Raw genomic sequence first — 141,761 nt, forward strand, 5'->3', positions numbered from 1 at the left:
CTATCTCAAAAAATACCAAAAAAAAAAAAAAAAAAAGTTCGTGAACCTAAAGTGATGTCAGTGGTTGTTAACTGACTGTCAGTGGTTCTCACTGCTGTTGTCAAGGACCAAGATTTGGTTCCCAGCACCCACACAGTGTCTCACAGCCATCAGAACGCCGGTTCTAGGCCGTCTTCTGGCCTCAGAGGGTACCTCACACGCTTAGTACCCACATGCATATAAAATGAAAACAATCCATCTCTTTAAAACTTAACTAATGATTCATCAGCATCAGTCTGGCTGTGGAGAGGAGAGATGAGCACCTTTCCTGCCACAGGGGTCTTAGTCACTTCTGTTTCCGGAAGCTGACTCTCTGCCTCTTCATTTCAACAGGAATTCCGCTGTTTTCTAGTTACTCTAAAACGTTCCTGGTGCTGAGAGTTTTGCACGTGAATATTGACAGACACAGTTCCCTCTCTTCGTGCACCATAAGATGAGTCCCAAACAGCTTTGTCAAGAGCTGGAAACCAGAAACCTAGGGGAGGTAGAGGGTGAACATTGAATTTCCTTTTTCTTCCTTTCTCAAAGGAAAGATTCTATACTTACTACAGTTCTATGCCTGTCCAGCATCTAGAATAATCTACCCCTTCCCCTCACCTAGGGGATCTCTGTCGTGTATTGATCTAAATGTCACTAATGTAGCCCTACTCAAGACCCATGCACCCTCGCAGGGTCTGGGACTACTTTTTTACAATCGTTGCCACATGCCTAATTATAGAAACCTACATACACGCTGTTGCTTGCAGATCGAATTGCGACACGCAAGCCCACACAATCGTGTGTGACATCTTAGCCACAAGAGTCTCGGGAATGTGACTGCACTGGAATGGAAAGACTACTAAAGAAGTGATCGGTTTAGATGGGCATTGTGGTGGGCCCTCGTCCGAGGTGACTGGTGGCCTTCTAACAAGAGATGAGGAACTGTGTGGTTCTGTACCTAGTACAGAATCTATAAGTGGGACTCAGACACACCCATGAACATGTGGAAACACGTGTGCTTGTAGGCGCACACAGGCTGACTAGCTGGCAAGGGCCTGACATTTTCATGGACTCTGGGAAATAGCAACATTATTACCGGAACCAGAAGGCAGAAAGCCCAGCCGTGTTTATGCAACGGTTGCTAAGCAAGCTCTAATAGTAGCCATAGTTAAACCAGTCAGTTGTCTTAATAAACAGATTTTTATCTAATCTTTTCTTGTCAATATCCTATCATAGTGCTACTGATGAAAAAATCCCACTGTTTGCACATTTTTTATTTTAGGTTGTCATTTGCAGCCAGTCTGATCTGTTTGCCTGTCTTCCCCCTTTTCAAATCCATGGGTGTGCCGGGCATGATGCTGCACGCCTTTAATCCCAGCACTAGGAAGACAGAGGCAGGTGGATCTCTATGAGTCCCATGCCATCCTGGTCAACAGAGCAAGTTCCAGGCTAGCCAGGCCTGTATACATCATGACAAAACTATCTCAAAAACAAACAAACAAATAAACAATCCAACCATGGGTATACTTAAATTTAACAATCTACAAGGAGGTGGCAAAAGAGTCAAGGGACCGGGCAGTGGCGGCTCATGCCTTTAATCCCAGCACTTGGGAGGCAGAGGCAGGCGGATCTCTGTGAGTTTGAGGCTAGCTTGGTCTACAAGAGCTAGTTCCAGGACATCTAGGGCTGTTACTCAGAGAAACCCTGATCTGAAATAAATAAATAAATAAATAAATAAATAAATAAATAAATAAATAAAAAAAAGGGGGAGGGAGTCTCAAAGGTCAAGTGGGATAGAGGTGCAACCATCTATGAGATATAGGGCCTTTGATCTGATGGCCCAGCTGCTCAGAACTTCACCTCTCTCTGCTGCAAAAGCGAGGACAAGGCCGGAGCAGCGGCTCAGCAAGTGAAGGTGCTTACAGCCAAGCCTGGTAGCCTGAGTTCGAGCACACACAGGAGAAAGAGAGATCTGACTTCCAAAGAGTTTGCTCTGAACCTTGACATGTGTAAATTTTCAGAGAGAGAGAGAGAGAGAGAGAGAGAGAGAGAGAGAGAGAGAATAAGTACATATAATAATAAAAATCAGGACAATAGTGAAAGCCAGTTCTTAAACTTGAATACAATCCCTTATGCAATAGGGATTGTATAAGACAATGTGTGTAAAATAAATAGCATATAAAAGGCCACGTGAAAATGAGTTCCATCAGGCTCTTCCCCCAGGATCCACAGTTCAAGCACTCAGAGAGTGCCGGTAAAGACTACAAGTTTAAGAACGTTATCCAGTACTGAAACCCACTTCCCTGCCTAGGCTGTGAAACCATATATGAAGAGGGAACTTGGCCTTCCTATCTTTTCCTGGCCACCACCCCCTTCTCTCAGTGCTGAACACAATCTGGCCCCATCCTTGATCCTCTAGCTCACCATGATTGTCCCACCTCAGAGCCTTCTCAGCTGCCTTGTTCTCTGCCCAGGCTCTAGAATAATCTACCCCTTCCCCTCACCTAGGGGATCTCTGTCATGTATTGATCTAAAGGTCACTAATGTAGCCCTACTTATGATCATGTGCCCTCACGGGGTCTGAACCATATTGAAATGAAAAGGTCCCTTGCCCTCTTGATGAGCATCTTTCTCCATTATTGGTGGCCCATTCCCAACATGCTGCTTCCTTTGAGGTCATTGTCACATATCAATTCACGTCTTTCACAAGAAGCAACCCTTAATTCACCAACCACTCAACCGCCTCCATATCGGGCATCTACTGGTGCATGGCTTCATGTTTGACCCAGGTGAGAACCAGAACAGAGGAAAGAGGCCAAAGGCACAGATCTTGAATACCCATTTTTTGTGGTTCTTCCAGACCTCGGGCATTTTGGCCACAGATCCCTCGTGGGCTGAGATGCCCTGTGAATCATGTGTGCTGGGACTCAGGTACCCTGTGGTTTGGAGGAAGGTACTGCTAGGTTATGGTTATTTCCAGATACCTGAGGTAGGGAGAACCTGTGAAGGGTATTTCCCATGGGCCAGCCCTTTGTTCCCCTTCTCCACGGGCCTATAAATGGTTAATAAGCGGGCAGGAGAAGTCTTCTGCCTTCTGCAAAGTTTGGTTCCTGGAGGCAGATTTTTTTTAAACCCAGCAAGTGTCAGATAATTGGAAGGGTGGAGCGGGGCGGCAAAGCTCGGCACACCTTTGTCAGGACTTGTTTGGAAGCAAAGCGCTGAAGGAAACAAGAGGGAGAGAAGAAGCGAACATTTTTGAACGATCACTCAGCTTTAACACACCTTGGCCGGGCCTGGATAAAAAAAAAAGTGGCACCGCAAACTTCTAGAAGAAAGGTATCCGAAGAAGAAAAGAGAGGGTGTCTGCTTCAAGCCGTTTCCAGTCCCTCCAGACTCGAAGCCAGGTGAGTCTTTTCCCTTTCTCTGAGACTTTGGTTTGAGGCTTGCTTTCAACTGTAAAATGCTTATCAGAAAAAAAAGAGGGAATTTCTGTCTGGAGCTCTGGGTGAAGCCAGAATTGGCCACATATTCATGTATGCATGCTGCTTAGGGTTGGTCTTCTAAAGCAATACCGAGGAAGACCCACCTAAGGCAAGAAGGCCAGCGGAGAGCCATGGGGCTCTCCCGGCGGTGATGACTTTTCTCCATTATCTTCAGAACTGAAAAATGATTGTAGCAAACTGCTCTTGCCAGGTGGCAGTCCCCTTCCCTCCGTCTCCCTCTTCCTACCAGCCTCTGCCAACTGCTCCAAGCCTCTTCTGGCTGCCCCAGGCCTCTGTTGCTGCAAGGTTTCCCTTAATCTCTGGGGCCTAAGCAGACGTTGCTGCTCATCCCTAACTTGCGGAAAAGTGAAATCTTTGAATGGTGTAATTGGTCCAGGGATTTCCAAGAGTCAAACTGGAGTGTGAAAGAGAATGAGAGAACGAGAGTGGAGAGAAAAAGAGAGAGGAAGAGAGAACACTGTTTCTATGTATATACTCTCCCTGGCCAATTTGGCCTCTCTTTCCTCTCCTCTCAAAAAAAAATCGCTTTGGCTTTGGACTTTCCAGCTTAAGTCTAACTGGAGCAGAGGTGTAGTAGCTAACACACTGTCCCTTCACGTTTGAAAGCCGGGCAAGCCTCGGCCATCTCACTCCTGTCAGAAGTGCTTACTCCGCAGTCTAGAGTTTAGAACTGTTATGTCCTCGAAAGATGAGGAGGTTTTAAGGCTGTGTATTGGAACCCTGGTACTGTTTCGTTCCCTTTTCTGTGTCCTCCTTGGAGCTGAGACAGGGACCCGAGTAAAAACTATCACATGTCCGTCTACTGATGGATGCCCTCTGATAATAACGGGGTCTGCCTTGCTCTCAGGCCCTGAAAATCTCACAGAACATGCACGGGTCAGAGACAGTGAGAAGCTCTGCTTTAAATCTGCACAGAATCCCTTTGTTTTGGGAAACAGATCAGGCCTAACAAGTTACCAAACAGATTGTAACCAATGGAAAGAAGCCTGTCTGCGACGCATGGTTTGTTCACCATCATTGGTGGTGGCAGTCACAGCTGAGTTGGCATAATTGCAAACTGCTGTCTTAGCTGTGGTCATGAAGATCTAAGGTGACCAAATGTACTAGGTTGTTGTTTTAAGATTTACTTATTTATTATGCATACGTGTTGCTGGTACGTATGCCTATATGCCAGAAGAGGGCACCAGACCTCATTACAGATGGTTGTGAGCCTCCATGTGGTTGCTAGGAATTGAACTCAGGACCTCTGGAAGAGCGGTCAGTGCTCTTAACCTTTGAGCCATCTCGCAGGCTTAAATTACTAGGTAGCAAACTCACGACATGACCTATGACATGACCCCACGACACGAGCACCAGGCCTCTGGTTTTCCTTACCTTCAACCTGCTTGGCTCCTGTGTGGAGTCAGATAAAAGGCCAAGGCATGGTTTTCTCATTCTGCAGCAATTTCCATAATACTTTATTTTAAAATGTAAAATCTACAGAGATTGGAGTAACAAAAATGCTGAAAAATTACTGTGGTTCTTTAGCAGAATATAGGAGCATTTATTCCTCAAATTAAACGCTAAGAAAGAAAGAAATGATGAGGATAATTTATTTATCTCCTCTGTATCAAGCACGGGTGTTCTGTTTGTCATTGGAGGATCATGGCCGTGGTTTGTTGTCACACTGACAGGAGCTGGTCCTTGCTTGTGTGTGCCTTAGACCACATCCCTGTCTGAATGGTTTTAAGCGGATGTGACACCATCCAAAGGAAGTGGAAAGGGAAAAAAAAAATACTCATCAAAGTAGGAAACTGTTTTCAAATTTTGTCTTCATGTACCAGAAAGTCACGTGGGATTGTTTGGACTTTTTTTTTTTTTTAAGCATTAGCTATGAAATAAGTATAAGGCAGCTCCTGAGAAGAGTGGGTGGGCACGTTCTCACAGGGAAGCTGAAAGGTTGACCTCAGAGAAGGGGTGAGAATGGTGATTACTAGAGGCTGAGAAACACGGGGGAGCGGGGAAAGAGACAGAGGCCCGATAACAGTTACCAGTCAGGCGGGAGGGATGAGCGCCAGGGTCCCACTGCACGAGGGGCTGCCTGGAGCTGGCAGCGATTTCTTATGGATTTTATAAACAATAGAAGGAAGGGATGTAGGCAGCAGTTCTCGAAACCCAGATAGTGGTGTAAGGAGCTGGAAATGGCATTCACCTTGACTGCATCAGCGCATGTGTGCATGCGTTTAATCACAACACACACTGACTGTTTGACTTGAAAATCAATGAGAGGCATTCCTTGAATCTCAGCACTCAGGAGGCCAAAACAGGTGGATCTCTATGAGTTCAAAGCCAGCCTGGGCTGCACGGCAAATTCCAGGCCAGCCAAGGCTATATAACGAGATCTTGCCTCAAAATAAATAAGCAAAAATGAACAAATATTAGGAGGAACTGCAGAAGGAAATCGGTACAACTTCGGAGTTAAGAACTTGAGCTACGAACTCGGCCTTCATGCTAGTGAAGCAGCCCATTCATCCAGGAAGTTAAGAATTACGTTAGATGACAAAGCTCCCATTAAGTGGTACTTTGGGAACTCCAGAGCCCAGCCAAGGACTGACAGGGACGGCAGGCTAGGGCACGAACCTGACCAAACTTCCTTTTCCCTGATGTTACACTTTAAAAAACAACTACCAGCTTGGAATGATTGAAACAGAAGTTCTGTGAGGAAAACCTCTCTCCCGTGGGACAATGCTAGCCCAGGTCTGTGCCTACCACAGTGAACTTCCTCAGAGGAACTCAGAGGAAGTGCTAAGAAATGGCTCAAAATCACAAAAGTCAGGAAACCACACAAAGATCTGCCTTCATAGCAGGGTGTCTACCTCTTTGTGCCTCTGGAAGCCGGGGAACCTGTGGCTTTCTGCTATAGAAACAGAAAGTTCTTCCTTAGAAGAAGCCACAGGGCCTGGGAAAGCCTGTGACTGTGTGGATACAGAAACCCCAGCAGAACTGAGGCTTTTGGCGCTCTGGAGACTGAACCCTTCCAGAGCTGCCTTCAGTCAGTTCCATCAGCACCCTTCTGGAAGTATCAAAATGATACCTCGGGGAGTAAAAGATTCTGACATTTTACTAAGCAGTGATCTCAGGGTAATATTTCCTATTGATCAAGTACCATTCTAGACAGCCAGTCACTGCCCCAGCCAGCATCCGGCTCTACTGAAATGTTTAATCTCCTCAAATCTCCACCCCCCGGCTCTTGGTAATGGTCAATTCGAAGAAAGATAATGATGATGGCAGTGATAATAACACAAGAGAGAATGCCAGCGGTCCTGAGATAATTAATTCTTAAGCTAAGGATTTCAAAGAGGGTGTCCAGCTCCACACAGACTGGCATGCACAGTCCTATAGGGCACAGCCAGCCTTCCAAGCGCGGTCACCAGCCAGGTTAGATTTCCTTATTAAGCTGTTTCTGGAGCTATTCCTCTTAGTCCCAGAAAAGACATTTGATGGCATCTCAGATGCAGCTACCCTTTTTCCATGACGCTACATTCCTTCTCTAGAGCTAGGATTAAGAAACACCAGTGAACAAGGAGCTAGCATATCCAGTCAGGCCCTGAAGCTAACTCTCGCCAGTCTTGGCACAGTCCAACAAACTGCTGAGCTGGTCTTACTTCCTCAGTGTCTCACCAAGGAAGTCGCCTCAGGCTGCATTACAACTTGCATGGATGAGTCCTAGACATGTTTACATTTGTTCGTTCCTTCCTCCATCACAAACAAAACCAAAAATCTCCTAAGAAAAATATAATCCAGATTAAAGTGTTTTTATTTCCCTTCTGATTTTAAAAGAAATTAAAATAACGTTATGGTTCCCAATCAACACACACACATACCACAAACAAACAAACCAAAACCATGGTGTGAGGCTGGGAAGACAGTTCATCAGTTAAGAGCACTGGCTGCTCTTCCAGAGGACCCAGGTTTGTTTCCCAGCACCCACACGGCAACTCACAGGCATCTGTAACTCCAGTTCCAAGGGATCTGATGTCCTCTTCTGACCTCCACGGGCACCGGGCATGCATATATGCACAGACAGACATGCAGATAAAATACCCATCCACAAAGTTAAAAATAAACAAGCAAACACATCGCAGATGTAGTCGGCCGTCCATGTGCCAAAGCAGCAGAGCAGCAGCGTGAAGCCCAAAGGCAGATGAAGCGGTGCAGGAGAAGACTCTGTAGGGGGCGCCTGGGCAGAAATGGCTTCGCGTCTACAATCTAGACGGCACTGCACCAAAAGATAGCACTGAGAAGGGAAGGTTAGCAGAAGAGAGGCCCAGGGGAAAGCCTGGCTCTGAGTCCTCCCACAGCAGGCCCGAGTCTACCACCATGTCTGTTAGCCCTGCCTGTGTCTCCTGTGCCCAGGAACACAGCAGGCAAGAGCTTTTCCCTTCCAAAGCAGAGTCAGGGTAAGGCTGTTGGTCTGCCTGCCTTCTTCTGCTTGTGTCTGCATGGAAGTCTCTGGACTAGCCTGTTAGGAACACCACACTTCAAACTTTGCAAACTATAAGGATCTGTGAATGTATAGAATGTGTTTTTATCCACCAAGCACTGTTCTCACATGCAAACTCTAACACGGCATGCAGGTCATACGTTCAGAGCTCCTCCCTGAGCACAGAACGCTGCTCTCGGTGTTTTCGTGTCTCCTCTGTGTACGAATGCTCGATTGTGAGTGTGTACAGATGTGTGTGGATGTGTGGAGGCCTAATGCTGCTGATGGGTGTCTTCCTCCATCACTCTCCTGTGTATTTATCACAACAGGGTCCCTTGCTGAACCCAGGGCTTGCCAATTGTAGCTACTCTAATAAGCCAGCTTGTCCTGGGGATCCCCAGTCCTCTGCATCTCAAGTGCTGGGATTACAAACAGCCACCATACCTGCCTGGCTTTTATAAGTGCTCCGGGGAATCTACCCTCTGGTCCTTACTCACTAGTATTTAATCCGTGGACCCACCTTGCAGCCCTAGAACACAGAACACTACAAGGCTCATTAAAATGCCACAGCCAATACAACTTCAGCACACATCCTGCGGTCCCCCATCACCCTACCATATAGTTAGACTAAGGTCAGGGTGACCAGGCTGCTGAAGCCGAGGGCAGGCTGTCCTACTAGATTCTAAAAGGGATAGACTGTACTGGGGAACTGCTGGGTTTTGTCTGTTACAATCAATGACCAGATGGGGACTGGTGCCTGTACAAGGTATGCACAAGAGTTAGGCTTTGAGTGCTAGGGACAGGTTTTTGGCTATTAGCTTGAACGTGTGTCTTCGGGGCTAGGCTTGCTAAACGCAGTGACTTCTGTTCCTGCAGGTGGCTATGGGATGGATGTGACCAAGAAAAACAAGCGCGAAGGCACTGAAGTCACTGAAAGACGTAAGACTCTTTGGATTTCTCTTACTCAGAACTGTTTTGGGAACAGCTGCAATCATCTGCTCTAAGTCCACTGCCACCCCGGTATCTCCAAAGGTCTCGGCAGGCAGACTCCACTCCTTCGCCTGCCCGGGAGCCATCTTCTCGATTTTTGCTTTCATGTGCTTATAACCAAAGGAGTTCTGCATCCTTTTCCGGGATGAAAATCTCCATTTCTGAGCCAGGCTCAGGGCCCTATCCCCAGTCCAACAGAAAACAAAAGAGAAATAAAGAAAGGAAAGGAGGAAGGGGAGGGAGAAGGGAGGAGGGAAACAAGGGTTTTCTTTTCCCCATAGTTTCCATGAGCAGAATTTCTACAACTGCCCGGTACTCTGTGGTTTGATGACTACCTGATTCTCTGTGGTCTGTTTAACTCCTTTATTTAACTCTTCTCTACCAAGGGGTATAGGACAACAGAAATCAAAAAGTAGAATGTCTTATTTATTTTGGGGACTAGGTTGAAATAACGCTGGTGTCACGCTCGAAATCCACACTAAAACTTGAAATCACATACATTTCCTCTGTGGAACTGTCCAAATGATAAATTCGGGGGCGTTTAGACTGTCTCTCCAGCAACTCTAATTTAGGAAACTTTTTCATTTATTGTGTGACTTCCATTTATTTCCAACAACAACGAAAAATTCTGGCTCCACAGACTTAGAACTTTAGGCTAGAAATAATTTATTTTTATGCATCAGAAAATCCCTAAGGTTGGTGCAGTGAGAGGTTGCTGGGAGCTCAAGGGCCATTATTCAAATGGAGCTGTCACCTTTCTGTGACAAGCCCTTCCCTTTAATGTCCTGAGTGCGGTCTCCACAGCATTCATAACCCTGTGCTCCTGGGAGGGTGAGAGAACCAATTAGAAACCTGCCACGTGACAGACAGGGATGGATGGGCAGCAAGGCTGGAATCCCAGCAGCAGCTGACTCCATGTGGCACACGGTGGTCTGGACCATCTCCATGCACCCTGCTCCTCCACCCCTCTTTCCAACAAACATGCATGCATGCATGCACTCTGCACAACCGCATCTGTACACATGTGCACGGCACACAGAAAACGCTCCTTTAAAGAGCAGTGAGGGCCAGTCAGGTAGCTTGGCCTGTAAAGGTGCCGGCCTGCTGACAGTTTAAGTGTGAAATCCAGACCCCACATGGTAGAGGGAAAGAGCCAACTCCTGCAAGCTGTTCTCTGATTTCCATACACATGCCGTGGCACACGCATGCCCCCCACACGTTCCATGGCACACGCATGCCCACACACACATGCCCCACACACATGCCATGGCACACACATGCCCCCCACATGCCATGGCACATGCATGCCCTCACACACATGCCATAGTACACGCATGCCCCCCCACACAGTGGCTCCAGCCAGATGAGGCCGAAAGTGAGGGACGTCGTGTGTTGATGGCCACAGTCAGACAAAAAGTTGACCCTGTTATGGCTTTGGGAATCCACCCAAGCCTCATGCTACTTCAGGGGACTGACTCCTGAGGAAAGAGTCCTACTTCTGAATAGTGTTTTCCCAGACACGGGAAGCTGTTAGTGTCTCCGTAAGCTTGCCACTGGAGAAACTTGTGGTTGTGTGGTATAAGGGGATGTTCCTCGAAGTCTGCCTCTGGGATTCACTGATGGCTCATTTTACTGACCTCCCAAAGTGGCTTACTCAGGCTTCCATCCTCTCTCTGCCCTCCACACTCACACACATCCTGGAGGGTTCCAGAATGAATCACGGTATCCCAGAGACACCTCCAACTTCATCAGGGCAAACGGAGTGAGATCAGCCAGGGTGCTGGCCCCAGCTGGCCCAGGCATCTCTGGGAAGGGACAGAGCAGGGATAGTGTATGTGACTGTAAGAAAAGAGAGGCTGGCCCTCTTCCAGACTCAGACTTGGGCCTGGACTGGAGCAGTCAGTGAGAGGCCTCGGTGCCAAGACAACCCACTCTAACAATTTTGGGGGGGGGGGACTTCTTTTGGTGCTGTCTTAGTTAGGGTTTCTGTGCTGTGAAGAGACACCATGACCACAGTAACTCTTACAGAGGAAACATTTAATTGGATGACTCACAGTTCAGAGGTTTAGTCCATTGTCACCATGGTGAGGAGCCTAGCAGCACACAGGCAGACATGGTGCTGGAGATGGAGTTGTACGTTCTACATCTGGATCTGCAGACAGCAGGGAAAGAATGCCACACTGGGCATGACTTGAGCATCTGAGACTTTAAAGCCCACCCCCAGTGACACAATTCCTCCAACAATGCCACACCTACTCCAACAAGGCCTAAAAGTCCTACTCCCTATGGGCCTATGGGAGGCCATTTTTATTCAAACCACCATAGGCACCAAAGAGAAAATTTATAGTCTAGGACATTGACCCTCATTGTTACTGCTCATATTTTCATGTATAATAGGTCAGATTTCTTTTCATAAAACACAGCTATGTAAAAAGCTTTGTTGAGCCTAACAATGGGCTTAATGTATGACAGACACCAGGCCCTGCCAAAACCCAGTAATGTCAGTAAAAGCTACAGCGTCTCCTCTTTTCCTTTTCTTTTCCAGTTATCACGGAAACAGTAACTACAAGACTCACATCTTTACCACCAAGTAAGTAGCTTTGTCCCCGTAGGTCCCATGTGAAGGCTCCATGCTGTGATCTTGAACACGACAGTATTCCCACTGAGAAAATCCAAACTTTCTGGAATATATTCTTGTGTCGGGGGGGGGGGGGGGGGGGAGATGGAGACAGGATTTCTCTGTGTGGCCCTAGCTATCCTGGAACTAATTCTGTCTATTGACCAGGCTGGCCTTGAACTCACAGAGATGCACATGCCTCTGCCCCCCTAGTGCTAGAGGCCTGCACCACCACCACCACCTGGCTTGGGAGACAGCCTTTTGCTAGCAGTTAGGCTGATGTTGGATTATACACCACTACCAGTCCAAGTCATGTGATTTGCTGCGGAAGTGTGCAGCAACTGTGTGTTTCCTTGTAATTTGAGGATATTCCCATCACTCCCTGCAATAAACCCCCTTGTGTCTTGGCAGTTACGCCCCACTCCCCTCTGCTCCCCCTGGCCCCTAGGAACTCCATCTGCCGGGAACCGTGTCTGCGTCTGTCTTTATGGATTTGCTAGTATAGTCAGTAAAATATGGGGAATCCTATGCTCCCTGAGCATTTGACTTCAGTCCACTTTTGTTCGGGAGCTCTTAAGTGGATTCTAACAACAGAGATCCCAACACTACCCCTGAGCCCACGTGGGCTGTGGGGTGGGGAGAACCCACCCATCCGTGGCCACAGCAGGGTGACAGAAGCTAGTCAAGTGGAACCCAGAGCCACCCCTCATCCTCCCAGCACCTCTCGTGGCTGCTGAGTCTGGGTCCCAACTTCCATCTGAGATGGGGGCGGGGCTTCGCGTCACTCAGCGGCCTGGTCTGTCTGGTCTGTTTTTCCTGTGGGATAACTTTCCATGCTCTCGTTCACATCAAGCAGGATATTCTTTCTGTACTGAAAATGAGGAGTGGGGAAAGGGCCGCTTGGAATTTGGAGTGTGGTAGGCGAGGCATCCCAACCAGCGGGAGTCTGACGAGAAAGGGGGCGGCGGGGAAGGCTCCACAGAGCAGAGGATGAGGAGACCCTCTGGACAGGCTCCACCTTGAGACTGTCGCCTGCTTTGATAGAAGGGAGCACCAGCAATGGATACGCTAAGACAGGCTCTCTCGGTGGAGGAAGTCGGCTAGAGAAACAAAGTCTGACTCATGGCAGCAGCGGCTACATCAACTCAAGTAAGTGGCATCTGGCCTGAGGGTCAGGGTGATAAGCAGAGATGAGAAACAGTGGAAATCCACCACCGTCTGCGGTCATTGCATGAGGGGGACCATTGCCCTCTCTGTCGTTCATTCCACATGCCCCAAGAGTCACCCAAATGACGAGGGAGGGATTGGCTCTCAAATCACCAGCTTTGGACACCTACAGCAAATAGATTCGATTTTCACTAAGTTTCCAGGGCAGGTGACAGTCATCAGTTTGGAAGCCTGCGAGGGAGGTTGTCGCTCTCCCATTGAGTCCCTCTACCTCAGCTACATCATATAGCAAAGGCTGTGTGTGTTTGAGGTTTACAGTCGGGCTAACAAGGAGTGAAAGGTGAAGTCTGATTTGCTCTGCTGAGAAACTCGAATGCAGTTCTCAACCTGTGGGTCACGACCCCTTTAGAGACTGAATGACCCTTCCACAGGGGTCACATATCAGATATCCTGCCTATCAGATATCTATGTGATAATTCATGACAGTAGCAAATTATAGTTATGAAGTGGCAATGAGAATAATTTTATGTTGGGGTCATCACAACATCAAGAACTGTATTAAAGGGTCTCGGCATTAGAAAGGCTGAGAACCATGGCCCTAATGACACGCAGCTCTGAGCTGCAGTATCCTGCTCGGTAAGCACCCACTGTGACCCTCTCGCTCCCTGTGAGGCCATCTTCCACGTGAAAACAAAACACAGCAAAAGTATGACAAAGCAAACAAACCAACCACATAGCCAACTCTGGAAGCCATTAAGAGGCGGCAGGGGAAATAACAAGGGAAACAACACTCAGGAGAGCCTGCCCTCGCCCCTCTGAGCAGGAGCCAGTGGTCCAGCATCAAGTCCTCAAGAAAACTATAGGCATCTTTACAACTCCCACGCACTCTATGTCTGAGGTCAAACTTACCTCTCAGTGTCTGCCCGAAAAGGCAGGAACGGCAACCCTGCCTTCCTTCTCCTGTGTCCCCTGGAGTCCCCCTGCCCCTCTCTCAGGGTCCTCGCTTAGTAGCCTGGAGGTTATTTGGCTGATAGAACCGCGTTTGGATGTTGAGGAAGCATCTCTGGTGAGGTGGTGCCCCTAGCACTTACACGGCTTCCCCACGGCAGGCGGGAGCATCCGGGGCAACGCTTCCACCTCCAGCTACAGGAGAGCTCACTCGCCGGCCTCCACCCTGCCCAACTCTCCAGGCTCCACCTTTGAGAGGAAAACTCACATGACCCGCCATGGAACTTACGAAGGTATCTGCAGAAGGGAGCGGCTCTCTTCCTGGTGTAATGCCGCTCATCCTCAGCATGTTGGCTTCTTGGCTTCTCTTGTGTCCACACTCCACCCATCTTCCTCCTCACTGCATGGCTGCTCTTACTGATCGCATTATTGGAATAGCCTTGCATTCATTTATCTCTCTCATTCTTTTTTTTTTTATTCACTTAATCGCTTTCCCAACTAGCTCGTTACTGTGTTTTATGCTGCGCGAAATGCCTTACGGATCTTGTCTTCAGGGGCCCTATAGTCTATAGACGACCTAAGGTGACAGGAAGAAGCGGTAATACTGAGTAGAAGGAGGTTCCTACTTTCCACTGAGGAAATCAAGGATGACTCCATGAAGGTGGTCTTGGCCTTGGCATCGTGACTATACTCATAGATGGAAGGACAAGACAGGGACGGTCCAGGGCTAAAGAGGGATTGGGAGGCCCAGATTCTGTACTAGGCTTAGATTTTAGTCTCCACATAAGAACACACAGAGGTTTTTAAGGCAAACAGGTGATCATATTTGAGGCTCAGAAAGCCATGGACAGGTGACAGGTTTTTTTTTTTTTTTCGAGACAGGGTTTCTCTGTGGCTTTGGAGCCCGTCCTGGAACTAGCTTTGTAGACCAGGCTGGTCTCAAACTCACAGAGATCCGCCTGCCTCTGCCTCCCTAGTGCTGGGATTAAAGGCGTGCGCCACCATCGCCCGGCGACAGGTGACAGCTTAAAAGGAAATCTTCAATGGTTGAGAAGGGAGAAATCTGGGCTAGACTAGGCTTCTAGCAGTGAAAGGGGGCTGGGAGGTGCGAGATAAAAGAGACAGAATTGACAGGCTTTGCCACCAATGTGAAAGTAAGAACCTAGAAACAGCTGTGCCCCTGGGGTTCCAAATGCAGACTGGGAGCAAAGGGATGCCAACAGTTGGGACAGAAAAGCAGGAGGAAGGCCCTGCTTGGGTGAATTCCGCTACAAGAACGACCCATTGCCTCCCGAAACACCTCCAGCTATGGGACATAGTAGCCGGCACCCCTGTCCTGTAGGAAGCCTTGTGGAGGTAAGCAGCCTTTTGCACTAAGTGTCCCATCTGCTCTCCAGGTAGCTCCAGCGGCAACTCCTCCCCTGAGTACCCACGGAAGGAACTCGGTAAGTCGTCTCCTTATTTGCTGGTGAAATGCCCTACCAGGGCGCTGGGGAAATGCCTGAATGATGGATGCTGGCCAGGGGATACCAGGAGCCAAATGGGTTCTTCTCAGAGTTTGGCTCCCATTGACTTGCTTCCCATTCACCCTGATGCATCCTTGCCAGTTTATTAACTTATGTCGTCAGCATTTGCTCATGACGCTGCTAAGATGGTAAACTGTGTACACGGTTCATGCCAGGACACATGGGCCCCCAAGGCCAAGCAACAGCTGTAGGGACTCTTCTTTCCATGGTCTTCACAGAGACCTGCCACCAAGGAGGAGCACCATCAGTCACAGTGTTCACATGCTGGACGTCTCTCCAGCTCCCTCCCAAGGGCCACGCAGAACACCTGTGCCACACTGAGCTGTGTGTTCTCTTGACCTTAAGTCTTTGGTCTGTATTCTTAGAATCTCAATGTACAAATGAACTGAGGTTAGGACCAGTGGTTACATAATGATTATAATTTTCTATATTTGCTTATGTTAGGAAAGCCAAGGCAGGCTTTAATAAACTTAAAGATTTAGCAGTCTTTTAGTCCGTTTGACAGTGTTTCCACTTGTCCGAATGCATCACACACACACACACACACACACACACACACACACCCCTCCGGCACAATGCTCTAAGCATCAGCTAGCCCAACACTTGCTCAACTAAATTGCATAAAGGAGTTGCAAGAACATTATTTGCCCTTCGGCCTCTGGGCATCATTTATTTAGCATCTTCTATACAGTTAAATATATATATGTATATATATATATATATATATCTGGATTTAGACACTGTGAAAATATCACCGAGTTCAAAAATATTAAGCATATCAAGTCTGTGCCTGAGGTAACTTTTCTCTTTTCCTCAGCATCTTCTGCAACCAGAGGACGAAGCCAAACGCGAGGTGAGTACCATCACTGAATCCAGTTCAATTCCCTCTGAGCAAATAGTACTTGTCAACCTGTAGCCAAGAAGCAGAGCACATGAGTGTAAATAAGAAGACCCTCGTCTTGAGGAGCCTGGAGCACTGCAGAGTCTCAGACAACTCCGTGAGCATAGGAGTGGGCATCTGAGAACGACCCACAAAGCTCCATGGGCAGGAACCAAACAGTGGCAATCTGAGGGATACGGATGCCACATTTGTCCTCACAGCTGGTCTCCTAGATGTGCTCTGATTTCCTTCGTCAATCAAGACAAGCAAAAGCCCTTCTTTGACAAATTATTGCAAGGGACAGTTCTTTAAAGTCGTCATCTAGAAAGACAGAGGAGAGAAAGACTCTAGGAAAGCCCCCCTAGCAGAGGCCTGCACAACCGTGGGAGCCTTGTGTCAGGCTGCACTGAAGGCAGGGTCCTCCGCAGGCTCAGCGTGTTCTTCGTGACCAGGCTAGGCTCCCACTGTGTGTCACTGGGGGCTGTACCAGCCACCTGCAGCTTTAGGACGAGAGTTAAAAGTCGCCCACTCCCTAGCTGAAGCTAGCTCTACGCTGCCATCTTACCGACTTCCTGTTAGATGACAAAGTGAACGTCAGAGGTTTTCGAGTTCTCATGTCCCCATCTTGGGGGCCCTCGGAGGCAGAAAGATACTGGCAACAGTGAGGTGGGTGGTGACAAGCAGGGCTTCCTTGCTCAGCCTGGGGTGTGTGAAGTCTCAGGTATCTAGGAGTCAGCTGGCAAGTGCTATGGCAGAGAGGACATCCCTTCTGTAGCCACACAAAGTAGCCCAATGAGTCACACTCTTTTCAGAACTTGGGGTGCAGGACAGTGATGCAGACACCTTCATCCATAGCCTCTCCTTCTCTTTTCTCCCCTTGTACAGAGAGCGAAATTCGGGTTCGACTGCAGAGTGCTTCACCATCCACCAGATGTAAGTGGTCACTGTCCTTCTTCAATGACAGCACCCAGGAAAGTCTCAGAGTAAATCAGAAGCAGAGGAACCGCAGAGCCGAGGAGTTAGGGGATAACGTGCACTCCCCCGAATCCCTTTCGACACTGGCAGGCATACCAGGTCGCCCATATTCAGGGGAAAGCCAATTGTCAAGCTAGTTTCTTAAAAGAGCCTAGCCCTCTAACTGCCCTATCCCAGATGACAGTGTCTTCCAGGTCACAGTCACCCCAATGAGTCTGGCGAGGAAATACCTCCAAGGACTCTGATTTGTGTGTGTGAAGCCCTGTACTTATGAGGCTGTCCCAGCGGCAAACTGGCAGGTTCATAGGAGCTACAAATAGTCAAAATTCAAAAACTGCAAAGCTAATGGGAAATGTCTCCACTTACGGGACAGATACCAACTTCTCTGATATCAGAATGCCATCGGCATTCCTTCCCTGAACTTTGGACTTAGGAAAGGGTCCAGGGCCTGATGGGAAAGTCTGGGGTTCTTTGCAGGGACAGAGCTGGATGAAGTCAAACGTTTGCTTAAGGGGAGCCGATCTGCAAGTGCAAGTCCCACCAGGAACACCTCCAACACTCTCCCCATCCCCAAGAAAGGCACCGTAGAGACCAAAACGGTGACCGCGAGCTCCCACTCAGGTAAGTGCCACAGCCCAGGCTGTCACCAGGAGTTGGGAACAGTGTGAAAGATGTGCCTCTTCAGCTTTACCAGAGTCGGGAAAGCACAGAGTGTCTGCTCTTCCACACTGTGAATGTCTGAGCGGGACACTCTAATCCGCCTGCTTGGCTGTCTTCTGAGGATGTGGTACCCAGCTAAATCCCCCAGCAGGAGTGTCCATCTCTCTCATGGTGAGGTACATGTGTGTTTCTCTTTCCAGTATCAGGAACCTACGACGCGACAGTACTGGACACCAACCTCCCCTCCCACATGTGGTCATCCACCTTGCCCGCAGGGTCCTCCATGGGGACCTATCACAACAACATGACAGCCCAGAGCTCCTCCCTCCTCAACACCAACGCCTACTCAACAGGATCGGGTAAGGTGTGGGCTGCACCTCCCTTCTCCCTCCCAGAATGGGGACCAATGGGGACCGCTGCAGCTCTACTCTGTCATTGAAGAGCTCCCTCGGTGGGCACTGTAGTATGGAGTGGTGGCTGCTTCCCGCCACCGGCTAGCTTAGCCCCAGAATAATTACACAGAAACTGTATTCTTTTAAACACTGCCTGGCCCATTAGTTCCAGCCTTTTACTGGCTAATTCTCACATCTTGCTTTAACCCATTTCTAATAATCTGTGTAACACCACAAGGTGGCTTACCAGGAAAGATCTTAACCTGCGTCTGTCTGGAGTGGGAGAATCATGGCGACTCACTGACTCGGCTTCTTTCTCCCAGCATTCTGTTCTGTCTACTCTGCCTACCTAATTTTCTGTCCTATTAAAGGGCCAAGGCAGTTTCTTTATTTAACCAATGAAATTAACACAAATCAGAAGACTCTCCCCCATCAGGGTGCCATCCCCAGGGCCTCTTGGGAAGGTTGTTTTTGTTTTTTTATGCCCAGATGTCCAAAGCATTTCCCACTGGAACATTGTTCATTTCAATTTAACCCAGAAGGTATTTTTTTAATAGAATGAACATATAAGACTTAGTATCAGAAGAAATATAATGTAAAAGAACGCTAAAAATACATAAGGACACCACATATCAATGAGTGTGATTTTATTGGGGGACCCTTGGACCAATCAAGTAATTTTTAGAGATCCCACTCTATAAGATGGGGCCACTAAGAAGAGAACCTTTAACTGGACCCACTTGTCTACTCTGGGTCTAGCTATCCCAGATAATAATGTAACAGAACGCTGGAACCAGCTCCCAGCATTTGTTCTGGTGTATGCACAGCATGTGAGTTCCGCCTTGCCTGAGTCTTGCTGTCAACTGTCTTCTCTTTCCCCGCTGTAGTCTTTGGAGTACCGAATAACATGGCATCGTGCTCCCCCACGCTGCTCCCCGGACTCAGCAGCTGCTCCTCAGGTCAGTGCCGCCTCCTCGACACCTCTTCCTCTTATACTATTTTGGAAATTATTTATTTTTCTATTGAGTGAGCGAGCATTCTATCTGCATGGATGTTTGTTCATCATGAATGTGAAGTGCCTGCAGGGGGCAGAAGAGGGCATGGGATCACCTGGAACCAAAGTTTCCTCATAGGCTCTGGGAGCCACACCAGTAATAAGGCAATCAAGATCAGTCCCCCACAGACATGTCAGCAAGCCAGCTCAAGGTAGACAATCCTTCCCAGATGATCCTAGGCTATGTCAAGTTGATAGTTAAGTCAACAATCAAGCCTAGGAGTCAAAATTGGGGCAAGGATTTAGCAGGTGCATGCCTTTAACCCCAGAACTCCAGAGGCAGAGATGGGTAGCTCTCTGGGTTCAAGACTATACTGATCTGTGTGGTGAGTTCCAGGGTTGCATAGAGTTGTGCTGTCTCAAAAGGGGATCTTCAAATAAACCACTTCAAACAGAGCTCAGTGGTTATTTTATGTTTTGCCACCCAGGCCACTGTGCCTGCGCAGACCTCGGGGTTAGAGCAGGGGAAGGGACGTGGTGATGCTCGGCTCCTGCCTTCAGCCTGCCAACCCCTTAGTGAAGAGCGAGGTCAGAGAGGACTTCCTGAAGGAAGTGGGTCGAGGAAGTAGGAAACTAACAGGAAATTAAGCCCTCCACCCCCACTGCTGGAGAGAGTTGATTTCCTGTGTCCAATTGATCACAGGGCTCCCGAGCCGTGGAAGCCATCTTCGCATGCTGGCCCAGCTCATTGGTGCTTTCTCTCCTGCAGCATATGGCTTGAAGAAGATACGCTGCCTCAAAGGGAGGGGAGACCAGGGAGTTTATGTGTTAGAGTCAGAGGAAGGAGTTCAAAAGAAAGGGAGAAACGTGCTGTGTTCGTGCTTCTGGGCTCAGTGTGTCTGCATCCGGTCCCCGCACAGCGAACCTACTAGCCTAGAGGGCGACAGGGACAGGATTTTCAGGGGCTGCGGTAGTGCTTGTCAGCCCTATGTGACGTACTGCTATTTAGTCACATGGCCCTTACTCTGAAACAACCATAGATAAAGTTTATTCTGGTGGAAGATGACCATGTTTCTAAGAGCATGCCCCTGGTAAAAGCAGTTTTCCGGGAAATGACCGGCAGCTTCAGGATGCTTGCGGCATCCCGAGGGCATCCTCCCACTCACGACTCTCGCTCGTTCTCGGTTTCTCTCGCAGTGTTTGGCATGCAGAACAATCTGGCCCCCAGCTCTTCTGTCCTAGCCCACGGCACAACCACCACTTCCACAGGTTGGTAGCCCATGTGTGGGGCTCAGGAACTGGGAATGGGCACCCCTTAGACGCTACAACTCACGACACACCTTTTCACAGAGAATTAAAAGGACCAAAAGAACTTTCCCACCAGTAAACCAGCCCCCCCCCCCCCCCCCCCCGCAGCCTAAGATGTCAACCCTCATCCCTTACTGTCTTTGCTGTGAGTTAAGTATACAGGGGAGCCTGTAAAGTCAGCACGTCCACCCTGAGACATCTCACTCCCGTGTGTCTCTCAGCCCAGCTGGTCAGGTGGTCTCTCCAGCTCATTAGTCAATCTTTTGCAGCCACTGCCACTTCAGATAAAGCTCCGTGGTTGTTTTTATGTTGTTCCACCCAGGCCATTGCGCCTGTACAGACCTGGGGGCTAGAGCAGGGGAAGGAATCGCGGTGATGCTCGACTCCTGCGTTTAACCTGCCTACTCCTTAGCTGGAGTAGAACGCCCAACCCACGGGAAGTTATAACAGTCCTGTAAAACAGCAGGGATTAAGTGAAGAGTGAGGCCAAAGAGGACTTCCTGAAGGAAGTGGGCTTAGGAACTAGGAAAAGACACAGCAAATTAAGCCACCCCACCACACCCCGCTGGAGAGAATTGATTTCACGTGTTTTCTCTCAGCTGATCAGACCGCTCCCACGCCACCGTACCACATTAGCCCAACTCATTGGCGCTTTCTCTCTTGTAGCATATGGTGTGAAGAAAAACGTACCGCAGCCCCCCACTGTCACCAGCACCGGTGTGTCCACCTCTGCCAGTGAGTGCTATTACCAACATCTAGGGCCCCAGTTGCACATGGGAGAGGTGCCATTACGACACACGGTGTCCTGGGAAAGATCTTAACCCGTGCATGGGTGTTCTGAGACCCACAAACGCAGCTCCTCTCGAAGGTCTCAGGATGTTTCTGCAGGGATGAGCTGGCTTGATCTTCCTCCCTGGAGCAGGAAGTTCCACCCCGCTTACACCTGCCTGCTGTTATATTCCAGCCACCATACTTATCCAGAAACTCTTGGCTTTCTGTTACCTGGGATCTCTGAGAAGCTGGGGGCCCCTCTGAAGCTGCTTCCTATATAGACTATGGATGTGGGTTCACCCCATGCAATGAGCTATTTCCTCCAGGGCTTAGGTCCTGCTGTGTCTCCTTCTGATCAGCAATTCATTCATTTAAAATAAAACGTTACCAAGCACCCACTTAGTATCAGACAGGCAGTTTGGTTTTCCAGGTGAACAAGAGAGGACAGAGTCGTGTAGTGTCGTGGTGAGAGCAAGGTAGTGCCAATGGAGCAGCGAGTGACAATCGCAAAGACAAAGTGCACCAGACAATGACAGAAAATGACATGATTCCTAAGCAAGCAAGCGATGTGGTGGACCTGGGGCCCATGTATGAGAGGGCAGAGCTTTAGGGGGACGGTCAGAAAAAGCCTCCCCAGGATGGTAAAGCCAGTCTATTATGGTAGTTAAGGAAGGGCCTGGCTGATGAAAGAGACCTTGGCAAGGTCAATGAAGACCCCATGTCTTCAGATAGAGAGGTGGCCCCATAGACCAGTCCCCAATATGTCCATCATTGTCCCAACCTCGTGATGGCCAGACCTAGCCGGTCCCCAAGGTACTTCACAGCACTGCTGTCTAAAAGAGGAGCCCCCCAACACACTGGGGAACCCTCTTTCCTTCCTCCGGCTTCCTCTCCTTTCCTTGGCATCCTTCCCTTCCCCCTCACCCATGGCTTTCCTCTACAGCCCACACCACCAGTGTCCAGAGTGATGACCTCCTGCATAAAGACTGCAAGTTCCTGATTCTGGAGAAAGACAACGTACCTGCCAAGAAGGAGATGGAGCTCTTGATCATGACCAAGGACAGCGGGAAGGTCTTCACTGCCTCCCCTGCCAGCATCTCTTCAAGTAAGTCAGAGCTTGGGTGCCGTGGGCTTCAGAAGGGCAGACTGTACAGGAGGCCCAGGGCTCTTACAAGGAAGGCAGTTGGAGCCAAGTTAGTCATAAGCCACCGGGATTCCATTTTGATGAAAAATACCTGCCTGGACCTGCCTTGAATGCAGATAAGCTAGGAAAACATGGGAGTCTGTGCACAGTGGGAGTCTAGCCACAGCCCCAGAGAAGGAGATTAGCCCAGCAACACCGGACTAGCTTCCTATCAGGCTAACCTGGGTCTTCCCAGGATGGAGGGGATACGAGCAGGCAGGGAGAGTGAAGAGACAGGCAAGAGGTAGGGGTGGGGAGGGGATGGGGGGTTAGACCAGGTTATCACTGGTTCTGCGCACAGCTTCTTTTTCAGAGGACACCCTGAAAAAAGAAAAGCAGGCTGCATATGTGGCTGACACCTGCCTAAAGGCAGATATAAATGGTAAGAGAAATTCAACCCTGTCCACCTAGCGAAATAAAGCCACACCTCATTTCTCCGTCTTCTGGGACCACAATGCTCACAGTCCACTGGCAGCCCCAAGAATGTGTTAGGAACATAGGATCCAGCCCTCCTCGGACTAGCTGCGTAGGAGGTCGCAGCTTTTATGTGGAAGTGTGTGTTTGTGTGTGTGTGTGTGTGTTCGTGTGTGTATGGGTGTACATGTGTGTGTGGGTGCATGTGGGGGTACACCATGTGGGGGACACTGTGTGGGTTCATGTGTGGAGGGTGCATTGTGGGGGTGCCGTGTGTGGGGATTCACATGTGTGTGGGTGCACATGTGTGGTTGCAAGTGTGTGGGAGTACATGTATGTGTGCTTGTGTGCTTTTCCAGTCCTCAAGTCCAACTCCCAACTTGTGTCTGTACTTTTAGGAGACCTAAATGCTGCGTCCACAAAGAGCAAGGTCACCTCAGTAGGTGAGTAAGATTGGGGGACCCTGCTGTGAAAGATCCGCGTGGTTGGCCATAGTTAGCGGGACAGAGGTGGCCCTTGCCTGGAGCCTGTACACACATGAGCTACCCAGATCTGGCCTCCTACAGGCTCAAAAGGGAGAAAGATGGAAAATGGGAGTGACAGGCTGGGGTCACAAAGATGATGCTCCAGGGCCCCCCAGCTCCTAATGGCCAGCCGCCATGCTCCCTGAGGCCCAGAGTCTCCCACCAGGGCAGGTACAACACAACAGGCCCAGGATGATCATCCCGTGATTGCTCCAGCCCTCTGCCCCTTCCCTCTTCTCCTCCCTCACCTTGTGAAAGAAGTGCATGAAGTTCCCACCTCCAAGACAACTGCCAGCTCTTACATTTAAAATATAATTTTAGGTTTTGGTAATAAGTGGGAACCACCAAAGGTGAGCTGTGTCAAATGAGGCTTAGTGACCTGAGATGGGGGTTTAGGCCTAATCAGAGGTAGGCATCGTACGTGCATGCATGTGACATCCCCAACAATGAAAATGTTTTAAAGCCCGCGCTGGGGTCTGCATCCTCCACTCCTTAAGAATCTCATTTTAACTGTTTTACGAATCAGTTTGACCTCATTTTATAAAAACTCTTGTTAAGAGTCACACAGCCAAATCCCGGGGTTTTCAGACTTCCTTTTCAGTCGTATCTCTATGCTTCTGAAAAGCCTCACAAAACTCAAACCCTCCGGAACCGACCCACGTGACGTCACCAATTTTGAAGGGAGACAGACAGGAGCCTCCTGAATTCAACTCAGCCTCCCTATTTTTTCCACAGAAAACCACAGCTATGACCGAGGTGGCGGTGGTGGTGGAGGCAAAGGAGGAGGTGGAGGCGCCGCCCATGGTGGTGGCCGTGGTGGCAGCGGTGGCGCTGGTGGCGGAGGAACATGGGGGGCTGCACCTGCCTGGTGCCCCTGCGGCTCCTGCTGCAGCTGGTGGAAGTGGCTGCTGGGCCTGCTGCTTACCTGGCTGCTGTTGCTGGGTCTGCTCTTCGGCCTCATTGCTCTGGGTAGGTGCCAAGGCCCCAGAGCCTGAACGAAGTCCCCAGCCCTCCTCCCCCTTCTTAGAGTCAGGAAACCGCAAGCAGCCCTAAGTGTTAGGGCCCAGGAGCTGGAGGTTGCTAGCCAGTGCAAAGGCTGTTTTCCTACAGAGAGGAAACAGCCCCTGGAGGCATCTGGTCCAAGTCTCAAGCAGGACACTGGGAATCTAAGGTCCTGGCTCCTCCTTAGGCTCCTGCACTGATGGCCTTTAGGGCCTCACTGCCTCAGGGTCCTTTCAACCTTTATCTTTCCTGAGCATCTACCTCCTTTTCCCTGTTTCTCTCTCTCCACCTCCCAGAGGAAGGAGAGCCAGCCTTGTATTCAGCTTGGGTAGTGACAGAGCCAGGCTTCAGGAAGCTCAGGAGGATGTTAGCTCCTATTGGCCACAGGACTATATCTGCATGGGTATTCCTGAATTGTGTGCCCCGGAGTGTGCAGAAGCCCCTTCCCCAGCCCAGGGCCCCAGGGCAAGAGGCAGACCCAGCCCTCACGGACGGGCCTCGTGTGTCCATCACAGCGGAGGAGGTGAGGAAGCTCAAAGCCCGGGTGGACGAGCTGGAGAAGACCAGGGTGCAGTATTCTGAAGACAAGGTGGAGAGAAGTAGCAAGGACCGCCTTCTGAGCGAGGCGCCCGGCCTGGGACCTGGCGTAGGCAAAGCTGAGCTGGATGGCCGCAGCCAGGAGGTGATCTGGCTCTTCGTGAGGGACAAGCTGATGAAAGAACAGGAAAACGGTGAGAGCAGGCCGGAAACAAGGCCAGCCGGCCCAGAACTGGGGGCCTGGGTGGCCTTACGCCTGTCCCGGGGACACTCCTCAGCCTCTCTTCTCCTCCCATGCTATCCTCCATCACCCTAAGAGACAAGATGGAGCTGGGCTGGGATCCCCACTTGCGGTGGTGGTGTGTGTATGTGTGACTGACTGACTCAAGGTCTGTTCTTTTTTGTAGGAAATCTCAGAGGAAACCCTGGTCCAAAAGGTATTGGGATGGGGTGACCCAAGCTTTCCCTTGTTCTCATGTCTGCAGGGGAGGCATGATTCCCCGGGACTGGAATCCTTTTCTCTTTGTGCAAATGGGTGAATGCAGATAACACCTGTCTGTCAGGAAGCTGGGAATTAACTTTCTAGTCAGACATCACAGCAGGGTTGGGAGCCTGGGCACTGTCCAGGAGAAGCCTAGTGGTCTGCGCCGAGGGCCCTAACAGGGCCCCGTCTTCTCGCCATGATATGTGGTTCCCATGTTGGGAATGACCGTGAAACACGGGTGAGAAAGCAGCTCTTGGTTAATATACCATCTCACAGTGTCTGTCTTTCTGGTTTTAGGTGACATGGGAAGTCAAGGCCCTAAAGGTAACTATTCCAAAGACAATTTACCTTAAGCCCTGGGGAGGGGGCGGTTAAAGGAAGCAGGAAAACCCTCAGGCTGAGAAAGGCCTTTTAATAAGCGGTTGTCGGCACCTGCCTGAGGAGGAGTCTGCCTGTCCTGTTACCCCTCGCTGGACCCAAACCAGCTTTCCCTGAATCACATCGCTGAGCGTCTTGTCACCTCTAGAGTGGGAAGGAACTACATAAAGACCCTGGCCCCTCCCAGAGCCTCTGATTAAGTGGATGTGGAGGCCCAGGAACCTTCCGTCTTCATCACCCCAAGGGATCCTGAACCCAGGGGTACCTTCCCTAGGAAAGGCTCACCTCCATCCTTGGCTCTGTTCTAACTCACTTGAATATATAAGAGACACCAAGCAGGAAGTGGGTTCCTCCATTTGCCTGCCCTTCTCCCCTGTGTAGCTCCTTCATGGTTCCCACACACTTCCAACCTCAGCACACACACCCCGGATCCCTACCTAAGTCCACTTTCCAAGATTTACAATTCGACACCCGTCCTGATCCTGTTTAGGATGGGAGCTGGTGGTTCTGGAGCCCCAGCCTGATGAGTCAAGTGACATACAGGACTTCCGCGTACCGCAGAGCTCAGGAAAACACCGTATTTCCACTCTAATTATGTCCCAAGCAACTCACGGAGCCTAATGATGGAAAGATGTATTCATGGTTTAGCAACAATTTGAACATAACTGGATGCACTTGCCCCCTGGAAGGCCCAACTGAACCTTCTAGCAGCTCCTTAGGGGAACAGGCCACGTTCTCCATCTGATGTGTCCTTTTCTTTCATCCCAACAGGAGACCGAGGCCTCCCCGGGTTGCCAGGTGGGTAACCTGCAGTGATTACACACCTCTCATGTTGGGTTGGGTAAGCTCAGTCGTAGCTGCCAGCTCTGGAGGAAATACACACTGGGGTCTTCTTATATATCTGCAGGTATTTCTGGGCCCCTAGGCCACCCAGGCCCAGAAGGACCAAAGGGACAAAAGGGCAGCATTGGTAAGAGCCCCTTTTCTAGTCGTTTCTTTCCTCTTCGCCCTTTTTTAAAGTATTAAGGAGATCTTGTTTTAGAAGACAACAATGACCACAACAGAGAAAGGCAGGAAGTTAAATAGGGAATTTGAAGAGCTAGAGGCTGTGGCCAGCATAAGACTTAAGGACACCTTCTGAGCAGAGGGGGCAGCCAAAGCCAAGGCCCCAACAGCAAGTTCAAAGAACACTGGGTAGATAAGGAAGCTGGACGCTAAAGAGGCAGAAGGGGGGCCTCAGGCAGCAAGCCACGCAGGGCCTCAGGGCAAAGCCCACATAAAGATGGCTTCTTACTCCTGGTGTACTGAAAAGCTGCTTGCAGATTCGGGACAAAGGTAGGGGGATTCTATGTACTCACTGGGTTACTCTGGTCCTGGGTTGAGCGAGGCTGCAGGGCAAGACAAACAGCAGAGGCCTGGAAGAGGCTCTGAGCCATCCCTCGGCTGCGGAGGGGCTGTCCGTGGCCCTGGCATGGAATTCTAACTGTGAGGCTGGCCATGTCCATCTTTAGGAGATCCTGGCATGGAAGGACCCGTAGGCCAGAGAGGACTAGAAGGCCCCATGGGACCTCGTGGTGAACCTGGGCCTCCTGGGTCTGGAGAGAAAGGGGACCGAGGTAAGAGGTGACACCTTCGCCTAGAGGACTAGCTGCATCCTTCCTTCCTTCCTTCTGCACGCTTTGGGGCGGCACGGGCCGAGCACCTGCAGAGGTGGACAGTGGAGAAGCTCTGTACTAAACCCTGTCGAGACATCACTAACAATGAGTATGGCCAGGCTAAGAAACAGGCTGTGGTCTGGGGACTTAACCAGAGAAAGAGGTCTCAGGGATGTAACCTTTCCAGAGAGGGTGAGGAGCGAAGCCAGGTCAAGGCAGAGAACAGAGGGCAGCAGAGCCAGGAGCACAGCCAGATGTGGGTGAAGGTGAAGCTCCCTGGCCTATGAGGGTCGAGACTTAGCAGGGCCAAAGGCAGAAGGCCTGAGTCAGAAGCCGAGCACCTCAGAGGGCTGGGGAGGTTTGGAACTCAGCTCCTTAACCATGAGGTTGACTTTATGGGGAAACTGAGAAGGGCACCAGGAGTTGTTTGGTGCCAGAACACTGAAGGGAAGGTTTCGGGGCCACATTCTCTTAAAAAATAAAAGGGTCGCTCAAGTAAAGTCACTGCTGGATCCTCTGACGGGCAGTCCTGGCAAAGACCCACAACGGCCCTTAGAATGAGCCAGTATTTGTTGAGCGCTCGCTATGTGCGAGACCTCTCTGGGTGGGAAATGAAGGTTGTGACGGAAGAGTGGCCTCACAGAGGTACCAAATGGTCCCTGGTTCATTGGCAGAGTGGGAAATCTCGCTTCCAAACCTGACTGCCAAACTAGGGTTGGGGCTTTCTCTACAAGTTTCTTCTATCTCTCCTCAGGGATTGCTGGAGAACAAGGCCCTCGGGGCCTTCCGGGTGTCCCAGGTTCTGTGGGTCCCAGAGGTATGTCAGAAAGACCACCCCAAGCTTGCAGGGAGGGTCCGCATTCAGAGGAAGAGGTCCTGGGCTCTCCAAGAGTGCTGCTTGGCAACCCCAGATTTGTACAGGATGGCCACAAAGTTTTCTTCCAAAAGGAGCTTCTGAGCGTCAAGATTCTGGGCTATGATTCTGACTTTATAGTGGGGCTTGGGACACATTTCTGTTTCTGTTCAGTGGCCACATTAAGTGGTGTCTAAGCAACTGGATGGATTATACCAGGACCCAGAAACCAGATGATGCCCTGACTGGACCCAGATACACACACAAAATGCAGCAAGTGCTTGATGGCCAGCTGCAGCCTCTTCTCTTCACCTCAGATCTGCCCTCAGGATCTTAGGAAGAAGTGAAGGTCTCTGGACCCTGCCAAGCTCTGGCCTCCCCTAAAGGGAAGACATGGTACTAGGGTCAGCACCCAACCCTCTGGTGTACTGTCCTAGCAAGGACCGCAAGGCCCTTAGAATGAGGTCCTTATACTTCACCTGCCCTTGACACTAGGGTAAACTGTCCCAGCCAGTCCTTGGCTTTCTGATTGTCTCTCCCCTGTTTCTCAGGTCCCAATGGCTCTCCTGGTCCCCAGGGACCCCCAGGTAAGTGTGCTGCTTCTTGTGAAAATCCTCTGCTTCTGTGGTAAAGAAAGGGCTGTGCATCTGTGTGTGCACGCACAAGTATACATGTGTGTCCATCCCTTCCAAAGATGGGACACTCACCTGATGGTCTGTTTTCCTCTGTGGGGCAGGCTCTGTGGGTCCCCAAGGACTCCGAGGTGAAGTGGGACTCCCTGGTGTCAAAGGTAAGCTGGGGGAGGGGCAGGGAGTCAAAGGATTCTGTAGAGATCTCTCATTCAAGAGAGAAGTCGGGGTTCAGGGCTCGGAGAGATCTGATGGACATGACCCACAAGCTACGAAGTGCAAGAAGGGGAGGTGAAACCAAGATGGACGGGAAACTCATCAGAGTCAGGCACTGACCCTTCCTGGTCATCCCCACACGAACTTAGCCACCAAGGTATCTGTTTCCCTTGCAGGTGACAAAGGACTTATGGGACCACCAGGCACCAAAGGTATACTGTTCCCACCGCTGCTCACTCTGCTCCCAGACACCCAGGCACAACCTGTGCACAGGATCCAAGAGCACACATGACTCTGGTTCCTGGGCCCTGGGGATGAGAAAGAGCTGAGAGTTCGCTCTTCTCCTTAGAAAGGGAAACTGAGGCACGAAGGGGGAAACACAGTGCCCACATCACATAGGCAGGGTTGGGTTCTCTCCACGGTAGTGAGGCAGCACATTGCCTGGTGTCTGCCCTCTGGTCTTGTCCTCCTTGTGCCCAGGATACCTATGTGTGTCCACAGCAGAGGTTGTGGGGGAACCAGTTGGTGGATGGATGGAGGGTGGGTGGAAGGTGGATGGAGGGTGGATGAAGGGTGGGTGGCTCCTCCAGCTCTGTCAGTGCAGGGACTTCCCCAGCATCCTGCTGCAGCTGCCTCACAGGGCCCCAGACATGGGGGAAGATGGCTTCCGTCGCTTTCAGCTAATTCTTCCTCTCCCATCCCTGCATTTGTTTAGGTGACCAGGGTGAAAAAGGACCCAGAGGCCTCACAGGTCAGTCCGACCCAGGAATTTAACTCATTCACAATCTGTTAAGATCTAGCAGTCACCAGAAGTGGGACAAATACAAAAAGATGGGGGTTGAGCATGAACCCAGATGGACTCCATCCACGTCGACCCGTGTCTGTTTGGTGCAGACGGTATACCTGTCTTAGGTTCTTTGGAAATCTGACTGGGAAAACTAAGAATCAATTCCCAAAGCAGCACAAAGCATACCCCGCTCACCCTCTCAACTGCTCACCCCCTGCCCACTGCACGGAAGTCATAATGCTTTCACCACAAAGGGTAGCTTGCTGTTTCCAGGGATATCAGACTTATACACGAGCTTCTGAACCAGTCTGAGCCTGCTGCCCATGGGGTGGAGGGGATAGGCGGTCCTGACCGTGGCATCAAGGCAGAGGGTGCCTCTGTCAGAGGAGAAGCAGGCCTACGCATTCTACCAACGGTGGAAACGTGCATAGCTTAGCCTCCGGCAGCAGCTCCTTTGTCCTTTGCAGGGGAACCTGGCATGCGAGGTTTGCCTGGAGCCGTGGGTGAGCCCGGAGCCAAAGGCGCAATGGGTAAGTGTTCCACAAAGACGGCTGACAGTTTTGAGCCGGACACCCTCCTGGGCTCTCTAGACACAGTTTTCTGGGAATTTCTCCCCCCTCTGGAATAAGCAAGGTCCTTCCTTCCTGGTGATTTTCTGTCTGCCAAGAACTGACAGGGGCTGAAGTTTGGTGAACCCCCAGTAGCCCACTTCAGGGGTAGTGTCAAAGCCAGATCCAGACCACCACCTTTTGACTAGCGATTGCTGAGGTGTCTTTGCCAGGAGAGGGAAGCACCAAGAAGCCTGGCCCCAGGCTTGAGTCCCAGGGAAACTCAAGCCCTACCAATGAGGATGTGGCCCTCACACCTCCATTCACTTAAGGAGACATTAGTAAGCGCGTACTGTCCACAGGACAAGTAAACTACTAGCAAGGGGCACAGCTCGCCCCCTCACGTCACCACAAAGCTTGTGATGGGTGACACGGACCGTGAGAGGCACAGAGAACGAGGATACAATCAGAGAAGAGATTATGGAGGACAAAGGAAGTGGCATTTCAGATGTTCCTAAACATTTAGGAAGCATTTCATTGTGGCCACTTTGGAAAACTATCCCTGCCGAGGAGACAGAGTGTGGCTAGTGAGACCAGTCCCAGAGAGCTCCACTTTGGAAGGTCAGCTGTTAGAACTATGCTTAGAGCAGAGGTGGCAAGGGCCTAAAGGACCCCAGATAATGGGGACAGGGTGTCCCAGCAGGGGAGTGCTGTGAGGAGGAGGCTGTACCCTTCTGAGATTGACAGCCACAGTGACAGCTGCATCAGCCTTCCAGCTAGGAGACCACGGGCTCCAGGCTTACTGGGACAGGAGAGAGAGGGTTGCAGAACTACCCCCAAGAGTGCCTGACAGACTTTGCTTTTCTGCTTTACCAGGTCCTTCTGGCCCTGATGGACAGCAAGGCCCCAGAGGTTAGTCCCTGCTCGGCTCGGTGGTCTTCAGTCTCACCAGCCACCCATGTCTGCCCCTCCCTGCCCTTCCTTCACCCCCACACGCATAGCTGGGCCCTCCATCCTAATAACAAGGAGGCATGCATCATGTGGAGATGAACACAGTCTTGGTCACCATGCCTCCTCCTGCCTATCTGCCAGCATGTCACTCAGGAATACCCGCTGACTCAGGTGCTTTCCCGAGGGAAAAGCATTTCCATTTCTCATGCTCTCTGCAGGTGAGCAAGGCCTAACAGGGATGCCTGGAACCCGAGGCCCACCAGGACCCTCTGGAGACCCAGGAAAGCCAGGTAATGGGACAGGAAACGGAAGCCACAGTCTTTTGAGTGTGTGTGTGTGTGCAACTCAGGCATGCTCAGGTGTGTATGTGCACTCGTGAGGATGCGGTAGGCTCACGGGTGCTTCATCGCGTGTGTGCATAAGCCTTGTCCCGTCGCCCTCCACAGCTCAGCGGAGGACTCTAACAGCAAGTTATGCTGACTGATGTGGGCCCAGCATCAGTCACTGAGTCTGGACATTTGGAAAAGAGAGACTAGCAGATGAACGCTGGGGGCTCTAGGAAGGGATGAGGGTGCACTTAAAGTTGCAGACTTGAGCAGCCGAGCAGTGGTGGTGCACACCTTTAATCCCAGCACTCGGAAGGTAGAGGCAGGCATATTTCTGTGAGTTCAAGGGAAGCCTGATCTACAAAACAAGTTCCAGGACAACCAGAACTGTTACACAGAGAAACCCTGTCTCAAAATACAAAAAACGAGCAAACAAAAAATTGCAGACTTGAACTCATCCTCATATCTTGCCCAAGCTTTTCCCTGTCTCCTCTCCTGGGGCTGTGCCTAGGCCTTCACCAGTATCTACCAGTCGAGAGGAGAAGCCTTCTTAGTATCTCCACTGAGGGTCAGACAGCAGGATTCTCGGGTCTGTGGGAAGAGCAAATCAGAAGCAGGCAAGGCAACCATTTCCCCAGGCTCTGAAAACACAGGACCCCCGACTCCTTGGCTGGTGCCTAGGTGAACTGAAATGGAGGGGATGGTGGTGTGCGCGTGCATGTGTGTGTGTGTGTGTGTGTATGTGTGCATGCGTGTGTGTGTGTGTGTGTGTGTGTGTGTGTGTGCAGCTTTCTAGGTTCCTGGCTCTCTATATTCCTGAAACGATCTATGAACCCAAATGGGCTTATATCAGGTATTTACATGACGATTCATAACAGTAGTAAAATTACAGTTAGGAAGTAGCAGCGGTTGGGGTCAGCACGGCATGAGGAGCCGTGTTAAAGGGATGCAGCATTAGGAAGGTTGAGAACTGCTAGTTTAGGAGCATTTCACAGCAAAACTCACAGAGTTGCTCTCTGCCAAGTGACGAGGAGTCTGGATTATACCACTGTGAGGCTTGTCCTCCCGTGTCCTCTGTCCCCTTTGGCTGCGGGCAAGGCTGTGACTCCTTGAGGACACTCCTAACCCTTCAACTCTCGGTCCTATGTCTTCTTTTCTGCAGGTCTCACAGGACCCCAAGGACCTCAGGGTGAGTCACGCAGTCCCTCCCAGCTGCCACCTCCTCCCAGGCCAGACACTTTGGCCAGTGCCTCTAGTCACGTATGCCTGGCTTCCCACTCACAACTCCAGCACCCAGGCTCAGGTTTTGTCGTAGTGAGTTCTGAGAAGCACCATAAGAGAAAAGCACACACAGAACAATCTAGCCGGCTTTCTGGTGTCAGTGATGTCAGATCCTGTTCATGCTGGGTTCTGGCCCCATCTGGTGCAGGAATGTCCAGGAGAATACCCAAGCCTCAGGGACCCTGCTGGCAGGAATTCTGTTAGCACTGGCTCCTGGGGTTCCCTCGGGGACGGTGGCTGTGTTAAAGCCCCTGCTGTAAAACCTGCTTGGTTTTTATTATCTTCAACATGCCCAGGCCCTAATTTTCTAAAGGCAACTGGGCAAAGATTCACAGTGAAATTGAGTCCAGGCTACCCAAAGGCCCTCAGCTGCTGCTGCTCTGGACACGACAGGTCCTGCCCTAGACAAGGAGAGGGACAGTGGCAGCTTTGCAACCTAGGGGGTCGGAATCCCCCAGAGCTTATACCTGCTTCAACCCATGCCTGCTGTGCCTCCATTGCCCAGACACAGACAGGGCTCTGGGTGAGAGGCCCTCATTCTCACTCCCGGTGACTCAAGGCAAGACCTGAGTTCCGCTGCCTCCATCAGGCAGCCAGGGTGGCCTGGCTGAGAGGCAGAGCGCTGGCTACTGCCAGAGAGAAGAGAGGGAGAGAGGGCAGACACTCACAACTGCCTGCCAGGCTTTGGTCATCCTGACTGACTTGTGTTTAATCACATTAGGACTTCCTGGTAGCCCTGGCCGACCGGGGACTAAAGGTATGTGACTTTTCCCAAGAAGGTTTTTTTTTTTTTTTTTTTTGGATTTTTTTCTTTTCATCAGCCATTTTAACAGCAAGGAGGGGTTGGCAAGAGGGAGGGCTGCTCTGACCAGAGCCTGGACCAACAGTGGCATCTAGTGGCTCCCACTGAAGGCGGGATGGTGGGAGCTCTGACATTCGTGCAGAGCCCTCCTGGCCCTGAGTCCTCAGGCGCCTGCTCTCACCAGCCATCCATTCTCAGACTCAGACTCATCTTCGTGTTCCCAGGCCCTTGTGGCAGGATATAGGACAGGAAGCTGCTGGTCCCCAAGTTTTCCAAGCCCTTGTTTGCCGCTAAAATTCCCCTGTCACCTAGGCTCCATCCCCACTGGCTTCCTGAGATTAGAGCCACCCTTGGTCTCATCCTCCACCCTGTGCCAGGTGTGACCAAGGCCATCAGATCTGAAGAAACACAGGAAGGAAGGGGTGTTTCCACCCCGCTAACAAAGCCGAAGGACTGAAGGGGTCTCGTTAGCGCAACGCAGTACCGCCTGGGCACATGGTGACACTCCAGTTCAGTCCTGCCCATCAGACCCCAGCCCTGAGCAAGGCCAGGCATGCAGGGACTCAGGGACACACACTGTCTCCATGCTCCTGAACCCTGACACTCTGGCCACAAGTACTCATGGTCACCCTAGAAAAAAAATTTAAAAACTATTATTTCCAATGAGCAGTTGAACCAAAAAGTCATTTTGAGGATAAGTGAATGTAACCCAAGAAAAATGACAGTTGAGTTCATACTTCCTAGGACAACAAGTCTCTAGTGGCTTCAGTAGGCCTCATAGGTTTAGGGATAGCACCACAGACTTCCTCGGTGACTTCCTGTCCAAGGGGACTTCAGGACCTCTTTGAAGGAGATGCAGGACAGAGAAAGTTATCCATCGCTAGGCTGTGTTCTCAGAACAAGCTCAAATACTTTCTCCTGCTGTGACCTTGACACCCTGCTGGAGGACATCAGCAAAGCCCCGAGAGGAAACCAAAGCCACCCTTTCACTAAGAGTCCCTGGGAGGACCCTGGTCGGTGGAGCTACGTTCTTTAGCCCTTTGAGTAAAACTCGAGACCTCAAACATGGCTGACAGGCTCTCTCACACTGAGCCTGGCTCCAGCCCCAGGATCTCTCCCGTGTCCTACCTACTCCTCTGGTGTCTCCAGTCGAGAGGGGCACGAGTGGTGGACATGCTTGGGGACACAGAATCCCATGTCCTCTCCATGGAAGGCCTTCACTTGCACTTACATTTTCTTCACCTTGTGTGTAACTCGGGATCAGCCAATGGGCCAGTCACCAGAACTCTTCTCATGCTGCCCGGTCCGTCCCCACGCTCCAGGAACTAGAATGTACATACAAGATCATGGCTTTTATGTACCCTTTGACCTTCAGAAAAATTCTCCACCTATGGCCATTCCTGGAAGAAAAGGTGGGCGGAGGTGTTGAGAATGAGTCTCCTGTTAGCCCCATGCCGGCTTCATGGAAGGGCAAACTCTCCATAGCCTTGCAGGAAACTCTTCTCTGGGAGACAGGGATGCTCTGAGCTCAGAGCTCCCTGGGCTCCCATCACTATTAAAATCCGGTTAGCCTGAGGCCCGAGGACCACAGGTGGCCTCCAACACAATCAGGAACTTGGAGAGTGGTTTATCAAGCCACTGACTGATCCTCTTGTCTACTCTTCTCGTCCTCCCCAGGTGAACCTGGTGCTCCGGGCAGAGTCATGACTGCAGGTAGGCAGCCCTGGAGAGCCCCTCCTTGAGTTCTATTTGCCTGGCCTACCTGGGCCATCTGACTTAGCTGGGCCTCCATGTCAGCCACCAGCGGGTGGGTGGTGCTTAGGGAGGGACAGAGGTGAGCTCTGTGGGTTAGCACAAGGAAAGGGAGAAATGCCAGAGGGTGAGAGGCAGAGTCTGCCTGCCGCACCTGCCGCCCACTGGGTGCTGGCACCGCTGAAGGGCAGGAGTGGGGCTCAGTGTTCCATGTCCCTTCTGTTTCCAGAGGGGTCATCAACAATCACTGTCCCTGGACCTCCCGGACCTCCCGGTGCCATGGGACCCCCAGGACCTCCAGGGACTCCAGGTCAGTCTGTCTCCTTGCTCTGTCCCCAGTCAACAGCAGGTTATGGATGCAATGGATTCTAGCCACATTTGTTCAAATCCTGACAGCAAGGGCAGGAACTAGGGGAAGAGAGAAAAGGGGGCTCCAGAAAGCCCATGCTCACAACCCGGGGACCCTGATGCTATCCTCAGCATCTGCAGATGAGAAGCTGAGACCAGAGTGGGTGAATTACATGCCTAAGGTCACACAGCAACCAACAGCAGGATAGGGTGTCTGCCCCCATAGCTGGACCAATCAGAAGGAAGGCTCTTGAACTCTTTGTTTCTTAGAAGCACAAATGCCAGTGCTCTGTGAGGGGGAAGTACCCCCCAAATCCTCCAGCAGCGTGAGGCGGCTGCAGAAATGCGGGGAAAGCCGTGAGGGGTGGCAGCGTTATTGAAGAGTTCCGCTGTCACGGGCCTATGAGAACGCGTGGTTACAGCTTCATAATCTTATAAAATAGATGATTTAAAACCCTGCCGAAATGAAACAAAACAACATGCTTGGGAGCCAAGCACTTGAGATTCGTTTCCTGTTTCCCCCAAACCCCTTGCTGTCTTGTTATGTGTCTTAATTATCTAAAATACTTATGTCCAAATTAAGTACATGATTTATACCCAATGCAAGTATGCTCCAGTGAGTGGGGGACATTTGAGATAATGTCCCCAGCCAATAAAGAGACAGCTCTGCCCGCCTCGGGGTTCCTTCCTGTCACAGTCTCACAGGAATGACCTCGGGTGGCTAATCCGTCCCGACACAGCCAGCTAGTCCACGCTCCAGGAGGATGCCTGTGGACCCCCAAGCCCCTGCCCTTTCTTCCACTTCTCCTGTGACCCCCAGAGTGGGGGTGGGATTTAGCATATTTGTAATTCATAACTGTTTCCAGGTCCCGCTGGCCCTGCTGGTCTCCCAGGACAACAAGGTATGTCCCATCCTGTAAAATCACAGGCTGTGGGCTGAGTCACGGGGACATTCTTCCCAGGTGGAGATGAGGTCCCTGGATGTTAGATCAAGAGGGAGATGTGTACTTTGGAAGAAATAGCAGGGCCTTTCGGGCTCTTCACCGTGGTGGAAGCAGGGCCTCCACCACAGTGGAAGCCACTCCTCTCATCCCTCCCCACTTCTCTGAGAGGGTCTGCCCTTCCTTGACTAGGCTCTACCCTGTATCTGGTCCCACCCTGGAGGAGGGCAGTGTGCACCCTAACTCTGTGTCCTCCCTACAGGCCCACGAGGAGAGCCAGGACTTGCTGGTGACTCATTCATAAGCAGTGGTAGCTCCATCTCCGAGGTCCTCTCTGCCCGTGAGTGCAACCGCTGTCCAGGGCAGGTGTCGCGGGGGAGGGGATGGAAGAGATGACAGTGGTGTCAGGGCCTGGGCAGCTGTACCAGTGAAGTCATTGCAAAGCCTCATGTCACAATGATCATGCTCTGTCATGGAAGCTGGGAAGAACGGCAGGGTCTGTCTGCCGTGAGAGGCACAGTCACGGGGATGGGGCGGCTGACAGGCTCTGGGCTTCCAGCAGGACCGGGGTCAGATCAGACCTCGGGAGTGAGTATGGTTGGCAGGAGTCACCTGACTCAGAGAACTATGATGAGGAGACATGGGTTCTCAGTCACAGGAGATCTGACACTTGCGGCCTCCCGTCCACAAAGCTCTTTCAAGAACCCAAGGGGGATTGCAGCTGGGCCACCCCCTGAACACTTATGTCATCGACACACTCAGTGTCTGGTGGCATCTTGCTGAGTCTGAGTCATCCCAGCACCTCTGCGGTGCAGGTCTCAGTGACCCTGGTTTCTGGGGGAAGCAGACTGAGAGAGGGTGAGAAGTTGCCTGAGGTTGCCAGCTGGCTCTACAGAAGTGGGGCCTGAGCTCTGGTTGGCTGATGCAGAAGTCCACTCCCCTGACGTCAGTTTGCAGTCCACCCTGCTTCTACCTGGGGGCATCTCAGCAGATGGGGTCTTAGGAGGTGTTGTGCAATCAGGGCCTGGGTGGCAGCCCCAAGACCAACCATCCTGGTGAGAGATCAAGCACAGTGAAGAGCCTTCGGTTTCTGTTCGCTTCCCTCTACAGAAGGTGTTGACTTACGGGGTCCCCCTGGTCCCCCTGGCCCACGAGGGCCACCAGGTAAGATCTTGTTGATCTTCGGGAGGTGGGGACATGAACATCTTATGAGGAAGCTCAGACCCTGCTATCGGGAGTTAACCAGCCCTCTAAGGCCAGCACTTTCTCTGCCTTCTACAGGGCCTTCCATCCCAGGCCCACCAGGACCCAGAGGCCCTCCAGGTGAGAACTGAAGTCCTTGTCGGGAGGGAACAAGGACAGGGGACGTGGTAGACAAGGAGACCCAGAGCCCTGTCCTTCTGGCTCTCAGAAAAAGTGTCCCTGCCTCCTGCCTCAGACAGAGGGCAGCTGACTCACCCTCTGGCTCTACTGAGTCCTGGGCTTCTTTACCCTAGGGGAAGGTGTGCCAGGACCACCAGGACCACCAGGATCTTTCCTGGCTGACTCAGGTAAGTTTGGGACATCCAGTCACACCCATTCCTCCCTCAGACCCAGCCTGACTGTGGTCTCAGCAGTGCGACCTGACTGGCTCCCCAGACTGCCCCATTCTGAATTTTGAGGGGAGAATGAATACAGAATCCCCCCCCCCTTTATCTGCCGCATGTGGGGAAATAGGCTCCGTCAGCTCAGCTACACTGAGAACCGGATTAGAAGGGAGAGCCAGGACTGCTCTTGGGAGACCCTGGGGTGAGCAGGAGGCCTGGTTCCTGCCCTCAGAGAGCAGAGAGTTGATAAGGCAGGAAAGGTGCCGGCACAGAAATACGAGCAACAATGTTAACAAAGATATGTGGGAATAACCTAAGATTAAGCACTAGGCCAGAACAAGGCCCCTGGAGAAGATCTGTCCACCTAGAACATCCATTAGTCCAGAACAAGGCCCCGGAGAAGATCCATCCACCCGGAACATCCACTAGGCCAGAACAAGGCCCTGGAGAAGATCCATCCACCCATCATCCCCTCCTACCCGCCTGTCTACCTAGTCATCTTTTCATCCATTCGCATGCCAACCTTTTGAGCATGCAAACATCTTACAAACCCACACGCGTAGGACAGGCATTGACTGAGCATCTACAGTGTGCCCAGTACTGTGCCAGCTGCTGCTTCCCCAGAAGTGCCTCATTCACACTCCTGCTATTTCTTTCCTCGCAGAAACCCTCTTCTCTGGCCGTCCGGGTCCACCTGGCCCCCCGGGTCCCAAGGGAGACCAAGGTAAGATCAGTGTCTTGGAGATCCCAGAGACCAGTGTCCTCTGCTCATCTGCCTGGTGGCCAAAGCATTTAGACGAGGCTGGACAGGCAAGGGCACTTCTGCCAGGCTCAGCAGCCTGCAGCGTGGGATGGGAGGAGGAGAGTGGCAGGGTGGTCAGAAACTCTGCCAGCAGTCTCCACCCGACGGAGATACCCCAGGTTGTCTACTCCAACGCCAGCCTCCATCCCTTCTCACAGTGTCTGGTGTCCTTCTGCAAGACCCCCCAGGCCTCAGAGGACATCAGCAAACATCAAACACAGCCTGGGGTAGGGGCGAGGTAGCCAGAGCTGACCCCCGAGAACTCTGAGCATCTTCAGAGTGCATTTGATCCACACAAGTAGATCAGAGTCCCTGTGAATGCGGTGCTGGTGTGTGTGTGCATGCGTGTGTGCATGCATGTGTTTGTGTTACTGCTCAGAGAGGGATGCAGACCCAGAAATTGTGGATTTTAGGGTGCCTCCCCATAGGGAAACATGGTATTTTTGCAAGTAAGATTGTAGTAAACAAGGAATGATTGCTGAGCCACCCACGAAGGATGCTGAACTTACTAGGCCTGGAGGAGGTGGTATAAACAGGACTTCTCGGTTTGGATTGCAGGTGATCCTGGTGTCCCAGGTACTCCTGGCATCCCTGGTGGTCACTCTCATGGTAAGAACTAAAAGAGAATAAAGTTCTTCCATCTCCAAGTGAGACTGGGGTTTCCAGTGAGGGATGTTGATCCCTTCGTTCATTTCCTCATCTCTGATTTCCATGGTAACTCGGTAGCTCCTCAGAGGCTCTACAGGAGCTACCTTTAAGGAGGCTGCAAGCTTGTGGGGGACGGAAGAAAAGGTGCATGTGCATCTGTAGGTAGCAGACCGTGCCTGGGGACCAAAGCTGACAATGCAGCAGGCCCTGAGAGCTCCGGGTGGTCTGAGAGAAGGGAGGCTGTGAGGCGGTGAGAGACTGCGGAAGGAAAGGGCAGGTCTGCCCTGGGACAGCACCCAGAGTAAAGAAACCTAGTCAGGACCCTTTCTCCTCCCTGCAGGTGGATCATCCAGTACTACATACATGCAGGGCCCACCTGGGCCTCCTGGGCCCCCTGGGCCTCCAGGCTCCCTCAGTAGCTCTGGCCAGGACATCCAGCACTACATCGCAGAGTACATGCAGAGTGAGTGCCCGACGCCCACCTTGGGAAGGAGACTTAGGGAGAAGGAGAAGGGGTGTTTGGGTAGTCATCTACGTGGCAGGCCCACGTCTTCCACCTATGAAGTCTTGCCTGCAGGTCCGAGAGCTGGCCAACATACCTATCCATAAATATGCTGCGTCTTCATCCTACCTGGAGATCTATATACACATACTACACACATGCACGGAAATGAATATACACATATGCACGCGCACACACATTTTCACAAGTGCTTAGGCCCCTCCCATGCTGTGTTTGAGCAATATATCACACGAATGGCTGACTAGAGAGTCTTGTCGGCCCAAACCCTCATGGACAGCGCAGACCTCACCCTCAGGTTCTCTATCAACAGCGAAGTAGTCCAGGCCACTAGGAGAGACTTACATAGATCTAATCTACGTGGGAAGTAGAAAGTAGAAAAAGACAAGATCTCCTGAGGAAATTGGGAGCATAGGGACCTTGTGGGAGGGCTGAAGGGGGAGGGGAGAGGCAGGGAGGGGAGCAGAGAAAAATGTAGATCTCAATAAATATCAATTTAAAAAAAAACCCAAGCAGTCCAGGCCCCCTGCTGGCCATGGCTCAGGCCCTGTGTGGACCAGGACAGACTTTCTCTCCTCCGCCTGTGACCATAGGGAGGCCAGATGCTCTTGGCCACAAGCTTGACTATTTGTTCCTTTGTTGGCAGGTGACAGCATCAGGTCTTATCTCTCTGGAGTTCAGGGTCCTCCAGGCCCACCAGGTCCTCCAGGACCTGCCATCACCATCACAGGAGAGACTTTCGACTACTCCCAGCTGGCAAGCCAGGTGGTGAGCTACTTGCGGAGTAAGTCTGTCAGCCTTCAGTGCTCTGATACCCTTTTCCTAAAGCGTCCCCCAGATCCCCAGAACCTCATCTCTCAATTCACTGGGTGTCGCGCCCCTCCCCTGACTATATAACCTTTCATTCCACATTCGTCGTAGTTGGGTCACAGGGCCCAGCTTCAGCAAACATTGTATTGCTGGGATCGGGCATGATGGGGCAGGCATGAAACGCATTTGACTAGCATGCTCCCAAGTACAGGCCCATCTCTGCTCACAATAAGAGACCCTTGCTTGACAGTATCTAGTAGGAGTCAGGCTAAGCGTATTCTAGAACATGGCATTCCCTACAAAGAGCCAGAGTCTCCACCCTGCCACTTCTGGCCTCCCAAGTAGCCTGAAATGCTACTCATTTTGCAAAGAATGAAATGCTGTTCATTTTGCAAAGACCACGACAAGCTGACTTGACTTTCAGAGTTTGGACATAGGGGGTCTGCTCTGAGACCAAGGGGGTAACCTGAGGTCTTCTTCCCACAGCGTCTGGCTACGGAGTCAGCTTGTCCTCTGCCTCCTCCGAAGAGATCCTGGCCATGCTGCGACGTGAGTCACCCACCGTGGGCTAGAGTGGGGGTCTCTTTGCTCTATTCTGACCTCACTTGGTGGGCACCAGTCCCAGGCTGAGCTCTGTAAGGCCTGCAAGCAAGAGGAAGTCCTCTGTGACATTCACTGTCCCACCTCACGTGCTGGGCCACAAGTGCATCATGGGAGAGTGAATCTCCCATCTTCCTCCACTGCAGACATGCAGAAGTAGGCTGATTTCCCCCGGCCTGTGTGTCCCCCAAGGACCAAGACCCAATACTGGGAGCCAGGCTGAGAAGGTGGATCTGACTGGGCTTCTGGGTTGATCCCTAAAGCATACCCTCTCCTTTCCAGGGAATGATGTGTGGCAGTTCCTACGGCAGCACCTGGCGGGCCCCCCGGGGCCCCCGGGGCCACCAGGAGTCGGTGGAGATGGGTCCCTCCTGTCCTTGGACTATGGGGAACTTAGCAGACACATTCTCAACTATATGTCAAGTGAGTGGTCAGAAGGGCACAGGATGAGGACTAGGGCATCCAGTGCCACTGAGACGGCCCCACTGACCCCTCCTCGCCCCCCTGCCAGCTGCACCGACCCCTGCAGGGACTGCAGTCTCCAGGGCTGCTCAGAGCAAGTCTGAGCCACGAGCACACTTGTTTATGCGTGCACATTCCACATCCAGCAGCCATCAAGCAGTGTGGCCCCACGCTCTGCTCAGTGCCCTCCCCACTGGGCGTGACTGCCCAGACTGTGCATCTCTCTCCTGTGCATCTCCTCTCCCTTCCTCAGACCCCACTTCGGTCCAGATTGCTGTCTGCTCTCCTCCCCAGCAGGTCATTTGTATCTGAGCTCCCTCCCCTACCCCATGTGAGTCCCAACAACTTGAGACCTTGTTCCCCAGGTTCTGGAATCAGTTTTGGGCATCCTGGTCCACCAGGCCCCCCTGGCCTGCCAGGGACATCCTATGAGGAGCTACTCACCATGCTCCGAGGTAAGGCCAAGCAGGGACTCCCATCTATAGGTTTGGGGTGGAAACTGAACCTTTGGCTCAGGCTGTGACTGACTTCTTACTGTCCATCCATGTCCCAGGGTCTGACTATAGGGACATCATCGGGCCTCCAGGACCACCCGGGCCACCAGGGATGCCAGGCAGCGCGTGGTCCAGCATCAGCGTGGAGGACCTCTCATCCTACTTGCACAGTAGGACACTGGGGAGCAGGGAGAGGAGGGCAGAGGGCTGCGGCCGACCCCCCGGGCATCCCTAATCCTCGCTAGGGCCACCATAGAGAACTGAATCAATGTGCCATTCCCCGAAGGAGCATGCACAGGGATGGAGCCTGGGCTTGAAGGGGGCCACGAGCCATGGCAGGGGAAGAACTCATGTGATCAGTCAAGGAATAAGGGTTCTAACGCCTGGTAGTGAAGATCTAGAACAGGATGTGGGTTGTGGGGTAGAAGGGCTCCTTGGAAGCAGCCATCCCCAAATGATGTCAGAAAGGAGACACCTGGTCCTTTCTCCTCCTGCATGCAAGGGGCCCAGTAAGCATCCCACACCCTCCTTTACTCCACCCTCCCTTCCCATCTCCTTCCCTCCATCCATGGAGGGCCCACAGTAGGCCAAGGGAAAACTGAGCATCTAGTTGTCTCTGCCCAGGACCCTGACCTTCCTCATTCCCTCTCCTCCCACCCAGCTGCTGGCTTGTCCTCCATCGCAGGCCCTCCAGGCCCTCCTGGACCCCCAGGGCCTCGAGGGCCCCCAGGTGTCTCAGCAGCTCTGGCTACCTATGCAGCTGAAAACAGCGACAACTTCCGCAGCGAGCTGATTAACTACCTCACAAGTAGGTGCCTTGACATTGGTCGCCTCCTATACCCCCATCTCTACACTTCATTACTCCTTTAAGTGGCGCAGTAGGCAGAGATTGTCAGCAGTGCAGACAAACCAGTTTCTCTACTCAGCTGCATTCTTCTGTACATGCACTCTGTCACTAAGAAATTTTATTCAAACTCCAGAGACCCCCTAGCTCCCAAGTCTTTTGTCCATCGCAATCTGGGCTAACGCATCTTCCTACCCCACAGGTCCTGATGTCCGTAGCTTCATCATTGGCCCTCCAGGCCCTCCAGGGCCCCAGGGACCACCTGGAAATGGTCACTTAAGAGAGAACTACAGCTGGGGTAGCAGCTCCTCTGCCAGACGAGGCACTTCCTACAGCTCTTCCACAGGAATAGGGGGAGCCAATGGAGGCTCCCTGGGCGAGGGTGGAGCCTTTGGTGCAGGAGACGGGGGTCCCTATGGTACCGATATCGGCCCAGGCGGAGGTTATGGGGCAGCTGCAGGTGGCATATATGGCACCAATGGTGATTCGTTCCGGGATGGCTTCACTGGAGACCTGGATTATAACAAGCTGGCAGTGCGAGTGTCTGAGAGCATGCAGCGTAAGTTGGAACCCTTGGACCTCAGAGGGGGAGGAGCATGAGTGCTTCTTGGCACATAGTCCTCACAAACTGGCCCTTGTTTTTAATGAATGTGGAGATAGAAACTAGAATCAGATGAGCAGCGATCGAAAGAGAGGAGACTTCATCCTAAGTCTCCACCATCTCAGTGCAAGGAACCCTGGTACTGACACCCGAGCTGTGGGGGAACAGGGCACACCAAAGGGCTTGGTAGTCTGCTCAGAGCAAGTCTGACAGTAACAGAGATGCAACTTGTCGGTTGTTAGCCAAGAAGTCCTTTCTCTCTCTAGTTATCAGCACAGGTCTGTGGGTCAAATGCCCCCGAGGAATGTAACAACAGGCTAGGCCAGTCTCCAAGAACAGAGAAGGAAGCTGCAGGGCTTCTTCCTCAAGGCAGTTTGCTCAGGTTTAGCTGCTTTGAGCGAGGCTGTCTGAGGATACTACCCTTCTGCTGCAGCTTACCACTGTGCAGTGGTATCTGCTTCCTACACCTGCATTCTGGTGTTCTGCAGGTCAAGGCCTGCTACAAGGGATGGCCTACACTGTCCAGGGCCCACCAGGTGTGCCTGGGCCCCAGGGCCCTCCTGGCATCAGCAAGGTCTTCTCTGCCTACAGCAATGTGACACAGGACCTCATGGACTTCTTCCGGAGTAAGCATGCCCTCACGGCTTCCCCAGCTTAGTCTCCCCAGCCTGCTGCTTAGTCTCACAAGGGACCGGACACACAAATGCCTCCTTCTCCCCATAGCTGAGATTCCAGAACCATGAAGCCAGCTCCACTTCCCTGTACAAGCCCAGATTCCACTATCTGTGTCGCTCTGAACAAACGGCTCGACCTCCCAAACCTCTGGCAACCTCTAGTCTAAAACCAGATTCTTTCCTTCCTTGCAGCTTACGGAGCTATTCCAGGCCCACCTGGGCAAAAGGGAGAGGCGGGCGCCCCAGGACCCAAAGGTAAGTGGCAACGGGAATTGTATGTAATGACCACCTCTTACTGAGTAGTAGCAGCACCTTTGCTGGTACCACACTGTGCCACACCTTTAGCCTTGTATTCATACATGTCACATCTTCTCTGTGCTTCTAGGTGACAGGGGCCTTGCTGGGCAACGAGGTCCTCCTGGGCCACCTGGCCCTCGAGGGCAAAAAGGAGAGAAAGGAGACAAGGGTAAGTCCGAATCTTGTGGCTTCCGAGGTTCTGGGGCTCAGCGGAGAAAAAGTAATTTGCTTCCAAGCTAGTCTGAGAAATTCAAACAAAAACTTATGCATAAAAAGGTATTTAGCACAGCGGAGGAGGAAGACCAGAGCTGCCACAGAGTGAGAAAGAACCTGGCAACAAAATAGGGCAAATAGCTTGAAAATAAGTTGTTTTACAAAGGATTAACTATTCAAGCCACTTTTAGCCATCATTGTTTGTATCACTGGTCCTCATAGGTCATGACATATTTAACCCCTACTCATCTTTGGACTTTCAGGCGACCAAGTCTACACTGGGAGGAGGAGGAGAAGTATTGCCGTCAAGCCATAAGTTGCACTTGGCAGAACCACTGAGTTCTTGGACCAGTTCTTGAAATATGCTCGGGTGTCTGTGTCCAAGTATCCCCTGTGGGTGAAAACTGGAACTGGTTCACATCTTGTTGAGACCAAGTCACCTAGCAACACTTGTTCTAGTTGGAACAAAATATATGCATACAGAAAGTTCAAAGACACACAGTTGGAAACAGCTTCATTGATTGGGTGGGCCTTCAGAATAGCTGCAAAATTTAATATGAGATTTAACCTCTCTGCTATATAGATCTGAGCTCCCTGGCTTCTTTAGCTTCCTGGCTTCTTAACTCAGGCCTAAACCTCAGAAGCCAGGTACATAAATGTTGGGTGGGGAGTCTTGGAGCTTTGCCTAAAAAATGAGCCCAGAAAAATGGAAAACGGGAACGGGGGGCCTTGGCGGGGGTGACACTTGATGGTTTCTGGTCACTGTTACCAAGGCTGTGCTTCCAGTTCCTTCCCTGCTCACTCTGCACTCTCCAGAAGTTCCCCTCCTTCAAGGATAGTTATCACAGCAGAGATGCCAACCACCTCCCACTGGAGCTATGGCCTGTGTCCCTGTGCATGCCGGAAGTCACGGTATGACACCACACTAGACCACAGCGGACAGCACAGGAGGGGCAGCAGACAAGGAAGGGAAACATGGCCTCCATACCCCGTTCTGCCCATAGGAAAGGGCATGGGTGCAGCTGGTTTTTAAGCACTTTTCACTGTCTAAAAGTATTTGTATGTAAGCTGTAAGATGAAAAATCATTTCAATTGTAAAATTTTCAATTAAAGTTTTTTTTTCTTTTTTAGTATTTTTATGAATCATGTGAAAAGGAAAGTTTAAAAAAAAAGAATCTGGGTTACCTGGGTCTGACTCTAATGCTGTTTATTACAAATATTAGCAGAGAAGACTGGTTACATTTTAGGCCCTGCCTTTTAAAATTTTATCCCTGAGAGCTCTAAAGCAGACTTTTATCTGAAGCTACTAGCTCAACCTGGACACACCAGACAAAGAAGTTTGTTTTTTCTAAGTTCCTTGAAATAGAAACACTTGCACAACAAATTGGCAAGCTTCTTTGCAATTAATGCATGACTGGAGGCCAGATATATAAACAACAAAAATGTCTACTAAGGAAAATGTACACATATCAGACACCCCAAAGAAATGCATGGTAATATCAGAAGAGCCTGCACTTGGGCAATGGCAATTTATTAATTTGTTACAAGCTGTGTCTCTCAATTGCTGGGTAGTCAAGCATGGGATTAACATAAATTCACTTCTGCATCTCTGTGTAGACCAGGCTGTCCTCAAACTCAGAGATCTGCCTGCCTCTGCCTCCGAAGTTCTGGGATGACTTTCCTTACTTTTCTATGCTCTCTCCTGAATATTTTACATATCCTAGAGAAAGGACACGATTTAGTTTCACTCCCACAAGCAGCTGCAGCAGCACCAATGCAAGCACATCATCAGAACGTTGCGTGGTCTTCTGGCCTGGTGGCTACCCGTAAGAATCAACATGGGATCTCTGCACATGAATTCATATAGCCTTCACAATTTCAGATAACTTGCTTTATCACCCACAGGGAACAATACCTATTGTGGATAACAATGAATGCAATGTATCTTTTAATTTTTAAAGAATTTATCAGTTTCATAATGAAGACCTTTTGAAACAGTACTTTTTACTTTGGGGCTCAAGTATTACATGTTAATGATTGCTACCGTGATTAATCAGACCTAGGAAATGTCCCCTTGTTATTAGATTTTACGAAGACACTCAAGTCTTCACAGAGTTCTACACTCAGAAGAAATGGGAGGGAAGTCCCAACTGTGCAGCTTTCTTCAGACAAAACCCAGAGGACCGACACACACAAGCCACACTTCAGCTGGACAGCAGTGCATCTGAGCCTCTTGTTTCACTGGGAAAGGGGGCAGTGGTCAGGAATGAGCTCAGTAGTGCACAGCGCTGAGATTAGAAAATGACATCACAGCCTCCCTCTAGCCAAGCTGCACACATGCCAAGCAGGGTTGCCAGTGTCCACTGAGTGGTGCTGAACAAATCAATTGACAAATAACAAGAATGCTTTTTAGCATATGATTTTTTTCATTGCATTTGAAACACTTGGTGAAACAAATACTCTATCCCAATAAAAGGAAATTAAAGCACACACAGACTTTATGTGAACACAGACATTGGAAGTTCCTCCCAGAGGAGTCTGCATATTGGAAAGTACTTATCAGCAAGTTAAAAATTACATTTGTCAGGAGGGAGAGACTACCACAGATGACTAGGATCGATGATAAACGCAGAATGTCAGAAGACTAAGAAAAGTGCAAGTTTAAAAAATGTTAAGTAGGACCAAAAAGGCAGGGGGGACAGACCTGCAAAGTGTCTCAGCAGGACAATCTCATTCCTAAGATTCTCTTTTAATTTAAAAAAAAAGTTTCCCAAAATAGATTAAGAAATAACTTTATTGTTTGACAATCCCGTGATTGAAAAGGCATGTTTCTAATTCCAAATATACAAGAAGCATAACGTGAAATGAAATTCTCTTCGAAAATTTAGCCTGTGAACTTATTACACTGCAAAGAATCACATTTTTAAGCTGCAGCCAACATTTGAAACTGGTCAACTCTATTCCAAGCTTTGTAGCAGAAATTTTAAAGCATTATTAAAACTACGTCAGCCAAAGAACAGCAACAGCAGAGGCATTAACTGTTGCCTCTGATGTAAGAGACACACTGAAAATATCACCCGTGTCCTACAAGACCATTTCCCGAAAGAACCAGAAGGCCGTTAAAACTGACACCTCTTCAACTGCAGTTCCCATGCCGGGCGGTCTGCAGTATCTCTAGCTATTAATTTGGCCGAATTTGGCTTCTTAGAAGAGTCTCTGTCATATAATTAGCACAGTGTGGAAGGGGAAAGTATGAGGGTACAGGGGACCTGGAAGAGCACAAAAAAAGTTACTTCTGAGACGTGCTGATGCTCAAGAAATCAGAGAAGCCTCCACGGGGAAGGTCTCACGTGCCTGAGAGCGTGTGCTTGAGAAACACTGCTTAGAGGTAGCTCCGGTTCTGCTTCTTACTTAGTTATAATCTGCCATGTCCTGGCATGTGGGAAGGTTCCAATATTTTCAACAAAATAAAAGCACTCTAAATTTGCTCCTCACCCACAGAAAAGGGTAAGAAAGAGCTTACTGTGACTCCAACTAAAACAGCAGCTAATTCAGCAAACCACAGCCTGGGGGTCAACAGGTCTGCAGAAACCCTGCGCTTGAGCTCTAGGAGCTGGACCTGCAGAAGTGTGGTGGGTGGAGGTGTGGTGTGGCCAAAGCATGCAGGGAAAGGGGAGGCAACTGCATGGAGAATTTCCTTTATACGCTGAATGGGGCATTCTGCCACAGCAACCAAACAACTTCATCAGCAGATGGACTGACTGCACTCTCAGATTCAAAGAAGGCGATGCCCTCAGCCACTCCCCACCTATACATCACCCAGCAAAGAATGATCACTGTTATCTACTGGCATATGGTCTTAAAGGAAGCACAAGTTTAGAAACAGCATGTTCTGTAACAAAACACTTTCTATATATAACCTGAAGTGTGGAGAGGAGTGCCCCCTCTACAAGTGTACCACAGGGCAGTCCCTGCACCCACAGGAAAACTCAAGGAGGAACAGGGAATCCAGAGAGCAGGCTTCAGGTAGACAACCCCTCCAGCCTGCTTTCCAGATACAATGCTCTAAATGTCAAGCTGAATAGAAACAGGAAGGAAAGATACTCAGACCAAATCATGTCTACAATTACCTAAATGATACTGAAAATAAAGCCCATTGACTGGAGTATTCATTTGTAAAAATCCAATAAGCTGAAAAACTCAAAAGAGAAAGTGGTGTATAAGAGCTTTCCTCCCCTCTCCCTCTTCAAATAAATCATTAAATACACTGGGCAACATAATTCTGTCTTTTATCATAACAATATAAACAATCTCCATCATACTTTATAAAGATATATTTAAAGGCTTTCAAACAGTTTTTAACCCAGCATCTGAAAATAAAGCATTAAGAATTCTGTATACAGGAACATATTCATGTGCTAAGTGTATGAATTTACAACCATACATTATAATATATACGTATATATATTTATATAAAAACAAAATTGGCTGAAAGTTAAGGCTACCTACAAGGTTGTCCAAGAAAATTAAGCTTGTCAAAATAATTATAAAGTTAAAATTACACATGCATTTTTAAACCAGATAAAGTCCAGCATCCAAAGTTTTCAAATAAACGGCAACAAAGTACTACAGACATCGACATTTCCTTAAATGAACTGGTGTTTCCACATTACATTGACAGTTCTATTTTTCCACCAACCTCAAAATATAACTAAAAACTGAAACGTTTACAGTTTGGTACCTAGCACTCTTAGAAGAGAACAGGTTGCCAATGGCAGGCAGCAAGCATCATTCACAAAAGTGCAGTTTATAATACTGTTGACCTGACGCGGCTGAGATTCTGAGCTTCAGAAGGAACCAAGAACGAACACTTCATTAATGAGCACATGTACCAGCAGCCACATGATAAAGGCTTTTCCGACTCAAAGAAATTAATTTAAAACATGGAACAAAATAAAACCGAAATGCACTTGAGTAACCTCATTTGAAACCTTACAATGTCACTTTGCATGTGTGTCTGATACTGAATGAAAATCCTTTGTGGACAACGCTTCTTCTAAGACTAGCTTCAGAACTGCAGTTGTGACTGAAGCTAGGGGCACAGAGGCCCCTAAGCGTCATTGAGAAATAGAACTTCTGAGACGGAGGCTTCTGACGTGGGCGAGCTCGGTCTGATATGACAGTATGGTGAGCTCTGTTAAGTTCAATCTGCACATTTTAAAGCTAGTTCATTCACCTTTCCATACTTTGTACAACCTTTGTTTTAGGATGAATATTAAATGGCAATAAAAACACGTTTTTAAAACAGTAATGTCCACCAGTGAGAAGGGTATTTTGTTCCTGCTGATCAAAATGAAAACCCCATTTTATATATGATTAAAATTTAGTGTTTTAGGCACTATCTTAATAAAATTAGCACCTCATTATTGTTCCTGCCCACACAGGCTAATGTTTGTGACAAATTACTGAAATAACCATTCTCTTTTAAAAGACTTTGATCCTGCTTAATGATAAAAAATATATCTATGTATTGAATCAATAAACATATTTCTGTAGCTCATGGCTTTTTAGTAATAGTTGGTTTACCAAAAGAAAATCACTCCAATTCTACAGCATAATCTTAACTATAGAATTTAGCATCATTGAGAAATCAAGTAAAACAATATTTATTAATACTTAGTGATGTAACAGGTTTGGTTTTTTTTTCCCCAAATAACTTTAAACATTTCTCTGGCAGTTTTTCAGAACTATGTCTAAAGAATACAATATTTAAGGTCAATATACAAAATCACCTTAGGGAATTACTGCAAGATGCTACTTGCCAACATGGCCCAGCATCTGTCTTAGTTCATTTGCCCTTCATCTTTGTTTGCTTAACAAAAAAAAAAAAAGTCCAAGAAACCAATTCTCAAAACCACCGAGAAGATGGACAGGTGATTGTCTTTGTGAGTCACGTGCTGTGGAAGATGAAGAGAACATAAGGATGCACTTAGAAGCCAAATCCAGACAGAGAATGCTTGCTGTCGCTATGACCCAGTGGAATGCAAGGTGGGAATAGGGTAGAATTTGGAGATACGGCTCTGTGCTGATGGATTAAGACATTCGGACTCCCCAGTCATCTTAAAAAACACTTCCTGCTCCTGCAGTTTCCTGGCAAACTCTTCTTCCAGTGTCTTAAAAAAGAAGAGACAAACAATTATGCACTGCTTTACACTGTACATGGAAATCAGGATTTACTCTGATAGCCAAGATTAAACCTACTAACCCCAAACATTTTATTCAATAGTTAAGACCACATGCTTCCCACGGTTGCAGGTTCAAGATTCAGTTCAGTTAGTCCTCTGCTATAGAAGAAAGGCACTGCCTAACTTACCTTGTTAGCATGCCATGTAAACATCAAACATAGCAAGTGACAACTATTAGTAACTGTCACCTACTTTTTGTGTCAGTTACTGACATACATAGTTTTCTTCTGCACTGAACTACAAGCCATATAAACCTAAGATCTAATCTATACTCATCTTATAGCCCTACAATACGCAGCAAAAATACTTGCTGTGGAATTCCCCTCTGTACGCTATGAATATGTTTATTACCATTGGTTAATAAAGAAGTTGCTTCAGCCTATGGCAGGACAGAATAAAGCCAGGCAGAAAATCCAAACAGAGATATATAAAGATACAGGTCAGTGAAAAAAGAGAGAAATTCCCTGCTTTCTAAGCAGCTTATATTCTCATGAAATAAGACAAGAAATATATCTGGTGACGAAGACTATAACAACAAAAAATAAATAAGCCAGGATAAAGAATATTTGAGATGGGAATCAAGTGAAGAAACAAGGACCTCAGAGATACAATGACACTGAAAAAGAGGCCTAGATGAAATAAGGAAGACGAGAACACCAAGAAAATGAAATGAGTGAAAAGTTCAAGCTGACAGTAAGGAAACCAATGAGCTGGATGTAGTGGGCATGCCTGTAGTCTCAGTGCCCGGGAGACTAAGGCAGGAACACAGCAAGCTTGAGGCCAACATGGGATACAAGCAAACCCTGATTCAGAATAGCAATAGTCATGGCACTAATGAACAGCCACAGCAATATAACCACCTATGGCCTCAAGTGCCGAGACCCTGCTATATGGACATCACCTCTTTTAACTTGTTTTTTCTCCTTCTTTTTCAGACTGGGTTTCATGTAGCCCAGGCTAACCTCAAATTCATCATGTAACTGAGGAGGACCTTGGACCTGAGGCATGTCCCACCATCACTGAGATGTACAGCGGGAAGAAAGCTCACAAAAAGAAATGTTGATGTCTTAAGGGTTAACAAAGGGAAGTGGACAATAGAGTAACAGCCAGAGATACAGTGGTTAATTCATGAAATCAGGCCAGCAGGGAAACTGGTTACAAACAAGAGAAATGGAAGAAAAGAGGAAATAAGCCATTCTTATGCTTTGTATCTGAAGTTAATTCAAGAGCTGTGCTACTGTAGCTTCAGCTGCACCGGATAGACTCAGCCCTGACTGCTTTCTTCCTGCACTCCTCCCCGACTACTCTGCAAGGGGAAAGAAATATTCGTAATTTTCCACAAGCAGTATTTTTGCTCATTCTACTTTCTCTGCTTGTCCCATTCCTTTCCAATCTACCCACCTGCCTGCAAGTTTTATTAATGGTTCAAAGCCCACCCAGTTTTTACCTCTTAGGCCTCCTCACAGAGATTTCAGCCCTCCTTCTCCTGTGCTCATGCACTCTGCTCCCCTGCGTCATGCTCTAACCTATCCCCAGCAAGGGTCCCCCCAACTTGGAATCACTTCCCACAGATCCTGGACTTTGGGAATAGGGATATCGTCTTTTCATCTCCGTATCCATCATGTCACTGCACCTGATACAAAGAAAGTACAGAACCAGTAGGCAGGGAATGGGTGAACCACACACAGCGCTGTAGGACAGCTTTTAAATCACCTTCTTCCTCGGTCTCAGTCTCTCTCTCCACTCCTTTAACTCTTGGCTGTGCTCCTCATCTAACTCCTTCAGTTTCTGAGTCTCATGTTCAACCAACAGGTGGCATTTTTCATTCTGAAAATAAAGTTGGTATTGAAGTTTTTTTCAGGTCAATGGAGCAATTTTTAACAGATATATGTTCCTCCAAAGTAGCAAATTGTTGATTAGATATCATGCTGTTATGGAAGCTCAAATTCTCCTTTAAAAACTAAGTGCCAAAGGTTATGAAATCATCTGTTTTATAAGTGTATAAATACCTTCACTGTTTTTGAAACTTTTATATCTTCTTGCAAAAAAACCCCTAAATATCATATATAAAAAAGAACTTAAGTAGAAATACATTGGGCTTTTGCTTTTCCAGTTGGTAAAAGATTTAGAATTAGTAAGTATTCTACTCCAGTAAATTAACCAAGTATACAGAATATCAAAGTTACCTCTGAAAGTGTAAACATTTGGGCACTCACTAGATGGACTGTGCATTTCAAATGAATTCCAAAAACAGTCCTCTCTAAGGTCTAATTTCCTACTGAAAAAATTTCCCAATGTTTACCTTTTTTTTTCTCAAAACCAGAAAAAAAAATCAGCCAAATCCTTTTAAATTAAAAAATAAATAAATTCAGAATCTTAAACACACCATGATTTAATAATAAAAAGCATATTTGATGATTCTTTCTCAGGTTTTAATTTAGCTCATGCTTACATTCACCTTAATCACATGGAATAAAAACAAGGGTCCACAGCACTGCACGGCTCTCCCTTGAGCCCATACAGCAGCCAGGAATTCAATGCTCTGTCCCTTTCCTACGCAGCAGACTCTGGTTAGTCTATTTTCTCCACATCAGTGGTATTAGCTACCCGGCCACCATGCATTCCGTTGTCAGGCTCCAGAACCTAACCTGCAGCTGATGTAGTTCTCGGACATTGGCTTCACACTGCAACTGGAGATCCCGCATTTGGCTCTCATGTTTTTGATGCTGAGCCATTCTCTCATTTTTCTGCCTCTTTTCTTCTTGTGCAGCAAACTATAAATAAGAAAAACAAAAAATAATTTAGATAGGAAGCAGGGTAATCTGTACATACTCTAGAGTATAATTAATCAATTTAACAAAGCTTAAAAAACAGTAAACTAAAGCTGTAATCCTACGCTGTAACTCAAACCTCTAAGACCTAGGTAAAGGGAGAGGAAATGACCTCTGGTCTAAGGCCTCCATGCTCTAATGGCTTAATGATCTCCAGTAGCAGAAGATCATTTGCTGCCGCAGAAGTGCCACAGCCGGACATGGTTCCTACTTCAAAGTTGTCCAAGTTATCTCACTCCCATGGTCTAAGAACTGTCCAGGGAGAGATGATTTTGCCCTCTATGGTCCCAAACAGGGAAGACTAAGTTGGTACATAACAAGCACCCTGCCCCATCCCAGAAAGTTAAAATAACAATCCCGAGGTGAGACTAAATGTCTAAACCCAATTATGAGGTACTTTTAAAGGTCATTCAACTTTGTTAAACCCTGAAAAAGAAGAGAATTATCTCTTAAGTACCTGTTTAATTTTTTCACGATCCTGATCTGGTGTGGCTGTTGAGTTAATTCTTAGACTTTTCTTAAACATGGCCATTCGTGTCTTGGCTTCACTTCGTTGAATCTTGGGCAGTCTCGCTCGTTCCTGAGTCTGTCTGTTTTTCAATTCCTCAATAAGCCGTTGATTATAACGTTGCATTTGTTCTGTTTCCTAAGAAGATTTAAACAGACTTGAACAGTTGCAGATACAACCTAACTCTCAGCACCCACAGACATGTTCCAAGATGGCATCTGTTACTGTTTCTCATAGGTACCCTCTAGCTGTACAATGAACAACAAAATATTAGGCAAAAATAACTTATAGGAAAGTTATTAATGACAGCAGTGTTCAGGAAAGAAATGTTACTAAGATACTTGAATCACATTGGAACCAAAAAGACACAAGATGAATATGACCATTTATAAGGTCTTTAAAACACTGTAATTGATAGAAAAGTTTACAATCAACATAAAGATTATAATCAAGAACTCAAACTCAAAAAAATTTAAGGTAAAAAAAATAAAGCAAAGAATCTATTCTCTAAGAAATTAAGCTACAAAACTGAATAACTTTGTAAAGTAAAACAAACAAACAACTGAAGAAATTTCCCTTTCGTTCACCTTCTCATGGCGTTTAAGCAGCTGGTGTCTCTGCATGAAATACTGATCCTTAAGCTGCTGTTTAAGCAGCTGGTGCTTTTCCTGTAAGTGTCGCTCTTCAAGCTCCCAAATCGCAGCTTCTCGAGCTGCAAGGAAGTGGTTTTCAAAATGTCACTTAGTTCTTTGAACTAATGTCCAATGCTCTTCATTTTAATACTTACAGCAAAGAATTTTATATATTAATTTACACAAATAGATATTCTAAGGTATAAATAAAAGGCTATCAATGCAAAATAGCATTTATTATCATTTTTTGTTTTAATGCCCTAAACTAAGAATGTCCTACTAGGAATGCCAAAATCCCACCTTAAAAAGAAAGAAAGAAATCAGTCTGTTAGGAGGAATAAGAGCTTAAAATCACATCCTATCATCTTCTCACTATGTTATTATATTCAGATAGATTAAATATTTTAATTTTTAGGTAGGGTAATTTGTTTTTTTGGGGGTGGGGTTGTTTTTGAAGTGCTGAGAATTGAGCCAGGCCCCTATATCCGGGGCTCCATGTACACACTAAGTACATATTCTACCACTAAGCTGCATCTCCAGTCCATTTTTTTTTTTTTTTTTTTTTTTTTTTTTTTTTTGGTTTTTCAAGACAGGGTTTCTCTGTGGCTTTGGAGCCTGTCCTGGAACTAGCTCTGTAGACCAGGCTGGTCTCGAACTCACAGAGATCCGCCTGCCTCTGCCTTCCGAGTGCTGGGATTAAAGGCGTTCGCCACCATCGCCCGGCATTCCGGTCCATGTTTTAAGTGTACTTTTAGAGACACTTCTGCTATATCTCACAATATTTCTCAACTTTAAAAAAGAGAACCTCTTATTTTATCTTTTCCTTGGCCACCCCAGCAAAGAAAAAGCACTCGATACTCTGCAATGCACACCTCAGGCAATGTCTGAGACATTTTTGTTGTGTACAAACACAGTGTGGACTCTCACATACCTCTCATGAGCTGTTGCTTGTTATTCAAGCACTCTCTCTCGATATTGGCCAACTCTGCCTTCTGTTGTTGGATGATCTTTTTCAGAGAGCCATCTAATTCTTGTTGCTGCTTCTGAACAAATTCTTGTTCCTAACAGACACAGTTAACCATCTGTTAATACATATCTACTAAATTAAACATTCAGTTATCTAGTGCTTATGTATTAGTGGTTAGTGAAGCTTCTTCCTCTCTGCAGGGGAAGAGTGATGGAGACTGAACCAGGGCCTTGTACATGCAGGACAAGTACTCTAGCACTGAGCTGCATCTCTGGTGCTTATGAAGATTGCTAAGTGAAGTTTATAAAGCTGGTGTGGTTTTAAAAATCACTAAAATTATATTGTACAGATACAGCACAAATGTACTGGTCACCCAAATCTAGAAATGTGTTAGAATGTACAACATCTATTCATTATTAAGAATGATACACATAAAAAGTACACATCCATTCACAATTAAAATGTTCTTTTTCATTAACAGCTTTGGAAAAATAACAAATTATAACTTCTGAAGCTGACCATTTGCTCCACTATGGTATAACTAAAGCAAAAGTAAGTAAGAAATTCCTTTTAAGAATAGAGGCAACTAAAAAAAAATCATCACAATGTTTAACCCTATTTTTCTAAGAAACAGACAGGTAGAAAGACTTTGCCTGAACTAACAGTGGAGGACAGTGCTCAGCGTCTATAGCATGTGCCTAAAAGAACACCAGTCTGGAGACGTAGTGAGACACAATGCACGGCTAGGGAGATTTAAGTTAGGGCTAGGAAAGTGACACTATGAATCGACACACAAAATTCTTACAATGAAGGCATTCTATCAACACATTTGAGACTCACTAATTCACTTAATAAATATTTGTTGAATGCCTACCATTTGCCAAATTTGTGCTTTTAAAAAGGCACAAATTAAATTAAATTAAAAATGTATGCATCTCTATCCCCCTTTGGCAGTAACAGAAGAAAGTGTTTAGTTCAAAGGATATACAAATAAAATCTTTAGGTTTATATTTTAGGGCTGAAACAACACTTAACTACAGTCCTTTTCTCTTATGATCCAGTGAACAGTCAAGGCCTAGCTCTATTCAAAACTGTTCTTTGGGACTTCAACAGAGTCAGACAAGATCTGGACCATTTCCAGCCTGGTCCTTAGTGCACACAGGCCAAGAGAGCTCCTCTAAGAGTTGACCTATGGCAGTGCCTCTGGAGTTGGTCATTTCAGGCTGTGGTGAGGGAGTAATGTGGAGCTGCAAATGTTACCATCATTTCATCTGCATAATCATGTATGTTTTACTATAAATCCAAATACACAGAGCAGAAAGAAAGGCCAGTGAACAGTCACTATCAAATACAACTAGTAGTAGGCAGTGGTAGCACACCCATTTAATCCCAGTACCTGGGAGGCAGAGGCAGGGAGATCTCTGTTAGTTTGGGGACAGCCTGGTCTACAGAATGAGTTCCAGAACAGCCAGGGCTGCTATACATAGAAACCATATCTCAAAAACAAACCAACAAAAACCTATTTATTTATCCATCTAGAATAAAAAAGTCTTTTATATTTTACTCAAGAGATGCGACATCTCCATGCCACCTTTTAAGCAGTTAAATAAGGCGACCTACACTCCTCTTTTTCCTACAGCAAACATTTGTAATAAAAATACTGTTCCTTTTAACCTCAGATACAAAGTTTCTACTTGCAACGCTGTTCAATAAATGTTTAACCTGGAGATACAGTTAAGAGTTTCTTGTGGTTAAAAATTTTATCATTGGGTTACATCATAGATTTTTAAAATATCTGTGCAAACAGCTTTAACTAGTATATATGTCGACTTTATATTTAGACTCAGAAGTCAAATATCAAAAGTATAAACTCAAGCCGATAAATATGTGAAACAAAAGAAGGTAAATAGAAGCTATGCCACTAAGTGCATATGATTTCTGTCCATGCCATTTCTGGGTATGTCACTGTCCTTAAGATTTGGATTACACAAGGTGGGAGTTCAGTTCAAAGAGAAGTTTCTTGAGGTACTCAGTACATGCCGGGACTGCTAGGTACAGTGCAACTAAAATCAATAAAAACAGCCCCAGAACACAAACTAGGGCTCAACAAGTCAGAGTCAGTAGGCAGTGATAGACTAGTGTGGGAATGCTTCCTGACAGGAGCTAGCAAGAAACACGGTTGCCACACAGCTGAACAAGCAAGCAGAGTTTAAATGACTATATAATTGGTGGGCACCACACAAATAGTTTATATTAAAGTTAAATTAATGTAAATTAATTACCTGAAAAAGACTCTTATACACAAATTAATATACTTTTTTACTTCAAATGAATGTGATTTTAATATTATTGCCCATTCATTAAATTTCTCAACCTCAAAAGGCAAATACAATATATTCACAATGGAATTTGTTAGTAGAAATTGCTCTTAGGAACAGAAACTAAGAGAAATTTCACATTCTAAAAAGTCTGCATGGATTACATTCTGCCTTTAAAAATACCTATGTGCTTATCAGTAGAAGTCACAAAAACGAACAACGAAAGAACCCAAACTAAGAAAGCCAAAAGTCATTTCTAAAAATGGCCTCATATGGGGCTGGAGAGATGGCTCAGTGGTTAAGAGTATTGCATGCTCTCCCAAAGGTCCTGAGTTCAATTCCCGGCAACCACATGGTGGCTCACAACCATCTGTAATGAGGTCTGGTGCCCTCTTCTGGCCTGCAGACATATACACAGACAGAATATTGTATACATGATAGATTAAATAAATAAATAAATAAATATTTTAATAAATAAATAAAAATGGCCTCATACACTATGAAGTCAATGACCTTTAAAAGTACAAATTCAAATTCTAGTAAGTAATTTTATCATATCAGTTAACTAACTGTCAGTATTAAAACTGCAGATCTGCATTCAAAAAACTATCAGAAAAGGTTATGACAAGTTGAACTATTTGTATGAAAATTGATCACTTACTCAACAGATTTATTCAACAATGGTAATGATCAGAAAAGATTATAAATCATAATTTCTTGTTTAAAAAAAGTATCTGCCAATTGCTTTTTAAATCTAATTTGGAAATGCGGGAACCAGAAATGGCTGAAATCAAATAGTTTATATCAAATATCACAAACAAAAATTACCATGTTATATTGGTAACTGTAAGAAGGAATACAGTTTGGAATTTCAGACATAATTTCAAACTACAATGGAAATAACAACACCTCAATATTTACTACTGACAATTTAAATAAATGGGGACAAATTAAACCAAAGTAAAATCACTACTTTTACCATGGCTTTTCTGACCATATCCATAATTAAGACATCTAAAATTATATGTAATCAAAATGTCACTTCACACACAGGTAAAAATCTAATCACAGCATTCAATTTCTCACATGTGCAAAGTTTATAAAACTCTACCAGGAAGATATTTTACGTTTCTTAAAAATCATGAAAATTTCAAGTTTAAAATCTATGGCGGGGAGGCAGAAAAATAGAGCCCTTCACTGCAAGTGTTCTGCTTCCAGCTTTTCTGCTGATGCCATAGAGACCACGGGTCTGGAGCAGATCACAAGCCCACTTACTGCATCTGGAGAAAGAATATACTCCATCCCTACGTGAGGATGGTGCCAGTGAGAACCAGATGTAAAAACTCGGAAGAACACTGTTAATACTAAGTTCGTGCCAAACTATTATTACTGTTATTATTGGCATCAGCTCTCAATATTCTATAATTGAGTCAATGAAGTTAACAATGAAAGGCACATGTGAGTCAAAGAAGGCACAAGTAAAACAGAAGGCACCTCCCACAGCACGCGGACTTACGTCCTGCATTTGGGCGTTGAACACTGCACAAGATGACAACTGAAAAGACTGAATCATGACCTGAGCAACACCCTGTGGATCAGAATACAATGCACCTCCCAGGTGAGAAAACAGACGTCTGAATGACTTTGTGTAAATGGAAACAATAACTGCACAAGGTCAAGTCAAGTAACAGAGGGACCTATTGCCCATCTGCAGAACAAAAGGTGAGAATTCGGTCAGTGGTTTCCAAATTCTAATGTGTTACTTACTTCTAAATCAGTGGAACTCCTTCTTAAAAGCCTATCCATGATGGATGGATGGAAGGATGGATGTATGGATGTATGAACGGAGGGACAGATGATAGATAGACAAACAGATTTTAGACTGCAAGGAGACTTGAGTGGGTACAACACCTGCTTAAGCCCCACGTGTTTGGAAGGAGGAAAAACTCTCAGAAAATGCTGCCCTCTAACAAACCATGGACAAATGACATATGAAAGAAACAAAGGGAAGGAAGGAGAGAGGAAAAAAGGGAAGAAAAAGAGAGGAGGGGAAAGGTGGAACAAGGAGGAAAAGAAAAAGTCCTCTTTTCCGCACAGCCCCATAGCCCTTGCCTGGAATAAGAGCTCCTAGGGAGACAGTCTGAAAGCCTGAGGACTAGGTGTCAAATATGTACCAGCTCCATGGCTACACAGTCTAGACAAACTGTAAAATTATCAAATTTTAGTAAGTTTATCAAAGGAATAAATACTTTTGAAGTGCGACATCTAAATTTACAGAAAGAATTTACCAGTAATTTTAACTTTAATGGGAAAACAAAAAACTCCTCCAAATTACATGGAGTCATTTAAAAAAAAAAAGAGTAAACTAAATTTATAGTATAGGATCACTCAATTCATTCAACAATAAATTCTTATTCTCAACTCTTAAGTTTAATATACTTTTGAAACTAAAAACCATCCGTTATAGTCCTTAAGGCAAAACTATATTGCTATTACTTAGTATCTAGTTTGAAATCTAAACTAACCAAAAGCAAAGGTGGAGCCGGCAAGGACTCCCTTTCACTTGTTCACAATGAACGGTAGGCCAGATGATGAGCATCCAGACCAGGCAGAGTGGGCAGTCTTGACACGAGGCAGCATGGTATGCTGTCTGGCAATCCAGTATCTGAACGTGAAGCTGAAACTGTCTGGGCAACAATTCTGATTTTACATTTCCCTTTCTGTGCTTGTTCCCACACTGCTAAGACAGGGGCGATGCCCAGTGTGAGACTGAGCTGTGATATGGTGGAGCAACAGAAAAAGAGATAGCCACACAGCAAATGCTCTGTCTGTCACCATATCCTTCAACTAGTCATTCCCACACCAGGACAAGACACAATGTCTCAGTGCCTTACAGCAAGAAAAATACTAATTTTATTCAATTAAACTGGAATGAATTAAAACTGGAAATTCTAGATCAGTTTCCTTCTTTTCATACTAAAATGTTATCAGCTCTGAAATAACAATAGGCAAACAGTTTTAAAATATATTTACTGCACGCGTGCACATACACACAAACACACACACTTCAGTTGCAGTAAATGCCATGGTCCCTAATGAATTTTTGTTACTTCTGTTTCTTTTTAGGACCTATAAAGCCTAAAAGTTTAGGAATCATTTTTTTGTTATTACATAAAAACCACAGTAAAAGGACAATTGCAGTAACTGGAAAATTCTGTTAAAATATTCATTTATCTAGTTCATTCATTCTTCTTGTAAAAATATTCTGTTCATTTAGCTGTTGGATTCTAAATAAAAAAATGAATATATGAAAAATTTGTCTTTGAAGTTGATTATGTTTTTGATCTTAAAAGTAACTAAATGATGCCAGATGGTAGTGGCCTTTAATCCCAGCATGTAGGAGATAAAGACAGGCGGATCTCTGTGAGTTCGAGACCAGCCTGACCTACAGCGCAAGTTCCAGGACAAGCTCCAAAGCTACACAGAGAAACCTTGTCCCGAAAAACCTAAAAACAGTAATTAATAAATTTTTTTTTTTTTTTTTTTTTTGGTTTTTCGAGACAGGGTTTTCTCTGTAGCTAACCACCGCCCGGCTAAAAACAGTAATTAAATGTATGATCTACCATTGAATAATAAAATTTACCATTTTTATTCTAAATGGTTTCTTAATAGGCATTCTTTTTCTAAGCACAAACTTATATATCTACCCCCAACTCTGCCCTAACGGTCTCCCAGCAAGCACTGGCACCACTTCTTAAAAACATGGGCTTCCAGTCAGGTGGTGGTGGTGGCGCTCGCCTTTAATCCCAGCACTCAGGAGGCAGAGACAGGAGGATCTCTGTGAGTTCAAGGCCAGTCTGGTCTACAGAACAGGTTCCAGGACAAGCTCTAAAGCTAAACAGAGAAACCCGGTCTTGGAAAAAAAAAAAAAAAAAGACAAAAACCAAAAGCACAGCCTTCCATCATGATAAAAATCAGATAACAGTAGCCATTACATTAAGACGTTTGTTTCTTTTATCTGGAATCAACTTTCTAAACATTTCATCTACTTTCATTATTATCAATTTAAATGTCATCAAGTATAAATTCAACATTATTTAAAAACAAAACAAAACAAAGATCCTGGGTATCTACAGATGGGGAAAAGTTTAACATTAAATAATAATTACAATTATAATCTCCTCTTTCAACCATGGCTTCCTGAGCCAAGAGAAAAGGCAGCTTTCTGGTTTTAGTAGCATTACGCTGCTGCTGTTACCTGAGCATGCTGGCTTTGTGCAAGCTCCTCTTTCCTGCGTTTCATAAACTCTTTTCTCAGTTCTTTGGGTGCTTTCTCCACTTCATTCATAACCTAAGTGTATGAGCATGCAGGAGGTGGGGAAATAATACTTTCTCCACAGAAAGCATATGAATATATGAGCAGAAAGCTACAAGTCAAAATTAAAGTTGTTAAGATTCCTTTCACCATGCATTAGCACAAGCGTTAGTTGGTGGAAAAGAATGAAGAGACAGAGCAGAAAGGGAAACACAGCATGCAAAGGCTCACTCATTGCTTGGCTGTCCCCACGTACCAATCAGTGAAGGAGTGCTCAGAGCATTCAACTGCCTTCTTGAGGGGTCAAAAATTACAGACACACCTATCGATAGTCTTTGAAAAGCTAAACACATAAAAAGCTAACTCCATTTATAAAGTGCAAACTTTACAACTGACTTGACGACACCAAAGGAACAGTTCCAGATGAGTCACTTCATGACAACAGGGGAGGAAAGGGAAGGGAAGTGGGACTTCAAATGGACAAGAGAAAAATAAATAAACACTAAACTTTTTTCATAAAGCATGCCATTTTATATATGGTGTGACAAAAATGAATATATCTGATGACCTTCTATAGGATTGGGTAATATTCTCTTTGGTGAAAATTGAAGCCAAGCTGGACAACATTCAAATCAGTAATGTAAAGCACTCTTTAAAGTTTAGTAAACTATGATTTCTTACATCAAAGTATGTTTTTAAATGAAGTATATCTTTAAATTCCTTTTTTTTAACCAAAAGTCTAAATATGACCTTCACCCACCAAAAGATCTATAGTCCAGATCTGAAAAACAAGCATGTGTATACAAGTAAAAGCACCAAAAGAGCCCGGATTCCAAATCACCACATGCCACTGGCACCCAAGAGAGAGACTGATTTTGATTTACAATGTCCTTAGTTCCCATCAGTAACTCCTCATGAAACCAAATCACCAGTAAAAGCAAGAAACTCCCCAAATGCAAGAAGTTTAGCAGTAAGGAAAAAATACACAATAAGATTATTCAATACAAACACATCATTATCTCAAACGTAACTAGATAAAATTCAAAACAGTAACTACAGACTTATTCATCTAGAATTAAATCTTTTAATTTAATCTAATACAAAGATTAGATTCTCAACAAATGACCCAGAATTTTTTAAAAAATTGATGAAGATCTTTATCATAGTATATGAAGCAACTCTATAAAAGACATAATGACAATAAAAACAACCCTCTAGAAATGGTGGCTATAGGAAATGAAGCTAGCTACACACCAGTATGCACATCTGACCTAAGGAAAACATCAAGTACTTGCTTTTATTGTTCAGTCCTACCTGAACACATCCTTAAGATTCAATAATATGATATTCTGTTTTCTTCCTAATTAAATACTAAACTCAAATGCTAAAATAATGGTAACTGAAATATGTAACAAAAGTGAAACTACATTTCCCAATCTGGCTGAGATATTTTCTTCCAATCCTAATAGAACTGATCATAATTATTTTTTCCCCTGGGGTTGTTTATTTATTTTCTGAAAATGTAACTCCTTCTCCTGCACTGAAGATAAGAACAAGCTGTAAATTATCACTGAGAATTGCTTGGATGTATTTTATTTTACACTAGGTACAAAGGGACAACATATGGGAAGCCTCTTTACGAGATGATGACAATCAGCTCTATAGCAACATGGAAGCAGCGCAGAAAAGCCAAAACCTTTTTATAATCACATGGCTTGTGCTATTTTGAATATCAAGCCATTCAATTCCTGCTTGGCAAAATGTCTAAGAAAATGAATAAATCTGAGAAAAATTCAAACATCAAGTAATTCATAAATAATAATTCTTGTTGCTACTAGTAAATACCAATGATGTTAAGTTCTCTTGAAAAAGTACTTCTAAATAAAGCCCTAAATAGTTCATTAATAAGAAGTAAATGACAGAATGAAATACAGCTTGGATTTTATTTGAAGATTTGGCTCAAAGTTAAGGGAGATAGGCCACTGAAACCTCTTTTATTCCCTGTTTTCTTGGCAGTAAAATGAGGATAATATCTGAAGTCACTAACTGCCAGCCTATCACTGTTTGGAATAATGAACAAAGGCATGAATGAATGAGTGCTATTCAGTTACTAGCTATTATTCCTGATTCCTCAGACAGTCTTCAATTTGTATTTTAAAAACATCTGCGATAATTAACAACTGTAGCTACATTTACCTCCTTCTTGCGGTTTCTTAGCATATTCTGGAATTTGGACAGCTCCTTCTCTTGCTCTCCTTTGATTCGTTTGGCTTCATCTCTCAAGCGGTTTGTATGCTCTTGTTCTAATCGTTCAATTGTCTGTTTCTGCTGCTTCTCTAGATTCTCAATTTCTTGGTCATATTGTCGCTTCTTACTCTGTAAAACAATGCAGTCTATTACTATGATAATTCATCAAATAGTCAAGTAATTATGTAATTTTGAATATAGAAATACATATTATAAAGTATGAAAGGAAGGAAAGAAAGAAGTTAAAGCTAGGTATAACAACAGCACATGCCTGTAATTCTACCACCTGAGAAATGGAGGCTGGAATGTATAGAGGGAGACTATCAGGGAGACACTGTCTCAAAACAACAACAACAAACCCTCAAAAATAAAAGAATTTGAAAAGGGAAACATTTCAGATAAATCTATGGAGGGCAAAGACACAATTTCTAAAATTCTGGAAAACAGAATGAAAAGAATGCAAAAGCAGTCAGTGAGAGCATCCCTCTCTGTTTCCTTGGGAACCTGTGGTAGTGACTGAACACAAAATCAACAACGCCACACAACGCATACAACAGTCCTCAACACTTGCATTACACAACTGCAAACAAAGGATTATAATTTAAACTTCAATATTATTTTAAATTATCTTTTTTCTAACATACTTTAAGCTAGATATTCAACTTAAATTTTGTAACACATTCCTAAATTCCCTTCCCAACAGTGGACATAAGTGAAAACTGAAGGCCTCAAACTTAACCGCAAAAGCCAGTGAAGAAAGTAACCTGTGAAAAGCCGCCAACAAGTTCTAACATTCAGTCAGGTGATGTGGGATTCCCCTCTGTATGCTGTGAATACCATTAGTTAATAAAGAAACTGTCTTGGGCCTGCGCAAGAAATAGAGGTAGGTGGGGAAAACTAAACTGAAAGGAGGTGGAATAAAAGAGAGAAGCCATGGCCCTGTCACAGGAGACAGATGCACTGAAACTTTGCTGGTAAGCCATGACCTTGTGGTAATGCAGAGATTAATGGAGATGGGTTAAATTAAGATGTAAGAGCCAATAAGAAGCTAGAGATAATGGGCCAAGCAATGATTTAAATAATATAGGTTCTATGTGATTATTTTGGGGCTGAGCAGCTGGGAACAAAACAAGCAGCCTCCTCCAACAGTCAGGCTTGGAAACAACTGTTCTAGATGACCTGGTAACTTCAGAATCTAGAAAACACAGGCAGTATGTTCTGGAGAGACGGTATGGGGAAGGACTTTCTGAGAAGGACCCCATTTGCCCACAAATTAAGGCCAACAATTGACAAGTGGGATTTCATAAAACTAAAAAACCTCTTAACAGCTAAAGAAACAATCAATCAGCTGAAGAAGCAGCCCATGGAATGGGAAGAATCCTTGCCAGTTCTAACTTTGACAGAGGATTAATATACAGAATATATAAAGAACTCAAAAGAAAAGAGTTAAAATAACAAACAACCCATTCAAATGAGAGCCTGAGACCAAACAGAGAGTTCTCAAAAAAAAAAATAGCTAAAATATTTCAAAAAATGTTCATCAGCCCTAGCAATTAGAGAATGCAATTCAAAACAATTTTGAGATATTTCATCTTACCACAATCAGAATGGAAAAGACCAATGGAATAACTGGCAACAAATGCTGGAAGGGATATGAAGGAAAAGGAAACCCTCATTCACTGTGGATGGGACTGCAAACTACTGCAGCTACTATGGAAATAAGTGTGGAGAATCCTCAAAAAGCTACAATAAATCACCCAGAGGACTCAGATCCACCACTCCACTTGATAGAGCCTACCCACAAATACTTGCTCAGCCACGTTCATTGCTGCTCTACTCACAACTGCTAGGAAATGGAACCAACCTAAATGTCCTTCAGCTGAGAAATGAATAATGAAAATGTGATACATATACACTACAGAATACTATACAGCTATAAAGAAAGTGAAATCATAGAATTTGCAGGAAAATGGATGGAAATAGAAAATACTGTAGGAGTGAGTTAACCCAGTCCCAGAAAAACAAACACAAAATGTTTTTTTTTTTTCTTTTCTATTTCATTATGGCTTTTTAACTTCAAATCTTCAGATTTGAGTGAAAGCCAGGAAAGTAAGGGACCATGGGAAAAGGAAAGATGTAACAGAGAGGAGAATAGCAGTGTAAATGTAATTGGAACAGGAAATGGGAGAAATGGGGCTGAGGAAGAATTGGGAGGTGGGAGAAAGGTCAACACAGAAGAGGGAGGATAACAGTAAGAATGTCTCAAAAAGTTGTAAGAAATCATTATTACCTATTTACACATATAATACATCTAAACCTATGTATATACATATATAGTCTAAAAGAAATTTTCCCACCTGGGTTGACAAAGTTTGCCGCAAAAGTAACAGACAATCTAGCAAAAACCCCCAATACCAGGTCTCAGAAACCCCCTGATAAGCTGTTGGTAAGGGGAGGCCAAGAGACTCCCAAAACATTATAGGTTATTGCTGTTGCCCTTGGTTGCCTCCTAGAGACTGAAGATGAGCTCCTGCTGTTGAAGACCAAGAAAATCCAAGCTGGATCTAACTGAAAGTCTCCTCCCTAAGAGACTAACTTTCATAGTACCAGAAGGGTCCATGCAAGCTTATTCCTTGTCCTATCAAGCTATGACACCTATGAACCACAACAACCAGCATGGCAAAATAACCACAGTGGCACTCATATTTTGGTGGTAAACAACAACTCTATAATTGGATTTAAGACTCACTCAACAAGAGAAAAATCATGCCTAATTCTAGAAACTTGGACAACCTACTTAGTCATGGATCTTGGAGGACCTACAACCATCACTTTACAAAACTAGCATAATTCCAGGTTACATTCTAAATATTTATATTTATACCTACATGTAACTTTAGCTCTCACCCCTCAGCAACAACAAACACACAAACAAAAATCTCTTTGCAACAGATGGAGACCGCTACAGAAAAGAACAATTAATTAAAATGCAGAGAATAAGGAATCATGTGATCCCAGCCCCAAGTGAGACATCTACAACACAACTCCTCCACCTAAGGCTCAGAGAACACTGCAGAAGAGGGGCAGAAAGATGGTAAAATCCAGAGGACTAAGATGTCTGCTGTGAGACTGAGTCTTGCAGAAATGTTGGGAAAACTACACCCACAAAGTCTCAACAATACAGTTGCCAAAACAATTCCTGAAGGCCCACAACATCAATAGATAATGCTAACATGGAAGGGGAAATCTCATAGGGCCCCAACCCTAAACAAAGAACCCTAAACAAAGAACTACAGGCAATGAAGAAATGCTGAGAGAGGGAGAAACAGTCTCTCCCAGGGATAACCCCTCCAATTAGTTATCTATACTAAATAGTTAGACCTAAAATCATATACATATAAGCAACATTATACAAACTGAACATGCTGTATTTATATATTTAGGAATACACACACAAATCAGCAATTAAAGAAAAATTAAGTGAGGCCATAAATTGCTGTGGGACAATAGTCTGTACCCTGTCACTTGTATTTTACATAAATGCTGACTGGCCAGTAAGCCAGGCAGAAAGTATAGGTGGGGCAACCAGGCAGGCAGTAGAAGTGAGGCAAGGAGAATTCTAGGAGGAGGGAAGTTTCAGTTTGCAGTCGTCACCCAGAGAGAGAGAGAAAGCCAGACACAGAGCAAGCAAGATATGACTGCCTCGCCGAAAAAGGTACCAAGTCACGTGGCTACCACAGACAAGAATTATAAGCTAACATAAGTTATAAGAATTAATAAGAAGCCTGAGATACTAGGCCAATCAGTTTATAATTAATGTAGACCTCTGTGTGATTTCTTTGGGAACCAGGCAGGACAGAAACCTCAATCAACAATGAATATAAAGGGGGAGAAGGGTGCATGGGAGGAGGACCTGGAAAGAAGAAAGGGAAAAAGGGAAATTAGGTAATATTTTAATCATAATATTTAAAAAAAAACTCTTAATATTGTAAGTTGAAAGATGAAACTCGAACACAGAAGCAGCTTTCAGTGACAGAAATATCTAAAAACCTGGTAAACAATCTACCAGTCTCCAAATACTAACTTCTCATGACAGATTTCAAATGAAACGTGGTATACTATAAAATCGGTAATAAGACTGGGATTGGAGATCCCTTTCAACAAGTTTTTGCTTGTAAGAAGCACCCAAAACACCCAGAAACTGTGGCTACAGTAATAGACCACAAAACCATGAAAAATCTTATCATCAGAGAGCAAATTTAATAGCCTACTCCAGGGCTGTTTCTTTCTTTCTTTTTTAAAGATTCATCTCTTTATTATGTATAAAACATTCTGCCTCCATGTATGCCTACTGAACAGAAGAGGGCGCCAGATCTCACTACAGATGGCTGTGAGCCACCATGTGGTTGCTGGGAATTGAACTCAGGACCTCTGGAAGAGCAGCCAGTGCTCTTAACCTCTAAGCCATCTCTTCAGCCCTCTAGGACTGTTTCTAAAACACTAGATTTTATTTATTGACAAAATAACACAAGATCAAAGACTTCACCATCATTTCTTGCTCAAAGCGCCTGAAAATCTGCTCTCGCTGCTGCTGCAGTTTCCCATTGAGCTGTTGCTGGGCCCTCTGCTCTTCTTTCTGAAGAAATCTCAGCTCTCGAAGTTCCTGACGCCTGACAAAGTATAACAAAAAGAAGCAAATTATACTCTGGAGTAATACTTTTAAATAAGCTTTAGCCATAAGATTTTAAACTTTAAAAACAAAATTTTCAAATAATCTAAAATTAACCAAGAATTTACTCTTGTTTCTCTATTCTACATAATTTTCAGAAACAGCAATAAACTCAATTAAACTCATGATAATTACACAGCTTTTCTACTCACCTGAGAAACCGCAATTCCTCAGTTTTGGAGTCACTATCTGTAACTATCTTTGACGTTGTTACACTCACTTCTACACCATCAACAATAAATTTGCGTGTTTTCTTCAATGTTTTCTTCTGTCTTCTTGTTTCCTGAATGAGATTTCATTTGGGTTAGGTTTTGTATACTATATGTGGAAGACATTTTCCTCTTTAAAAATAAAAATGCCTGGACAGTCATCAGGACTGCACATATAAAGCAGCAGGAGTCATCTGTACATTAGTTATATCATAGGCTAACGCCGAGAACGCAACTTTGCAGGTGAAAAAAAAAAAAAAAACCAAACAGCTTTTCAAAGTGAAATTGGGCATTCTGGCCATGAGCATACACAACCTTTGTGACACTAATAATTAGGTACATCAGTAATAAAATTCCATAGATGACTTTTACTATTAAGCTTCTCTTCATCTTTTACTGTTGTGGGTTCTCACCACTATGCTTTATACCAGTAAACAGATTAAATAGGGAGACAATTACTTGGTTTACTGGGGGACAGGGTGGAGGTGCAAAAAAACAAGGGAGCCCAGCACTCAGAAGTATGGGGACTCTACAACTAGACTCTGGGAAGTAAGGAAGGGAATGGGGGAGAGAAAAGTGTGAAAGAAGAAGGGGAGGATGAAGGGGAAGGGAACACAGGGAAGAGGAGGGGACCAAGGAAAAAGAGAAAAGGAGTACAGAAAATAGGAAATGCAAGAAAAGGCACTAAATTAAAAATGTGTTAGAATTCAAGTTTGCTCTGGCACCTGTGAGCATCCCCTTACTTCCCCATCCTCCAGCACCAGGGTCCTCACGTTCGCCCAAACCCGAACCATGGCTGCTTCCCTAGCATTTCTCTAAAGTCTAACACTGACATGCTTTAAATATATGTGTGTGTATATATATATATATATACCTTCCTTAACCTACAAACTTCACAAATTTCTTCAGCTTCTACAATAAGGTATCTACAATTAAGATTCCCTTAGCTGTCACAGAAGCACTTACCATGGAAGAAAGGAACTCACTCCCACAAGTTGCCTCTAACCTCCAGACGCTTGCTATGGCACACATGCGTCCCCACACATAAACTTTCAAAGTAATAAATAAAATATAATTAAAAAAAATACTACCTTTTACTACATTACTGACCCGCAGGAGTCTCCTAGGTTTCTACAAAACTGCCCATGTGACTCTAAGTACCCAAGATTTGAGAATTATGCTCTAATGGCTCCAAGTGCAGGGTGATATTTTGGGGTTTGATTTCCCCATCATGGCAGTATTAATTACTAGGAATAAAGAAACAAAGGTGGACATCTACAGGAGCCAGTGGTTAAGGATTACTCATACCTTGAAACACTTTTCAAAAGGAGACAATTCTTTCAGTTTCTCGTTCTTTGGGATAGCAGTAATGCTTGCTAAGATTGCATCCAGATATGTGCAAGAAACACTAAATGAGACCAAGAAACTATCCTGTCCTGTTTATCTACCCATGTACCCATATTTGCAAAAATGAGTAGGCACTATCAAAAAATCTTTAAAGATAATTCCCAGAATCTCTCTCTCCAGTTCTTTTTGATTACCTAATGATCCCAAAAGAATTCATATGGTTAATATTACACAGATTTAATAGTGTTTTAAGATAGCAATGAACTAGAAATTACCAAAATGGCAAAGCAAAATCCAAGCAAGGCCCCAGGCACACTTACTTGTAGAGACATTGACCCACTGTCTTTCGTTTTGCTTAGGAAGCTGGAGATGGACAAATTCAAGTCACTGCTGCTGTTCTCCACAGTGGACCCAGTCCCTGAGTCAGTGTCATTTTCCTTTTCATTGTCAGGCTCGTGTGACAGTATGGTTTCAGTTTTTGGGAAAGCATTTATTTCTCCTTTATTTTCTGTGTTTTCAGAGTTAATATTGATACTAGGTATTAGGACAGGATGAGGCTCGTTGGGCTGCGAGGTTGCAGGGGCTTGAGGATCTGTTTTAACCAGCACTTCCTGCGCAGTTTCTTTTCTCTCCAACTCTACCTCAGTAGCAGCAGCCTCAGCTTCACTTCCGAGAGCAGGTTCCTCAGCACCACCAGTCAAGGCACTCCTCTCCTCAGTGCTACCTGACTCACTGACTTGCTCAACCTCAACTGTCCCTGGTTCCTCAATGGCTGCCTGTGTGGTGTCTGACACTTCGGACTGTTGACCTAGCTCCTTCTCCTCAACTCTTTCTTGAACAGAAGGCTCTTCCTTAGCACCATCAACCTCAGGGCCCTCGGTGGGCTTCCCTGCTGACTTGGGGGCTCCTTCCACTACGCCCTTCCCATCAGCACTCTGTACATCCTGGTTGCCGCCTTCAGCAGCCGTCTCAGCAGCATCTAGTGCCTCGTTTGTCCCTACCTTGCTGACTACAACTCTTTGAGCTTTATCATCTCCTCCCCGTTTCTCTCGGGTGTCTTCTGTCAACCCAACTGCATTGTCAACGGCCTGAAAATCAGCCTCTGTTTCTCCAGTCTCTTGAGACACCAAGTCCATTGTTTGACTATCTTTAATTACTTCAGGCTGTGTAAGTTTATTCTCAGGTATCTCCTGGTTTTCTTTACTCCTGTCGTCCTTTGGTTTCAGATGGTTAGTATTAACTTCTGAAGTTACTCTATCACCCTCATTTCCTCCACAAATTGAATTAACACCCACAGTTTGTTGGTCTTCTGTGTCAGGTAGATTTTCCAGCTTGGGTCTCTTCTCTCTCCCATTCTCATGAATTCCTACTGTCTGATCATTGAGTTCAGCCATCGTCTCTATGGTAGAATCACCTGCATGCTCATTAACACCCTCCACAGCCTTCTCAGGTTCCTCAGTGGCAGGTCTTTCATCAACAACTCTGCTGCTAAATTTATCACCAGGAGTACTGTGTTCTATTCTTTCTGATACAGATTCCAAAATACAAGCATTCTGTGAAAGTTTATCTTCTTCAGAGCTGGCAATACTGAGGTCAGAGGAGGCACGTTTATTTGCAGGTATTGGCTAAAAAAGATTTTATACATCATTAATATTAAAACATGACCACAAGATGATCATCAAAATGGCTTTATATATCTATACTCACATGTGTAAAATTTAATTGCTATATTCTAAAAAACTTGAAATTATGTAAGTAACTTTAAAAAGTGACAGTCTTCAATAATAAAGAGAATGAAAATAGGTGACAAGAGAAACTTAGTTACCAACTTCACTTCTAAAGCTGAAGGTTTTGTACCGCCTCATTTGTTCCCCTCGGACACATGTACAACCACATCTCAAACCTATCTCTAAAACTCTACTAAGGAAACACCCTCAGTGACACTAACCAGAGCATTTTCTGTTTCCTCATCATCATCTTCCTCTTTGCCATCTTCAACTTCTTCTGTTACTTCAGCCTTTGCCTCAGCAATCAATTCTCGAACTGGTTTGTTGGAATCAACAGTAACAAAGGGATGCTGTTAATCACACAAAAAAAGCATGTTCAATGACAACTGAAATGCTTGTAAATTTGAACACATAAGTAGATCCTTCTGTGTCAAAAAATGAATTGTGGATATGAAAAACATACACAAGAAAAAGGGAGAGGAAAGTGAGCAAAAGTAAAGACTATTCGAACTGGATTTTATTTTGTTTTGTACAATTTAGCTTTTAGTTATTTAGTGTGTGTGAGTGTGCAAGTGGAGTCAGACTTTGGCAGCCAGTTTTCTCTATTCTGTGGATCGTGGAGATCAAACTCAGTTTACCAGGCTTGTTTGCAGGTCCCTTTACTGAGCCCTCTTGAAGACGCTATATTTTGTCTCATTTTAGTAATTTGAAGGAATATGTCAAAAATTAAAGCGACTTATTATGGCTGAGTAGAAATTACAATTTGGTTTTTCTGTATGTTTGAAAAGTTTCATAAATAATTTTTAAATTAAAATTTAAAGCAAGTTGTAAGTTTAAGCATCACTTCATTAAAAATAACTAAAAGAGGCCAATGAGATGGCTCTGTGGGTAAAGGTGCTTGCTGCCAAACTAAAGACCTGAGTTCAGTCAGCACCCACATAGTGGAAGGAGAAAACCAACTTCTGAAAGTCACCCCAGGCCCATTCCTTCACTAACATTAAAGCCTACTTCTGGGGGATTCTAGCACACACTGAAGACAGCTGAGACACCCAGCCTTGTGGACTGAACAACTACTTGATTCTTGGACTTGCCATCAGGAGACAGCCATTGCTGGAATAGTCAGACCACTCTAACAAAAGCTGTTTATATACAGAGATTAGTTCTATTAATTTGGTTTCTCTAGAGAACCCTGACTAACAGTCTGTTATAGGCTAAGATCTTCAACCACAGGAGTAAGGAAATACTGGGAAAAGTGTTTTAGGGACATAGAGATATACTTGTTGAACACAGAAAGGCAATTTTTCCCACAACCTCTCCTTAGATAAACACGTCAGCTTAAAATACTACCATACTGGCATTACACAACACACATCCTTACAGCAACTGCCCTAAGATTTGTTATTTTATTTATCTATAATATTATTTGACACATTTTTATTTCAAATATAAGGAACAGACCCTGCTTTAAAGTAAAATCAAATTTATCTAACCACCTCATATCATTTGTGTGCATGCATGTGTAGTGTTCACGTATGTGCAGTGCACATGTGCAGAGGTATTCTTTTAGACACAATGTTAAAACAATCTGACCAGCTGGTGGCACATTATCCTCATCTTACCTGTAATAGCTGAGCTGTGGTCCACCGGGCATCTACATTCTTTTCCAAGCACTTCTTTAAAAAGTCCTTAAAATTTGAAGACCTGAAGAATAAAATGTCAACAATGGCATTTTATTTTACTTTATAATTATTAAAAAAATCAAACTAAATTCTTTAATAGATCATGCTTAGTAGCTAGGCAGTGGTAGCGTACACCTTTAATCCCAGCTCTCAGGAGGCAGAGGCAGGCAGATATCTGTAAATTTGAGGCCAGCCTGGTCTACAGAGTGAGTTCCAGGACACAGTCCAAAGCTACACAGAGAAACCCTGTCTCGAAAACCCTCCCTCCCGCCAAAAGAAGATTATGTTTAGCTTCATTATGCTTAGTATAAATTAGTATTGATTTAGTATAATGATAAGAGAACTAATGAGAGTAAGATTTTATGAAAAGTATTCTGTAAATACATGTTAGACATACATGTAATAAGGCACACAGCTGATTGGAGGCAGAGTTTTCCTGTCCTGACCGCTTGCTCCCAAATAACTGGCAACTGCTTCACAAACAACTGACTTGGAGGCTTAATATAAATTATAAATGATTGGTCAATAACTCAGGGTTATTACTAATTAACTAGCTCTTACAACTCAACCCATTTCTATTAATCTATGTGTTGCCCCAAAGTTCATGGATTTTACCACTATCCCATTTTGTATGTCTGACTTGTTCTCCATCGGGGTGGCAACTCTTCTGACTCTGCCCTCCTTCATCCCACCATTCTCAGTTTGGCTTTCCCGCCTAACTTTATCCTGTTCAGCTATTGGCCAGTCAGCTTGTTTATTAAACCAACCATAGCAACATATACTCATACAGTGTGCATGATTATTCCACAGCAGGTAATCAATGAGAGGCAGCCATATCTTTACAAGTTATCAAAATGTTACAACAATTGTTACACTAAGTTCCACAAATACACATCAACTGAACATGGCCTGATTGTTTATAGTACAGAAAACGTCTTCTCCACGCAGACCCAGTTCACTCACACTGTCTAAACAGGGAAAATAATTTACAATGATTTCCATGATCCTCAAGTCTTGTACTTGTACTTTATGTACAGATGTGAGCACCTGCCATTTATATATCAAGTGTGTGCCTAGTACTCACAGAGGCCAGAAGAGGGCATCAGCTCCCAAGAGACCAGAAGTATGGCCAGCTGTGAGTCATCATGTGGGTGCTGGTAACTGAACCCTGGTCCTCACAAGCAGTAGAGGTGCCAGTGCTCTTAATCACTGAGCCACCTCCCCAGGTCCTTAAATCTTGGGAACACACCTACCTCAGTTTCCTCATTCAGTCTTCATGCCTCATCTCCAAACTTAAACTTACCCTTAGCAAACTAAAAGAACAGAACATCAAGCTGGGCAATGGTGCCCTACGCCTTTAATCCCAGCACTTGGGAGGCAGAGGCAGGCAGATTTCTGTGAGTTCAAGGCCAGCCTGGTCTAAGAGCTAGTTCCAGGACAGGCTCCAAAGCTACAGAGAAACCCTGTAAACAAAACAAAACAAAACAAACAAAAAAATATCAAGCTTTGGTTCTTTAAAAACTTTGTTAAAAGAGCTTACCATTTTGACGGCTGTGCTAATGTTGGGGGCTCAGATTTTGCTATTTTTAGCAATACTCGCATTGGATTTAACTCATGGTGAGGTGGCTCTATCTCAGCCATTTCTATTAAAGTAATACCCAGGGACCAAACGTCAGCTTTATAGTCATAAGGTCTGTCCTTTGATGTCTCACACATGACTACTTCAGGAGCCATCCTATGAAGACAGAAAAATGAAAAGTTAAGATGTTTAATTAACAGTTATTGTAAACTACAGTCAGTATAATGACTATGTGTGGACAAAGTAATAACTGCAGACCCAACTAATAGTATAGATTCATAAAAATGAATACCTACCAATATGGAGTGCCAATAAAGGAATCCCTCCTTTGAATTGTCCTGGTGTTTTTAGCCGATACTCCAAAATCCGCTTGAAATAAATAATCATACAATAACATTAATGACAGCTTTTAAGCACGGCAAATTGTGTTTAATGGAGTGGAAGAAGCATTTCAAGTCTTTAGTAAGGTCAACCTTATTAAAAGTTAAGCACATCAGAAAGAGAAATGATTTCTTGGTCATTCTAATATTTTTTAATGTTTGTGTGTACTGTGTAGTACATACATGTGTTTATGTGTGCATGACAGGGGTGTGTGACTATATGCTCATAGAGTTCAGAGGTCAATGTCAGGTGTCTTCCTCTACTGCTCTTAACTTTTTGAGACATTACGTCTTAGTGAACTTGGAGCTTACCATGTTGGCAAGACTAGCTAGCTAGGGAGCAACAGAATTCCTCTTGTCTCTGGCAAGCCAGCACTAGGGTGACAAGCATCCATTACCAAGCCCAGCTTTTACACAGGTTCTTGGGAACCAAAATCAGGGCCCCATTTCAGCAGGCACTTCACTCACTGAGCCATCTCTCCAGCCCCTACCATGCTAATTTTAACCATCATCCTTCTACCATCTTTCAAAAAAGTGTCCAATATTTTATCACAAATACACTGACCACCATCTAGATACATCTTAAATTACAGTAAAAATGACAAATCCTCAGTGACAAAAAAACTGTCACTTTAAATTAAAATCTTATATACACTTCAAAATAAATGCCAAACATTGTATGCTGCAATTAACTCAATAGAGGTATTTTCCTATAGTGTGAAAAAAAACCAGAAATCACAGCAAAGTAGCCTTTATGACAACATTCTATCTCCTCAGCATCCTCAAAAATTAGACTACAAGAGCTGAGTACAGTGGTGTACACCTGCAACCCCAATATGTGGGAGGCTAAAAGGCAGGAAACTCTGGAGTTTCAAGCTACTCTAGGCTAAATAGTGAGATTAACTAAAATAAAATAAAACCTTAATTATATTACAAAGGAAAAAGTGAGAAGCCTTATGGTTTCTGATTTAAGTTAAAAAGAACAGCAGCACTGTAACTTTATCAATGGGTAAGCCCACCATTTTAGCTTAGAACTCAGAACCAACTAATTATCTTAAAAACTAAATAAAACACTTTCTTTTGCTTTTGTCCCAAATAATCAAACAACTAAGAAAATCTCTTCTTATAAAATTGTTAACTTATAGTAATAAATGAAGAGTTAATTGATTATAAAGCTATCAAAAATAACAAATGAAGTTCGAGACCAGCCTGGTCTACAGAGCTAGTTCCAGGACAGGCTCCAAAGCCACAGAGAAACCCTGTCTCGAAAAACAAAAAAACAAAAAAACAAAAAAAAAAAGAAAAAATGGTATAATTCATTTTGCAGCCTCAATTAAAGAATAAATCTAGATTTCAAAAACAAATAAGCTTGTGATGCTGGTCTTGGTAGGATACTTTCCTGGTACATGTGAGACGCTGAACTCAATACCCAGTAGTGTAAACAACAGCAACAATAACAACCCTAACCAAAGCAGAAGGCAAGTCTCACACTCTGCTAATAGAACAATACACAACCACCTGCTCTCATTTGGCATCAAACCTGAGACTCATCAAGCATTACCAAGCCTTTGCTTCATCTACTAACTGAAGGAAATACAGAAAGAAACTAAAATCATGACCACATATTCAGCAAGTGCAGCCAAAGGAAAGGCCACAGGTCTAGCGGCCAGATCCAAGTTCTGCATTTCATTCCTACCACCTCAAAGTCTTTTTAGAACTGTTTTTCTAACCATCCCAGTCACTGAAAATTTTAATACCACATGCATCTGTTTGCATGTTATGGACTTTGGAGAGGTCACAAATCATTATGATTTTTTTTTTTTTTTTTGGCCTCCCAACAATCAAATACTGCTCTCTTGGTTGGAACAATGTTAATTCAAAGAGAACGTGTGCTACCATGTAAACAGAGGAATAGAGAAGAAATGTGTAATTTATAGAGATGGCAAAGAAAAACCAAAATTTATATATGAGCAAATTTAAACTTTAAAGATAAATATGGGATAACCGAACCATAAAGAAACACAGATTAGTTTAAAAGTCAACACAAAGCTGGGTGGAGGGCGCACGCCTTTAATCCCAGCACTTGGGAGACAGGCAGATCTCTCTGAGTTTGAGGCCAGTGTTATCTATAGAGCAAGTTCCAGGACAGGCTCTAAAGCTGCACAGAGAAACCCTTTGGGGGGGTGGAGGAGAGGGTCAACACAGTGTGGGGAAGGGGAAGGGCAGGGACTGAAATTAACTGTGTATGTAAAAGGATTTGTAGGGTACCTGGCTGAGTCTAACTTCTTCACTTAAGAAATGACTTCAAAGCTCTTGTCTAAAAATTTTATACAGCTTTTCTGGTGGATTTCCATGTCTCTTTATGGTACAGTAAGAGATAAAATTTAGCACATTCCATTTTGATGTCCCATTATGTTATAACAATGTAAAATACGATGGTTAAAAATCACTGAAATCAATACCGCTTTTGAATAACTTTACTTTTTCAAAAAACATAAATTTAGGCATCACTGTTCAATTTTTTTTAATTGTCTCTTTTTAGAAAAACTTTTTAAAAGGTTGTATCTTCTACTTGTATGTGTGAACTTAACTAACCTCAGTCTAAAATTTACATCTAATTCTTTTTATGACATACATCATTCATTCCTTTGGTATAAAAGACAAAATTAAATGCTAGTCCTTAAACTTATTTTACTTTCAAACCTAAGGTTACTTGTTGGCTTAATAAGCATATCAATAAAATAAGAAACTGAGGGTAGGGTTTTAGTTTCAGTGATAAGAACACTTGCTTCAAGTTCAAGGCTCTGGGTCGAAGAACGTGGAACAAAAAAAACCTACTAGATATGTTGTCATTAAAATAAAATTGAGTTTAGTGTTTTATTATAGCCAAATACAAAGCATTTACAAATGTTAAATCCATGTTCAAAAACTTACAGAAGGAAACACTAACTAGTGCTTTGCCAAGTTTCTGCTTCTGAAAATAAAAACACACCATCTTTTACTTCCTCTGTGTGTCATTAGGTGCATATACTTAGGAATCCTAAGAACTGGGGGATGTGTAACCACTGAAGTGTTTACAAGTGCAGCTGGGAGTAATTCTCCCTGTTTTATATGTCTGTGTAGGCCAAAACAGCATCAAGTCACTACATTCCACAGTAAATCCCAGAGCACAAATTCAAATGTTTGAAAAACTTACCCAACTTAATGTCTCCATCTAAGGTAAAAAGAATATTGCCAGCTTTTAGATCTCTGTGGATGATTTTATTGTCATGTAAGTAGCTCAACGCTTCTAAAGTCTGCTTGCAAACTACTTGGATTTGGGACTCAGTTAACGGTCTCTCAAGTTCTATAAGGAGAAAGTGAAAAATATATACATGTATGTATTTTTATGCAATGAAAACATAAAGCTAATTAAATATTTTCAGTGCAGTCTACCACTGTGATCTTATCAAAGATCATTTACTGTAAAAGAGCTGAATTTCTACAAAGATTAATTTCTTGACATAGAATATTCAACATTACATCTCAGAACTATACTTATCTAAAATACAATTAAATTGATTTCTTAATGCACTGGACTCTAATATTACATATGTATACATATAGTTGAGATCCGTTGGTGTGGGAGGTCCTTCTGTCTTCTATTGCTTCTATTGGTTAATGAATAAAGAAACTGCCTTGGCCTGATAGGGCAGAACTTAGGTAGGTGGGGAAGGCAGAATTGAACACTGGAAGGAAGAAAAGAGGCGGAGAGACACCATGGATCCTCCGCCTAAGATGGACGCCGGTAAGAATCTTGCCAGTAAGCCACAGTCACGTGGCGATACACAGATTAATGACAATGGGTTAAATTAAGATGCAAGAGTTAGCAAATAAGAAGTTAGAGCTAATGGGCCAAGAGTGACTTAATTAATACAGTTTCTGTGTGGTTATTTCAGTTCTGGGGGGGGGGCGGGATGAACAAGCAGCTCCTTCTACAATCCTTCTATCTGAGACAATCTAAGAAGCAAACATAGGAACAGAGGTACTTACCAAGCATCACAGCATCTACTGCTCCCCCTGCACAAAATTCAATGAGGATCTGCACATAAACAAAAACATGTATCTGTAATTACACCAACTGTCAGAAACTTAGCAAGACAGATAAATGAAAAGCTACTGGTTTATCTAGGCTCTAGGTAGGAACAGTGTCATGCTAAACAAGAAGGATTCCCTGCCGTCAGTTACAAGTCTTAAGTGATGTTCTTCTGCACACGCACAGTATGATAGAAGTACATACTATTTCCCCTTTTCCTTTTCTTCATTTTGTTTTGAGTCAGGTTTTCCTATAGAATAGGACAGACTCAAATCTGCAATCCTCCTGCCTCCATCTCCCAAATGCTGATGCAATGTTAAGTGATCAAATATATTGTTTAACTTTCAATAAAAAAAAAACTTTAAAAAAAAGCAGGCTTATTTTAAAGACTCATTTTATTTTTATTTATGCTAATGTTCATGTACTTCTGCAGTGGTATGTGCACATGAGTGCAAGTGCTCTTGAAGGCCAGAAGAGAGTGTCAGGTCACCAGGAGCTACAGTTACAAGCACATTATTACCTAATGTGGTGTTTAGAACCAAACTTGGGTCGTCGGCAAGAGCAGTACATGCTTTTAAGCACTGAGCTACCTCTCCAGCCATTTTAATTTAAAAAAGAGAGAGAGAGAGAAAAGGGAGAAAGCAGGCAGACAGGCAAGCAACATAACACACAGATTCAAACTCAATTATCACCAACATGTACCCATCCTTCTTCACTTTACTAGTTATAATTTTGTACTATGATTATTCTATTTATATCTATGTCTCCCATTAAACTGTACCTCATAGTAAACCAAATTTTTATTTTGCAACAGTGTCAAAGTAAAGGCATATCTGTTAATGTCGAGGAGTTTTTCTTATAATTCAGGCTAGAGCCCTGAACAATTATTTTAAGAGACATTAGACCAATAATAACTATACTTTTAAAAATAATATTTTAATAAGTAGTGTAATTCTATACATCTTCCCTCTTGCTAAAAATTTTTTTGTTTTGTTTTTGTTTTTACTTTTCGAGACAGACTATCTCTATATACCACTGGCTGTTCTGGAACTCACTATGCAGATCAAACTGGCCTCAAACTCACTGAAATCCACCTGCCTCTGCCTCCTGAGTGCTTCAATTAAGGTGTGTATCACCACACCAGGCTACTACAATATTTTTATAAGTGTTTGCTGATTACAATTTATTTTCAAGTGAAAAATAATTTGGGAGCTAATTCTTTTTTCATCCTTCAGAGAAACAAAGACTTGAGAATGAGCTTACTCAACCAAGGTCCTAACTGGCAGCAGCTGCATCTCAAAGAACAGACTTTTGATTTCAAGCCAGATAGTCATTATTTTAAGAAAAACATTTAAACTCTATTTTATAAGACGCTGTCAGCTTTCTTGAAAGGCTGGAGAGACCACGCAACAGTTAAAAGCACTCACTGACTGCTCTTCCAGAGGACCCAGGTTCAATTCCCAGGACCCACATGGAAGTTCACACCCATCTGTAACTCCAGTCTCAGATCTGATATCCTCTTCCAGCCTCCACAGGAACCAGGAATGCACATGGTATACAGATATACATACAGATAAAACACACATAAATCACTATTTTTTAATTTATAAAAAAACTCTTGATAAAACTGCTAGTTCAAGTAAATATTAAAATATTATTGCTTTACCTATTTATACCTATTTTCTTAAAAATAAACAAAATGTATACAATTTTAACCATTTCATCATGCAGGAAGGCTGAGCCTAATGTGAAATTTAATATTCTCACAGTTTATAGTATTGCATGATTTATAAAAACTTTAGGATAAAAATTATAAATAACACAGAAAAAAGAACCGTCAGTGGGCAATGGTGGCACACTCCTTTAATCTTAGCACTCAGGAGGCAGGACAGGTGGTCTCTGGGTTTCAGGCAAGCCTGGTTCACAGAGTAAGTTCTAAGCCAGTCAGGGCTTGACAGAGAAACCGTCTCAAAAACCCAAGAAGAGGGCTGGAGAGATGGCTTAGTGGTTAAGAGCATAGCCTGCTCTTCCAAAGGTCCTGAGTTCAATTCCCAGCAACCACATGGTGGCTCACAACCATCTGTAAAGAGGTCTGCCGCCCTCTTCTGGCCTTCAGGCAACCACACAGACGGAGTATTGTATACATAATAAATAAATAAATAAATAAATAAATAAATAAATAAATAAATATTTATTTATTTATTAAAAAAAAACCCAAGAAGAAAAAAAAACAAAAGAAAGAAAGAAAGAAAAATAATCCTTCAAAAATATTTAATACTTAAATTATTGAAATTATAAACACAGACATATTTTAGAAATTTATCTCTCCCACCTAGATCCAGTGTCAAACAATGGTATGAAATGGTATAATCTGAAACTAAAGCTGAACATCCATGAACTGAGAATCGTTATCTTGTTACTGACTCTCATTAGCAGATCAACCCTCAATCAAGTTTGCAAGTAACTAAGTAGAAGAGGTAACGTACAAAATATGTTTTCACGACCCTTTTAGGACAATTAACTCATTTCGGCTACCTGTAAAGGAACAAAAAGTACGTACCCAAAGATTGTTCTCATAATAGAAGGCATCTAGAAGCTTGACTATGTTTGGGTGATCACAAGATGCTAATATGTCGATCTCAACCATATAATCTTCAAGTTCTTCTTCAGATTTGGTGTCAATCACCTTTGCAGCAGCTAAAACATTGGTCTCTTTATTCTGGGCCTGAAAATAAAAGTATCAGAAATGTCTGTCACACTTTAAATGCTTACTTTTAATTTTTTTTTAAAAAAGAAAATGTTTAGGTACAAAACAATATTAAGCAGAAGCACAAAGATCCCCCAGAGCTCCACCTCACAGTCTACACCAGCCTGGCACATTTGCTGAAACCAAAGAGCCTACATTAACATACCACTACCACTTCTACGCACAGCTTACATTATGGTTCAGTCCTGGTGCTTCACATTCTAAGGGATCTAACAAATGTGTAATGAAATATAGCCACCATTTGATCATACAGATAGGTTTTATTGCCCTAAAAATACTGTGTACCCAGCTATTCTTCTCTATCTCCCCTGACAACCGCTTATCTTTTGATACCTTTTCTTTTAACCTTTTCCAGAATAACATAGAATTACAGACTTTTCAGATTGGCTTTTATTTAGTTATATATATTTAATGTTCCAGTAGCTCTTCTCAGGGTTTGAGAGCTCACTTCTTTTCAGTACTAAATACTCTTCCACTCTGGATGTACCAGTTTGTTTACTCTTTCACCTAATTAATGATATATGCTGTTTCCAAGTTTGGAAACTATGAATTACCCATGTGGGTAAAGACATTAGTATAGATAGTTTTCAACTTATTGAGTAAAGACCAAACAGCATAGCTGCTGGAACAGTTGGCTGAGTTTTGCAGAAAACTGCCACACTGGATTCCAAAGTGGCTGCGTCGTTTTGCATCCCTACTAGCAATGAATGAGAATACCGCTCCACATCCCAGTGCTGCCTGTGTAATTACCAAAAGACTTATGGGTGTGTTTCAATCATAATTCCCTTTAGACATATGTGGGACATCTCTATATATCCTCTTTGGCGAGGCAGCTGTTCATGTTTTGTTTTGGTTTTTGTAATTTCTAAATATTGAGTTTTAAGCGTTTTCAAACCATTAGCTTATGTTCTCCCAGCCTGTGGTTTCTCATTCTCTTAAACACTATTTTTAAAAAGTAACTTAAACATAAATATTAATTATGCAGGCTGGGTGAGGTAGTTCTCATCTGCAATTCTAGCAGTTGGAAGGCAAAGATAGGAGAAACAACTAGTTTGAGGCCAGTTCAGTCTACCCAGTTAATTCCAAGCCAGTCAGAGCTACAAAGCAAGACTGTCTCAAAAAATAAATAAATCGCACTTGCTATGCAAAGGCCTAGTGCTTCTGTGCTTTCCATGCCAGGAGGACAGCACTCGCTGCCCAGCACTGGTTCAACTGCTAAGGGCTCACAAACTGCGATGTCACTTCCAAGCTGTGTTGCTTACAGCAACTTTTTAAAAATCCCTGTTTTAGTTCCATTACCATTGATGCTTACCTACACCTTGCAAGTTTGTGAGAACTAGATAATACATATTAACTAGGCTTAAAATGCATACAAGCATTTTCTATAGCTGACATATATAGTAAGAATTCAAAAGTATTAGCTATAATTATTACTATGTTATTTAATCCTTTGAACACCAGATATTTTATTACCTCCCCTTCAACAGAGAATATAAACAAACAGGAGTGGTGGTCTAAATGAAAACCACCCCCATAGGTTCATAGGGAGTGGCATTATTAGGCGGTGTGGCATTGCTGGAGGAAGTCTGTCACTGGGGGTCAGCTTTAAGATTTTCAAATGCTCTAAGACAGGCCCAGTGTTGCTCTCTTCCTGCTGCCTGTGGATCCAGATATAAAACTCACAGCTCCTTCTCCAGCACCATGTCTGCCTGTGTGCAGCCACGTTTCCCACCATGTTTTCTACCATGATGATAATGAATTAAACCTCTGAATCTGTTAAGTCAGCCCCAATTAAATGTTTTCCTTATTAAGTGTTTCCCTGGCCATGGTGTCCCCTCACAGAAATAGAACACACACACTCTCTGAAATTGATGAAGCGGGAGATGCTTTTGTCAGTGTCATTTTATAATGGCTGTTGGCCAGGACTGTGTTACCATGTAGCCATTCCTGCATCACAAATTCATGTGTCCTTATAGTGTCAAACAATTACAATTCCTTGGTCTCTCAGACTCTAAACTTTTTTAAGGATCTCATGAAGAAGCAATGTGAGTCCTACATAATTAAAACTTTTCTATTATGTGGAACGGTCAAGAGAGCATCAGAGTGGTGATCTTTTGTTTGTGTTTTAGCAAATAAAGTCTGCCTAAAGATCTAAGACACTAGAGTTCAGGCAGTGGTGGCACACACCTTTAATCTCACCTCTAGGGAGACTGAGTTCAAGGCCACGCAGGGCTATACAAAATTAATCCAGTTTAAAAGAGAAACAACAGGGCAAAGGTGGCTGCCACCTTTAATCCCCGTACTCGGGAGGTGGAGACAGTAAGGATCTGGCTTGGCAGAGAGGGGAATATAAGGCAGGAGGAGACAGGAGCTCATGCAGTCTGAGGACAGGATTGCCCCTTTAGTATGAGCACAGGTAGAGTGACTGGTTGCTCTGCTTCTCGGATCTCTCAGCTTTCACCGCCAAGATTTTTTTTTAAAGAACAATTAGAATTTGTGCTACACATCAGCATTATCACCTGCAAAACGAGAATCATTATCTTCCAAGATCTTAGTGAGGATTTTGGAGTGCTTGTTAAGAAATGCTGGACCTCAGTGTGGCATTGTCAGGCCAGCCTAGAATACTGCAGCAAGATCCCATCAAAAAGCCAACCAATCACCCCAGCCAGCCAGCGCATTGACCACAATGCCTCATTACTAATGTTTTTAAAGATTAGAGGATGACAGTACATGGAAAACACAAACATCAAATAATGATCATTCAAATGTAATTCAGAGGAGTCAAATTTAAATTTTCATATATTCACAGAGATAATAGATACAAAATAGCAATTTGGATGAAATACTCAGGATTCTTGGCAAAATTTAATTAGTATTTTCTTCTTTTGTCCAGAATAAAAATAGCATATCTTTTTATTTGGCTTTTATTTTGAAGATAGGGTATAGCTTGGGTTGTCACTCATCCTTGACTCCAACTTGGAAGAATCCTCCTGCCTCAGTTCCCTAAGTGCAAGGAATGCAGGCATGTACTAGTATACGCAACTTTATTTCTTCCAATAATATATCTTAAAGCAATCACAGAGTGAATAAAATTTGATGGACTATGCTAGCTAGAGTGGCAGAGTAGTAAAGTTGACCTGCGTTGCAATCTTTTTATCTAAAACATATTCTCTGAACCCTAAACCTTAGTAGTAAGTAGTATCTGTTTTTTTCTAAAGGAAATAAAACTTAGCCCAACATAAAGACTTCATAAAATAACTAAGCAAACATTCATCAAAAATAAGAGCAAGTTAATAAATAACAAAAATTAACTTAAAATGTGACTTCCTTTGATAAAAGGTTTCAAGGATCAACCATGGACATTCAATGTTGCTGTATTTTTATTTTCATAACATATCAATATGGCATAGCTACTTTACATAAACAAATAGAGAACTGTGGGAAAGTTTAGTTTACCTGAGTTCTCTACTGATTTTATGTTCTAAATGAAGGAGGGCCAAAACTAAACTCTCCTACACTATTGTTTTAACAACTGTGACCCTTCCTGGGTGGTGAGAAATTTTTTTAAATCCCATTTTCTTTCCAAGGTCTACATTTTCTGAGACTACATAATATTTTTATAACAGGCAAACTTTAGTAAGAATCTCAACTGGAAGTTAAAAGACCTAAAAAAGGAGAAAAGAAATTTTAAAGACCTATAAAGAAAATCAAGTGGAATCCAGCCCCACAAAGGTATCAATCTAAAGAGAAAGGTTAAAACCCATCCAGGATAAATAAAAAAGAAATCATAAACAACAAGTTTATAAAAAGAAAAATGAACTCAGTCTCTTCACTAATCCTAATACTGATCCTGCTAATGTGGCCCCTCTGGGTCTAGGGGTTGAAAGGCAAAGGGTTTTCTTCTACCACCCAAACAAGGAGTAAGACCCCAACTGTCCAGAGCATAAGGACATTTAAAATGTCTACCGAGTCTCAGATTACATCACTGTCCCACTTACTTCACAGACTGCTGACTCTGAGTGGCCTGAACATGCTAAAAGCAACACTGAGAGCTATCAAATGGAAAACGGAAACCACAAAGAGTTTCAAGATACAAACTCAACAATAAGACAAACGTAAATTACCTTCTAGAATTAATTCAAGAAAAATAAATGCTTTTAAATTTTAATGATCTTAGTTACATTTTCAACTGCATCACAAAAAAAATTTCAAAATTAGTCAAGAAGACAGAAAGCTTGTACAGTGAAAACACTACTGAAAAGAAATGAAGACAATTTTAAAAAAAAGGAAAAGAAAAAGGAAACACATATATTCATGGACTAGAATCAGAATTGTTAAAATGTTAATATTGCCCACAGCAATCTATACATTCAATGTAAACTCTACCAAAATCTCAAGGTTTTTGCAGAAATAAAAAAGGTCATGATAAAATATGAAATTTCGAATAACCCTAAATAGCCAAAACCTTTAAAGAACAAACCTCAAGAATTCATAATTCCTCATTTCAAAATTTACTACAAAACTGCAGTAATCAAAATAATAAAGCACAGACATAAAGACAGACACGGATAAATGGGATCTCAGAGAAAAGCTTGGCATGTATGGTCATGATCTTCAACAAGGGTGCCAGCAGGTCAGAAAATTATTTCTATAAACATACTAGGAAAATTAGTATCCATGTGCAAAAAATTAAGTTGGTACCTTGGTATGGGAAGTCCTTCTGTATATGTGTGGCTTTTATTGGTTAATGAATAAAGCTGCTGTTTCAGCCAATGGCTTAGCAGAATAGGGCAAGGTGGGATTTCCAAGCAGATAGAGGAGGAGAGAGTAGGCAGAGTCAGGGAGAAGCCCTGTAGCTGCTGCAGGAGAACAGACACATCTGCCGGAGCCCACTGAAACTTTGCCAGTAGGCCATAACCTCATGGTGATGCATAGATTAATGGAGATGGGTAAATTTAGGATGTAAAAGCTAGGTAAAAAATACGCTTAAGCTATTAGCCAAACAGTATTGCAAATAATATAGTTTCTGTGTGATTATTTCAGGGCTGAGCAGCTGGGAACGAATGAATAGCCTCTGGCAACAGTACCTTATCCAATATCACAAATAAAAATTAATTCAAAACATAAAAAATCTAAATATGAGACCTAAAACTATAAAACTTTGAAAATAATATATTAAGGAGGCCAAAGAGGTGGTTTAGCATGTAAAGGTACCTACTGCCAAGACAAACTACCTGAGTTTGAACCCCTGGACCTACATAGTAAAAGAGACTCCATTCCTACAAGCAGTCCTCTGACCTCCACATATGTGCCACAGCATGCAAATCCACACGTGCATACTCATACAAAATAAATAAATACAAAATAATTGTTTTTAAGAATACATGTGGCAAAATACTTAATATTTGAAGGATCACTGTCGACTGCTCAGTAGTTAAGAACATGTACGGCTCTTACAAAAGACACAAGTTCAGTTCCCAAGTACCCACATCAGGAAGTTCACAACAGTCTCTAACTTTAGTTCCAAATAATTGAACACCTCTGGCCTCCATGAACATCTGCACTTTTGTGCTCATACCCCATATGAACACATAACTAAAATCTTTTAAAACAAAAATATAATTCAAGATGAGCAAAGGAGGAATTGGGGAGTGGTTCAGACAGTAAAATGCTTGCCGTGCAAGGATGAGGACCTAAGTTCAGATCCCCAGGGCCCATATAATCTGTAACTGCAGATCTGTAACTGCAAGGCTGGAGAGGGAGAGACAGGATGACCCCAGGGTCTTGCTGGCCAGACAATCTAGACCAGTGGTTCTCAATTTTCCTTGTGCTGTGACCTTTTAACAGTTCCTCCTGTGGTAACCCCCTCCATCATAAAATTATTTTCAATGCTATTTCATAACTGCAATCTTGCTACTGTAATGAATCAAAGTGTAAATATCAGTGTTTTCCAATGGCCTTAGGTGACCACTGTGAAAGGTCACTTGACCTCCCAAAAGAGGTTGCAACCCGCAGGTTGAGAACCACTGATTTAAACAAATCTGTAAGCTCCAGGTTCAGTGAGAGACTGTGTCTTACGTAAGGTGGAGAGCAATTGAAGGATGCACCAGACAATGACTTCTGGCCTCCACACGCACATATGAACACATATGCACGCAAACAGCAACCATATACATATAAATAAAATATATATGAAATAAGCAAAGGACTAGAACAAAATTCCTTCAAAGAAGATAAGGGAATGGCCCATAAGTATATGATAGATGCTAAGTACCACTAATCATTAGAAAAAATGCCAACAGAAACTACAATAAAATACTACCTCATTCATTAGAGTGGCTACCTTTTAAAAGAAACAATATTGGCAAAGAAGAGGAGAAAGCTGAACCACTGGGCACAGTTGGGAGGAATGTAAGATTGCATGGCCACTGTGGGAAATAAAAGTTTCTCAAAAAAGTTAAAATGAGATTACATCTGGTCCAACATCTCCATGGGTTTCAAAGAGGTAATCATACACTATGCTCATACAAGCTTTATTTACAAAAGCTAAAATGCAGAAATGACCTAAAATCCCATCAACAAAGAAATGGCTAAGAGAAGTATGGTGAAGATAAGCAAAGGAACATTATTCAGCTTTTTTAAAAGTGGAGATGCTGGTAAGCTACAAATAACTGCACCAAAGGACAAGGCAAATGAAACAAGCCAACCACAAAATGATAAATACTATAAGATGCAAATACAGTAATCAAAATCATAAAGAAGGTAAAATAATGGCTGTCAAGAACTGTAAAAAGGATAGGAAGTCATTATTTAATGGGTAGAGTGTTAGCTTCACAAGATGAAGAGAGCCAGTGGTAGTAGTGGTTGAACATTTTTGTCATATTTAATCTCAGTTAACAGTACATAAAAAAAAAAAAAAACAGTCAAGGTGTACCAGGAATAGTAGTGATGCATGCCTATAATCCCAGCATTAGGTAGGTGGAGGAAGGAAGACTAAGAGGGCAAGACTAGCCTGTGACACACAGTAAGAGCCATGCCAGACTGGGCCATGTAGCAAGATTCTGTCTCAAAATTCACCCCACATCGCCCCTGCAAAACAAAACAAGCAAACAAAAAAAAAATCTGTGTCTAATACAGAAAGGGGAGGTGTTAACTATTATATATATTTTACCACAATAAAAAAAATAGAAAAAAGCCGGGCAAGAGTCCATAACTGTAACCGCAGCACTCATGAGACTAAAACACAAGATCAGCCTCGGCTACTTCACAAGAGCCTATCTCAAAGAGAAAAAGAAAGGAAAAAATCTTGGGAAAATGTAAATAATGTTTAGAACTTTTCAAAAGTAATTCTGTAGTAAGCATTAATAATCATTTTATCCTAAAAGTTTTCTCTTACTAGGAATTTATCAGAAAAAAATAATGAATGTCACAGAAATGACCCTTACGCAAACAGACATGTGATGCATGATTAAAACAATGTGAAAAAAGGAGAGGGTGAACTGCACAAAAACTTACACAGAAAAAGTGAATCTGGATTCCCACCTCACACTAGAAACAAAAATCAACACGTTTAAATATACACCTAGTGAAGAAGGCTACACTACCAATTTGAAGAAAACAACAAAAGAACATTTTCATTGTATTAGGTAGGGAGGAATTTCTCCATACAGAAGCATTCAGTATATAGATAAAAAAGTTAGCAGATTGAGCATTAAAAATGTAAATGTCTATTTTTAAAAAAGCATGTTAAAGAGAATAGACAACCCAGAGGCAAAAGAAATGTGTAGACAACATATAACAATGACTCCCGTAAACCTGTGAGAAATAGAAAGAACTCAGCACTTCTGAGAAGAAATGCAAATGGCCAATCAATATAGGAAAAGGAGCTGGTCTCACTGAAAAGGAAAGATAACACTTCATACCCATCAAATCATAGACTAGAAAAAAGGGCCAACAAATCTAAAGGCTCTTTCAAGACAATTTAAAGATACAAAATTAGATATGGTCTATTACTTTTCAGTCATCCTTTATAAAATTTTGGCAGGATATTCTGAAATAAATTAGTCATTACTTGTCAATAAATACTAATTAACTATATATAGTCAGACCTTTAAATTTTTAAATTACTTTATAAATCTCATACTATACAAAACATCAACAGGAAATTTACAAGTAAAAGTAAAACAAGTTATATTGGTTTCTAGTATATTTCTTTAAAACTGTAAAAATGACAACATACAAAGAGAAATAAAATGTATGGTCCACATTTTTCAAGCCATAACATTAAAAAAAAAAAAAAGAGCGAGAGAAAAGAGAAGCGATGGAGGGAAGAAAGAAGTTAGGGAGGAAGGGAAAGTTAGAGGGAGAGAAGAGAGATGGGGAGAAGAAGGAAGGATGTGAAAAGAGAGGAAGAACTGATTCAAATATTTTTCCACAAAAAAAAGGGATTCTTACCAACATTCCCCCACTAATTTATAGGAAGACATGTTGTGGGATATCGGTACACTGTGTGAAGATGTGTTACTATGATTGGTAATAAAAAGCTGAACGGCCAATAGCTAGGCAGAAGAGACAGATGGGATTTCCAGGGAGAGAGAAGAGAGGGAGAAAATCAAGGCACAGGAGGAATGAGTCAAACACCTAGAATTGGGAAGGTAAAAGCCACGTGATAGAATGCAAATTAATAAAAAGTATGGGTTAACTTAAGTTATAAGAGCTAGTGGGACAAGCCTAAGCTAAGGCTGAGCTTTCATAATTAATAAGTGTCCGTGTAGTTATTTGTAGTTTGGTGGTCCTGATGAAAACCATATTACAAAGACACATGAGTCTATACAAGAATAAACTGGCAAAGCTGATTATCTTATAGATTAAAAGAGGAAAAGGCTAAATATGTTTTACTCCTTGTATATTCACTGAATAATTAATTATATCCACATAGAAAAGCAGAAATCGAATAAGAAAATGGAGGGGTAGAAAGCAAGCTGTTCTGCTTTTGACATTTTTTTCTTTCCATAATCTTGAAATAAATCATTCACTTAAAACCTTCTAAAATAGAGTTTTAGGAAAGAAAATAAATTCAGCAGGGTTCAGATTAGTATTAACTATTAAAAAATCTGTTTTGAAGCCAGGGGGTGGTGGCCCTCCCCTTTAATCCCAGCACTCAGGAGACATAGACAGTCAGATCTCTCAGTTCAAGACCAGCATGGTCTACATAGTGAGTTCCTGGATAGTCAGGACTACACAGAAAAAAACATTTCTGGGGTTGGTGAGCGGGGAGAGGGGATGTATTCTGAATTGGAAAAATAAAAACCTTTCCACTCCCATTTTAACATATAACAACACCATTTTTTTATAATGAAGATGCAACTTTTAAATAGCAGCAGCACCTTACATCCAAACACCTTGGGGAAAAAAAAGTTTCTCTTACTGACTTATGAAAAATCTGGGTAAAGGGATGTGTGTGTGTGTGTGTGTGTGTGCGCGCGCGCACACACACACACACAAGCACATACATTTAAGTGAGTATGGGTACATAAATGCATGTGTCTGTGGGTGGAGACAAGCAAACAACCTCACTGATGTCCCTCAGGCACTGTTGATCTGTCTGCTGCTCCTTGCCAGCACTGGGATCACAGTGTGCCCAGTTATTTGACATGGGTTCTCAGAGACTGTAGTCCAGTCCTTGCAAGCATTTTACTGTCTGAGTTTTATCATCTTAGGCCTAAGGACACAGGACAGCCTGGGAAAGTCTGAACATATTCCCTGCAAACTTCTTATGCTAGAAACTCAATCCCCAGATTTACACATTAATGGTGTTTGAAGGTGGGACTGTAGGGTGACAACAGGGTCATGAAGGCCATTCTGTCCCATCTAAGAAGCTCCCTTGTACACACTGCAGTTAGCACCTGCTTCCATAACCAGAGTACACTGATGGGTTAACGGACGACTGGAGAAATAGTCAGGCTATTAGGCAAATGTTGACACATTTACTGTCTCCATGTGATGGTTCTTGCCATAAAAGAAGGCTTATACCAGATGTTGAACAGATGTGCCAAGCTCTTGGATAATCCTAACTCCAGGATCACAAGCCAAATAAGCCTCCATTCTTTATACTCCGCAGTTTATGATATTCAGTTATAATAATCAAAAAATTTGCTAAAATATTTCCACAGCATACTCCTGTTGGGAGTGCAAATTGTCATAACTACCTAAAAGCAAGAAAATCCATTGCTAAGTAAACATTCAACAGAAATGAATAAAGGTATGCACCAAAAAAACTACACAAGATTACTGACAATGTCAGGCTAGGTGCCCTAAGCCTGCACTCTCAACACGTGCGAATCAGAGGCAGAAGACCACAAAGTCAAGGGCAACCTGGGCTACAAATTCTATGCTAGTCCGGACTACAGAGAGAGACCTCCTATCTGAGGAGATAGCTCCAGAAGCATGGAGATCTGATTTCAAATCCCCAAAACACCATTTCATTTGGGCAAGATGGCCTGTCTATAATTCCAGCTTTAGGAAAGGGTATACAAGCTCAACCAGCAAGCTCAGAGTTCAACTAAGAGATCTCTGACTTTGCCTGTAGAGTGTAATCACGCCTTGAATCTCTCTCTGCACACTTGTATACTTACACCCTAACACACAAGTCCCATAATAGGCAAAATTGCATATACGTGCATACATGAATAAAACATATATACATGGATTGATCTTACTATTAATATACAAAATGTAAAAACAATCCAAATGACTACCAACCAAAGAATAAACTGTAAACGGCATTTCAAAAATTTTAATACTATAGAAAAAAGATCAAATGACAACTAAACATGAATGAATCACTTTCATTATATCAAAAATACAGACTTACTCAAAAGAATACATTTATATCAAGCCCAAAACATACCAAAAAGAAGAGTATATGTAAGACAGCTGTTCTGACTAAAAAAAAAAAAAGAGGGAAAAGAGAGTGTGTGTGTGTGTCAAGACATGTTTATTAAGTATAACTTACAAGTTTTTGGACCAGCCAGATGTCTCAGCAGGTAGCGAGGCGCGTGAGGGCAGGCCTGACAACTGGAGTTTGATCTCAAGGAGAATCAACTCCTAAGAGCTGTCATTTGACCTCCTCACAGGTCCTGTGGCATAAGGACCTACACACACACACACACACACACACACACACACACACACACACACACACAAACACATACACAAATTAATCAGGTAATTAATTAAAATTAAAATGTATACAAGTTTTAGTGTTAGTAAACAACCAGTTGCTAAAGTAGAAGGGGAAAAGGGAAGACAAAGGTGCAAGAACGTGCAAAAGAGGAAGGTTGGCAGGGAGTCGGTCAAATCTAAGTGTTTATGGAATGCCATAGGGAAACCTGCTACTTTGTAAGCTAATTGAAAAATGAAATTAAAAATAGTAACTCTAGAAATTCTATGACAGTAATCCCAGAACTTGGTGGAAGAAATGGGAAAATATATTGCCCCCATCTTAACAACAGAAAAATTGTAGGTCTATGCAAGTGGTAGCCCCAGACAGTAAATACCAAACAGACCACAGGAATAAACTAGGGACCAACAATAAAGAACTCATATTCTGGACTTTGTTCAAAATATGTTAGACATCAACTTACTTATAAATTACTGCCAATCACATACATTACATGACCAAGCCTGCAATCCCAGCATTCAGGAGGCTAAAGAGCCTAGACTACATTGCCAGTTCAAGGCCAACCATGGCTATAAAGCAAGACCTGTTTTGAAAAAAAAAAAAAAAAAGACATGGCTAGTGGACAGTTTGATATATGGATCTAAATTTCAGGAGCAATCTTTGAGCACAGACATAAATTATCTTTAAGTGATAATTAAAGAATGGGTAAAAATAAGTTCTCATAAGCAAAGAAGAAAAGAGAACTTGAGGTGTGCACATCTCAGGAGGCAGAAACATAGGGTTGCTGTAAATTTAAAACCAGCCCCATTAACAGAGGGAGTTCCAGACCACCTAGGGTTAGAAGGGGAGAAGGGGAGTGAGAAGGGAGAATACTCAAATCCTCAGAAATTCAACACTTAAATATCCTTTAGCAAAAGAGCTAGCAGAGGAGCCTGGAAAGGCGAAGACACAGAAGAAAAGGGAAAATAAAAGCCAGTAGAAGGCTTTAAAAAGGTAAGAATGGTCAGGGGTAAGTACCAAGAGCTCCTGAGAAGTCAAGTAGGATATTAAGTATTCACTGAATTTAGAAACAGAGATCTCAAAACCATGACAAGAGCTATTGGGGACAGGGGCAGAAACTGTCTAATAAATAATAGAAGAAAATGCCACAGAAGTGAAGGACATGAGCCTCTGCACTAAAAGAAGTAAGTCCAGCAAACAGGTGGAGAGTGGGGAGTGGAGATCATAGTATCAGAAAACCATATAAAAAGAGAGTAATTCCTGAGAGCTATAAAGAGAAAAAGATCACAAAGAATCAGAAAATAAACTGACATCAACTCTTCAACATCAACACTTGAAGCCAAAAGACAATGAATAGGAAAAAGTCAGAAAATTCTCATTCTTAAAAAATCCAGGAAAACCTGTTTTGAAGCAGAATTTACACACTACTCTCTGCATTATAAAAAGATGGTACTTCAACAGGTAAAGTCTAAAAATATACTTTCCATGGATATTTTCTCTGAAGGCTACAAAAGGTTTCATTCAAAATTAAAGAAATCCTAAAAGTAAAGACACTTTTGAAGTAGTTTGTGCTCCAAGACTTCCAGGAAAAAAAAAAAAAAAACCAAGAACCCATTACTGAGGAAAGGCATGAATACAGATATAATGAATACACAGAAAGACATGTCAATTTTCTCAATATTAATTCATAAAACCAATAAAACTTCTCAAAAATAATACAATGGTTTGTGGTTTTGTTTTTTTTTTTTTTTGAATTTCAATCAAGGTATTTCTAAAATACACATGAAAGGGATAAGAGCCAGGAATATCCTACACTACTGAAAAAAGTAAGAGAATGTCTTACAGTCATAGGAACTTACTTTAATGCTTTTCTAATTAGGATAACAGAATAGTGAGATAGGGATTGACTGATAAATTAAAAACTGCAGAAATCCAAAAGTTATATAGTAGATAGCAGTAAGACAGCCCCCTTAAGGGAAAGAACTTAAATGGTTCTGAATTTTAAATATTCATGATGAAAAGAAGGGAACACATTGCACAGGACTGAATCCTAACCTCATATCACACACAAAAACTTAGTCTATACAAACTGTGAACTTGTTAAAGGCAAAATTCTGAAGCTTTTGGAAGACAAGTAGATTATCTTCATTATATTGGTTTAGCAAAGAATGCCTTAAAAATAAACATTAAAAGAAAAGAAAAAACTGAAAAATTCTACTATACTGACATGAAGAAGTCTCTCAGCCAAGACACTATAATGAAAATAAAGAGATAAGTCACAGAATGAGAAAGCATTTATGATACCATAACTGAGAAATGGCTAAAATTCAAATACATATATTTAGAGATACATATACACGTGTTTATAATACACACAAATATATTACAAGTACATATACTACATATAGGAAGAAAATGACATTTATAGGAAAATAAGCAAGAGAATGGAACACAAAGAAATTTAAACTATGATAAACGTATTAAAAAGCATTTATTAATAATCAGATGGTCAAAAATTCTAATACCAAATGTCAATAAGAACAAAGAACAAAGACATCTTTATACACTCCAGTAGGACTATAAAATAGCTTAATCAGTTTGACATCAGCTAGTAAAATTAAAGTCATACTGCTCTAGAAGCACAGCCATGCTACTCCCGAGTCAAGACTTGATGAAGTATCCCAGTGTTTTATGTCAGAGTCGAAAACTAGGAACAACCCATTTGCCCACTAACAGTAAAATGGCAAATGACTGTGATACAACCTGTTGCAGGATACTTGTACACTGTATGAAGATGTGTTGCTGTGACTGATGTAATAAAAAGCTTAACGGCCAATAGCTAGGCAGGAGACATAGGTGTGACTTCCTCACAGAAAGAAGACACCATCAGGAGGTGAAACAAGGAGGACACACAAAAGGAGAGAGAGGTAAAAGCCATGTGACAGAACATAGATTAATATAAATGGATTAACTTAAGTTATATGAGCTAGCAGAACAAGCCTAAGCTAATGACGTCTTCGAGTCATTATTTGGGATCTGCCCAGCAGGACAGAGAAAGATTCGCTACAACAATCCTGTTACTGAATGCGATGCGACAATGAAAATCAACTAACTGCAGCAGTCGGTGATAACAAAGCCCGTGTAACAAGCATAATAACACACTAAATATGATTCTATTTTCATAATGCTGAAACACATACAACTAAGTTTATGTTTAGAGATGCTAAACTATACAGCAGATGAGTAATTTAAGGAGAGAGTCTGAGGTGCAGCAGAATTTCTTAACCCTGATACTGTCAACAGAAACCTACTTTGTTACCTGCTAAATACATATACATGTTTCAGTATTTCTTCAATACAAGAATATTTCACTACTTTCTAAAAGACATTGCCCTGTCAGTTGCCACAGAGCATACAGTCAGGACTCAGCATCAACTGCTTTAACAGGTTAAAAACAGACATGTCACTCAAAGCATATTTTTGTTACTATTTTTTGGTTTCTGATAAGATAATACAAAGGATATTATGTATCTTCATTTACATCCAACCATACCACATTGAAAAGAAAACAAACAAACTAGTGCTGATTTTACAAGCCTGCTAGTAACTCTGTGAGAGCTGTACAGCTCTGAACTGAGCACAAGGACTGCAACTGTATGATGGGAAGCTAACTTCAATTAAGAACACAACATGATTTCCTAGAAACAGTCTTGGCTGTCCTGGAACTCACTCTGTAGAGCAGGCTGGCCTCGAACTCACAGCAATCCCCCTGCCTCAGCCTCCCAAGTGCTAGGATTAAAGGTGTACACCACCACTGCCCAGCCAATTTAATATTTTAATAGTCCCCAATTTCCAAGTGGTAGCTGGAATCAAGCTTTAAAACAGCTGCCTACTGCACACTACCATAAACTTTAAGGTATGGCAGCATTCACACCACAAAAATAACTTTAGTTTCCTTCATATAAATTTACAACTTCCAGAGAATCTTGAAAATTAAACAATTTTTAGAAAAGGAAAAATGAGGCCAAAAAGTCAAGCAAGCTTAAATTTACATTTTTGTTTAAAAAAACAAAAACAAAACTCATGCCTGATTCCTCAAGAGCAAATGCAAAGAATCTGTGTTCTTCAGTACCATTGTAAAAATAATCCCACAGGATGCTAGCCAGCTTGTAATGTTAAACTACATGAAGTCTCAAATTTTTCAGGAAATTTCAACTGACTTTGCAATAAGATTATACATGACCCTCTGCAGAGTAAAATCGCACAATTTGCCTATGCCATAGAAAGAGGCTGTTATCTTCTGGGTCCCTTTTCCTCTCCCATACCACGTTTGGCTTCTATGACCTCTATAGATAATGACAGTAATTTCTACTACTCATTGAACCCCTTCTAGATGCCTTACACTTTCTATATATTTACACCACAAATACAAGAAATAGGCCTTCCAGTGAGGGAAGTCCATCAGTCAGTCACCGAATATACAGCAGGTAACTTGCCCAAGGTCACAGACTGCTGTGTGGGAGAGCAAGAAATATTCCGGTATGAGCCCATGCTATAAATCCTCTGCTGTTTCCTATCTGATGAAATGTCCTCACACAACAAGAAATACCCATGGCCACCTACCCTTCTCACCACAAGCTTCAGGTGCCTTATGGGTTTCTCTTGGCCTCTCCTCAGTAACTGTATATGCAGAGGACATTAACAAGTGGAAAGAGCCGAAGAAACAAACACTCAAGGAAACCTATGGTTTTACAACTAACAAAACATTAGTTGGAGGAGATGATTATTTTGCCCATGACCACCAAGCTAGCTCTGACAGCCAACACTAGTGTCCCTAGAATGATTTTCCAACCACACTAAATGCCCTTCCAACCATGCATCTTAGAGAGTAAGCTCTTGTTGAAACCATATTCTGTGCCAACTTTCAATAGCATTCTCTGAAGAGAACATTTCATTTCAACAAATAATGAGGAAATGCATATGCTGAGAAACAGATTCAAATGTGAAACTTTGGACCTCAATTTTATTATATAAATATGAATGTCAATTATACTACATGACAAGTGTGACAGTAGCCATGTGAACAAGATGTTCCAAAAACACTCAGCGCAAAGAAAGTGTGTCTTTCAGACTGGATAAAAGATGAGGACTGGAATTCTGACAGAATGCATTCAGTGCATGCATACATCACAAGATAAAGTGTACTATGCTTAACAACTAAGGGAAATGTTTTCTACTGAATGCACGTTAAAGTAAAAACACACAACTGCAATTGGGAACAGAAGATCTGAGTTCAAGGTTAAACTGAATCACGTCTAAGCTTCAGGATACCCAACCTTGGATATGTGGACGCTACTACTGACCTGGCCGCTTTCGGAACTTTCACGGGGACCAAATTACATGAAACTGAAAAGTGGAGTATGTAAGTGTTCACTTCTAGGCAACTCTGTGGGTCCTTCCCCTAAACTGTGGCTCATAAAAGCCTCACCCTTCAGGAAGTAAATATTCCAGTGACATCATTCATATACTTCCTAGGACAGTACAAACATTTAACATTCACACCTTCATTTTGAAACATCAAACCTCTATTGAAATAACTACGCGTGGAGTTTTTAATTCTTCAAGTGCTGGTACTGCCTTAGAGCCAAAGCTTATATTTAGAAACTAGGATGAAATGCAGATTTTCTTCTGGAAGTTTTCTGTCAGAAATTCCATCCCATGTGGCCAAGCAACCAACTCAAGAACAGACAGACTGCAAGCTGGCAATCACTTTACTCTTGTTTTATTTGAACTACAGATACTGCCCGCTCTCTGCCCCTAGCTCCCAAAAGTTACCTGTTTTGGTACAAGCGTACATGCAAACGCCATTAGTAAACAAACATGCGCACACTGAAAAGCCTACTGAGTTTCCGATTTTACAATGAGGGCCACAACCGCCCGCTCCTCCCATGAAATTACACTAATTTCTTTCCAAGTTTGACAGGGTGGACTGCCCAACCATCACTCTTGAAACTGCATCCGGACCCCCGTACTCAGTAAACCCTACCGTCGGAGCCACTGCTTTGATGCTGAGCTGAACTTTCAACGTTCAAAGCCCAGGGAGGGTGGGCAAGATACGGGAAGGGGTGTAGGGGTGAAGTCCTCGTGCCACCCTGGACGGGCGACCGTTTCAACTCCAAAGCCAACTTCCCGTTTTCTCCCTCTTACCTTATACACTTTCCCAAAGGCTCCGTCGCCCAGTTCCCCTATAATCTCCCAAAACTCTTCGGGGTTCAGGTCTCTTTTCACGTGTTCGTACTGCTTCTTCTTCTTCTCGGTCCCCAACTTGAAGATCTTACGGAAATTGAAGAAGGACATTTTTCCTGCCCGGCAGAGTCCCTGGCACTTAAAGAGCTAGGAACAATAAAAGGCAAAGTTTGTGGCGCGTCCTCTCCCGCGCGATCCCGGGGTCCGGGCCGCTCCCGCCTGGCGCTCCTCGGAGAAGGCGGGGCAGCGACCGGGCTCCGGCCGAGGAGGGGGGCGCGTGGCCCGCGGGGCCGGGACGGGCCGAGCGGCGCCGTGGACACCTCGCTCGAGGGCCCCGGGGACTGCACCTGCCCCGGCGCTGGTCCCCGCCCCGCCCCGCCGCGCACCGGGCCGCCCGGGTCCGAACGGTGCGGACGCCCGCGGCGCCTCGCCTTAGGCCCGTGTCACGGCGCGTCTCCCGGGGCGGCGGCCACTCCGGGCCCGGGAAGCGACCGGCGCCCGCGAGGCACACAGCGGCGAGGCCGAGCTGTCCCTCCGGGGCCCCCGCGTCCGCTCCGAAGCCGTCCGTTCCCGCTGCGCGAGGCCCGCGCGAACCCTCGGCTCTGGGGCGCCGCCGCTTCGCTCGCTGCTTCAGCCCACACAGCCTCGGCCCGCAGCGCGCGCGGACGCCGACGCCGACTCGCAGCGCGCCCGCGCCCTCCGGCCGCGCGCATGCGCGCGCGTCCCGGTCACGCGCCCGGCTCCCCGCGCGCTCGCGAGGGCGTGCCCTCTGGCCCCGCGCACGCGCACTAGAGCCGCCGGGCTGTCTGGCGGGCGGCTTGCTGGCGCCTGCGGCGGGAGGTGTGGTGGGTACGAGAGCGCTTCCAGCCGCCGCCGGAGCTTCGAGTTGACCTCCGGGAGCCGGATCCGGGTGGTTCTCCGGCGAGGATGGGGAGGTCTCCACCCGCACGACCCTGTTGATTGCGCTGGCGGATGTTGCCTCATTCTGCTCAGGGGGAAGCGGGAAAGCAGGCTGTACTGGCTGGTGCTTGAAAGTGGGGTGTTTTCTGCTCCAGAACCGGTACCAGAAGACTGTGCAGGGGAGAACCGGGAACCTGGGCTTTCAGCCACAGTTCAGTGACTTTGAATAGAGCATCAGATTCTGGATTGCGATAGTCCCGATAGTCCTTACTGCTGGTGGCGGAAGGTTGTGGTTTAGGTCAAAAGAGACAATAGATGAGAATCCTTTGCTCGGTGCCTGCACCAGCAATGCTCAGTCTTGACCTCTGCTAAGTATGGAGGCAGTGCAGACGTAGGTTGTAAAAACGGTTTAAAAGGTACATGTGGTAGAGCCCGGGGGAGGCTGAGGAAGGAAGATCACAAATTCGAGAGCAGTCTCGGCTACATTAAAAAACCGTGTCTCAAAAAAGTGAAAAGGAAATTGTTTAAGACCGCTTCTGGAGTGGTGACACTCCCATAAGAGTAACCTCTGGGCCACCTCCACAGCCAGAAAACTGGTACCGCCCTTGGTGACTCTTACCTCTGCTAATAAGTCCCGAGATTCCAGATTTGCTGGGGCTTTGTGGGTGTTGCCCCGGCGTTTGTCAAATGATTTACCTTCTCCTCCTCCCCGTGACAGAAGCCCTTTCAGGGCAGAGGCGGGGTCGCCCATCAGGGTGTCCAAGGGCTGGACCACGTTCCAGGGTACGAATAGAAAACAGACTTGGTGACTAGGAATGAGTGAGTGGGTCTCATGAAACCGTTTTAAAATGAAAATAAGGGGCATGGCCAAAAGATGAAGCCAGTAAGTGTAAAGTGATCTGAAGAGGGGATAATTAATAACAAGCTCTAAAATTCGGTCCTGGAAAGATGCCCAAATCCGCAGTTAAGAACATTTGTTCTTAACCACTTTTTGCTCCGGCCCCAAAATGTAGCAAAATCATTTTTCCAGTAAAGGACTTAAAATTGGTTTTTGAGGATCCTTCTAATTGTTTTAAGTGTTTTATGTATAATTGATTTACAATAAACTGCATACATTAAAATGTACACTTTCATGTATTTACAGATATGAACACCCTGAAAATGACCGAGTCAATTTTAATTATGGTCATTTATGGACAAATGAAGAGAGGTATAAAGAATAAAATAAAAAGTATTATAGTTCCACTAGCCAAATCACTGATAAGATTTTCTTGTATTTTTACATGTACTAACATTATTTTTTGCATAAATTAGATTATACACCATATAAAGCTTTGCATCTAGGACTTGTAGGTTCTAGTATAGTCTGTAATTATTCTCTGCTGTAGTGAGATATTTGGATTATTTATGATTTTTTGTTTAAAATAAAACACTGTTAAGTACCTTTGTATACAAATCCTTTCTCATATTCCCTTATATTTGATGATTTCCTCTGTGTGAACCACCCGAATTAGACTTAGCCAAAGGGTAGATCTGTTTTCTTTCTTGGTGTTGTTCATTTAGGTGTAGCTTTATTGTCTTCACAAAAGATTATATACATATTTATTAAATTTTAAGAAATAACCTGGACATGATGGTTCATTCACACCTGTAATCTCAGCGCTCATGAGGCTGAGGCAGGAGGCTTACAATGACTTCTAGAACAACCTGTAACATATAACGTGTTTAAAAAAAATTTAAGAATACAGAAATCATATTCTAGGAAGCTCCTCATTCAAATTCATTCCCGTTAAAGCTAAAGCTGGGCTGGGGAGATGGGCCAGTGGGAAAAGTATGTAAACGTCTGAGGAGCACATTTATAAACCCAGTGCTGGGGGTCGAGGCAGGCTGATTCCAGGGCTCTCTGGCCAGCCAGCCTAAAACTCAAACTCCAGGTTCAGTGAGATAGTCTATCCCAAAAAGCCAAAGTAGAGAGTAATAGAAGACGTTTGACATTTGTACACACACACACAGCTGAGACTATGTTGATAGATATGTTCCTGGCATAGACTATGATTGTAGCTTCTTATCTCCAAACTGTTCATTAGCTATGAGCATATTTGTATGTGTCAATCATACTTCAGTAAACTCTTTTTTTTTTAAAGAGAGAGAGAGAGAGAGAGAGAGAGAGAGAGAGAGAGAGAGAGAGAGAGAGAGATTAATTGAAAAAGAGCCAGTGTAGTAGAGCAGAAAGCTATGTTCTTGGGGGCAAGGGGAAGATCAAAGTTCAGAAAGGCAAATAAGTCTCATCTGTGGCTTGGTGTAATAAAGGTGTCTGTTGTTCTGTGTTTAAAAGTAAAAAGCACTTAGCAGAGGAAAAACTCAGACATCTTCAACAATTACAAATATTCTCATAGTTTTTTCCATAAATTATGAAAAAATAAGTAGACCTCTTATGGAAATGTTTAAAATTAAAGTAATAGGTATGGCCAGAAGATGCTAAGTCCATGGATATGAAGTAACTTGAGGCAGGGATAATCAAAAGCTCTAAGATTTGGGACTGGAGAGATGGCTCCTCAGTTAAGAACATATGTTCTTGCGGAAGACCCAGGTTCGGTTCCCAGCTCCCTCCTAGTAACTCACAATGACCCATAGCTCCAGTTCCTGGAGGTCCAACACCCTCTTCCGACCTCCATATGCTCAAAGTGCACATGGCACATGACACTTGCAGGCAAAACACTCATCACAAAATAAACCTAAGTTTAAAAAAGTTATAAGATGCCATTGCAAAGCCAAGGGCAGGACAGTTAAAAATATAAAAGCGTTGGGCAGTGGTGGCACACTCCTTTAATCCCAGCACTAAGGAAGCAAAGGCAGGTTAATCTCTTTGAGTTCAAGGCCAACTTGCTCTACAGAGCTAGTTCCAAGACAGCTCTAAAACTCTCTCTCTCTCTCTCTCTCTCTCTCTCTCTCTCTCTCTCTCTCTCTCTCTCTCTCCTTTCTCCCTCTCTCTCTCTCTCTCACACACACACAGAGACAGAGAGACAGAGAGACGCAGAAAGAGAAAGCGATACACAAAAATTCAAGAGCAGCCAGGGTTACATAGTGGAACCCTGATACTGCCGTCCAAAAAAGCCACCTAAATCATTGGTGTGCACTGGATACATTTACTACATCATTGGACTATGCTTTACAGAAAGGGAATTTTATGGTATGTAAATTATACTTCCCTAAAGTTGTCTTAACTAGGAATGATTTTTCTATGCAGATGTACTAACTATATTTTTGAGAAATTGTAAAAATGGCATCATCCTGTATTGATACCATAGCTCCATGTTTGTATTATTTATAATTAAAGTTTGGCTTTCCTGAACTTTAATTTGGTGTGTGCGTGTGTGTGTGTGTGTGTGTGTATGACACATATGTGTGGGTGCCCACAGAAACCAGAACTCAGGTCCTCTGGAAGAAGCACTCATGTTTCTAACCACTGGGCCATCCCTTCAGCCCCTTTCCTGAATTTTTAGAACTTTAAAAGTCAGTTTTAATTAGTGACATGTATTCACTCAATTCATGGTGGGACCCTATTTACACGAAAGACAACTTCATCAAAGACACACGTGTGGTGCTCCCTTCACAGCTTCCCTAGCCCCTCCCTCTAATAAAGGCAGCTAAAGATAGATGCTTAGGACAGGAGAAATGTGGCCGTCAAATGACTCCTGGTGACGTTCTGCTGTGCTCATAGATCGTGTGCAGCCATCACCAGAGAAACCTCCTCCTGCAGCAGATGGGAACACAAACAGGGACCCACACTCAGACATCATGCAGAGAATGACACCTTGGAACACTCGGCCCTACACGTGATGTCTCCATCAAATCCCTCACCTCAGAGCTCAGGGAACCCAGTGGAAGAGGAGTCAGAAAGAGTGTAAGAGCTGGAGACGGACAGAAGGACACCAAGGAATCAAGGCCTCTGGACATAACAGGGATGGCACCCATGAACTGAGGCATCGTGTCCAGACCCTCCAGGGTCTGCACCAGGGGGTGTCCTAGAGCTGAAAGGAGAATCCAGAAGCTGTCTCCAGTTGATATCACATGCAAATGAAAATGTAGTTTCTTCCAAAGGAATCTGACTAGGGACAAACTACCCTTAGGGGTAGGCTGCATGCCCAGCAGTAGATGGTCAAGAGAAATGAAATCCAAGGGCATCTTTGAAGGTTCCCATAATGTGGTGTTGGGGGTCTTTGTTTTTTGTTTTAAGGGTTGTTTTATCTTACTCCTTTCAATTTTTTATTTTATTTGTATTTCTTCCTCCTCTCTTTTTACCCTACAGGTCCTTTGTGCACCTATGATGGCTTCCAGTTTAGTGTTTCTGTGGGATTCCTGCATGTGCAGATGAGTGAGTCTCTGTTCTTGTGCCTTCTTGGACTCTTTTTCTTCTGTTTGTTTTGTCCAATTCTAGTGTGTTAGTTTCTGTTTTGTCTTATTATATTTTATCGTATTATTATCCCATAGAAGGCAGTTTATTTTCAAATGAGAGACAGAAAGGAAATTAATCCAGACGGGAGGGTAGCAGGGAGGAACTGGAAGGAATAGAGGGAGAAAAAAAAATCACAATCATAATATATTTTGTGAGAAAAAAAATTTTCAATAAAAAGAAAAAATAAATTTTAAAATAAACATAGCATATTGTGAGTGCTCACTGCACAGCAGGCCCTAAGAAGTTTGTAACATCATTTTTGAATGCTGGCATTAGTCAGTCTCTAACCCTTTCCAGCGGCTGGCTAGAGTCCCACTGTCTACTTAGGTCATAATGGATTGGAGCATTTCTTTGTTGCAAGCATTCAGGTGGTTTCCAGTGTTTTGTCATGAACACTACCACAGTAAGCATGCAGATAAAAGTATCTTTGTGTGTTTGTCTATTGTGTTCCCTTAAGGTACAAGCCAAGAAGTAGATTTGATAAGACAAACTATATTAAAAGTTTTTGCCTATGCTGTCAAACCAGCTTCAAAGAGTATGACCTATTCCACTTCATACTCTAGCAACAGTCTATGAGCGGGCCAACTGCACTACACCCTCCACAGTACACCAAGGTCCCAGGCATCCTTCCTTTGATCTTTGCCAGGCTGACAGCCCCAAAATAACCTCTTACTTAATTCACAATTCTCAGATCGTTGATGAGATTATGCCTTTTCAGATGCATTTTGGCCATTTTATTTCCGATTTTATAAATGATCTCTTATGAATGAAAAATACCAAATGATTTTGTTAGAATTCCATTAATGAGATTATAAAGTTTGACATACTTATGTGGTATGTTCCTGGAGTTAAGTAATAGTTCATACATATTTCCACCTTGAACACCTTGAAGTTGTGAGACGTCATTTAGACTGATTTAGATTTTCTATTACTGAACTATTCTATTTACATGTTTGTGTTATTTATAATCAAAGTTTGACTTTCCTGAAATTTTGGAAATTTAAAAGTAAATTTAACCAAACAGCATGTATTCATCTAATATACAATTTTTGGCTCCGTTCTAACCTCACTGGAGAGGTTGGTAATTTACTGGTAGCGCGCTCTCTCTCTCACGCTCCCTCTCTCTCTCTCTGACAATAGGGATATCATTAAAAACAGACACTTAGCATACAGTGCTTACTACACAGCTGGCAATTGCTAAGTGGTTTGTGGATGTCACCTCATTTTCACCTCCTACCAAAGCTGAGAGGTGTTGTGATAATCCCGGCATGAAGGACGGGGAAACTGAAGCAGAGAGCTCGGTTCCCTGCTTATGGCCTCATGGATAAGAATGGCAATACACATTTAAATAGAGATCTTGGCAAATCTAATTATCTAATACTTAACAACTCCACGAAGATACGCCCCTTGACCTCACCAAGCTTTTAGAGTAACTTTCTCTGATTATTCCTATAGCTTGCTCTCTTTCCTTTCTTAACTTATAAAAACATGCTCCATTCACTATCTACCTCTACGTTATCAGCACCCAAGCACAGAAGCTTGTGAGTGTGTGTATACATGGATACGTATGTTTTATGTGCTTATATGCACATATATATGAGTATGTAAAAGTGTGTATGTGTATTGATATGTGTGTATTGTATGAGCATGTGTTTATGTATGAATACAGCTGTGCATGGGTGTGTGCACAGGAGCTTTGTGTGTCTGTGCACACGTGTAAGGGTATACATATGTTTCTGTGTTCAGGCTGGAAGTGCTTTGAGAGTAGGGACTGGGTCACCACTCTCATCCTGGTACTCCTAAATCTAGCCCAGTGTCTTCCTACTCCATAAACTTTTTTCAATGAATATATTAAAGTGAAAAATATATGCATATATAGTAAAAGAAGCACACATTTGTTCCTTTCTGCGTCCACGATTCCAATTTAGACAGTAAGCTTCCTGGTAGGTCTCTAGCTGCTGTGTACAGTAGGCAGGACTAGCGAATTTCTTTGATGGACTCAGTAGTATAAATACATTTTTCTATCTTTGGGTATTGTATTTTTAGAAAGGAATTTTACAAGTATTTTAAGAAAGATACCTGCAGTTACAACAATGATTCTCCTGAAATAGATGCGTGTGACACTCAGAACATTCCAGGTGGGAAATTTGGTCATGTTCCCCACTTCAAAAGTGGAAGAGAAGTAAACAATCACCTGCTTTCGGCCTCCTTTTGTTTAAAAAAGGATTCTAAAAATATCCTCAGTTCCGATTCATCTCTCTGCGTCACGGGGAATTGTCACACCCCCACCCACTTCTCATTCCTAGTTGCTTGTGCTAGAATGAATCATGAACATTTGGCAGTGTAACGAGGAGGCTTACCATCTTAAAACCTTGGGAAAATAGAAAAGGGAAGCAATATGGTCCAGAGTGATGTATAAGTAACGTTCAAATTATGTTAAAAAAAAAAAAACTAGATCCACTGTCTTAGCTAGGATTTCTGTTGCTGCACTATGACCAAAAAGTGAGTTGGAGCGGAAAGGGCTTATTTGGCTTACACTTCAGCACTGCAATTCATCACTGAAGAAGTCAGGACAGGAACTCAAACAGGGCAGGGTCCCAGAGGCAGGAGCTGATGAAGGGGGCTATTCACTGGCTTGCTTCTTATGGCTTGCTCAGTTTGATTTCTTATAGAACCCAGGACCAGCAGTCCAGGGATGGCACCACCCACCATGGGCCGGGCAGTCTACCATTGATCACTAGTTGAGAAAAGTCCTCCCAGCTGGATCTCATGGAGGCGTTTTCTGAGCTGAGGCTCCTTCCTCTGATGACTCTCACGTGTGTCAAGTTGACACACAAAACCACCTGGTACACCCACCCCATCCTGAACTCCTTCTGAACTTAAACATGGATATTCAATATTGAGTTTTCTTTATTCTGACACTGGCTATGTGGGAGTAACCCAGGAGCAGAAACACGAGCAACCAGTTCTTATAGGGCTGACAAAGTGGCTGTGAAGCTGGGTGTGTGACTCAGTGGTAGAGCACTTGCCTGGAACAGTGAGTTCAGGATCAGCTTAACAAAAGGAGAAGGAGGAAAGGGAGGGTATTCGTGTTAGTTCTCCTTTCAGACTGATTTATTTTATTTTAGGTGTGCAGTTGTTTTACTTGCACACATATTTGTGCACTACATGTGTTCCATGCTTGGCCGCTGCAGAGGTTGGAAAAGGGCATCTGATGCCCTGGAGCTGGAGTTGTGGGTGGTTGTGAGCCACCACATGGGTGCCAGTATCTGAACCCGGTTCTTCTGCAAGAGCAACAAGTGCTCTAACTGCTCAGCCACCTCTCCAGCCCGTCACTCTCATTTGTATGTAGTATATTTGTTCTGTGTTCCGTAAGCTGTATCTTCGATGTGACTGTTCAATCATCATTTCAAAATTATTTGTCCTCGAAGATAAAGAAGAAGGAATGACCCTACGAGGAATTGGGGAAGTTTGATATAAAAATGATAAAAATACATTGTATGAAATGCTCAAAAAATTAATTTTAAATTTTATTTTGGAGGCAGGTCCTCACTGTGTAGCACTAGTGTATTGGGACTTGGATTCATTTAGCCAATGACTTTTGGGGCAGCAAACCCTAGGAGGTGGTCTTATCTGCATATGCTGCATATGTGACCACTTAAGAGAAGGGTTACACTCTTCATTTGCGTTCTCTCTCTCTCTCTCTTTCTCTCTCTCTCTCTCTCTCTCTCTCTCTCTCTCTGTCTCTCTCTCTCTGGTGGTCAGAGCCAGGAGCAGTTGGTCCCCTTCTCCCCAGGTAGAACAGCAGGATGCAACAGCTGGATTGCAGCAGCATCTATTCTATTCTGCACCAGTGAGTATTTATCTTCATTTTGTATCTAAATAAAATTTTGAGACCCTTTAATAGACTCTTGTGGGTTCATATAACAAATGGCACCCAATGTGGAGCACAAACCCATGACCTGAAATTTAGAGTCTCCTATTCTACTGAGAAAGGGGGAAATGATGTGGGATGTCCTTCTGTATGCAGAGGATATGTGTTATTTTTATCGATAGATGAATAAAGCTCATTTAGCCTATGGCAGGGCAGAATATAGCTAGCCAGAAAGCCAAACTGAAGACAGGGAGAAAGAAGACAGAGTTGGGAGAGATGCCAGCAGCCATGAGGGAAGCAAGATGTGAGGTAACAAGCCATGGGCCTTGTTATAAAATATAGCCTAATAGAAATGGGTTAATTTAAATGTAAAAGATAACCAGAAATAAGCCTGAGCCATCAGCCAAACAATTATAATTAATATTAAGCCTCGGGGTGGTTATCCAGGAAATGACAGGTTGGGGAGAAACATCCGGTTATACCCTGGCTAGCCTGAAACTCACTATAGACCAGGCAGGCCTCAAACTCACAGAGGTACTCCTGCCTCTGCCTCCCAAGTCCGGAGATTAAAGGAACACATCAAAACAAAGCAAATGTAATGGCATGCACCACCACGGCTGCCTAACAAAAACAGTTTTTAAAGTATGTGTCCCTTCACTAAACAACTATGAGCCACCAGAGTTGGGCCCTTCCTCCCTCAAGGCTTGCACATTTAGCTCACATGGCTTCAAGGAGCTGAAACAATGACAGAACAGGATCACTTTTAAGGTCAGACCTTTGCAGCAGGCACCACATTAAATGACCACATGATCTCCAAGGGCTTTTGCGGTTATACAATTCTATTTACGTCCTGCCCCGATGTTTGATTGCTTTATGCATTAGAAAGGCAATCATGTCCGTTTTTCCTGACATAATTATAGCTGGTCAGTGAATAAAAACAGTGTGACTTTCAAAAAGGACAGCTGTCAAAACTTGCAGAGAATCCCATCCCCCACCAGGAAAAGTATTTTGGGGTAACCCTTAATAAATTTGCATAGTGAAATGTCTAAACCTATTTTGGACACTGGGGGAAGAGGAGGAGATTTTCCAAGAAATATCAGTGGTTATCTTCCAAAAGGGGTGTTTTGAGTTTCTACAGATTGTATAAATTTCCTCCTGAATTGAAACAGTCCATTCTTCCAGGAAGCTCCTAAACAAAAAGGTAAATAGCTCAAAATAGTTTTAGGAAGTCCCTAAAACTGACTAGATTCAGTAGAACCTCCCCACCATAGTAAACAATAAAAGCAGAGACACTCCCTCAGACAGTGAAGTTGAACTATTAAGACTCCAAGCCAGGCGGTGGTGGCGCATGCCTTTAATCCCAGAACTTGGGAGGCAGATGCAGGTGAATCTCTGTGAGTTCGAGGCCAGCCTGGTCTACAAAGTGAGTTCCAGGACAGTCAGAACTGTGGACTGTTACATAGAACAGTCTCGAAAAAGCCCCCCCCCCCCCACCAAAAAAAAGATGAAGAAGACTGAGATAAGACCAGCTGGCTGGTAGAGGTTTAGACCAACTGAGGCACCTGGAAAGGACACTCTCCAACCTGTTGAGCTGCCCACAGGCCTTACAGTGTGCTCCAGGTCCCCAGCTTTGTGAGCTGTCACCCATGCTGGGGGTGGGCTTTGGTGAGACCGCTGTCTTTCAGTCATTTCTGAGCCTATAAGGAATCTCTCACACAAACTTCTGTAAATGATGCCAATAAAACTCATGGGGTTCACCAAGTTAGCCTTGACGGTGTCTTGTACTGTGGTCTGTGGGATCCCTATCTGGGGTGAGGAGTCATGGGTTGTGTCTTCCTGGAAAGAGTTTTGTCCCACAGCACCATTGTTGAGAAAGAGTTTCCTAAATCTTTCCTGCCGCAGCCCTCTTCCCCTTCCCTCCCCTGGCCTAGGATCCAGCACCTTCTCTACAGTCCAGTTTTACAGCTGCCACAAGCCGCAGTTAAGCCCGGTAGCAGTAGGTGATTCGCACAGTCACAAGACAGTGCCCATGTGTCTGGGAAATCACAATCTTTTCTGTCTCCACGGCTACATGAAAAGATGGTTTCCTGTCAGAGGCAAATGTATTTTATATCAATGCCAACTCCATAAAATGGACATCGCTAATTATAACGAGCCAAATGGTTCGTGATTAAGGATACAGATGACTAAAAACTAGGGATTTCAGAGTTGGCTATTTCAAATTGCTTCCAATTTATTCAGTCATTTATCAAACAGGTAGTCATCAACTTTTCATGGTATGCCAGTGTCCTCAGAGTATTCAAAATCAAAATAGACAAAAAAAAAAAAGTTCTTACATTCGTGTGAAACACATTCCAGCTGCTTACGTGGGATTTTACTGATACTCGTCTGGGTGGGAGTGGTTTCATTTGCTTTCATCATCCCTTGAACATCTGGTAATTTCCGGAGACAGTTTTAGTTGTCACAGCTGGGAGGCAGGGCACTAGTGGCATCTGCCAGGTACAGGCCAAGGACATTGCTAACCCTTCTACAAGCATAGAATAGCTCAAAAGGATTCCTTGTAACAGTGTTTGAAGAGGAAAGTTACCCCTGGGGGAGCAGTGACTGGAGGAGGTCCTAGGAGACTGCCTGGTGTCAATGGAAGGTGTGAGTTTAATATATAAAAATTTGCTAAACTCTGCGCTTGTGTTGTCTGTGTATTTTAGTGTATAGTCACCTCGTTCTTTGAAAGTCCTTCCAGCAAAAAGTAGGGTCTATGTGCCCCCCTCTTGCATCCGGGAACTAGACTATTTAGCCAACAGAACGCAGCAGCAGCAGCAATGTTGTGCCCGTTTCCAGAGCCAGGAGTTAAGCAACTAGCAGTTCTGAGCCAGTAAACTGGCCCAGGGAATAAAGAGGTTTGCTGCCAAGCCTGACAACCTGGTTTCAATCCCTCGAACCCACAAGGTGGAAGAAGAGGACTGACTCCCACAAATTATCTTCCTACTTCCACACTCATGCTGCAGCACGCGCGTGAACGAACACACACACAGTCACAGACAGTAAATAAATGTTTCCTTTAAAAAAAAATTAGAAAATAAAAAAAAATATAAAAAAAAAAAGCCGGGCGGTGGTGGCGCACGCCTTTAATCCCAGCACTTGGGAGGCAGAGGCAGGCAGATCTCTGTGAGTTTGAGACCAGCCTGGTCTACAAGAGCTAGTTCCAGGACAGGCTCCAAAGCCACAGAGAAACCCTGTCTCGAAAAAAAAAAAAAAATAAAAAATAAAAAAAAATATATATATATATATATAAAAATTAGCTGTTCCCACTCCTGGTACCTAAGTGGGACATTCACCAGCATGCCTGGTGAACCCCAAACAGCCCTTAGGGAAATCCACACGGAGGACTGTGTCCAGAGTCACAACTGAACCTCCAACAGACAGCCCCCATTACCGTGCCAGCGGGTGGATGAGCAATTCAAAGAGGATCTTCTAGCTCCTAGTCAAACTTCCCCTGTTGATCCCCCGTGCAGAAAAGACAAGTCCCTGCTGAGCCTTGCCCAGACTACAGGTTGAGGAGCTGCAGAGACTTCTGCTGCGAAGAAAAGCCACTAGATTTCAGGAAGTTTGGCAGGCGGCAGCCTACAACTGGAATCATGTTGAGTTAAAAAGATTTCTAAAAGGAATCCTAGGTGCTAGAGAAAGGGCTCATCAGTTAAGAGCACTTGCTGCTCTTCTAGATGACCTGAGTTCAGTTCCCAGAACCCACATCAGGTGGCTCGTGACTCCCTGAATACATATTAATGCAGAGTGCTGTTTCTCTGGGTTAGATGCTTAGACATGGGGTGCTGGGGAAAGGGTACATATTTGTGCAGGATTGAAAATACACACACACATATCCCTGTTCAAGGAACTTTTGAAACTTCCACTCATCTTTAACGAATGAATGGTCCCTTCTTCAGAGTCATAACTCTAGTACCTTCACAATGATCACAGATTCCTTCAACAGATTACTTACCAAATCCTCTTCATTAAAAATTCAGCGAAAGGGGGCTGAAGAGATGGCTTAGTTGGTAAAAGTTCTTCAGTAGACTGCTTGCCTTGCGAGCGTGGGGGCCTGAATCTGGATTTCCGGCCTCATCTGAAAAGCTGGATAAGGAGGCCCATACATGTAACCTCAAAGCTGGGGAAGCAGTGAGGGATGCCTGCTGTTTGATAGCCAGCTCGTCTAGCTGAATTGATGAACTCAGGTTCCACTGGAGATCTTGTCTTAAAGAAATGGCGGAGGGTGATTGACCAAGACAACTGAAGTCCCCCTGGCTTCCACATTCCTGTGTGCGTGCATACACACACACACACACACACACACACACACACAACAAAAACTCGACAATAGGAAATATATGTATCAGAGTTATTTTAGGCTGTTTATTCTTGTTGTTATCCAAAATCAGTTGGAAGATTGGTTTTACTTTTCCTGCCAAAGGCTAATGCCCAGCCCCTTACATACCTCCAGTGCAGTCCCCTTATATTTCCCCTCAAACACATCCATTCACCATTCCTATGAGCATATGGACAGCACAAAATAGGAATTGGTGAACTCTAAAAGAACTTGAAGTTGGGAGAAGGTGGAGCAGAGGTAAAGGCAGGTCTGGGAGGAGTTGGAGGAAAGAGTGGGAAGTGACTATAACCAGCAAACACTGTATGAACTATGACATTCTCAAAAAACAAAGTATTATATTTAAAAGACATGTTCATTCAGCATGGCAGGGTTTTCAAATGAAACCCACAAGGTCCAGGCACAGCTTGTGAAGGCTGAGGCACAGAGTCACCCCCGGGTGCCTCCTTATCAATCCCTGTCAGGCTCTCAGACCGTCTTGCTAGGACCTGCCTTCAAAATGTCCCTCTCCGATTAGTTCTCCTTTTGCTTTGTTCTCCTCCTGAGATGGTTTCAAGTAACACAGATCAGCCTCAACCTTGCTGTGTAGCCAAGGAGGACCAGGAACTCCCGATTCTCCCTTTAGCTCCAGAGAACTGGGATTCCAGATGAACCACACTCCCCTCTCACTTGGTCTCCTTTCCTCCACTCTTCCCTGGGGCCTTCCAGGGCCTGCCTACCCCTGGGCTGCTCCCTCGGTGACCTGTACCTGATAACTGGGTGAGGCCCTCTGTTCTCTTTGAACCTTTGTGTCCAAAGTATGCTGATTCTAATCTCCCTCCCTAACCAGCTGGGTTAGGAATTCTGGTTTCTAGAGTTCTCTCCAGCTCGTGGAATAAGCCTTTGTTTGGCTTGCGTATGCCTTGCAAAAACACACAGTGAAGGGGGCCCACATGGATTGAAATCCAGCCTAGATTTCACATGTCAACACTGAAAGCCTGTGAGAGTCTGCTTTGACCCTGACCGGCACCTTTTTCTGGCTTTCACAGCGTTGTGTTAGTCCCAGCCGAGACTTCACAGACCATCCAGCATGTTCCATTCCCATCGTATCTGCTCACAAGGTGCTGTCCTGTTCCGTGACTTTTCAGATGGTCCTTAGTTAAGGGCAGTTTGACTGAGTGGCTTGCAAGTCCCTTCTCCATTCTCAAGTTTGAATTGATGTATTATTCTTACCTCCCTTTTTCTTAGGGACCTGGTGCTTATCCCGCAACTTCAAAGCCAATCACGCCTCGCTTGCTATGGTAGAAGTCCCATTTCATTCTGTCCCACGTGGACATTATAACCTTTCGCTAGCAGTCAGTTAGATATGCTCAAACACCAAACTGAATTTTAAACCCTGTTGCTCTCTAGTACAACTTTAAAAATATATATTTTTTAAAAAAAAATATATGGATGCTTTTGTGTTTCTCTTTTCTGAAAGACAGATTAGCCTGAGAACTTGCTGTGTCCAAGTACGACACTGAATTCTGACCTCCTGCCTCCACCCCTCAAGTGCTGCATGCTGTAGTGATATTTCGTTTGTAATCTAACAACTAATCTAAGCTTGCCTGAAGATCAGAGTGCAAAACGAAGCCACTAGCCATAGAGGTCAGGCAATGGTGGCACACACCTTTAATCCCAGGACTCGGAAGACAGAGGCAGATGGATCTCTGTTAGTTCAAAGCCACCCTGGACTACATGAAATTGATCCAATCTATAAGAGAAACAGAGTTCGCACAAAGGTGATCCCAGCACTTGGGAATCACAGGCCTTTAATCTCAGCAGAGGCAAGTGGATCTCTGAGTTCAAGGTCAGCCTGGTCTACAGAGCAAGCGAGTTCTAGCACATCCAGCGCTACATAGTGGGACTCTGTCTTGAAATACCAAATAAAAAAAAAAAGGAAAAAGAAAAAGAAAGGAAATTATGGTGTGTTCATAAGAAGGAACACTGCACAACAACACAAAGGAATGAGCTACAGACACACGATACACATAATGGTATAGATGAACCTTGAAAGAATTATAGTGAATGGAAAAGAACAGACCCTTCTCCCTGAGAGTCAAGTCCATTTCTACAGTAAATAGAGACTAAAAGCGGAGACTGGGTTGACTAGAGGAGAGTGTGGGAAGAGCGAGAGGTCACACTGAGAAGCATGGGCAGCCCCGGTGATAAGTCTGTTTGATGGCTGTGGTGACAGAACCACGGGTGTCGCGACGTTAAACAGCACGTCTTAACTCGGAGTGACTCTCCGTGTCAATTATACCCCAAAGAAACCAAAAGGTACTTTCTAACAGTGTGTCTCATCAGCCAATAAATGTAACCATTATAATCTTCTATCTGGTTGATAGGCAACTGACAGGTTTGACCTGATTAGGTGTACCACCCTGGCACCACCACCAACCATCACCAGTCTTTTTGTTGCTGGTGGCATTGTTTGTTTGTTTGTGTTTTGAGACAGCATCTATCTTTGTAGTTCAAGCGGGCCTTGAATTCATAATACTCCTATCTCAGCTTCCTGAATTCTGGGCTTACAGTTATGAACGCACCACCATACTCAGCTTGGCAATCACTATTCTTGAAATGGACAAATACAAGCGATGTGTTTTTCTTGGTATGAGATAAAACACCGTGAACCAGCTTGAAAAGAAGACTCCTGTTTCCGGGTCTGACAGGCACAGCCCCCACCCCTCCCCGTCCACCAGGCCTTCCTCCTATTGTGATTCTTCCTATACAATGTGGACGCCACTTCATTAGTTATTATAACTTTCATTAACATTGATATTTCACTGATTCATGGACACTTCACTTCAGATCAGAATTCAGCAGCTTTCACAAAACGCGAGTTAATGAGTCTCTTATTTGAGCATTCCTGCTTTACCCAAGGGACCATCCTAATTCTAACCTTCATATGTGTGCTCCAAATGCTCGCTGGTTCACATAACAACAGGGATTAGAGAATTATTAGGGGATAAAGACTGCTTTGAAACCAAGTATTACTGCCACCCAGCACCAGAACCAATCCGGCTAAACCAACAACCTTGGAAGCCCTTACTCCCTTTCCTTTGTCTTCCTCTCAAGCTGTGTGATTTGGTTTCCCCGAGAGAGGCTGTGTTCCATTCTGTTTTGATAGTATCCAGATCCCCCAGATAAACTCATTTACAGTGTGGGACGCTCCTGCAAAGCCACCCAGCTGCGTTATTTTCAAATCACGCATCCCTTTATTGAGCTGGCAAAGCAAGCTAGCTCAATTATTAATATCAAAGCACTATAAGATGGCATGCTCGCTTCAGTTAGACAGCAATTTTTATTAAAGACTGAGGGTTTCCATGAGGAATCATTCAATACCCCCTTAATTCCCAAGAGCTTGAGGCAAATTAATCCCGTTAGCCAGAATTTTTAACGATGAATGGAAGCGGGGTTTAAAAACAGAACACACACATAATGGGAACAAAACACAATGAAGTTTCTGATATAGGTGGCATTGTTGTCTTTAAAATTGTTTTAACACAAATTAAGCCATGAAAAGACCTACGGATTGTTGTGTTGTAGTGGTAGTCTTCTGTTGGTACAAGGGATTGAACCCAGGACCTCACCCATGCCAGGAAAGTTCTTTACTACTGAGCTACACTCCCTAACTCAAGGACAGCAATTAAATAACATTGGTCAGTACTTTAGTATGGACAGACAGTGCCAAGCAAGAGTAAGGTCCAAACCCAGTGCTGTTTTAATTTATGCATTCGTTTTAATGTATATTAGTGTTTTTGCCATGGGTTTCGGGTCTCCTGGAGCTGGAGTTACAGGCAGTTGTGAGGTGCCATGTGGAAATTGAACCGGGGTCCTCTGAAAGAGCAGCCAACACTCTTAACCACTGAGCCATCTTTCCAGTCCCAACCCACCACTGTTCTTAGCTGTTTTCAGTGGTTCTGTGATGTGGGATTCCCCTCTGTATGCTATGAATATGTTTTATTACCATTGGTTATTAAAGAAGCTGTTTCGGCCAATGGCTTTGTAAAGCCAGGCAGGAAATCAGAACAGAGATATAGAGAGAAAGTAGGCAGAGTCAGAGACGCCAGGTAGCAGCAGGAGAAAGATGCCTGCTGCCAGCCAGAACCTTACTGGCCTTACTCAGCCTCATAGTTATTCACAGATTAATAGAAATGGGTTAATTTAAGATGTAAGAGTTAGCTAGATATATGCATAAGCTATTGGTTGGACAGTGTTGTAATTAATATAGTTTCTGTGTGGTTATTCATCTGGACGGCTGGGGGAAACAAACAAACAGTCTCCGCCTACAGTTCTGAAAGCTGCAAGAAGGTTTATGACAAATTAAAGTTGTCAATGACCAAACACAAACAAACAAAAACCAGGCTTGTTACAAAAGTGGGTTTAATGTGCTATGCCTCTCCCACTTCAGAATTATCCCAAATGAGGATTCTCTTTCCAGGCTGCACCCACTTCCTCACCCTTTGGCTGAATGATGTCAGGATCTATCAAGGGCCTTTTAACTTGAAACAACCCCCAAGGGCCCTCCTAAATCTGGAGATCTCAGTGGGGTTTGCTGAGGCCGGCCTGTGTTAAGGCTATTCCACAGTCCCTGCCCAGTCCTGCTTCTCTCCTTCCCCTCTGACACTTGTACCTCACCCTGCAGCACTCCCTGACGCCCTACAGCCTATTCCTCTGTCCCAGAGCTGTCCTCCCCACACTTTTAGTGAGTGGTCAGAATCCTGCTCCCCTGGGACTGTTTCCCAGAGGAAGTCATTGCTTACGGTGCCTGAATTATCTTCCAGAAACAGCCTATAAGTCTGCATCTTTTCATGAGCTGGGTTGAGGGAGGGAGGAAGGGTTCTTTTCACTTGTGATTTAAGGAGAGACGATCATCAGGTTATGCAAGGCACGGCATGGAGTCCCCTTGCTCCAGTCTCAGCAGATCAGGAAGTGTAAGTGGGAGGAGCTGGCACTAAACTCACTTTATCATTTCTCCTTGCTTGTTCAGTCCAAGACCTCAGCCTATGGGACGATACCTCCCACATTCAAGGTAGTGGTGTCCCCATTCCTAATGGAAACACCTCCAGTGATACCCTAGGAGCTTTTTAATCCAATCAACTTGACCCAAATTAACTATTATAAGAACATTAATAGATAAGTTGCCCTACTATTGGATTGGTTTCATCCGAACATATTCTACATATGTAGCTTTTGCTGTGAGCATATGCAGATACTCCATGCAACTCCCTGTCACTCCACTTTAACATAATTACACTATAATTTTAACCAATATTTTCTACATGAATGCATCAGTGGTATTTGGATTTTCCCCTTTCACAAATACTAATTTCAGAGAACTAGAGAGTCCAAGATGGCATTGTTCACATATCTGGTAGCTGGAGTTGGATGTCCATGGGGTCCACGCTATCTCTAATGTAAATTAGCCTTCCCCACTGCACGAAGCATCTCGGGGTTGTAAGATGGTGAACATGTTAGCTGCAAGGGTCTTTTAAACCCCACACAGCACTCAGTTAGCATCACGTCTGCCTTGTGAGTCGAAGACTGTCTCCTGGACAGCCCAGAGCCAACAGATGGGAAATCAGATGAGATTTATTCTCATCAGAACAGCTAGGTCACATTGCAAAGGACTAGAGAGAGGGGATTCACCACAGGTAGCTCTGTCCATTTCATTAATACTGTTCCTCCTGCTTATCCTTTCTGCAGTCCAGTGAGTGTGGGCTGACTACAGTGTTGAAGGAGACAAATGCATCGTCTTATAAAGGGAAGAATATGTAGAGATACTGTCAAAGCAAAGGGGAAAAAGTAGCACTCACCATAAATCTCAGCCCCTGAATATGACCAGTGTGGGTTAGGTGCGTTTCCATCCAGTCCTGGCTCTAAAAATACTGATAGCAGTGTGTGTCTACAAGACTATGCGCACTTTCTTACCAGGCACTGGGTTGCATACTTTACATGGATTATCTTATTCAGAGCAGTAATGCTATGAGATATATGTATTGTTATATTTTTATATTACTTTCCATTTACCAAAGGTAAAGTTGAAGCTTAGAGACCTTACCGAACCTGCTCAGAGTTCTGTATGAATGCACCTCTCCTCAACAGTTTTGAAACGCCCTTGTCTTGTATAGTCTTATATCACATGCATTTCTTTATTTGATTGCTTCTGAGCAGGCTGAATCAATACGGAAAGTCAACAATGACTTTACAGGATTGGGGATTATGGTTCCTGGCTGTGTTTGCCTCTTAGGCCTGTCAGGTGGTGCAGATAAGAACACAATAATGATGTGTGCCCTTCACTGCAATGTACTGGCTTTGACATTTTAATCTTTTAAAAGAGTCTCAAAGCTTCATTTTGGCAAAGCTAGTCAGTGGAGAATATAGCATCTGATTTTTTTTTCTTGCTATGACACATTTCCTAAAAGCTTAGCAGCATGAGTGCAGAGCTGGAATGTGTCCACCTCCCAGGATCCAGAGCGGGAATGCCAGGCATCTGTCCCCAGAAAGACCTGGAGTCGTTTAGATAGAAGGTGTCTGTGGCTTGTTGCACAATTCTAAGTTTTCTTGATCACTTGATTTTCAAAAAAGGAACATGTCCTTGCAGTGACACGGGCCTTGCCTTTCTATCTTTAATCTCTCGAAGTTGTGTGTTCTAGGGCAAGAATTGGCGGAGGTTTGTGCCAAGTGGGAGGGAGGGAGGGGAGTGGCAGCCCGAAGTGTTTGGAAAGAGAGACGCAGCAAAGTGCCTCTGTACGTGAAATCATAGACTGATAACATGGAAAGATGTGAACATGGCATATATAATATGAAAAGCAACATGATGTCCCAAATCACACGGCGTGATCTTTTTCCCCTGTTGCTTTGTGAATCCAGCACTCGTTCCTTCTTGTTTGTGCCTCACCTCCATGTCTAGCTTTCAGAAATACAGGGCTACTCAGCAGACTTCCCTGCGAGAAGTTTTAGAAATAAAGCCCTTTAATCCACTTACTGAAGTCAGGCTAGCGTTCTCATTTCCAGCCAGTCACATAAAAAGAAAGACACACTCCTGAACAAAGCACGTTACTAAGAGAGAAAAGGCATTTGTGTAGGCCTGGTTCTGCTTTTTACTTAGATATCACTCCTTTCAACTTACAAAGGACAGGCCTTTAGGTTGAGCTGCACTGTGGCTATCCTGGGTGTATTTGCTGTTGCTAGAATGAAACCCTTGATTCCTAAATTTCTGTCTCATAACAATGCCATGTGCCAAAGCACCTAGAGATTAAATGCTATGAAATTTTAACCAAGCCTACAGTAACTTAGTGAATAAGTCATTGTTCCTATGCTAATTGCAATAGATTGGAGACAATTGCCTAGAACAAGTACGGGAAATGTATTCTGAGATTGACAACGGAACCACAGAAACAGAATTCTGAGATAATACGGTGATTTTTGCCACTAACAGGCAATGCAGGGAATATCCTTGTGCATACCTCAGTGTCGTTAGCCCTGTTAGGATATGAGAAAATATTACACTAGATGAAGTATCTCTTTAATATTAATTATTTCTTAATGACCATCTAGCATTTATTTGTTGCACACCACTGTCTTTCAGAAAATACGGTAGGTTCTGGGAGGACAGCAGTAAACAAACACACAAACACGCATGCCCATGTGTCAGCTAACATTTGAATCAAATAAGATCTTTCCTGTATGGCGTCTCATTTAAACGTCATAATGGTCTAGTGGCAGTGTCTGTGTATTACAGATGAGGGCCTGAATATGCTTTCTTTGCTTAATTACAGCTATTAACAACCTAGAATAAAATTAAGTAGCCTAAAACCATTGAGCAGGAAACACACTTAAAAACATTTTTCAAGTCAAGAATAAGATTCACTACTTTCGCTGGGCGGTGGTGGCGCACGCCTTTAATCCCAGCCCTTGGGAGGCAGAGGCAGGTGGATCTCTGTAAGTTTGGGACCAGCCTGATCTACAGAGTGAGTTCCAGGACAGGCTCCAAAGCTACACAGAACCCTTTCTCGAAAAAAAAAAATCCCCACTTTCATGCAGTATATAGAATGGATGGAAGGAGCAAAAATTTAAAAGGGAATCTCCAAATATTACTTGCTTTTACTTAGGATACAGATGATCTACAAATTTGAAGAGTGTTATAGACATAATCAATAAGGGTATAATCACATTCCTAGACACAAAATCAATACTCCTGCACATCACTGACATGAACATGTAATAGCAATAAACACTCATTCACAACTGCAATATCAAGAGATGCAGATGCAAATCAATTGTCTGTGGAACTTATCAAGTTCAACATCAAGTTCTATGGAAGTACAGAGTCAGTGTTAATAAATGTAATGACTTAGAGCAGCTGGGTGACCATGGCGCACACCTTTAACCTCAGCACTCGGGGGAGGGAGGAGAGAAGCAGGCAGATCTCTGTGAGTTCAAGGCCAGCTTGGCCTACAGAGTTAGTTTCAGGAAAGTCAGCGTTACACAAAGAAATCCTGTCTTAAGAAATAAAATTTAAAAAAAAAAGCCACTTAGAGCAAACAAGACAGATGGGACAGGTAACTAACCCAGTGGAACATATGAGAGATTGTAGAGAAATAGTTCTCTACCTGTGGGTTGAGATTCCTTTGGGGCCAAACAACCCTTTACGAGGGTCATATATCAGATATCCTGCATATTAGATACTTACATTACAATTCCTAACAGGAGCAAAATTATGGTTATGAAGTAGCAAAAAAATTAATTTTGGGTTTGGGGTCACCACAACATAAGGAACTGTGTTAAAGGTCACAGCATCCGGGAGGTTGAGAGCCGCTGCTATAAAGCTCCAGCCTGAATGGAACAAAGGACCGAGTAACAATTTTCTCTAGTTCATGGGAGGAAGTCTTCTTACCCACCCCCGGGCTAGTCGAAGTAAAAGCTTCAAAACATGCAAAAGGAAATACAAGAGAATGCCTTTAAGACCTGGAAATGTAAAATAAGAACAGAAAATAAGAACAAAATTGGTCAGTTTAAACTTCAGCTAAACAAAGACAATTTGAACTAGGTGGAAACATAAACCACTACTTGAAGAAAATATTTACAGCTTTTGGTTTCCAAAGAATAAAAAATATTCCCCCAAAATACCAGGCTAAGGCTGGGAGTGTAGCTCAGTGGTAGACTGTATGCTGAGCAAGCTTCATTGTCTTCCTTCTTTTGGGGGTGACGGAGCATGATTGAAACAAGGTCTCGTGTTGCCCGGGCTAACCTTGAATTTGCTTATTTATATAGCTGAATATGGACTTGAACTCGCCTCCCCGACTCTAACTCCCAAGTCCTGTAATTATAGATGCGTGCCACTATGTCTGACCCCTCATTGTCTTGATGTGTTGACCCTGTAATAATAAGAAATAAAAATGAAAATAAAACCTGGGGTAACAAATTCTTGCCGAGACCTCCATGGGCAGTGGGCACAAACAAGCTGTGCTGGTCGCGACTTTTCATATCTGTGACAAAAGACTTGAGAGAAGCAATTTTCTGAAACAAACTGTTTTGTACTGAGTAAGTCACAAATGAGAACATCGCACAGCTAGTTTACGAAAGCCACACAAACCCTCGCCCAGTCCCAACCTGCACGTCTCAGTGAATGTCTATCCAGGGTGGCCGTACTGAAGCAATGGAGCTTCATTTAGGGTTTTATACATCCACGACCAGTTATATCTTTATCCACTTTACCCACCAGGAGAAAAGAGCAGTTGAAACTAGAAAAAACAAGCTTTCTACTCTTGTATGACATGAGTCCGTGCCTGCATTCGATCCTTCGTTAGTTACTTAATCCTACCTCCTTGACCTCGCTCGTAAGTCTTGCATTTATACACACACGCTTACAGCTGTTTACACGTGTACATCACAGGCCAGTGTCGGCGTACGGAGGAGGGCAGGAGAGTTTGTTCTGAGCTTGGGTCGCCTTGCTTAGCATCATACTTTCCACATTTATTTATCTTCCTGTAAGTTCCATGATTTTCTTTTTATTTACAGCTGAGCAGTATTCCTTTGGGGACATGCACCACGTTTCATTCCTCTATTGGCTGGGGAACACCTTTGCTGGTTCCATTTCCTTGCTTTGATAAAAAGCACAGCAGCAATAACCATGCAAATAAATAGTTCTACACCAGGATATGGAGTTTGGGGGTCTATGCCCAGGAGTGGAATCGCTGGATTATGTGCTCGTTCTATTTTTTTTTTTTTTTTTTTTTTTTTTTTTTTNGGTTTTTCGAGACAGGGTTTCTCTGTGGCTTTGGAGCCTGTCCTGGAACTAGCTCTGTAGACCAGGCTGGTCTCGAACTCACAGAGATCCGCCTGCCTCTGCCTCCCGAGTGCTGGGATTAAAGGCGTGCGCCACCACCGACCGGCAGTGCTCGTTCTATTTTTAACCGATTTCCATGATAACGGTATTGAATTTCACTCCCACCAGCAATGAATGGGGGCTCTGCTGTCCCGTTTGTGTCCGATTTCTTAATGATAGCCTCGGACGGGTAGAGGATGTCTCAAGATAGTTTTAATTTGCATTTCCCTGGTAACTAGGAATGTTGAACAATTTTCCAAAGAGCTATTGGCCATTTGTGTTCTTTTTGAGACTTGTCTGTTCATATCAGCAATTTTAGAGGATAGAGTGGTCTAGAGGTTCAGTCCGAACTCTCTGGCTCCATTGATCTCGAACCTGACGAGGCAAAATACTGTGGCAGGGAACGCACGGTGGGAGGCTGCTGTTCTCTTCACAGCGGACAGGAAGAAGCCACAAATGGGGCTCCTGCTTTTATAGGGCAGCTCCTCCGAGAAAAACCAAAAAGCTCTGAATCTTTGAATGGATCCATCTGTTCACGAGGCCAGAGCCCCATCACCTCCCAAAGGTCCACTTCTGAACACTGCTATAAGCCGTCAACACAGGAGTTTGGGGGCACTAAACCATAGCTTGGGCACTTACTGGGGTGAAGAACACAAACCACAGACAAGCATTTCAAAAGATCCCAGGAGGTCATCTGCATCCAAGCTAAATAAAACAGTGGTTTACAGACCTGTTAAAAGGAGGCAAAACTCAAAGCACAGCAAGGGAAATCCCCAAACATACAACCATCAGGCACTCAAGAATACAGAATCTAATGGGGGCTCCAGGGTCTTTGGGCTTTGCTATTTCAAAATATGGTTTCCAGGATCTATGCAGCAGGGAAGGGTAGTAAGAATAACTCAGACGTTCTTACCCTGTAAAGAACATACACCACGCTGTTTATGGCCCATTGGTGGAACTTCTACCATGGTGCCAATCTCTCCACAAAGAAGGCTGAAAAGTTCAGTTTTTTAGTGTGCCCAGAAAAGGAAAAGGAAATAGGATTTAATGAGCACAGTACTTTTTCTGACATACTTAACGAACTATCAAAATAACAGAAATCTAGGTGGAAGATAAGTGCTAATTCTAGTAATTTTTATATTAGCCTGTATGTTTAAATTTCTCATATTTTTTTGAGACAGTATCCCTTGTAGCTAAGGAAAACCTTACCCTATAGCTGAGAATGGCCTTGATCTCCTGATCTTCCGGCTTCCATCTGCCAAGTCTTGAAATGCCTGGATTCCTTATACTTTTCCAAAAGGGAAGGAAATGAAAAGAGATTAAATCCCTAGCCTGGGTTACGATCTAATTGGGAAACTGAGCTGTCCCTATGAACTGTTCCTGGAAGACTTAAACACACAGCAAAGGGGCTGGATGGGAAAAAAAAAAACCCTAAGTTGCTAGTCCTGGTAACATACAATCTTGGTTTCCACCATCAAAACATGATTATTCTTGAGACTAAGGATTCTTTTTGTTTCGTTTTTATTTTTCCAGATAAGATTCTCGTGTGCCCTGGCTTTCCTGGATCTTACTCCATAGCCCAGGCTAGCCTCGGACTCAGAGATACAAACAAACTCGGAGATCTGCCTGTTTTTTTTTGCCTCAGGAGTTCTTGAATTAAAGGCTTGCACCACCATCACCCAGTGAGACTAAAGGATTTCTGAAAGGGATCTCCTCTGTTTCTGAGTGGGGAGCTATCTATCTGTTTTCCTTGGAACTTTTTCAGAATATGTATATGTGGTGGTTTGAATCAGAAACATCCCTGTTATACTCGTGCCCCCAGTTGGTGACACCATCTGGGAGGCCATGGAAGTTTTAGGGTGGTGATTCTAGAGAGAGAAAGTACATCACAGGGGACAGGTTATAAGAGCTGATGGCCTCAGCCCACATCCACGTAGGTCTCTCTTCCTCCTGTGTGGATGGAGATGTAACCTCTCAGCTTCCGGCTCCTGTTGCCCACAGCCTTGCCTCCAGCCATGATGGACTCTTATCCCTCTGGGACTGTAAGTCAAAATAAACTCTTCTGTCTCTATGTCGCTTTGTTCATGGTATTTTATCACAGCAGTAGAAAAGTAAGTAGCACAAATGGGGAAAAATAAAATTTATTTTGAAATTTAAAGAGGAACCAGGAAGGTCAAATGTCTCAGTGAATAAAGGTGCTGACACCAAACCTGGTGACCTCTACCTTCACTACCTGGAACCTTACACACATACACACATTCACACACACATACACATATGCACACACATGCGCGCGCGCACACACACACACACACACACACAAATAAATATTTTAAAAAGAAACAGTCAAACCCAGGTACTGGATCCAGGTCATCTCAGTTATATCAACTGATTTTATGTTATATTCCTGCCAATGAGGAGGGACATCGAGTAATAAAATAGACATGTAGGTAAATTATCCTAATACTGTGGAACATGAATCAACCCGTGTGCGGAGTGTGCCTGTATAACCAGGTAGCATGACTCACTGAGCATTTCTGCATGGGGGGTTATGGTTCTCAGAAAGCTGCAGAATGCGCACTAGGACCCTGCCTTCAGCATCAGTGTCAGCTTCCCTGTGAGCTGAACTTCTGTGGAATCATTTCAGGAAATGCCTGAAGTTAAACTTTGCCGTGAGCCCCACCTGGGTCAGGCTCAGCCTGTGCAGGCTTGCTCCAGGGAGGAGCATCTAAAATAATAGTCTTCTTTGACCTCACGGCTTTAAATAGGACCTCTTTCCTTCTACAGGGAGAGCGAGCCAAGTTCCCTATGGAGAGGAGAACTGGTCAGCTTGCTAATAACGGTCTTGTGCCTCGTCAGCAGAGCATGCAGGCTGACGGTTCGCAACACGTGTCAAATTTAGGGATGACAGTAGTCAAAAACAAACAAACAAACAAATAAAAAACAACAACAAAAAACACAAAAAGCTATCATATTTTCTAGACTCTTTGGCCAAGAACACAATTGTTTCCAATAGTTTCTCTACTCATAATCCCTGCAGTATAAATGTGTAAACACCACTATATACACGGCTATGCTGCATCAATGAGCCCCATAATTTTGTTCATTCAATCACTCAACAAGAAATTCCAAGTTGAGGATACAGTGATCCTATCCGCCCCCATGAGCTAATAGTCCCATTTGGGAAGCAAGCGTTAATCAAACCAGAATCGCAGTGACTATCTGGCGTATGGATAGTCATCATGAAGAAAGAGAAAATGGGCCATGAAAGCAAATAGAAGCTGTTACAGACTCGAACTTAGAGCTGGAGGGACTAGAGAACGCCAGGCTGGTGGTGAGGGCAGAGCTCAGGGAAGAGGGAGAAGGAAGACTGTCTGTTGCTGGCTAAGTTCGGAGGACTTGGGATGGGAGTGAGGCTCAGTGATAGAGGATTTGCCTAGCAAGACTCTGGGTTGGGTCCCTAGCACTAGAATAAAAAGAAGGGAAAAGGAAGGAAAGGAAGAAGAGGGGAAGGAAGGGGCGTGAGAGAGGGAGGAGAGGGGAGGGAAGGAAGGGAGGAGAGCGACTGGAAGAACAAAAAGAACAAGGAAAGTATGCACACAGGTTAGTATACATACATACATACCTACATGCATGCGTGCAGGAATCATGTGTTTCTTAGTCCTGTCCATCAAGGATCCCAGAAGTAGCAAAATCCCAGTAGCGGCCAACACATCTGTGCCCAGATCTTGAATTCCGTGTCTGTTTTTCCAATGAAAGGAACCAGGAGCTCCCAAGACCCTGGCTAACAAACCTGGGATTTCATGCAGTGCTGGAAGGTAAGGAAAGGCACAGAAATGAAAACAACAGAGCATAACAGAGGGACCTAGGAACCAAGGGAGAAGGCTTCCAATAAGGAACAGGATATAACTCTGGGCCTGGGTTCTCCAGTCAGCAGCACATACACACAGCTCCCAGTGGTCAGATCTGGAAAAACTAGAAACAGCCATGAGTTTGTGTGGATATAAATAACAATTAAGTAAATGAGTTAATGGCAAGGAGGGAGGAACTCCCCATACAGAAGAACTCATGAAGCTCTTTGTGCAGTTGGGTGTGATGGTGTATACTTAGAATCTTAACACTCCAGAGGTGGAATCAGAGGAGCAGGTGTTCAAGGCCAGCCTTGGCTACTTAGTGAGTTCAAGGCCAGCTTTGGCTACTTAGTGAGCTTGAGGCCAGTCTGGGCTACATGAATCTGTGCCTCAAAATAAAACAATAACAAAAAAGTTTTTAAAAGCATGAATATAATGAAGTATAACATAAAATTTAGGTGCCAGGGATATGAATATTTACCATAATATTCTCCAGTATTGCTATGCTTGAAAATAAATCTAATTCAAGGAAAAAGTACATTGGTGTAATTGAAAGAACCCATCTCATTTTTTCCCTTTTTGTGTTGTGGTTTTTCTTTTGTATTATTTACTTATGGGGTATGACTATACATTCAAAGTTCATAAGAAAAACAAACTCCCACTGAGATGTTTTCTTCTGGTCGTTATTGCTGTTCCTTTCTCTTTTTTCTCTGTATGGTCACAACTGAAAATTACTTTGCCAAATGGGAACATGTTTTGCTGTATGAAAAGGTGTTTAAAAATTGCATTACTGGGACTAGAGGGATGGCTCATAGATTAAGAACACATACTGAACTGAGTTAGGGTCCCAGTATGCACATCAGGCAGCTCACGACTGCCTGCAACTCCGGCTCCAGGGGGCCTGATACTCTCTTCTGGTCTCCACAGATATCGGTGTTCATGGGCACATATACCCTGAGATACACATAATTAAAAGTAAAATAAAGCTTTAGAGGGTATATTTTCTGGGTAGCCAGCCGCTAGATATATCCTCACTAAGTCCAACAGAGTGAGCATTCCCCAGGTTATCTCCCGTGTACTCCCTTCTGTGGGAACAGCCCAGTTTTCCTGGGCTCTGGGGGCACTGAGCACCCAAAGACCAGCAGCTATGATGGCTGCACAGGGACTAACCGCCTGGGCAGTGGCTTCACCACCCTGGTGGCAGGAGGCACATGCTGTTCGCATGGGCATAGGACTCTGTAGAAGAATCAGGCACTTTGGGCCCAAGCCTTGGAAGCCTTAGCTGCAGACAGACACCCAGGGAGCTGGAGGAGGGAAGAAGGAGGCCCGTGGTGACATCATCTGCTAACTCGTGGGAAAACCAAGGAAACATGGTTTCCCGGACATCGAGCTAGTGGGGAAACATGGGTGATGATAGCCTTTGCGGTCCCTGTGTATCACTCAGGTTTCTTGCGGACAACTGCACGGAGCATGAGCATTGTGTTGCCTTTTAAGTGATGTGCTTTCCATTTTTAATGACTCCCCATCTTCCTCATGGGTATAACGATCAATTAGAAGGGCAACACACTTACCAACCGGGGCCCTCTGCCCATTGCATCCTTGGCTCACTTTCTCTGACACACTCAAGTTCTCCATAGCCTCACGGTTTATATCCCCACATGAAAGTCTCTCTTTCACGGCATGGGAATCTGGAGGCAAAATGCTCATATCTCCCTGTAGCAGACGTGGGGGAGTGATACAAGAGTTTATGTGGCCAGGCAAATGGCTTCCAGTGCTTCGGCTGCTGGCTAGAAAGGCCCACGGCATAGGGTTGCTCTTGCTGCATCCTAGACTTTCTGCTAAGTCCCAACACAGCTAAAACATCTCTCCCATTACCAGGAAGAAGGCAGAGAAGGAAACACTGCTTCCAGAACCTACCAAGCATCTTGCTTCCATCTGAGTAGTGGAAGAATAATGAAATGCCCTTAGTTGTCCTTTACTTCGAAGGAAATGACCCAGGAGAGGCTATGACACGGCATGTGTGACCTGAAGTTTTCAGTGATGTAGAGCAGAGACTCCCACGGACTTTCTTAAATTGTGTACCTTGGGAGCTTATCAGTGTTATATATCAGAGCTGATATAGTGGGCTGATTCTGGTGATGTTTTATTCAGTTTCCAAGCGCTATCCCGGCAGTGTGATGGCACCATCTCCTGGGATCCTTGCCAAGCTGAATGCCTATATCTTGGGAGAGTGTTCTCTGTCACTAAATTATTACTTAGTCAATTTTATATTCTACTTCTTTCAATATGCATTTTTAATATCCATATTTACAAATGCTTCTCGATTTACTATGGGGTTGCTCCAGATAAACCCATCTGTAGCAGTCTAAATGAAAATGACCCCCATAGGCTCATAGGAAGCAGCCCTATTAGGAGGTGTGTCATTATTGGAGAAGATGTGACTTTGTTGGAGGAAGTGTGTCACTGGGGGTAAGCTTTGACATTCCAAATGCTCAAGCCAAGCCCAGTATCACTCTCTCTTCCTGCTGCCTGTGGATCCAGATGTAGAATTCTCAGCTACCTCTCCAGCACCATGTTTTCCTGCCTGCCACCATGCTTCCCACCACACTGATAATGGACTAATCCTCTGAACTGTAAGCCAGCCCCAATTAAATGTTTTCCTTTATAAGAGTTGCCATGATCATGGGGCTTCTTCACAGCAATAAAAGTCCTAAGACACCATAGTAGATTGAACTAGCCCAAGTAGAAAAGCATTTACTGCTCCTAACCTAGCCAGCACCACAGCTTAGCAGCACAGAACACTGTAGCATTGTTGATTGTAACAATTGCAAAACTACCTGGGGGCTTCAGTTTCTTGAAGCTGCTACCTGGCATCTGAAGCACCAACATGCCACTAGCCTGGAAAAAAAGATCAAAATTCAAAGTAGAAGCCAGGAGTGGTGGCAAACTTCTGTGATCCTAGCTGTTGGGTGGTAGAGTCAGGGGGACTGGAGATCAAAGCCAGCCTCAACTACATAGTGAGTTTGAGGCCAGCCTCGGTTACATAAGACCCTAGCCCAAAAAAGAAAAATTCTACTTTTGAACCATCATAAAATTTAAAGATGTCATTAAATCACATCTTGCTAAGTCAAGGACCACATTTACCCTTCTAGCATCTACTAGCACAAGTTGTCTAGGCCCTGTAGCATCCTTTTCCCTTTGGTGAGTCCTCTCATTTCAAGGCAAAAGTCTCCATCTGTCGACTCCAAAAGCAAAGAGCACCGACCTTGAGTACACTGGAGGAAGAGGCCCCTTCTGTAGGCCGAGAGGGACTGGAGGAAGTCTAGGAGTCCAGGTTCAGAAGTTATCAGTGCCTGCGTCCTTGTCTTGGATCTCAGGATCGCATTCCTTCCCTTAGGACTGTGGATAAGGGTTCGGTTCCCCTGCCCTTCGGTGTTTTGTCATCTCAGATCTGAATCTCCTCTTCAGAAATCTGAACTTTGGCTGCAGAACTGGCCAAAGGGATCTTTGGCTTCTGTTCTCAGCCTTCCATTTTGGTGATTCACCACCCTGAATCCTTTCGGTCTCTCTCCCAAGCATTGCTTGCTCAGTGACGGCTGTCCCATTTCACTGTCCTTCCTGCACCTCGACATGTCCAAGGGACTGCCCTCATCCTGCCATATTCCCTTCCTCTAACATTCATCTGTCTACCAGCTTTAGGGCGGGTTCCTTTGGATTCTCCGACACTGAGATTGGCCCAGAAGGAAACTGGGTTATGTTTTCAAGAACTCCCACTGCACGGGGGTGGAGGAAGCACAAAGAGACAAAAGGAGAAGCTAAACTGAAAAGCCGCTGAAACACAGGCAGAGCGCAGGGCGCTGGCCACTCTCGGGATGCCAGACTGGGCTACAGCTCCTGGTTCCTGCCGTCAAACACAGGGTATAGCTGCCGGTGAAGCAATTCCCGGGAGGAGGTCTCATATTAGCTATGGAAATCGGTGTTTTGGCTCTGAACGGATAACATGTCATGGCATCTGCCACAATGTACTGGGTGGTTTCCTGTGTCAACTTGACACAAGCTGGAGTCAGCAGAGGAAGGAGCCTCCGCTGAGGAAATGCCTCCTTGACATCCAGCCGTAAGGCATTTTCTCATTTAGTGATCAATGTGATGGGTGGTGCCGTCTCTGGCCTGCTGGTTCTGGGTTCTATAAGAAAGCACGCTGAGCCAACCACAGAAAACAAGCCAGTAAGCAGCTCCCTCCCCTCCCCTTCCCTCCCCTCCATAAGCTCCTGCTTCCAGGATCCTGCCCTGCTTGAGTTCCTGTCCTGACTTCCTTCAGTGATGTAAGCCTAATAAACCCTTTCCTCCCCAAATTGCTCTTTGTTCATGGTGTTTTGTTGTAGCATAGAAACCCTAAGTAAGACACACTGCTAAAGTGGTTAGGGGCATCCAGGACTGAGACCTAGCTTTGGACATGAAAATACCAAGCCAACACTGAAACTGTCTTCAGTACAATGGGCTGTTCAGCCACTCGGGGAGTCAAACCTTAAAATACTGATGTGTGCTACAAGTTTCCCAATGAAGTTCCTGGTGACAGTGAGTACGTATCAGTAGATGTTGCGTTAGTGGCAATGATTCTGGGGCTCTGGGTGAAGAGAGAGACGTAGTGTCACTACAAAAGGCTATTAGAATATCTGTGACTTTATCTGACATGTCATCGTCAGTGAGTCACCCGACAGAAATAGCCACACCTCTTAAGTCAGGTCCCCGGCATAAGAAGAGTAGAAACTGCCCAAATAAGTCAAGTTATGAGCAGTTAAAAGACCAAATTAAACAAACTAGAAACAAGCTGGGTGGTGGTGCACACCTTTAATTCTAGCTATCCGGGAGGCAAAGGCAGGCGGATTTCTGTGAGTTCGAGGCCACCCTGGTCTACAGAAGGAGTTCCAAAACAGCCAGGGCTACACAGTGAAACCCTGTCTCAAGGAGGGAAGGAGAGAAGGAAGTAAGGAAACAGGAGAAAAATATTTATCTCCCAATGATGTCATAACTATCTTAGTTTATGTACAGATACTCTGTGACCTTTACATGGAAGAAGCATAGAAAATATAATGCATTTCTCATTATATATCCTTTTTGCTGTTAAGCAATGACTGTAAGATTATTACAAAGTATATGAGTAAATTAAATAGGTATTAACACTATAAGTAAGAGCATAATAAAACACATGTAAGTTATAAAAAAAGAGATTCTTGTTGGTGGTGGTTAGAATCTCAAGTTGAACTGAACATTCTGCATTTTTAATATTTTATTTTCATGTGAATGGGTGTTTTGCCTGCATGTATGTCTGTGCGCAACATGTGTGCAGCACCTGAGAAAGACAGAAGAGAGCCTTGTATGCCATATCAGTTCCCTGGGACTGGAGTTGCACCACTGTGACCCACTGCTGGGGACTAGGAATCAAGCCTATGTTCTCTGGAAGAGCAGTCAGTGCTCTGAACTGGCCAAGCCATCACTTCAGCAGCTCATCCTAAGTTTTTTTTCTTAGCCTGGCTATCCTGCAGTCAAGGGAATTTTCAAAACATTGAAAAGAAGAAAGGATACAAGAATAGATCTACACATAATTACTCTTTGGACAGTTATTAAAATATGTATTAACTTATTGTATTGTGTGCCTGCACGAGTTTATGTGCACCTGTGTGTGCAGGTGTTTATGGAGACCAGAATGCGCTGGATCCCCTGGCACTGGAGTTACAGTGGTTGTGAGCCTCCTGATGTGGGTACTGGGAACCAAACCGGGTGCTTAACAAGAGCAGTGAGCTCTCTTAACCACTGAGCCATCTCTCCAGCCCCGGACAATGATTTTTTTAAATTAAGTTTTGTTCTATCATTCCTCCATGCTGTTAGAATATAGAACAAAAATTATGTCTTTACATAACTTAATGGAGTTCGGGGGACCAGGTTTGCATCTGTAGCATAAGTACGCAGAGAGTAAGCACTGAGCGTGAGATGTTGTCAGCAGAGGTTGTCATGGAGTTCGAGGGACCAGGTCCACATCCGTAGCATAAGTAAGAACTGAGTGTGAGAAGTTGTCAGCAGAGATGCTATGGGGAGAGGTGTCAGCCAGCATCAGCTGGAAGGGTCTAACTGGGGGCCAGGCTTGGTTTGAGCTTGGGGGAAAAAATTATGCATGTAAAGAAATACAGAGAAGATGAGTGCAGTCTCTAGGCTGTCTTCCTTTTGGCTCTGCAAGGTCTCCTGCTTTTGACAGCACTCCGCGCCCCACCCCCTTCCTAGTTTAATCATCAGGGCCAGAGCAGCTGTTCCCCATCAGGCTAATATAACACTAAACGGCTACCACAAATACTATCACTCCAACTAATCTGCTCTTAAAGGAGTCAGCGTAATAGCGGTTCAATCTTCGCTGAGTGTGTTGTTAATTAGGCTCTGGAATGTGTTGTCTTTAACACCATTAGGGAATTAATTTTTTTCTTTGATTGAAAGCAGTCCTTGGGAGAACTATAAAGTGATAAGAAATACAAAATTCTATTCAGTTGTGCAGTGGGATGCTAAGGCTTATGGCATTGACAATTGCCCGAGCCCATGGCCCCTGTCAAACAGTAAAGGTGAGTATTGCATGGAGCTACAGCTCTTCTCTTGGATTGTGTTACCGTGAAAACGATCTACTCCACTCAGTGACAGTAACACAAAATGTGGGGTTTTACACATGTAACACGTTCACTTTTTATTTTCTCTCAACTTAAAATGCAACTTCCAGGCCTGGAGAGATGGCTCAGCAGTTAAGAACCAGGACTACTCTTCCAGAGGAACAGAGTTCAAGTCTCAGCACCCACATCTGGTGGTTAACAACCTCCCAGCTCCAAGGGGACCCTATGCCTCTGACCTCCCCGTGAACTGTACTCAAGTGCACATCCGTACACATGGGCAAACACATACATGCATCATTAAAAATAACAAAGATAAATTAAAAATTCAACTTCAAATACTAAGGATATAAGTTGAAAAATATTTTATTGAAATATAATATATTGGTAGGCTTAGCAGGGAAAGGCTGTTGCTGTTAAGCCTGGCCACCTAAGTTAAGGCTCTAGACTTGCATGGTGAAGGCGACCACTGACTCCTGCAGGTTGCGTCCACGCAGGATTCCTTTGGCCAAGATCGCAAGCCTTTTGTCAGCGCCTTGCCTGAAAAGTTAAGTTCTGATTTCTTTTTCAGCATTTTCTTTTATCACTTTATTCTGGCCCATCATCATCATTATTTATCCAATTTTTCCAAAGCCTAGTGTTTACCCAGATCCAAATGCTCTCTAATATGTGTGGCAACATAGCAAGATAAATATAAGAAGAATCGGGTGATTCCCGCCAGGTGAATTCACTATAGCGGGTAACTTTTAGGGCAGTGGCAGTGCTGCCAGCCCTGGCACAGAAGCCCTGTTTTACCAGGAGAGGGGGTGTTCATGGAACCTACTTATAAACTGCCAGGAACAATGGGACCCTTTACCCTTGGCGAAATGCAGTGTGAGCCTCAACTGATCAGGCATAATGTAGAACACAGGTGATCGTCATATAAGTTCACACATGTCTTAGTGGGGGTTTCTATTGCTTTGAAGAGACCTCATGACCACAGCAAATCTTATAAAGGAAACATTATCATGATGGGGAGCATGGTGGCATGCAGGCAGACATGGTGCTGGAGCTGAGAGTCCCATCTTGCATGCAACCTGAAGTCAACTGACAGTCACACTGAGAGAAGCCTGAGAAATAGGCCTCAAAGCCCACCCTCATAGTGACACACTTCCTTCAACAGTGGTAACACTCCCTTTGGGGGTCATTTTTTTCAAACTACCACAACCCACCACCAAGCCATGCTCAGCATTTTCCTGGGATGTACTGCTTAAAAATCTCTTCTTAGCTGGGCAGCGGTGGCACATGCCTTGAATCCCAGCACTCAGGAGGCAGAGGTGGGTACTATCTGTAAGTTCAAGGCCAGCCTCGGCTACAGAGAGAGTTCCAGGACAGGCTCCAAAGTTACACAGAGAAACCCTCTCTTGAAAAACAAAAAGCAACAACAACAAAACTCTGGTTTTTTTTTGTTTGTTTTTTTTTTTTTTTTTTTTTTTTTTTTTTTTTTTTTTTTTTTTTTTTTTTTTTTTTTTTTTTTTTTTTTTTTGGAGCCTGTCCTGGAACTAGCTCTGTAGACCAGGCTGGTCTCGAACTCACAGAGCTCCGCCTGCCTCTGCCTCCCGAGTGCTGGGATTAAAGGCGTGCGCCACCATCGCCCGCCTCAAAATTCTGTTTTTGTTAACACTGCCCAGGTCATTAGTCCTCTTAGAAATTAGTCTGCTTAGAAATGTCACTGCAGATGAGGTCATTGCCCGTCTCAGGTCCCTCCACCCTGGGCCTTTGCCGTCATCCCACACACCACCCACCGACCCTGCCTTCTTTATCCTGTTCTTGCCTCTTTGCAGTGTTTTCTAAACTCTTTCTCTTTTTATAGAACTATGTCTTGCAAGTCTGTGTTTGGGCTTGTTTTTCTTGGCATAATTCAAGGAATCCCAAACCCTGCCAAAGCCGATTATCTTGCCACAACCAAAGTGGGGTCTGAATCCACACACAGAGATGACATCTGGTATTTTGGTTGGTCTCTTCCAGAGTTCTCTCCTATGGACTGTTGCTGCCCAGGTTGAAGGACACCAGGTTGAAGGACACCAGTAACCTTTCCTCTGAAGCTGGCATCAGGTTGCTGGTCTAGGCAACACTGCAGCATTCCTAATGGAGGTGAATCCTCAAACAGACAAGGAGGAAAAAAAATCACAAACAAAAAATTCCTCTCTTTTTTTATCCTTGATGTTCTTTTCAGCGTTTAAAACCGTGGAAAACCATGCAGAAGATAACATGTTACAGGCGCATGCAGCCACGCTCAGCGTTTTTATGGGTGCCAGGGATCCGACTCGGGTTCTCACACTTGTGCATCTGGCAGTCTTACCCTTTAAGGCCATCTCTCTATCCCCCAAAATGAACTTTAAGATAAGCCATCTCATTAGAGACAAAGTGGGGAGCATTTCATACTGCTAAGGGTTAATATATCAAGAAGATAGGACGTGTTTATGCATGGAACAGCTAAGCTCAAACTATGGGAGGTGAAACTGAGGCACACTTTAGTGACAGGCCAGGTCACTAAAAGAAGTGAGGACAGAGTTACTGTCCCCTGATTGTATAACTCAGGTCTCCACCCCGCACTCCCAAGATACACTTCATTCGACACACAGCGATCGGGTGTTTGTGTGCTTGGCTCAACAGAGCTTTTCTATGCCTGCTATATGCCAAACATATAACAGGTTTGGCTTTTTTTCTGTATCCCCTGTACATGTAGAACAGTTATTTTTAGAACTCATATGTGATTGACATCCCAGAAGAAAGGGGAGGGGCAAAAGGCAGCTTGATATAGTCCAGAAATTGTATGTTCCAAATGCCTTCAGTGTGTTTCCCCACTTTAACCCAGTAGCACTCAAACTTTACCCACTCTGCTCCTCGCTCAGATGTTCCCAGTGGGTGCTGAGTTTGGAGTCCACTCCTTAGACCAGCATGTGGAGATGCTAGCTGCAGTGTGGCAAAGCCATGGGGCTCTGTGGGAAACGGGTCTAGAGAAGGACGTCCTGACCAGGCTGCGAGAGACTGGCATGAAATGCGGGCAATGAGAAACTTCTGCCCGCCACATAAAGCCACTGAGAGATTTTAGACAAGGAACTAACCTCGTCTAACCTGCATTTTATGAGGAGCATCTGTGGCATAGCATAGATGATGGAGGGAGGCAGGAAAGGCTGGAGGTACAGGAGCTAGTCCGATGGGGATGTCAGCATTCATATGATCACTGAACAGGAGAGAGCTAAGGTGGAGAACACACTTTACAAGCAGAATTGATGGGTCTGTGACAAATTGCATCTCAGAGTGATAGAGGGTGAGGTGCCTGCCCTTGATGTCTTCCTGGTTTCTTACTTACCAAATTGGCAGATGAGGCTGGCATTCACCTTGGTAGGGAGGAGAGAAACAGAGTAGGGTAGGAAGCGGTTGCAGGGCAAGGCGGAGGCTGAGGCACCAGCAGAGTCCACTGAAGTTGACATGACACGTGGGGCTCAGGAAGAGCTGGGTATAAAGAGCAGAGTCACTGGAGTACCGGCGCAGTTGAGTTCTAGATCTGAATGAGGCTTCTCAGTGTGCACAGGGTGAGGCGAGCAGGCTGCTGTAAAGATCAACAGAAGACAAGAATAAAGCAAAGCGACAAGGAGATCAGAAATCAGAAAGGATGCACCCAGGAAGTCAAAGGGTTAGGAGAGAACTCAGCATCCAATGCTAGAAAAAACCCAGCTACAATGGGAATGACAAGGAGAGGAGCCTTTGCATTTGAGAATTTGAATAAATTTTGAAAAAATTGCTAGCCGTCTTTTAGTTTTGTGTTTTTTGTTTGTGTGTTTGTTTTTTATGATTGCTAACCTTTTTATGAGCAGTTTCAGTGGAGTGGTGGGCTGGACCGGGTCTGTTTGAGCTTAGTGAGTCAGATCATTGTGGGCTGGAATGGACAGCCACCATCAGGAAGTGTAGTAGGGAGTGCCCAGAATTCCTTCAAGGAGCTCCATTCCTTGAATGGAGGCTGTGAGCCACAGGGCAGAAATGAAAGGGGTGGAGGTCTTCAGAGAAGCCTTTTCTCAAAGTGGAAATAAGCTAGAAAGGGGGGGGGGGGGGGGGGGGGGGGGGGGNGAAGAGAGAGGGGGAAGAGGGAGAAAAGGGAGAGAGAGAAAGGGAGGGTTAGAAAAAGAGAGAGGGGAGAGAGAAGGAAAGAGAGGGGGAAGAAAAGGGGGAGAGAAAGAAGGGGGAAATAGAAATAGAAGGAGGGAGAGAGGAAGGAGGAAGGCAGAGGGGGAGGGAAGGAGAGAGAGGGAGGTAGAGGGGGGAGGAGGAGAAAGGGAAAGAGAAAGAAGGAGAGAGGAAGAAAGAGAGAGACGGGGAGGGAGCGCTCAGAACTCACAGGGGAAATGATATAGGGGTAGAATAGGGGACACAGATGAGACCTGAACTAGGTCCCCCAGTGTCCTAGTTTAGCTCCTTCACCATCAATTGGTGGACAGCCCTGAGATACAAATTTCAGGATTAATTCAGTGCTTGGCTAAAGAACACTTTGTACATACATATTTTTGTAGTGTGCCAAATGTGGCAGGTGGTCCTAATGTTTTTGTTTTGTCTTACATTTATTTATTTAGGAGAGGGTGGGGCTGTGCCTGTGAGTCAAACGTCAGCTTCTGGCTGGGTCCTGGAGATTGAACTCAGGTTGTCAGGCAAGCACCCTTACCTGCTGAGTTCTCAATGGCCCTGGTATTTTAACTTGTTAGATCATCCCCCTTATCAAAAGCAACACCATTGCATAGTTTACAGGAAGTAAAGCTAGAAGCTTATCCAAGCTTTCAGAACCTGGCTCAACCCTTGGCCTCCCTGCCCTCTCCAGCCCCGCTGTTGTGTTAATTGCCCACAAACCTGCATTGCCCTCAGCTACCTACTGCTTTCTGCCTGCCTCCTACGGGGCAGTTGCCACACTCCCTCACTCTTGCCTGCTCCTAGAATGAGGAAGTCTTTTGCGGCCCTGCCCCTTTTCCTGACTATGGCCCCTGAAAGCTCTTAGTCCTTGATGCTACTGACCCCTTATCTTGCAGGTCCCAGCCCCAGACCCGGTCATCTTATCTGATGAAAATAGACTGTACACATGAGGTGCAAACACAACACTTTTTATGTCCTCCTAAGCAGTGACCACCGTACTTACTTTATTCATGTTCCTTTGTCTACCGTCTTTTCTCTGGTCTCTCAGAAGCTCCACGAGGGCTTGTCTTATTCCCCACCCCAACCCTGTCTCCTTCCTTCCCTGTGTCTAGTACAGTCCTTGATAGAACCTTCAGAAATATGTTTCATAAAAAAAGGAATGAACAGCTCCTCCATTTTAAAAAGCCCGGTTTGCACGCTGCCTCCACCGTGAACACAAATAATGGTTCGTATGTTTCTTGCTTCCTTTCTTCTGTCACTATACCGCATTATCTCATTGAATGAGCCCCCTCCACTAGCCTCCCATGACTCACAGAGCAGTTATAACCCAGGCCACACACTCTGAAGCCACAGGTTGGCTTCTTGTTTGTTTTTATTGTTGTTTGGGGGGATTTTGTTTTTGTCTTCTGGTGCTGCCGATTGAACCCAGGACGTTGGGCATGCTATTCCTTAGCACTGGGGTACACCCCAGCCCTTGCTTTAGTTACTATCTCATGCATCACTCTGTTTGCTTGCTTAGTATTCTTCCACACCCAGCGCCAAAGCATACAGAGAGAGCTCCAGGGATGCTGAGAAACTGAAGGTGCCCTCAGGGTAAGTCGTCTTTATTGTAGCAAAGATAAACACGGTGTGACATTAGTGGAAACATTAGGGACTGAGGAAAGGAACCCAGGCTTCAGCAGTGAAATTTTAACCAAGTGTGAAGTGTGAAGGGGGTGTAGCGCACATGAAACTAATCAGAACTGTTGCCTGTGGTATTCAGGCTCCTGCCCAGTGTCAGCTAGAACAAA

General features: G+C 44.2%; 2 protein-coding genes across 5 annotated transcripts; one reads left to right on the top strand and one right to left on the bottom strand.

Moving 5' to 3' along the window:
* The first annotated feature begins 3,122 nt into the window (after positions 1-3,122).
* Positions 3,123-46,503, top strand: Col17a1 (collagen type XVII alpha 1 chain). 3 transcript variants are annotated; one of them, XM_050145333.1, is made up of 54 exons: positions 3,125-3,422; positions 8,860-8,922; positions 11,519-11,563; positions 12,635-12,739; positions 13,867-13,998; positions 15,103-15,150; positions 16,049-16,084; positions 16,997-17,044; positions 17,564-17,707; positions 17,947-18,105; positions 19,026-19,097; positions 20,330-20,401; positions 21,107-21,175; positions 22,155-22,316; positions 22,696-22,776; positions 23,207-23,251; positions 24,068-24,301; positions 24,850-25,065; positions 25,279-25,308; positions 25,653-25,679; positions 26,505-26,531; positions 26,641-26,703; positions 27,245-27,349; positions 28,143-28,205; positions 28,793-28,828; positions 28,978-29,031; positions 29,263-29,298; positions 29,802-29,837; positions 30,341-30,403; positions 31,298-31,333; positions 31,591-31,662; positions 32,861-32,887; positions 33,701-33,736; positions 35,459-35,494; positions 35,763-35,843; positions 36,748-36,783; positions 37,085-37,162; positions 37,933-37,986; positions 38,104-38,145; positions 38,319-38,372; positions 39,073-39,132; positions 39,769-39,819; positions 40,178-40,321; positions 41,025-41,162; positions 41,675-41,737; positions 42,071-42,211; positions 42,616-42,705; positions 42,804-42,914; positions 43,406-43,552; positions 43,791-44,147; positions 44,678-44,815; positions 45,056-45,118; positions 45,249-45,329; positions 45,637-46,503. In XM_050145333.1, exons 2-54 carry the CDS (start codon positions 8,871-8,873, stop codon positions 45,687-45,689), a joined length of 4,449 nt encoding a protein of 1,482 aa, XP_050001290.1. In that variant the 5' UTR covers positions 3,125-3,422; positions 8,860-8,870; the 3' UTR covers positions 45,690-46,503. The 3 variants fall into 3 exon arrangements, with proteins under 3 accessions (XP_050001307.1, XP_050001290.1, XP_050001298.1); XM_050145341.1 differs by having other exon boundaries at positions 3,127-3,422; positions 40,199-40,321; XM_050145350.1 differs by lacking the exon at positions 33,701-33,736 and having other exon boundaries at positions 3,123-3,422.
* Positions 46,504-48,149: 1,646 nt separating this feature from the next.
* On the bottom strand, positions 48,150-101,611 carry Slk (STE20 like kinase). 2 transcript variants are annotated; one of them, XM_050145362.1, is made up of 19 exons: positions 101,318-101,611; positions 83,722-83,886; positions 81,119-81,167; positions 80,283-80,432; positions 77,003-77,075; positions 76,668-76,862; positions 75,068-75,149; positions 73,670-73,798; positions 72,042-73,346; positions 70,318-70,448; positions 69,983-70,106; positions 65,386-65,565; positions 63,133-63,225; positions 56,521-56,650; positions 55,545-55,669; positions 54,907-55,095; positions 54,267-54,392; positions 53,332-53,445; positions 48,150-51,546 (listed from the first exon to the last, which is right to left on the bottom strand). In XM_050145362.1, exons 1-19 carry the CDS (start codon positions 101,465-101,467, stop codon positions 51,400-51,402), a joined length of 3,657 nt encoding a protein of 1,218 aa, XP_050001319.1. In that variant the 5' UTR covers positions 101,468-101,611; the 3' UTR covers positions 48,150-51,399. The 2 variants fall into 2 exon arrangements, with proteins under 2 accessions (XP_050001319.1, XP_050001328.1); XM_050145371.1 differs by lacking the exon at positions 63,133-63,225.
* Between the last annotated feature and the right edge of the window lie 40,150 nt (positions 101,612-141,761).

The sequence above is a fragment of the Alexandromys fortis genome, unplaced genomic scaffold (genome assembly GCF_014885135.2).
Source record: "Alexandromys fortis isolate MF-2015 unplaced genomic scaffold, M_Fortis_MF-2015_v1.1 scaffold_16, whole genome shotgun sequence".
In the NCBI taxonomy this organism is placed as follows: Eukaryota; Metazoa; Chordata; class Mammalia; order Rodentia; family Cricetidae; genus Alexandromys; species Alexandromys fortis.

Excerpts from the sequence above, each read along its gene's own strand:
- Slk (XM_050145362.1), bottom strand. The coding sequence starts at position 101,467 with ATGTCCTTCTTCAATTTCCGTAAGATCTTCAAGTTGGGGACCGAGAAG. Across the intron at positions 56,651-63,132 it reads CACAAAGCCAGCATGCTCAG|GAACAAGAATTTGTTCAGAA; the intron begins GTAACAGCAGCA and ends TGTGTCTGTTAG. Across the intron at positions 55,096-55,544 it reads TGCTTAAACGCCATGAGAAG|GAAACAGAACAAATGCAACG; the intron begins GTGAACGAAAGG and ends AAATCTTCTTAG.
- Col17a1 (XM_050145333.1), top strand. The coding sequence starts at position 8,871 with ATGGATGTGACCAAGAAAAACAAGCGCGAAGGCACTGAAGTCACTGAA. Across the intron at positions 21,176-22,154 it reads CGGTGTGTCCACCTCTGCCA|CCCACACCACCAGTGTCCAG; the intron begins GTGAGTGCTATT and ends TTTCCTCTACAG. Across the intron at positions 42,915-43,405 it reads CCTCTCATCCTACTTGCACA|CTGCTGGCTTGTCCTCCATC; the intron begins GTAGGACACTGG and ends CCTCCCACCCAG.